A 121,896-nucleotide genomic window follows, 5' to 3' on the forward strand; every position below is an offset into this window, starting at 1 on the left:
TATTAAACATTGCTAAAGTATTAAAAGTGGAGAACATTGAGCCGGTGAATCAGAGCATTATTACTGTAATAATATAAATATTAACCCGAAAAGTTTTGCTCATAATTAATAATATTAAGAATTATTTAATTCGGTGCAGTGCTACAGATGATGTCCGTACTCATGGAGGACAGAAGGGTCTTCAGCCTTTGTGTACGCCATGTGGCTGGCTGTTGTGTCCCAGTGTTGCTCGTGTGCTTTCCCAAAACTCACATTTTTCTGCGTGCAAGTTGAAACTCACCATAGCAGATTACTACTTCTATAACTTTTGAAGCATTTGCAATTCGCTTAAATCACAATTCTCAATGTATCTTTGGGCTACTATGGTTTAAACGAATTTTAAAGTTGAAACACTGGGACACCTTTCTTATTTGTAGTGTTTTTGTATCAGAAATGTTTCTGATACTTATTTGACACTTGTTTTATATTTTTTATTGGGTGTTTAATTTAAAAATTATTTTCAACATTTAAGTTATCTTTTTAACTGAGTTATACATTTAAAAATATAGGAAGTTTAAAAAGATAAATATACTATCAATTTAGATATTTTATTATGTTAGTTATAGATGAGTATGTGATGTATTAGTGTTGTAGATTTTAGACATTAATTGTTTTGAGGTGTATGTTGGTTATTCATGTTAAAGTCTTTGCTTCATGGCTCATCATAGTATTATTACTTCTAAAACTTTTGAAGCATTTGCAATTCTTTTAAATCACATTTTTATGACTGCAAGTTGAAAATTATCATAGTTTACAAAAAAGAATCACATGTGATTGTTTTGTCAATGACAATTCAACGGGCTGCCCACATTATATTATTTATTAGCGTTGTTACTTGACAATAAAAATTGGAAAAAAAAAATAAAAATCAAAATAAAAATCTTTAAAGTACTAGAATAATCTATATTTTATTTAGACGAAAGGTTATTTAATCATATTATCATATCAAATACCTATGGTATTTATTATAGGTGAGATTATTTTAGTTTAACTATTGATTTTGAGTATGTATTTTCATTAAGAGAGTTCTCTTGTTTACATTAACTCTATTAGGCTCGAGGAATATTGTCTCTCTCAAAGATTACATGTGATTTCTAAAAAAATAATTTAATACAGCTACATTTATAGTGCCTTATCTCGAGAGGTAAAATTCACCAAAAAAAAAAAAACCCTTAGGTAAAACAGCTCTCTACTAAAGGATCTACAAGCTAATTGGTTCTGTTTTGATAATTAACACACATAAAATAATAATGAAGACACATCCTAGAAGATGAAGGGTGGTGCACACAATCCTGTAGTCACAGTATTGGCTTAGACATGGTTGAGTTTAAAACAGGAAATTGTTTTGACAGAACCGTTAAAATTCAAACAAAACCCTGTATCTATATGCAAATTAAACTATATATCATTATTGAACACTAATCATCCAAATGAGCACGAAGATCAAGTTTGTAATGATAATAATAATAGCGAAGGAACAAAATGGTTGGTTTTGAATATGACCCATGTGGATGGCATTGAACGCGGTCGAGTTGTAAGGTGGGTAGAATGTAATATTCAGTGAGACAGGGACATGAGAATCCATTAATGATTTCTCACATCGGGTTTAAGATCCTGTGTTTCTTTGTAGTTTTTTCTTTCTTTCTTGGAATGGCACTGCTTGGTGGTATACGTAAACATGGTTTACTTGGGAACTCGCCTAGAAACTCCAGTTACTACACCAATGAGTTTTTTATTATCATATTTTTTATATTGAATATCTTTTGATTTTAAGATGATGGATCTCCATGAAAAATCTATTTGACTATCGTTAATGGAATTATTTAAAAAATATATAATTATATTTTTATTTATTCACAAAATTTGAATCTAAATTTTACTTAAAAGAATTAAATTCAGTATTACTTGAACCATTAATTTATTGGTTATACCAATGAGTTTAGTTAGCCCGAAAAGAGGGAACACAAAAACGTGTATTTTGGCAAAATGATGGGTGAAGGGAACAAGGAATCTTAGGTAACCGAAAGAAAATATGCTCAACTATAGGTGAGACTTCTAAATACTCGAGGAAAGTAGGGGTGTGGAACGATGATGGCAGTTGGAAATCTTACTAGCAACACAGTCTCCAAAGTTACATGGTCAAACAAGTCACAAAGTCACACCCTCCCCAATTCCTTGGCTTGCTAACTCGATAATTAAATAAAGACTTTGTACATGGCTACTACAGTAGTTTTTTGGAGTGAGTAAATTAAATTAATGTGAAGGATTTTAATTTGAATTTTATAGGTACAATACTTATGGATTGACCAAAAGTCTTTGTACCCTATGTTTGGGGTCAAGTGTCCCCACATCCCTTTTGCTCTCTGCTAAGGTCCAATACTCACTCACTACTGCCCCTGGCCAATCTGACCCAGTGAATAACATGGCAGTGACCCTTTTTCCTGTTCTACCCATGCACCATGTAATTAAGCACTAGTCCACTTCTGAAATGCTAGTCTTTTATTCCATTCCGTGACCATACCAAATAGTTTCCTATCCCACTGTGGATTTCATTTGCATTGATTAATAGTATATAATAATAGTATAAGTGTATATATATGTGTATGTGCCTCAGTACCCTCAAACTTTCTTGTCAGTGAATGCATCCTGTAAGAATGTAAGATGGGATTAAAGGTCAAAGAGAGCATGATAATAATCCTGCAACTACAAGACATGCAGCATCGGAAATGTCAGTCACGCACACACATGAATGTAGATATGTGTTTGTGTGTGTGACAAACATAAGTTAAAAAAGCTATAGCAAACTTGAGAACAAAGTTTTGGTACTTTTAGCCGCGATATATATATATATATATATATATATATATATATATATATATATATATATATATATATATAGAGAGAGAGAGAGAGAGAGAGAGAGAGAGAGAGAGAGAGAGAGAGAGAGAGAGAGAGAAGATATGGACTTTTTTTTTTCCTTTTTGGGTTTGTAAATTTGTTGGTCCTCAATGTAGAGAAACTTAAATGCAATTACAATATATGGCCCTCGAAATTAAATCATGAATTTTTCTGTTTTTTACCCTCCCATGTTGCAATTATGGACCCTAATTAACATGACCCATTCAAACTATTTGCTCTCGAAGATGAGGCCAACTATAACTCAATCAATGATGTGCACTGTACATAGTGATAAAATGTTGCTAATAAGGTTTGGCTTTATATTTGGTTTTAGGACCACTTCTTGTCCTTTTAATATTCTCTTCTCACCTTGGACATCCCAGAAACTTTAGCCAGCTCAACATTGCAAAAACCAAATTTCAGTACCCTACATATGTTACATGTTTCGTTCATGATATAAACTTGATCTCGATCTTTCCTTTTCTCTCTTTTTCCACCTCCTAGTCCTTATATAAGTAGACACTTTCACTTGCAGTCAAATGCATCATGTCAAGAAATTAAAACTTCCCCTAGCTAGAGGCCCATTTTGACAGCACTTTCTTGATGAAATAGATATTAGTGTGGTGCATTTGCGTACGTAGCTAACACACTTTTTTTTTATCATGAACGAAGATATATAATTCAAAGTGTGTAGTGTATGTAGACCCTAGTTATATAGTTTGGTATGGTATGCCATTCATTCATTTCACTTTTCATGTTCAAAATGAATGCGAGGAGCCCTTGAACTTTCTAAAGAGACTTTGAAGATGTGCCACTTGCAGTAGCAAAATAGCTGTTGGGTGGGTGAATGTTGGTTTGATGTGACCAATGAGGAACATGCAAAATGATGGAGCTCATATTTGGACAAGGAATCGCTTGAAAACTATGAGACACGCAATGGTAGGGATGTGAAATATGGAAGGTGGGCAAATATAACACATAAACATGTTACGTAGATGAGTGAAAAGAAAGGGTTGAGGGGCAGGGGTACCGTTCGAATTATTCCAAGAAGTGACTCAGGATGATATAAAAACTGTGCACAACCAAATCAGGAAACCAATAATGCAACAATATAAGGATAAAGGGGTAGTCTTGAAAGGTGTATACCAACCCGTACATGTCCCTGAGCCAATTAGCATGTGGCCAAAGTGGAGCTGTTCCGGCATTAATTCTGTGTACCCCTAGAGACCCATTTGAGATGAGAAAGGAACAAAAAAAAACCTGCAAAGATTCTCTCTCTCTCTCTCTCTTTTCTCGCCATAAAATTTAAGTGAATTTGATTTCAAAATCTCATCCAGATTAGAGCATGTCTCAAAACTTATTAAGTGTTTACAAATATATTAACGAATCACTCACGTCAATAAAATTCTCATAGAGATTTAAACTCACGTCCTTGTAGAATACGATTAATTCTTATCAACTAAACCAAGCTTTGTTGCCAAGATTCTCTCACTCAAAGGAAAAAAAGAGTGAGTTAAATTTTTTTTTGCTTCCATTGTGGTCCACCTGGTCACCATCAATTTCCGGCTAAAAGAGTGGCACCCACTTACAGAACATTTTCATGCTACCAAATTCTCAACTATATTCTTTGCAGTCTTCAGAAAAAACAGCAATGCAAAAATTCCTCTATGTGCCATCCATGTCCAATTGTGCACTCAGTGCCGTGTGCTTTGATAAGTGTACTAGTATGTATGTTTACAAGCCTCTTATGGCCTTTTTATGACTCCAAATAAATAATCAGTTATCTTATTTATTTATTGGGACACATTAATTTGAAGCCCAGAACATTATTAATGAAACAAATCAGGCTTTTGCTTTGTGAACCCAGCATTCTACTTATGCACCTAATACCTTTTTCTGAAATTCCAGAAATACCCCTAGTTACTTCTTCTTCTTCCTTTTGCCTTCTTCACTCATTCATTATGTTGCTTTCTTCGCATTCATTCATTCTCGTGAGAGGAGAGGTCCTTCATTGTCGTGCCTGCTTTGGTCTAGGTGCAAGTGTTACAGTGGTTCGTCAGCAAGTGATGGTTGGTGTATCTATTAACGACAGAAGTAAGGTACTGCAACCTCTCATCGATCTAATTTTTTCCATATTAAACTTATGAATTGATAATCCGTAAGTTATATAAAAATTACGGATTGATAATCCGTAAGTTTTATATAACTTACAAATTACCAATTCGTATATTACTTACGGATTGACAATCCGTAAGAATCATACAGATTGACAATGCGTAAATTACTTACGGATTGATAATCCGTAAATTCTATTTTTTTTAACTTTTTTAAAATTTGTTTTATTGCTTTTTTAAAACTAATTAGTATTATTATTTAAAATATTTTTAAATACCTAAAGTTTCATAATTCATTCGTACCTTTTAGTTTTTATAGTTTGAAAGTGGTATTTGTTTTAAAATAATTTAGACTTTTATTTTATTTAAGTTATTTATTTTAATTTTTTTTAGTCCATATAATTTTATGAATTACAATTAAGTAAAAAAAACATTAGCAGCACATTCATAGGTAATTTATCACAATATAATTTATAATACAAAAGAGTTAAGATTTATAACTAATTTGTAGGTAATTACTTATGTATTTTGTTGTAGTAAGGACTAAAAGATAAGTCCCTAAAAGAGTTGATAATTTGTTTGGTAGCTAGCACTCAATGAGTATTTAAATATTTATAATATTTGTGTAAATATTATTAAGTTGACTACTTTATGGAAGTCAAAAAATAATTATATTATGTCATATATTAGTTTATGGATGTCTAAATTTTAACATATATGATTATCAATTTTACTGTATTGTATTACTAAATGCAGTAAAAAAAATTTAAAAATTGTGTGATAGTATGAGTATGGGTTGGTCAGAGGTTATTTGTTTGTTGTTGAATTTTTTTATGTTTTGCTAAGATGGACGAAGATCAATGGATGCATGACAATGTAATGTTTGAAGAAGTTGATGTGAATGAAGCAAACAAAGAGGAACCTGGTGTACATCAACACGTTGATAGTTTCGATGCCTTCAATATTTTTCAGGTATTAATATGATTTTTTGTTGTTAAAGTAAGTAAATGAATGTCCCTTGAAGACTAAACATGTATGAATTGCATTGTAAGTGCTTGTTACCCGTGATTATGTTTTGCATTGGGCTTAATCTGTTGCTTATGATATTGGTTTTGTGGCGATGATTATGAGGTAAGACATAGATACTGGTATTAGAGGAAGGACCTTATTTGTTTTAATTGGTTGTGAAAGGAGTGATCAGTATAGGGTCAGAAGAAAGATTTAGTATGAACAGTTACTGGTAGTGAAAAATGTGGGTGTCCCTTTAAGCTGCAGGTGAAACTAGTGGTGGGAGGCGAATAATGGATGGTGAAGTTAATGTGTGGGAGTCACAATCATGAATTGACTAAATCATTAATTAGACATTCATATGTTGGTCGACTAACTAAGGATGAGAAGATTATTATTGTTGATATGACAAAGTCAATGGTCAAACCAAGAAATATTCTTCAAACATTGAAAGAGCACAATGTCAACAGTTATACAACAATTAAGCAAGTATACAATGCAAAAAATATATATCGTTCTTCCATAAGAGACAATAATACTGAAATGCAACAACTAATAAAGCTTCATGAACGGGATCAGTATATTCATTGGCATAGATTGAAGGATGAAGATGTTATACGTGATATATTTTGAAGTCATCCTAATGCAATCAAATTATCCAATGCCTGTAATTTGGTATTTCTCATAGATAATACCTACAAAACAAACAGGTACAGGTTGTCGTTACTTGACATGGTTAGTGTGACATCAACAGGGATGACATTTTTTACTGCTTTTGCCTATTTGGAGGGAAAACATCTAAATAATGATGTTTGGACTCTAGAACAGTTTTGAGGCATTTTCTCAAACATGATGCACTCCCTGGAGTTATTGTTACCGACAGAGATCTAGCATTGATGAATGTAGTGACTATTTTCCTTGAGTCTGCTAATTTGTTGTGTCAGTTTCACATTGATCAGAATGTGAAGGCAAAATGTAAAATCCTGGTTGGTCAAAAAAATGCATGAGATTATGTCATGAAAGCTTGAGAGAGTTTGGTGGATTGTCCTTCTGATCAACAGTTCGATGAATGTCATATGAAGTTTGAAATTGTTTGGTGGATTGTCATTCTGATCAACAGGTGCAGCTACAGATGGTTCTGCCATAGCCGCCGCAGCGACCAACTGCTGAGGAGGATCTAGTTCAATAAATGTCTCACCGTACACCCCAGGTGGATGTCTAAGAGAATCCCCAAGCTATGTCAAACTCATGAAAGGATGAGATATCATGTAGAACTACTCTATGTAGTTTGTTGCACATTGTTCAAGCGCAACACAAATCTGACTCACCCGTGCAAGATATTCAAAAAACTGAATCCATCTATCATCTATTGATAAAGATGGAGCAGCAGGATGTGGAGGAATGGTCTGCACATAATCAAACTGTCGCACAACCCTCTCTGGTCAGTGTATGACAGTAGAGGGACCTCATCTGATATGTCCAGAAAATAATGAGACCAGTTCTAATTCTATGAATGCACGATGGTCATTATAAGGATCCAGTACACAACATCAGATGTCAATCTATCCAACTGCTTACGATACACCGACACTGGTAATGCCTTCCCAGACTTCCAATGACAAGCAAGTGGTTTTCTCTCATGATAATCTTTAGCAGCAATAGAAAAAGCAACAATAGGAAAATGCTCATACATCCAACATTGCACATATTTAAAATAATTCAAAACAATACTCAATATAAACTACAAAACTAAAAATTAAATTTTAAAAAAATTATAAATACCTGTAAAAGTGTGATATATCCTACAAATTGCCTGACGCTTATCTTTGACGCATCATTAAAATTCTCATACATATGGACCAGTGCAGCAGCTCCTCATATGTAGCTTTCATTTTGGCTTAGGTCACAAAATGTATCCAAGAATACCACACGCATGTGTGTGGCACTCTTGTTAGCAAAGAATGTGTAACCTACCAAAGGCAAAAGATATGCTCGAGCTGCTACAGTCCACTGTCTTGCATCACAGTTGCTACGATAAATGTCTCGCAGCCAGGATAGCCGAATATTTGCCCCATGACATTACAATGTCTCATCTCTTGCTTCTTGTGAACTGACTTCAAGAAAGTCAACTAACAAGTCCTTGACTTTGTCTACATTAAAAGCCTCAAAGCTATGGAAGGCGCCTGTAATAGGCAAATGTAGCAACGATATCACATTATCGAGGGTGATAATCACCTCTCCTACTAAAGATGGAAACTACTAGTTTCCTTATGTCACTCTCCGCAAAAGCAAATATAAGTCGCATGTCATCCGTGTTCAAGGAACATTCAATCAGAGGACTTAATCCTATGACAGCCACTATGCCTTTAATCTCTAGAGCAGCCCTTCCAAATTTTTCTACCTTCCTTCCATGGGAGGACAACTTCAACTCAAGACGTTCTTGAAAATAAAAATTTAAATCATTTCAACTTGAATAAAAAATAGTTATGGAAATATTATATATTTTAAAAGATAAATACCTCTCTATTTCAAACTATGATTGCCACATGATGAACATAGTCCACCAAAATTGTGGTATCATGGGGCCCACCTTCAGCAACTACCTCCTAAGGCTGGTGATGAACCTCGTCAGCTATATGATCTACATGCTCAACATCCTCAGCAACATGTGCAGTTGTCCGTTGCCTACATGCAGATGTTGTTGACCTTTGATGCTGGAAGGCTTCATTCGCATCACCACTAACTTTTGTCCCTAAGGATCTTCCTATAATCCTGCCTAAAGCCTAACGCAATCATGGTTCTAACCATAATCTACACATTTAAATAGGAATAATAATTAATGTCATCGTTCAAATAATAATTCAATCGATTACTATTTAATAATTCATAAATAAAAAAATTATTATTTTTTAAATAAATTTTTTATGACTTTTATATATTCATTAATGAATATAGAAATTCTTTTTTCAAATTTATAGAATTGACATTACTAATTCTAGTAAACTTAAATTAATGACCAAAATCTAAGTAGAATTTTGTTTTTTTTTTTATTTCTAATAAATGACTATTTCATTTTTTTAACAAATTAGTATCTCAATACCTTTAAATAATTTTAAACAAATGAAGAAATTTCAATTTTATACTTCCAAACACTATTTATATAAGTATTTAATATTATGAGTGTAATAATATATATAGCACTATATCAATAAAAAAATTGTAATTTGAAAATTTAGATTTTCTTGTTAAACTAAATTGTCAAATATATACTAATAAAAATTTGGAATTTATGATATTTAAAAAATTTATAAAAAAAAACTTTTTTAAATACAAAATATAATTAAATTACTTATATTTTAAAAATAAATAAACAAATAAATAAAATAAAATAATATTTATACATTCATTTTAAATAAAAAAATTCTTAAATTATTTATTAAAAACCAACTTCCAAAAACAAATATAATTAATTAAATAAAAACACATACAAAATATACAACAATATTTAGTTATTAAAAAATATTTTACAACAAAAACATTATTTTATTTTTAATTAAAAAATATTTATTCAATTATTATTTTATTAAATATTAAATTAAAAAAAGTTATGAATTGCAAATTCTTATAATTCACACGGATTGTCAATCTGTATTATCCATACATATTGTCAATCCGTATGAGTTATACGGATTATCAATCTTGATAACTCAATGCGAAACAAGTAGAGGGCGGAGACAAATCACTTATGGTGGAGACAATGGCAAAGGCGATGTCAACGGCGGGGAAACTCACTGGCGGCGCGACAAGGAGCATATGGAGGGACGAACGATGGCGTTTGACGATGCAAGGAAGGAGAGCGCAGAAGTGAAGAAGAAGAAGACAAACAGTAGTCGTGAGGAAGAGAAAGAAGGAGACATACATATTTTTTAAATTTAAGTGAAAGACATTTTCGTCATTTCACTTAAAATGTTGGGTGCACCAGTAATTTTAATGGATGCACAAAGAAAAACCCAACAAATACACACAAAACAGGCCCAAAACAACAAGAGCACATGTAAATGCAAAAGAAAGCATTGTTTGAGTGCTTATATAGTATAGAAAACTTGGAGGCCTTTACTTCTTGCATCATGTAGATTTCTTTTACACCAAAAAAAGAGTTATTCTTGGTGCCTGGATCCTTTTATATATATATATATATATATATATATATATATTATATATATCTTTGGATTTGGACCATTTTGATACAGAAACATCTTATTTTGTTTGCCCATTATGAAGGAACTTTAGTCAGGCTTTATAGCCTAGAACCACAAAAAATATGTAAATTGCTTCGCATAATTAGCATCACATTTTGCAATGACAAATAAATAGTATAGTTTATGCTAGATACGATTCCACCAATACCATTACAACCATTCAGCCAAAGCTATTCACAACATTGAACACGTCTTACAATATGTACAGATCTTCCATTTAACACATTCTGCATTTTATAATATGGAGCAAAACAATTCACAGCATTGGTCACATTCTTCCCTTATAATATGGACTAAAATTGATTGTTCAATTAAATAAACCAACTGCCCCGCTAGTTAAATATTTTCATGTAGAGTGAGCAAGACACAAGATCTTCTTCAAGTCCATATGCATAGAGACATGAGAAATCTTTCCTTGTTAAAACCATTAATGAACATTGTAGATGATAGGCAAAACAGATTCTACATTTCCATTTTTTTTTACAATGTTCTACATTATTTCCTTCTTCAAAAAATATGAACGTTCATTTTGGATGGTCAAAACACATTATTAAACATTCTATTGTCAATTTGAAGTGTGTCTAATAAAACTATAAAAGAATACCTAGCTTAAAGTTTAAAAAGTATAATTAAAAACTAAAAACTCGCAAGTTAGTTTACCTGTGGGTTACTGAATATTCACGTATAATCATGTTAATATTTAGTAACCTCAGCTTATGTAATTGCTATAGAGATTCTTCATTTTCAGTTTCTCTGTTAACTGTTCTTGGGCATCCTTACATATTTTGCTTAATTAAAAAAAAATTATCACGTCTCTCTCTTACACTGCCGGAGCAAGTTTCAGTCTCTAAGAGGAGAAAGCTTCGGTCTTTCTTTCCCTAATCTCTCTTAGCTGGTCTTAATTTTTAATTAGCTAAGAATATTGATTAAGTGAATAAAAACAATTAATCTCAGCCGTTCATTGTTTACATCTAACGGTGATAAATAGTGGTCCACGGTTTTACTATTCCACGGTAGAATCCAGCATGTTTCCCAAACTGGAAAAAAAAAGAAAAAAAAAATCTCCAGACTTCTGATCTAAGGCTCCCAAGAGTGCATACTGATACAATTCTGGAATTAAAAGGAACAAATAAGGATATTTTAGACAAAAAAATTCATTAAAATTCATGTAGTCCTCATTTGACAATATCAAACTAACATTTCTTACGTCTAACATATCAAAGAGTGACTTCCAAAAAAAAATAAAATCAAAGCGTAAAACAAAAAAACAACAATTAGAATATATTTTTGTAGGATTAAAAAAAGTAAAAATGTCCAATGTAATAAAAGCAAAACATAGGGGTGGTGATTATAATTTACCCTAAAAGTAATGCGGAAAAAGAGAAGGATCAATAAAAGCAAACAACAAGGCTAATTATTGTAATTAACTAAAAAACATCAAAAAGATGGTATGTGAAAGAAAAACTAACTAGTAGGATTTTTTGTAGATTCAAAAAACAAGAGTGTCTAGTGTAATAAAATAATGGTTGTAATTTACTCTAATTTTATTTATGGGTCACTTTAGTCCACGTCTAATATTTTGGAGTAGGTGAATAAATTTATTGATTAGAATTTTGCAGGATACAAAATTTTAAAAAAAGATGATTGTGGACCAAGACATTGACACACCAGAGAGAGATAAAGATAAATGATGAGTGTGTACAAGCTGTTTGGAGTAAAAATTGTTACTTAGAAATTTAAGGACTAATTTTATCATTTATATAATTTTTTATTGCTAATCTTGTCAAGTTTATATTCAGCTTGGCTACTACAAAGTTGATTTTTTGTTGTGGTCTTATTGTTTAAACTTACTTGTTACATTTACTATCGTCGCCGATTAAGTCAAATAACAAACTGTTGGGTAGTACCGTTAATCTTTGTCATCACTTTGCATTGTTGATGAACTTAAGCTAATGAAACTGTGGGTCTTTGCATGAAATCTCTACACGTGCTTTTATTGATATGCCAAGTTGGTTTTATTTAACTCCGTAGCTAGGAGCACTTTGTGGTAGCTAACATTCGGATAGGGCTTGGTTACCAATATTTGAGATGATTGAAAGTTTTGCCTGTGGCGTCTTCACTGACAGTGTTGCTTACTTGGATCTTGTTTTGTTGATTGCTGAGGATTGCTATAAGAGTTCATTGACCGTCACAAGAAGAAAATAGACTGTTCTTGTTGTTGTTGTTGTTTGTGGCGAAGGGTGTTTTGATCTAAGGATTTTTCATTGATATTGGACTCTTGGTACTGAAAGGTAAAGCTAAAAGCACTAAATGAAAGAAAAGCTAATATATATGGTGGTAATATATCCCGTGCATATTCTGTTGGAAAGGAAATACCAAACTTCCAATGTGGATGTGCCTTCCTGTATCTGATGTAATGTTCTACATTGAAATGTGTTCTCTTAGTGGAGTGTTGTCTATATAAATGTGGACATTTTCTCTACAAGTTTCATGTCATTAATATCTTGAGGCAAAATGAGAGTTTTATTCGATGGCATACTTTAAACTGATCCGTGGCATTATTTAATGCTTTTCATGTTTTTGTAATGAGAAGTATTTTTTTTTCCATGGTAATTACAAGTTCAAATTGAACACACGCAATTGTATTGGATGTTTGCTAATTTGCATAAAACTTGAGTTGCAGGAGCACCCCCCTGAGATGGAGATAAAGCCTGAAGAATACAGCAGGAGACAACTAAAGGAATCAAAGTTCAAAAAAGGGATAGTAGAGGAAGTGAGCAGGGATGACAAAGGTTATAAGGGTGTTTGGTTTCTTGATACTGTTGTTGATATAATAGGAAAAGACAGGTTTCAAGTAGAATATAGGGACCTGAAAACCAATGGTGGCACCCAGCTTTTGAAAGAAGAAATTGATGCACGGCTTATTAGGCCCTGCCCTCCTGAAGTTTCATTTGCTGGCCCTTTCAAACAGTTCCAAGAAGTTGATGCATGGTATAATAATGACGGGTGGTGGGAAGCCGTTGCTCATGAAGTACTAAATAGCAGAGAATGTTTGTACAAAGATTACTAGTTTGATGGAAAATGGGTGATGCCTTCCAAGGTAAAGAAGCTTCTCCTTTTTATAATCACTCTTTTCTTCGGCAATGCAATTGATATTATTAACTGTTTCCAAAATTGATTTAGGGGATAGTAAAACTTCAAACACAAATGTTTGCTAAACTCTCTTAGATTTGATTAGAATATCCTATATCTGGTTACTTTAGATTATGAATCAGTTTCTCCAGAGGAGTTCTAGCATCAATTGAAACTTGAGACTTCAATTGAATGATCCCAAGATAAAAAAGCTTTGTAACAATTTTCCAGCAAAAGGAACTTACAAAAGCAAATCATTTGCATCATGCTTAACTTGTTATATTAATTTCATGGTTGTCACTTGATATAAAGTTGCCTGTTTTGTTTCAATAAATTAAATTCAAGTTCAATGCTACTGAAATATTTTCAAACTATAGTAGCAGTTATAAATAACATAATATTATGTGTTTAAGTGTCATTTTCTTCCTAATCTCTCTTGCATCCTTTTTTCTTCTTTTTTTTTTTGGCGGAAATGCTTAAATGTATTGGACAATATGGATTTTAAAATATCAGAAATCAAGTGAGCTGGTAAAGAAATTTGGAGATATGATGCCTAAAACCAAGAATAGCACTGGGATTAAAGTAATGTTGAAACGTCATAAGCCTAACGATAGTTCAAAGAAGCCTAGAGATGTAACAGCAAGGACCATGAACACCCAAAGCAAATTTGTGGCACATTCATGCAAAGGTGAAAATGTAGAAGTCAAAAGTGATGAAGAAGGCTACCAAGGTGCCTGGTATATACTGTCATTGTTGTCAACTCTTGGCAGAATGGCAAGTACTTGGTGGAGTATTTGACCCTGAAAACCGATGACTGGACTGAACAACTGAAAGAAGTGGCAGATGCTTCAGATATCAGGCCATATCCACCAGATGTCAAACGTGTTAACTGCTTTGCACTGCGTGAAATGGTTGATGCTTGGTACAATGAAGGATAGTGGGTAGGTCAGGTATCTAGTGTTCTTCCTGGCTTCAAGTATAAGGTTTACTTTTGGCATACAAAGGAGGAGCAGGAATTGGATCATTGTCATCTGAGGCCTCATCAAGAATGGATTTTTGGAAAATGGGTGCTTGCTTCTTTGGTATGACTTAAACAACACATTCTTTTATTTATTAATTTAGCAAAGTAGTCTTTTATGGATTTGGATTATCTGTTGTCACACAGTATACAGTTGGAAATGTGAACAGTCTGATTTCACCAAAGGGTCAGTATTTTAAAAGTGTTTTTAAGTTGAATTTATTGAAATGATTTATAAATCATTAGATCTTCATTAGATGGTTCTTATCGTTCGAATGCGTGAATGCATGTTTTATCCGACTGGAGGTAATCATGATCCGTTTTTTATTCATTTAATGTGATATGTTTGGTATAATTTATTGATCTTCCTTGCCTTTATATTCGATTAGTGGGTAATCTCACAACGTGCTGGCAATGTCCCTTTAATCTGTTGCTGTGTACTGTGTGTGAAAACCTTCTAATTGTTTCCCATATTTTAAATTATTCATACTTCTCATCCAGTGGTAAATTAATGGAACTTGTATAATTAATTGTTCCATTCACATATATTTGAGCTTTATTATCTGTTGTTTTCTAAACTTTTTTCATTATGACTATTTTTTTTTTTGAAGAGTTATTCCATTATGACTTGAGTGATGGATTAATTTCATTACTCATTTCATTTACCATGAGTTCAAAACTGAATGTTTTAATTTTATTTGTTCATTATGGTTTCTTCTAGGGCTGAAGACCTGATCATTAGTGAACTACTTGAGGCTCTTCCTGCCACTTTGCAATTTCACTGAAAATGCTTTCTACTACCGTCACTCACTCACACCTCCTACTTCCCAAAATCTTTCTCTACTGAATGCGTTTCCATTTAGGACTTTGTGGAGTTGAGATGTAATCTGTAAATCAATATGTTGGTGTTGCTGATGATCACCCAGTTGATAACTGTAACCTTAACTTCCTAATTTAGTTAGAATCCCACTGACATTACTCTGGTACATAAGTATGTTGGTATTGTTTTATGGATGCCTCGTCTTTTTTATAAGTATTTTTGTTTAAGAGAAAAAAGTTTAAAAAAAGGGAAAGAAAAGAGGAAAAAAGATGTTGTAAAAAGTGAGATGATGTTTTAGATGCTTTGGTAAAAAAAAGAAAATAAAAAGAAAGATTGATAGAAATAAGTTCTTTCTTAGGGCCGTCCACAGTTCAGATTTTTTAAAAAAGAAATGATCCATCTTATAAAAGTGATATGATTAACCGAATGATTTCTATAAACTAGATTGGTACGTTTTTTCTTCAAATTGGTTTGATTTTAATAGCTTCTATTCAATCAATTCAGTTATCTATTTTATACTCATATATGGTTTGATTTTTTTATATAAAAAACGAATCCAACTCCTTCATAAACACGTAAATGAACCATTTTTATAAATTGGTTTAGTTTCGATGTTGTCTCAAAACAGTTTTGGTTTTTATATTTGTTTTTTTTTTCACAACCCTATTCTTTCATTTTATTTGGGTGTGTAAAATGAGACAAAAAAAGAAGAAAAATGACATGTATAAATAATTTAAATTTCAGAAAAAAAATTAAAATACCCTAAGTAAAAAAATGAGCGATGTAATACAAATAACTAATAAGTATAATTTTCTAATTATATAAAAAAGAAGACCTGATTCTCCCTTTATCCTCTAAAAATATTTGCAAAATGAAAAAAGTTCTATTAATATTAGCTATAATTTTGAAGAAAAAAATATGAACTTAAGTTAAATTTAATATTATTAAATAAATTAAATATTTTTAATTATTATAAATTAATTAATTAAGTCTAATAAAAAGATTAAAAAAAGAGTACAATATATACAAAAGGTTTATTAATTTTTACTAAAAAAGATACTCTCTTAATGCCTTTGTCTTCTTCTTTTTTTTTTGAGTTAGATGTAACTGTAATAAAAGTAGTTAAAAAATAAATTAAGGATAACAAATATGCATTCGAAATGAGATAATTATTTTTTAGAAATAGTTATGGATAATAATTGTTTTAAAATGTTGTATTTAAAACAAATTTAAATAGTTAATTATATTTTTTTTCAGGCATCATAAAAATATAAAATAAAACTCTCTTGGTCTGCATTCTGCATTTATCATATTATCATATGCTCCGCAGTTTACTCATTTCTGTCTACTTCTCATCCATCATATGACATATGTTCCTTCGATCCCCTTCTCTATTTTCCTTTATCCCATTGTCCGAATTCACGTTATTTTTCGTCCCAATCCTTAAGCTTTAAGCTCTAAACTGGATCCACCCCACCCACATACCCAGTCTTCCCTTTTTTGAGGTAAACGCTATGCTATATTACTCAATATAAAATATTCATTCATTCTTGCGTGTGCGTGTGTGTTGCGATAATGACGACTCAAATTCGATAATTCCCAATTGTTTTTTATTTCAAATGTAAACGCAAAATGAATACCCATTTTCCCCTTTTCCATTCTTCAACCATCACAAACCCACCACCGCCCCAAAGTTGAATCCTTTCTGTCCCCACAACATCAAGTGCAGCTTCTTCGGATGCCCCGAATTCTGTTCCGGTAAGCAAAGATCGAATCTTTGCCTTGTTTTTTGGTTGCCCAGGTTTTTTTATTTTCTTTTAAATTCTGCTATTCATGATCGGATTGCGTATTTGAGGTTTTGGTTTTCAGTTATGGATGTGCGAGGAGATGGGATTTTCCCGGATGAGGTGGTTATTCAGATTCTAGCAAGGTTGCCTGTGAAGTCCCTTTTCAGGTTCAAAACCGTGTGCAAATTGTGGTATAGGTTGTCTTTGGATAAGTATTTCGTTCAACTCTACAATGAGGTGTCTAGGAAGAACCCCATGATTCTGGTGGAGATTTCAGATTCGTCCGAGTCCAAAACTAGCTTAATCTGTGTTGATAATTTGAGGGGTGTGTCTGAATTTTCACTGAATTTCTTGAATGATAGAGTCAAGGTTCGAGCATCTTGTAATGGCTTGCTGTGCTGCTCTAGTATTCCTGATAAGGGTGTCTTCTATGTCTGCAATCCGGTAACTCGCGAGTACAGGTTGCTTCCCAAGAGTAGGGAAAGGCATGTGACTCGATTTTACCCGGATGGCGAGGCTACCTTGGTTGGTTTGGCCTGTGATTCGGCATATCGGAAGTTCAATGTTGTTCTAGCGGGATACCATCGCATGTTTGGTCATAGGCCAGATGGAAGTTTCATATGTTTGGTGTTTGATTCGGAGTTGAACAAGTGGAGGAAGTTCGTTTCGTTCCAAGATGACCATTTTACTCACATGAATAAGAACCAGGTTGTTTTTGTCAATAATGCTCTGCACTGGTTGACTGCTAGCTCTACTTATATACTTGTGCTTGATTTAAGTTGTGAGGTTTGGAGGAAGATGCAATTACCGTATGACTTGATTTGTGGAACGGGAAATAGGATTTATCTCTTGGACTTCGATGGCTGCTTGTCTGTTATTAAAATTTCAGAAGCATGGATGAATATATGGGTGCTAAAAGATTACTGGAAAGATGAATGGTGTATGGTGGATAAGGTGAGTCTGAGGTGTATCAGAGGAATGGTGCCAGGCATTTTTCCAATCAGTCAGACAGGTGAATGTGTTTTTTTGGCAACTCATAAGCAGATTTTGGTGTATCATCGCAAGACTCAAGTTTGGAAAGAAATGTACTCTGTGAAGTATAGCTCAACACTCCCATTATGGTTTTCTGCTCATGCATATCGCAGCACAATGTTCTCGTGTAACTGAGTCATGGTGACTGCATCAAATAACTTTTGTACATATATTTCTAGTTGCAAGTGTTTTATATTTATTTAAGTCATAGTTATTCGCTCAAGATATCATTTGTTTCTGGTAGTCATGTTAAGACTGTGATATTGTCTTTGCCATTATATGGCTGCACCGTTGTCTCTTGTAACTAGGGTGTGGCTTGCCGATCGATAAAAAAAACTGGTGTGTGGCTTCAATAAATGGCCTTTGTACATACATTTCTAGTTGCAACTTGCAAGTGTTTCATACTGATTTGGTCATTGTTATATGCTGGAGATATTGCATTTTTTCTGATACTATATCTTTTGTTGTAATTTTAATGTTTACTTCAAAAGATTTTTTTTTAAAGATTTAATTAAACAATATTATAAATTATTTATAACTCTCAATTTCTTTGTCTCAGGTTTGTTTCTTATATATATATATATATATATATATATATATATATATATATATATATATATATATTCTTCAATGTAGGATAAAACATAGGTGTGTGTGAGAAATTTTTTTTGATCAAGTGATATTATTTGTTCCTTCTCTTTGCTTCTTTTAATCTATCTCCCTTTTTATTTTTGAGTTGTTTATCTTTGTGAGTTTGGTAATCTTAACTCTGCTAAGACATTCCTATTGTATCCTGGGAGGTTTGCGTAGGACACCGCGGATAAACTTTTTAGATCAATAAGTGTCATGTCTCAACAAGTTCAATCGTGTTCGAGATTTTCGACTTCAGCAACAATAATCTAAAAGGTTTATATCTTGGTTGAAGCTGCAAAACCTGTCAACAATGTTGATGCTTTCAACCCCATGCCACCGACTGCAACCTTTGCCAAGTCGTTGCCTGACGTCTCAAAAAATTGAGGTCTTCGTTGGCCAAAACTTTCGTCATTGGAGGAACATGTTCATACCTTGTTAGACATGCATGGAGTTGTCTTCGCTCTTCCACTCCTAGACCTGATGTCGTTGTTGATGCCAATCAACTTCGACAATGGGTTCAGGCCAATAAGGTATGTTGTCACACTTGGTTAAGTGTCATTTGTAATGATCTTTTCGATGTCTACTACTCCTACAAAGAATCCAAAGAGATATGAGACTCTCTCATACTCAAATACACTACCAAAAACGTGGTCAGACAGAGATTCATCATCGCCAACTATTACCGTTGGACGATGAACAAAGAAAGAGACATGAAGGTACAATTCAATGAATGCCACAAGTTGTTGTAAGACCTGGAGATTGAAAACATTTCTCTGCCTGATGAGTTTGTTTCTGAACTCCTAATTGAGAAGTTGTCAAAGTCTTAGATAGACTACAAACAACAGTTAAAGCACAGGCACAAACGAATGTCACTACCAGACTTTATCACCCACATTATCATTGAAGATACAAATAGGAAGGAAAGTATTGTAGTAAGAACCAAAGCAATGCATACCAAGGCAAACACAGTACAAGACAAACCGTTTCATAAGAGGTATGTCAACAAAACTAATCACAATAACAAGAAAAAGTACAAACATAATAACCTGTGTGTTGCTTCTTCTAATATGATCACATGTGCTCCTAATTCTAATCCTTCTTTCAAGAAAAATGGAGTTTGTTTTGTTTGTGGGAAGCCAAGAAATTTTGCTCCTCAATGCAGGTGCAGAGTTGTGGCTAACCAAGTTGAAGGAAATGATGTTATTGTTGCGGTCATTTCTCAAGTGAATGTTGTCACTAATGTGAACAAATGGGTGGTAGACTCTAAGGCTACCAGACACATTTGTGCTAATAAGATTATGCTTACCTCCTACATTGCTGTGGGGAATGGAGAATAACAAGTTTATCTTGGTGATTCGAGAACTACTCCGGTTCAAGGAAAGGAAAAAGTTATTCTCAAGTTCACATTTGGAAAAACATTGGCATTGAATGATGTGTTACATGTTCCCTCTATTAGATTTAACCTTATTTTTGTAACATTGTTGGAAAAGGTTGGGGTAAAAATATCCTTTGAGTCTAATTAGATAGTTATGATTAAGAATAATGTATTTGTGGGGAAGGGTTATTGTGATCAGTGTCTCTTTGTACTCAATGTTTCTGAAGTGATTAACGAGAATGCATCTTCTTCTGCTTACTTGATTGATTCTTATGATATATGGCATGCTAGATTACGACATGTTAATCCAACGTATGTTATGAAATTGCAACGAATAGGTTTAATTAATATGCATGGTAAACAAAGTAAGAAATGTGAAATATGTGTTAAATCAAAATTAACTAGAAATTATGTTCTTTTGTACAACGTGAAACTGAACTGCTAGGCTTAATTCATTTTGATCTTGTTGATTTAAAACAAACTATGACAAGAGGAGGTAAGAGTTTATTTTGTAACTTTTATAGATGATTACTCTAGATATAGTAAAGTTTATCTAATTAGACACAAAGATGAAGTGTTTGATATGTTCTTATCTTATAAAGCCGAAGTTGAAAATCAATTGAATAGAAAAATCAAAAGGCTAAGATTCGATAGGGGTGGGGAGTACACTTTGTTCAATGACTTTTGTGAAAAGGAAGGTATAATTCATGAAGTAACCCCACCATATTCACCCGAGTCAAATGAAGTAGCTGAAAGGAAAAATAAAATCCTTAAGGAAATTATGAATGCTTTACTTGTTAGTTTCTCTACTCCTAACAACCTTTGGGGAGAACTCCTTTTGACTGCTTGTATTTTACAAAAATAAAATTTCACATAAGAAAACAAGTTTGAGCCCTTATGAGTTATGGAAAGGATATAAACCAAAACTGAAATATATGAGGGTGTGGGGGTGCCTAGCCAAAGTGATGTTACCCGATCCAAAGAAAAGGAAAATAGGGTTTTAAGACTTTTGATTGTTTGTTTATTGGTTATGTTGAACATAGTGCTGCCTATAGGTTTCTAGTTCTTAAGAGTGATATGATTAAGTGTGACACCATCATGGAGACTAAGAATGTTGAATTCTTTGAGGACATTTTCCCTTTGGGGTCTAGCGCTAGTTCCTGCATCATTTCTAGTCTTAAACAACTAGTTGAAACCTATAATGAACCTATAAGTGAGGATTTAAGGAGAAGTAAAAAACATGGGACAGAGAAATCTTTTGGAGATGACTTTTATACGTATCTTATTGAGGACGATCCCTTAAGTTTTTCAAAAGCTATTAGTTCTATAGATGCAAACCTTTGGGAGCAAGCCATTAGGATTGAAATTGATTCTATTAAAAAGAATAATAAATGGACTTTAGTGTATCTACCTGAGGGTGCAAATTCTATTGGATGCAAATGGATCTTTAAGAGGAAGTATAACCCTGGTGGATCTATAGATAAGTACAAGAATTTCCTATTATGATTTTGATAGCCTTAGCTGCAATCCATAAGTTAGTGATTCATCAAATGGATGTTAAGACAACTTTTTTTAATGGTGATTTAGAGGAAGAGATATGTATGACTCAACTTGAGGGGTGTGTGGTGGATGGTCAAGAGAACAAAGTGTATGAACTTTTGAAATTCCTATACAATTTAAAATAAGCGCCTAAACAATGACATGAAAAGTTTAATGAGACTTTATTTGTTGATGGTTTTCTAATAGTGATGTTGATAGATGTGTGTATACAAAATCTATGAATGATAATCATGTTAGGTGAGACAAACCAATATTTGTGTTTTTATTTATTTATTAAGATTTTTTTGCTCATTGAGTAGTTAAGACAAAATTAGGTATTCATGGAGAGAAATAAAAAGTTTATAGTGAAAATAAATGAAATGATAAATTTAGAAGATTTAAAAGTCTAAAATACATTTTGTTATATTATAAGAAGGATTAATTATTATTTTAGTCCCTAAATTTGGGGTGTGTGTTTTTTTAGTCCCAAAATTTAAAAATACTTTTTTTAGTTCTTGAATTTTGACAAATTACTCTAACATAATAAATTGATATTTTATGGTGGTTTTTAACATTTTATGATGAGTTTTTAAAGCATTTTATGACAATTTTAAAATACAAATTCAAGTAGTTAAAAAATAAAAATTAATTTATGACACCTAAAAATCATTACAATGTGTTAATTTATTATGTCATGGACTACAAAAGTATTTTGTCAAAATTTAGGGACTAATTTTTTTAAAAAAATTCCAAGACTAAGAAAACACATATTCCATATTTAAATACTAATTAAATCTTATAAGAATAAGAATATAACTATTATTTAATTTTTTTCCTTTATTTTTCTATTCAAATAGTAGAACAGAAAATTGATGTTTTCTTCTTTGCTTTCTTTTTCTTCTATTTTTGTATCTGCTTGTTTCATTTCCAAACTTAACAACCCTGCTTTTTAATTTTTAATTTTATTTGAATACACGGAATGGATGCATATTTTTTTTTTAATTTTTTTATGTAAATCATTATGTTACATAAGTTTGCATGATAAAAATAGGTAAAAAAAAGAGTTTTCTTGGAAAAAAAAATTAATTAACTAAGAAGGTTTCACATAATTATAAATATTTGTTTATCTTATATATTACACGCATTCAAACACATATAGAATCCAATCCATATAGAATAAAAAAAAAGATAAATTAATGATGAAATTGTGTCCAATGTTTGATTTTTATGGGAAAAACGTTTAACAGAGTTTATATATATATATATATATATATATATATATATATATATATATATCATTTTAATAGTGATCATTTTTTAAAATTAAAATTGAATTCATTAGACAGAAATTGTTATTTATAAATGTAACGAAATTAATTATTATGTAAATTAGCTTTACTAACAGTAATTAAATCAATTTAATTTGTGTCATAGTTAATTTGATTATAATAAAGAATGAAGGGGAAGAAAATAGTGTGAGAGGAAGAGAAATGGTGGGGTTGTTTATTATGGAGAAGTGAGAAGGGTGAGGAGACTAGGAAAATTCTTGAAAGAATAGAATGATCATTTGTTAAGACTTATAGTGTAAATAATAATTTTGGTAGTCACAATAAGAATGTGAGTAGTGGATGACACATTAGCCAGTCTTGGGTCAAGAAACAAACTACACAAGCCCAAATTGTTATTGCACACACCTTCCTATCTTTCTCCCTCTCTCTATCTCTCTATTCTCAAATTCTGATTCTCTCTTTCCAACACACACACACACACAGAACTCACAGGATCCTTTATCTTTAGGGTTTTTGATGCTCCTTCTTCTCGATGCTCTCTTATCGTCGCGCACCGTAGCTCAAGGTACATACATGATCTCGTGCTTTTTTTCCATTTCTGTTTCTCCTAGGTTGTCACTGGATTATTATTTTACTTCTTTATCTGTATCCCTAATTATCCCCTATTTTTAATTTTGTTCACGTGGTGCACACAAATTAATTATCAATTCCCACTGGAATCTTTGATTTTAGGGTTTATTGCTTATTTTTCGGTATTATACTGTCTGCTTGTTTACGGCCCGGTAATTTTGGGATTAATCATTTGTTTTCATCTGCTAATCAGGTGTTAGTGCTAATGGAGTTTGAAATGGTGTAAGTTGAAGCCCACCTTTTTAGTAATTCCTTAAGGTGTTAATAAGCTACATGGCTCGGAAGGGTAATCAGCAGAAGAATGGAGTGGACCGTCATGGATTGAATAACAAAAAAGGGGTTTCTGGTGGCATGCTTCCGGGAATGAAAGACCTTGGTAAAGGAGGGCCGGTGAAGGTTTTCCTGAGAGAGGAACTCGCAGAAACCAATAGTATCGGTGTTTCGCAGACTGCATGTGATGCTAGTTCTTCAGGTGATGAGTGTAACAATGAGCAAAGGTCTGTCAAGGTTTCTAGAAAAGAGAAGCAAGGGATGGCCGGAAAGCATGACCTGGAGGAGTCCTCATTCTTTGAGGGTAATTCTGGGGATGGCAGTTTGAATTCTGAAGCCGAAGCTTCAATACAAGAAGAAAATGGGACTTTACCTAGAAGTAATCAAGGTCAACAGAGTATAAAGAGTAGATTGAGCTGTATACTGGATAGTTTGCACCTGAAAAGTGTGGTGGAAAAAGTAGAGCTTGCCGATAATGTGATAATTAGGAGATTAAGATTGTTAGTGTTTTCCATCTTTACAGCAGTTTCAGAGTGGCTAACCAGGCAGACTCCATTGTTTGTATCTCTTAGAACCATCGTGTTTGAAGCCTGCCATAATGTCAGAACAAAAGTTGTGCTGGCATATCCTATTGTTTTGAAGTGCCTCATGCATTTTGGAAACATAATGCTCCTATTATCAGTGTTTTGGTTGGACTGTGCCCTTCGGGGTGTTGATTCATTTATACGTATGGGTACAACGTCCTTCTTCTCTGTTATTTGGTGTAGCATATTCTCGGTGATTAGTATGATAGGGATGCTCAAGTTTCTTGCTGTCCTGGTAAGCTCGGGTCACACTTGTCATTGCTTTTTATTATCTTGGAGTTAATCTGATGATAAAGCCATCATAATTGAAGTTTTTATAGTCACTATAATTAATTCAATTTTATCTTATTAGTTCTTTCCACCATGTAGATGCACAATTTGCATTGTAGTATTCTGTGTTGATTAATCTCGTATAATTGCATTTAATCACCTTAGGAAAGAAAAGTTCAATGAAAAAATGTTTATTGAGCTGTTAGATTTAAAATCTATCCCTGTTGTTATACATTTTATTGTTTTACTTGCATTTCTTTTGATTTTTATTTTACTATCTTAAGATTGTTCATTGTTCATATTGGAAGCAGTTTCCAACTTCCCAGTACACTTGTTCTGATTGTTGCAATTTTAGGTTAAGATATGGTAGTGATAATTCTGCAAGAGGAAAGAATTTGGCATGACAATGTTTTATTTTGTCCAAATTAATAAACATTCGTGTGGGCTGGGAGTATACATAACAAATTATAAAACCTAGTGTACAAATTGTTTCAGTTTATACTGTTTTACATAAGTTGAATCAGCTTGAGTTGCATCATCTTGTAACTATTTGACTTTTGAACCCCACATGTGGCAAATATGTTAGTTTGGATGAATTTAGCGAACATGATACTTAGTTCTAGGTGTATCACCACTCTTGTACTTGGGATGTTTTGTGCATTTTTTCATTCTATTCCCTTCCTAAAGTGTCTTGTAATTTTTTTTCTTTTCCTATGCTAACTAGCTTTTGTAATTGATCAGGGCCTGGCTGCCTTGATTGGATGTTTTCTTGGGCTTATGCTTGCAATTTTGGTAGTTGCAATCATTGGGGTTATTACCTTGTGGTTTTATGGTAGCTTTTGGACAACAGCATTTTTCATCATTCTTGGAGGTGATTTGTGTGCCCTTCTGTTTACCTTTGAACATTTTCTGTCAGTTCTTATGTGTCCTTTTTCTATGGTAGTTGGGTATACATGTTACACTGAATCTTTGTTTTTATTTGAAATTTCAGGATTGACATTTATGTTAAGTCATGAACGGGTGGCACTACTTATCACCACAGTGTATTCTGTCTATTGTGCAAGGCTGTACGCTGGCTGGCTTGGTTTGCTATTGGCTTTTAATTTAGCTTTTATCTCTAGTGATGTTCTGATATACTTCCTGAAGAAAAACATAGAACAACAGAGTAGATCCAATCCTTTTGAGCAAAGAGCTGGAATGCATGGTCAACCAGGATTTAGTGATGAACCAACACATGCGTCTTCCTCGGAAAATGGACAGGGACCATCTGCAGATCGCAATGCTGGCATCCCTTCAACTAGTGGGGTTGATTCTGATTTAACTTCTGAAGATGAAGTTGTCCGTTTGTTGAACTGCTCTGATCATTATGCAGCACTGGGATTCACGCGGTATCAAAATATAGATGTTTCAATACTAAAGCGGGAATATAGGAAAAAGGTTGTTGTCATTCTCTAATGTCAATACTTACACAACCGTGTGTTATTTTTGTGTCTTTCTAAGATTTTGTATTGTTGGGAGTTATTAGTGTGGTTGGATATTGAGTTATTTGTAGGATGAAAGTTTAATGCTCTTCTATAACTTAAATACTATCCTTTTTGTTGCTTGATAACTCTCCTCATTACTAAGAACCTCTGTTTTCATTGATTATCAGGCAATGTTGGTACATCCTGATAAAAATATGGGTAATGAGAAGGCTGCAGAAGCCTTTAAGAAACTTCAAAATGCATATGAGGTGAGTTTTAAATTTTTGTTCTCCCTGAAAATCAAGAGATAATCCTTCCCTAATACTTTATGGTTATAATGGTTTCCCAGATTCTAATGGATTCGTTGAAGCGAAAAGCTTATGATGATGAGCTAAGGAGAGAGGAGATTTTGAGTGTATTTCGTAGATTTCATGATGCTTCTCGTAAGGTATGATTTATACTTTTTTCCCCTACTGTTTTAGTATTGTGGTAAGTGGAAAGGGAACTATGCTTTTTGGGTCAAACACATTGTGGTCAGGAATAATATTCATCAGTATTGGGGATAATAACCATGAAGAGGTAGAAGACTTAGTAGGGATGAACATTCATTGTTCATGAATCATAATATATATATATATATATATATATATTCCAAAACCATGGAATTGTAATGACCAATGTTTTAATGGGGATTTTAGAAGATTTCTACATCATTATTTTGATGTGTAGTGTAGTCATGCATGTATTTTTCTTCATCTGGAAGGGGCAGTTTGCTGTCTCTTGCCTGTGTTCAGTAGACTCTGAAGACCATTTAGAGAACCTTGTAATCTATTTTTTGATACAATTTATTATTCTCTTTTCTAACTTTGGCTGTGAATGCAACTGATTTGCCAGAATGGTAGGCATGGATTCTTTCCTTCAGGATTTGCACGATCTGATGCAGATGGCAAGGATCCATTTGGTGATTCAAGGCGAATAGCCTGCAAAAGATGTGCTGGCTTTCATGTCTGGATACACACCAAGAAACAAAAGTCTCGGGCAAGATGGTGCCAGGTTTCTTCTTAATCTTTTTTGTTCTCAATGAAGCCTAGGTGGCATGCTTAACTGACAGTTAGTTGGCTAAGTCTATTAATAATTGCAAAATATTTGCAAGTATTCTGTCTCTCTCAGCATGCTTTCCCTTAAGAGAGTATTTTTCATATGTATCATGGCATGTTGGCACTAATGTTTTATGGTGGGTTTTTTTTTTTTTTTTTTTTGTTTTAAAGGATTGCCAAGACTTTCATCAAGCTAAGGATGGTGATGGATGGGTTGAACAATCTTCCCAACCATTTCTTTTTGGCTTATTGCAGAAGGTGTGAATCAACGTACCATTTTGAAAGTCTTATTGGATAACACCTTATAACCCATAGTTCAAATTTTATGAGTCAATTCCTGGTTCTATGAGATACATAGTCAGAATAAAATTTTGCTTAATAATTTGAATTGTTTTTACTTTAGGTTGATGCTCCTTCAGCATATGTGTGTGCTGGTAGCAGGATATATGATGCCACTGAATGGTATATCTGTCAGGTAATTTAGTTTTTTAATCTTCATATTTTGACCATATTTCATTTAAGAACTCAGTTGTTAGATGTGTGTGTGTGCGTGTTTGATATGCTTGAAAGAATTTGTTTCAGCTCACATAAGATACCAGACAGGATTGTCTGTTTGAAAAAAAGAGTTTTAAATATTGCAGCATAGTTTTGTTCTGATTTTAAAAAACTGTTCTCTCTAGCAATGCCATGTGAAATAGTGATATAGGCATATTTCTCTAGAGTCCAGATATGTAATCTCTATTTTAGTTTGTCTGGTTTGCATGATTCACCGAATAGCTTGCTTAATGAGACTTGTATGGAGATTAAAGATCTACAAGGCATTAATGATGAACATATTTATTGCAGGGCATGAGATGTCCAGCGAATACTCATAAGCCAAGTTTTCACGTGAACACAAATTTAATGTCCAAGCATAATTCTGGCAAAGGAACTAGTTCAGGTCAAAGAGGTGGGCATATGCCAACACCTAATATTGAAGAAACCATGACTGAGGAAGAATTATTTGAGTGGTTACAGAATGCAGTACATGCGGGTGCATTTGACAATTTTAGTAGCACTGCAACAGAGAGCCCATCTCCCAAATCTGGAAATGGAATGAAAAGTCCTGGCAGTAGTAGCGCCGGTGCCAGTGCTGGTGCTGGTGGTAGTAGCAGCAAGAGAAAGAAAAAGGGAAAAAAGCAATGGTGATAACCATGTAATGTTATATCTCATTATGGCGGTATTGCCTTGAGGACTTCGAATGCTTGAAAAGCATTTAAGTTTCAAAGCCGATATCTGTTAATGAAGCCCCAAAAATTGAGTTGTAGCCACATTGTACAGCGTTATTTTTCCCAAAGTGTAGATATTGTTGTCCAATAAATTTTCTGGTATCCCTTTAGCCTTTTTAATACAAGTTGTATCAAGCAGCAATTTTAAACAGCCATAGCACATAGTATACCATCCTAGTACCTCAGGTGGCACCATTGCCACTTTATATTTGCCGTGTTTTGGTTAAATTCATAGTTGTGACTTTCTGGTGGTTAATTTAAATATTTTAGTTAATTCAAATAATAATATATTGAAGTAATAAATTATTGTGGTTTGCATAGTAATGAATTTCGATAAATATATGAATGTTAGGCATCAACTATGCATTCTTAACGTCAAAAGAAAAATAAAAACAAACTATGCATTCTCGCACAAATTTTGTATTATCACCTGAATTCCTAACAATTGTATTTGTTTCTGTAAGTAGATTGCATGATCTCTATACACTTGTGGTGCGGTCAACTATGAATTAACTGACAAGGATGCTTTATGGTCTTAAAAAAATGGATCATTGTTTTTCTGTCTTTTTAAAGGAAAACATTTAAATTAAGAATGTCTAATTTACAAGGAAAAGGAAAAGCTAAGTATCGTCTCAAAAAATAAAAGGAAAAGCTAAAGAATTAGTTTTAGTGCTTTTACCATACCTATTAAAAATAACTTCTTTAAAGAATGGCCGAAAAGCACCATATTATAGATTCTTGTCTAGATGAATGTAGATGGTTAGCTTTCATATTTAGTGAATGATCTTATAAATTTTTCGTTGATTTATTTCGTGAATGATTTTTATGTTTTATTTAAAAAGTTGATTGAGACAATTTAACCTAAATTAAATAATTGAGTTTTGACATTAAAAAATAATTGATTTCTAATTTAATTTTAATGATATTACATTTTTTGTTTCTCAAATTATTTTTAGTTCATAAAACATATTACTAAGTGTTGTTCTAGTCTTTTTTTGGCAGAGTAGTTGTTCTAGTCTTTTAAAGCTTTTATTATATAAATTAGTTTCTAAAATTATCAGTTTGTTAACAAGTACAACTGAAGAGATGAATTTTTACAAACGAAAATTTGTAAAAGTGTTGTGTCGTACGTCACGTGGACTAATTTGTATATTTATTTAAGAGTAATTTTATTCAAATAAAAAAAAATCAGCCACAGATTCAAACCTCTCTCTTCTAAAATAATATGAATACTAATTTTTCAAAATAATAACAAAAAAAGGGAATTGATAATAAAAATCTGTTTAATTATTTTCTTAAATGAAATTTGAAAATTTTATATTCAATTCTGATTGAATCAAATTAAGTTAGCTATTACTTTAAAAAATAAATATATTTTAATTTTTTATTTTTTATATAAAATTTAAACTTAAAACCTTAAGTTAACATAAATTAAGTATTTGTTTTAAATTAAAACACACAAACTTTAATAAAAAAATATTTATTTAAAACTAATTTTTTCACACAGTTTAATAAATTAAAAGATTAAAATAATTTAATTTTACCCAACTTGAAAATAAATATACCCTACCTTCCATTGATACATTCCATTTCACATTGATTTAATCCATAACATAAAAATTAAAATAATTTACCTGTCCAAACAAAAAGAACCCCTCTTAACAACACTTGAAGTTGAAGTGTGTAAAATTCATTCCCTTCTCTCGATGGAGGCAAAGTCACTGCTCAAGGGTTCATCACTTAAACCTTCTTATCCCATCCATAAGCTTTCAAAAACCACGATGATGACACCCAACTGCGTTAGATTCAGTTTCAACTACAACTCATGCCTCATATTCGCAAATGGGTACCCTTCTTCTTCACTTCCACTTTCTCTTCAGAATAAGCCCAGAAAATCGGCATCAGTGGTTGTGAGTGCCCGAAGGAAAGACAAGAAAGAAGATACCCATAGCTCTGTTCCCAAACCCGACGAGGTCACTGGTTTCTTCCCCGAAGCTGTGCTTCTTAAAAAGGTCACTTTTTTATACATACCCGCGTTTTGTTTTTCTTTTCCCTTCTCAGTTTAATGTGATTTTCTCGGTTGGGGCAAATTTTTATGGGTTTGGTTTTGTGTACAAGATACCCTTTTGAAGATTCGTTCATCTTATAGAAGAGAGTGTTCCTCACAATTTAGAACATGTTATAGTATATGACACTAGTTATTGCATCCTTTAGTTAACTGTGTTCATTCTTTATGGGATGAAGTTTCTCTTTGATATTAAATTGTTTTTTTTATTGTGATTTTCAGAGAACAGTTGAGGAAGAAGGGAAGCTTCTCCCGGAGTTTGAAGATGCTGATGAAAGTGAGTGGTCATGGTTCTAGTTGTTCAATTTGTCCTTAGTTGCTTGCATCTGTTTGGATAGGCTAAATAGTTCGGGATTACTGTGCTGAGATTATTGGTTATTTATTTCTTTTAATATTTTTTTAATTTTCATTTACAGGAGAACTCTTTGAAGCGCTGATGCTTGAGCTGGATAGTGATATGGATGTTGATATATGTACGTAGATTCTTTATCCTTTCTGTTAGAGAAGATATTTTACTATTGCACATATGTAATTTTGTAGAAGTAGGAACTTTGTTACATTTCTTGTAATTATTTTCATTCTCTTTGTAGTTCTTTGATTTGTTTGTGAGCTGTGTTAATTCTTGTATGTATATGGTTGTTCTGGATTCAGATAGCAATAATGTGATGAATCATTCCCTTCGAAGATTTGGTCTTTAGATGGTAGAGCTCATAAGCTTTAAATAATCACAATCTGTACCAACCTTTTTTCTTTATCCTGCAACCCTCTTCTTTCCAATGACCCCAAAGACCTTTGCCACCAAATTATCACTTCCACATATCTTCCAGTCAAACTCACTGGTGCCAAATATCCTACCTATCTACCTGACACAAACAATGCTCAACTGAAACCATCAAGTTTAATGATGTTAATGTTCTTAACCGTGCACACAACTTTTGGGTCTGGATCAACTATTGTATCTCACTCCTTTGAGCTTTTGTGAGGTCAATGTACAAGCAGATAAGTTACATGAGTGTGTGTGTGGAGGGTGAGTCTTGATGCAACAGTAAGGTTGTTGTCTTGTGACCTGAAGGTCACATGATCAAATCTTGAAGACAGTCTCTCCACCTGTAGGGGTAAGGCTATGCTATGCGCATCTACTGTTTACATATCCCACTAAGTGGGAGCTTTGTGCAGTGAGTCACCTTTATGTGCATCAGTGCATGTGCGCATGTGTTTTCCTTAAACAATTTAAGATGTCATATGGCTTCTTATTGTAGTTACTAGCTACCTATCTTCTGCCAGTACATAGTAAAATAAAAGATCTTGGTGCTAATCTTTATCTATATCTCAACTGCTCTATCTCACAGTACTCTGCTGCTTCTTTACCTATGCAGTGCGCCACTATGAGGTTATGTACTTAATTCATGAGAAGCATGAAGAGGAGGTTGTAGCTGTCAATGAGAAAATTCAAGGTAATCTTTCATGGTTTACTTTATATAATTTTTTAACTGCTCATATTCCCTTGATGCCATGTAGAATGAGTTCTATAGTTCACCATTTCTTACATCCCTTATTTGTCTTATTAACTCTAACGACATTTTTTATTAACCTCCCTTTGCCAAAAGTTAACAAGTCATAGCTGGTAAATATATTCTTCAATGCCCTATCTGGAATTTCCACGAGGGATTTTGCTTCTTTTGTTCCTATTCATTCAGTAGGAAAATGAGGCTGTGGAAAACTTTTGCACTAGATATACTTTATCCTCTGTGGCAATGTTAGGTAGTCCTGTCTCTATGCTCCATAGAACTGACGGTGGTAAAATGTATAAGTTGTGGAATCACAAAGAACAAACAGTAACTATCTGCTAATTGGATATATCACATATGTTATGGGCAACAAACAAAAAATTTCTGTTTAAATTCTTTAATAATTTACCTGGACAGTAGATAATAACAATTCCTTGATATTCTAGTGGTATCTTAAAAAGTTGCTGTGATCTAAAGATGAACAAAAAAGATCTTCAGATTAGTCTGGTTGTATTTTAAAAATTTTGCAAATGTTTGCAGACTTTTTGAGGGAGAAGAAAGGTCAGGTTTGGAGATTGAATGATTGGGGTATGAGAAGGCTAGCTTACAAAATAAAAAAAGCTAACAATGCCCACTACATGTTGATAAACTTTGAGTTGGATGCCAAATATATCAACGATTTCAAGACTCTGTTGGACCAAGATGAAAGAGTTATTCGGCATCTGGTGATAAAGAGGGATGAGGCAATCACTGAAGATTGCCCTCCTCCTCCGGATTTTCATACACTGCGTGGAAATGCAGATGATGATGAGGACGAAGAATTTGATGAAGATTATGATGGTGACTGGGATGGTGAAGATGAGGAGGATGGCGATGAAGGCGAGGATGATATTATTTTTGTAGATGGTGATGAAGATGATATAGATTCTAGAAAACAGACATCAGCAAATGTTAGACAACCAGATATAAGAAAATTGAGGGCTGAGAACGTAAGTAGGTAAGTGGATGTTATCTTATATCCTTTGATTCTTTTGTTCATTTGTTTCCATAGGAATGCAGAGCAGTTCTAAACTTTATGGCTCTAACTATAGGAATATCTAAGTAACTAGAGTTTCTTGTTTGCTTATATGGTCATATATAAAATGTTTGTGTGATGAATAGCAAGGGGTAGCTGATACCAGCAAACACAGAAAATGAAAAAGATTCGCAATGTGAAATTCATACAAGGAATGAGTATTTTTTTTTTATCAATGTTAATTGTTAATTTGTTAGGTTTTGTCAGCGGAAGGTATTGAACCTGCGATTTTTCCCTCTTACCTCACATCTTAACCATTCAATCAATCTTATATTTCCATGAGAAATGTGCATGAGAACTGATGTTAACTTTAAAGGTTGGTCGGCTCGAAAACAGTTTTTGTCGCCAGAGTCAAATTTTTTCTCTTAAAAGATAACTCTTTTCTCGGAAATAATTTAAGAATTGTTGTCAATTTTGATCATGATAAGGTTACATTCTCGCTTGAAAAACTGCCATGGAAGATCATCTGCTAAGAGAACCGCATGCTTTATAATCCAATCCGTTATAAATCATCAAACGGATAAAAAGAAAATAAAGTTGATCAAACGATTTACCAAACAAATTGGCTTTTGGATCTTATTTTCAAAATCAAATTAAACTGAACTTCATAGAATTTTATTTTTATCCTTTTTAGTGCTTGTTTGGTTGGCTGTTTATACAGCTTCAAACATTGTTCATGCGTTCCAATGCAGCAAATGGAGGAGTAATTAATGAATTTGGAAAAAAATATGGATTACATTGAACCTTACATTTTTCCAAACACACCCGTATGCTACCCTTCAAGTAAAACCAAGTAATCATTCCTTATAATTAATGAAAGTAACTAAAAACCAATGTCATTGCATTATTACTCCTCATTAACATAATAAGTTTGATGCCTTGATTAATTTTTCAACCCCTTTCATAATAATTTTTTTTTTATCAAGCATGCATCATATATAAAAGTGTAACATAATAAAGGATTGTTTAATAAACAATATAAATAAATTGTTTAATAACTTTTAGTACACAAGTTGTTAGAGTATCTGAGCTCTAATGGTTATACTCGTGGATGATGATGACTTCAGCTCAAGGGGGAGACTATCATGTAGAAGAGACTCACACTTGAGGGGGAGATTGTTAGGTTACAAGTGTGAGGTGAAATCTCATATTGGACAAAAGTGAAAAAGTTAAACACCATATAAGTGAAGAAAAGACCCATATATTTGAGCATCATCACTTAATTAATTGAAGATAGAGATTCAAAATAAAATTTTAATATGAGACTCACAATAATAATAAAAATTTATTAGAGAACCAAAATAAAATTCAGTCATTTATTAAAGACCTTAAACATATTTAAATCTAAATTTTAAGGTAATAGAAGATGATACACTTTTTTTCCTTTTCTTTATTCTAAAAAAATTGTTTTATTTTGCACATATATTTTCCTCGAAGACATCCTAGTTAATTACTTAGATCTTCATATATTCCTATATAAGGCATAACGTTGAGAAATGCTCATCATTTTGCCGATGCCTCTCATTTCTAGAATCTATGATTCTATATCATCATCATCATCTATAACGATAATTTCATCCCTCACCATCATCATCATAGGCTTCCACCACATCTTCACCATCCCAATCATCATCGTTATTATCCGCAATCATTTTTCTCCCCCAAAATGTCTGCAAATGTTTGCAACAATTTAGAAACATAAACATAATACTTATAAAAAGAACACATGACATTCAGGTCAAAAGACAGCAATTACCTTTTTTTTTTAGAGAGAAACAGCAGCAGCAACGTTACCTGTTGCATGAAGCCTCTCCCTCTACACACAATAGTTGATCCTGACAACCCAAAAGTCGTGTGCTGCATTTAAAGCACGGGTACCATTTGGTGATGTAAATAAGAAATTATAACTATACAATTACGTGCTTTTTAATCAATAATTTTGAATACTACTAGAATACACAATTTTCAAAAGATGATCCAACACAATAACTATTTGCACCTAGTGCAAGTATGCATTGACTATCAGTAGTTAGTTAGTTTAGTTCCTGAAAATATGAATCCTTTCTGTGCCTCGTAACTGAAACACTCCCAATCGAAATACAAAGTCCTAAATATAAGTAGACTAAACCAAGTACCAAAAAGCATGAATAGTCCTATTCAAATGGAGAAAGAGTCGGTTAGGCTTTTCCAAGAACGAAAGATAAAAAATTAAAAACAATACACATTTAATCACGCAAACCTTTATGATTCATAAATCCAAGCGGCTAGGATTTTCCCCACGTAGCAAATCCGAAAATTGGACTAAGTTGCATCCTCTTGACACGTTGCATTTCCAAAAATTGGACCAAAACAATTGTTATTGTTATTTATATATAAATGCCTGGATCATCAGTATATGTATCATATCATCAATTAAAACAAAAAGAGCCTAAAATAAAACATGGCACCTCAAATTTCAAGAGGCAGAGTCTCTATTGTTGTTTTGCTAGCCTCTCTTGTCCTCCCACTACTTTTTCCGGAATGTTATTATTCTTCTGTGTTCATTGCAAGTGCAGCAGCCCCAGAATCAGATGTTGATCTGTTAGAATTTCCCTTAAACTTAGAATACTTGGAGGCTGAATTTTTCTTGTTTGGGTCTTTGGGTTATGGATTGGATGTGGTTGCTCCAAATTTAACTGAGGGAGGACCCCCTCCCATTGGTGCCAGATTGGCCAGACTTGACAGCCTTGTCAGGGATATCATCTTGCAGTTTGGTTTCCAGGAAGTTGGACACTTGAGGTTTTGTTCTGTCTCTAGCTACTCTTGTAATTACTTTTAGGCAAAAGTCTTATAATTTATGTTGCACCTAAATGTCTAACTCAATCTTACCAATTCTCTTTATAAGATAAAGATTATCTCTCACTGTTGTACTTTATTCCCACTGTTATATTTTATTTTAATTTGATTAAAGATTATCTCTTATTGTTATACCCGAAATGAAAAATAAAAATAAAAATCGTAAATAAATTCAGAGAATTTTTGTTAACACCTCAGTCTTATAAAAAACCTTATAAACTTTTATAAGATAAAAGTTGTATTTCATTTATATATTTTATAAGTTGTATTTCATTTATATATTTTATTTTAACTCGAGACTCAATAATTTTATAACAGGAACGGTTAAACTCAATTATTTGTTGTAGTTATTCTTTAGTTTTCTGTTGGCCTCTATCATATCAAGGTACTCCAATATTGTTTGAAATAATTTTATTTTTTCTATATTACTATGTGTTGACCTCTATCATTTGGAGGTACTCTAATATTGTTTGAAACAATTTTGTCTTCTTCATATAACATGTTACTTTGTATGGAGAGTCAATACTCTTTAATTTTCTATTGACCTCTATCATGTAAAGGTATTCTAATATTACTTGAAATAATTTTATCTTTTCCATATTACTATATATCAAAAGTTAATAAATTTATGCAGAACTACTCACTCAGTTATTTGTTGTTGTTACTCTTCAATTTTTTGTTGACTTCTATTATGTAAATGTACTCTAATACTTTTTTATTTTGATTTAAGAGTTAATAATTTTATGAGAAACTACTAAACTCAATCACTTATTGTAGTTACTCTTCAGTTTGACCTCTATCATGAGAAGGTATTATAATACTTTATTTTGACTATATCATTGTGAGATCTCTAAAACCAAAACAAAAAATCACATAGAAGATTTTTCAAGTGTTGGTGTGCACTTTTGCAGGGCCATAAAGAGCACAGTGAGAGGGTTTCCTAGGCCATTGCTGGATCTAAGCACAGCATCTTTTGCCAAAGTAATGAATAGTGCATTTGGGCGACCTCTGGTTCCTCCCTTTGATCCCTATGCTAATTCGATCAACTATCTGCTTGCATCTTATGTGATTCCCTATGTTGGCCTCACTGGTTATGTTGGTGCTAATCCACTGTTGCAAAATGCTACTTCCAAGAGGGTAAAACTTTAAATTCAACACAACTAACTAATCCATTAATTCCTCTATGATAAATTTAGGCTCGTTTCACACTCATGAAATAAATTAGTCTAGACGTAAATCACTTTCTGATTTTGACGTACAGTACTAATGTATTATTATTTCGTGTCTGATACAAATTTTAACGAAAACAAAACTAACCTACCACCGCACGTGTTTTAAGCCATGAGTAAGGTTACCCCCACCAAAAAATAAATTAAAATAATTTTTATAATTTCCTTTTTCTTTCTATCTTTTTGTTTTGTTGGTCAATTAATCACTAGTTTTGTTTCACACATCTCCCTTATTTGTTTGTATATATCTATCTCCCTTATTTGTTTGTATATATCTCTCTCCTTGTTATATAAAAGATGTCGTGAGAACTGTTATAACATCACAGTTACTCTTGGATTAATAGAAAGAAAGAAAATCCATCACCAATTAGCAATCATGTTTGACAACATGATATATATGAATTTGATCGATCTGAGTAATATAAGAAAATTAACAATTTATATTACTTGTATTTACATGCATGACAAATGAGATTAATAATTAAATTTTTCATCAATTACTAAAATTATTTGCTTTAGCTTACATGAGAAAAGGTGAATCCATATTTCACATTTATATTTAGTATACATGTCTTTCAAACTTTTAAATCATATAAAATTAATATTTTTTAAGTTATTCAATAAAATAAATTACTTCTCTTAATTTCATTTTCACTCTTCCATGTCACACAATGACAATGTGCACATGTTGTGCATGCATGAACAGCTTGTTGCAGGGCTTCTGGGAGTAGAGTCCGGGCAAGATGCAGTTATTCGAGCATTATTGTATGAATATCGAACGTTATCGGTACAACCATACAATGTGACTGTGGCAGAGTTCACAAATCGCATATCAATGCTTAGGAACAACCTAGGAGGTTCAGGTTTGAAAGATGAGGGTCTTGTGGTGCCTAGAGAGCAAGGTGCTGAGGGTAGAGTCACCGGCAACATTCTTGTTGGCGACAAAGATTCACTGTCATATCCCAGGACTCCAAGGGAAATATTAAGGATAATATATGGAGGAGGTGATGAACATGTTCCCGGTGGCTTCTATCCTAAAGGAGCAAGTGGTAGAATAGCTAAATATTACTTGAAAACTACCTAAAGCTAGAGCATTTGTTTCTTGAAATTGTTTGCCTACCCTATCACTGTAAAATATCATAATAAGAATGCATATTGCTTGATAATATGGCTACAATTTATAAATAATTTATCAAAAATCGAGTCTTTGTTAATATATATTTCTAAAAGGAATGTAATAGTTTTATTGACAACTTTGATCATTGCCGATCAATATTATATTATGTGTTAAGGTACTATTTAAGGGAAAGAATTATCGAGGAGATTCCGTCACATAAGATAACTTGAGATACTTTAATTCAAAACATTAAGGCTGACGTTTATGAGTCTTATCCTCACTTATAATACTTAATTTTTACATTTTTATAGGATGTGGGACTTCACCTCACACTTCTAACCCAACATCTATAAAATGACACATCATCACTTAACAAACTTAAAATAAAAATTTCAATAATCAAAAACTCAATAGGAAAAAATTTATATATCTAAGCCTACAATTTATTTAAATGACATCAAATACTAAATTTATCTAAACATTACATTCCAGCCCATACATTTATCAACTTAGTAATATGATATTTAAACTAATTTACACTTCTTTATATTTTTTTAAAATCTACATTTTTTCTTTGAACTTTGTCTATCTGACATAAAACTAATTTTTCTCCAATATTAATATGACAGAAATCTACACTTTACTTAATATGCCTCGTTTGCAGTCTTTTTTTTCTTCTTAATTCAAAAATCACATCGTGAAGATTCTGATTATAAATGACCCAAGTAATTCTAGCTAGAAGAGCCTTTGCCTATATAGGCTACAACAAATTCTCCTATTTCTTTCCCGATGGGCATGCTCAAATACGTATCAAAGGATCCTGATTCTGAAAAAAATGTATGCATCTACATTGAATAAAATCAGTGTCAAGCAGTGGCAGATCCAAAAAAAAATTCCGGTGGGGGAAAAAATTAATTTATGTTTTCACAAAAGTAAAACAATGAGATTTTACAAAATACATATGTCATGACAAAAGAAATTTAAAATATTTATATTCTACTAATTATATTTGTCCTTTATATATTTTTATATTTTGAAAATATTCTATGATTTTTTTATTATTAATACTATAAAAAATATCTCTCTTATATACTAATCAAATAATTATTTAACTATCAATCTTTCTTACAAAATTCATAACAAAAAACATATCTTTCAACTATTGTAATTGTCATATGCAAAATCAAAGTTAACTTCACAAATAAATATATCATTAGATATTTTAGTTTTTACTAACATTTGAGAAAGATCACTAGTTCTATTTAACATAAAAAATTGATCATCAAATAAAAAATTTGTGACAAAAATTTCAATTTGACTTTCAAGCACCATGAGTTTCATAAAAGTAGATTCAGATGAATAAAATTTAATCAAACAAATTAATTTTTTCTTATCAAATACAAAAAAAAATGAATCTCTTAAATTTTAAGCTTGTTATACAAAATAAAGTTCACCTCCATAAATCTATTATTTAACTCTTGAAGTTGTCTATCAATTCCTTGATAAAGTAATTCAACTTGAAAATAATAGACATTTAAAACTTTTTTAACTTTAGGCTTTGATCATCTTATTATTATGCATCATCCATAATGCCAATATCTGGCTTTACACAAAACAATGAGCTAGCATGCAGTTTTCATTTTATTGAATGTCATGTTTTTTTGGGTTTTGGCAATTGGCCGTAGTTGTTGCTTCGGGGAAAGGGGGACATCAAATTTTGCATAGGGTCAAAATATTCTTTTTCCATATATTAACAAGTAAAAAAAAAATTATGGGGGAATTGCCCCCACAAGACATAGAGTGCATCCGCCATTGGTGCCAATAATGAGTGTCTGGGCTCCTAAGTATCAAAATAAATATATTATATTATTAAATGTATTCTATTATAAAATTTAATGAATTAATTGTCTCTCCAAATCATAATAATAATCATTGTGTAAGAAAAAAAGTATAAAAATAAATGTTATTTTAATTTTTTAACGTAAAATTAGTTATTTTTTTATTTATATCTTTTGTAATATTAATGATGAATAAAAAAATAAAAATGAATTAATAACATAAGATTAATGTTTAGCTTGATTCTTAATAAAATTCACTTTGATCTTTTAAAAAAAATATAAGATTAATTTTTTTAAAATTTTTATTATTTTTCATCCATTTATTAATATTTTGTTCTATTCTACAATTATAATGGAATGAAGGGAGTACATATTTAAAAACATTAAAAATGATATTTTTATTATTATTGTTAAGGGAATTAGTGATAAAACATATTTAATGCTGGTTAAAATATACAATTTTAAATATATATTAATAAACTAATAAATATATAAATGTATATCCTTAATGATTGACTACATAATATATTTAATGCTATTGGAAAGTCAATTTTACTTACAATGAATTAATTATAATATTTCTCCAATATAATGTATTTATTAAATTTAATAAATGTCTGATATGAGTCAATTTTACTAATAAACACTAATTATAATATTTAATTAGAATGACTAACCAAACACAGTAAGTAACTAGTATTTCCCCAACATAGCAAATCCAAAAATTAAATGGCATTATCTTGCTGGTGGCATTTCCTTGTATTGCTGCAAGAACCAAAAGGATTGTTAGATATAAATGCATACATAGGTGACATTATGCATCATATCATCACTTGGAAGAAAAAAGAGAGGCAAAAGTAAAAGATGGCACCTTACATTTCTAGAGATAGAGCCTCTATTTTTGTTTTACTTGCCTCACTAGTCCTTCCCTTTATTCTCCTGGACTATTCTTCTTCTGTGTTGTTTGCAAGTGCAAAATCCCCAGAATCCAAGGATGCTGATTTGTTAGAATTTGCTCTCAATTTGGAATACTTAGAGGCTGAGTTTTTCTTGTTTGGGGCTTTGGGGCATGGATTAGATGTAGTTGCTCCAAACCTAACCGGGGGAGGACCCCTTCCCATTGGTGCCAAAAAGGTTGAACTTGACGATCTTACCAATGATGTCATCTTGCAGTTTGCTTTTCAGGAAGTTGGACACTTAAGGTTTTGTTCTGTCTCTGCTCTTTGCATTTACAATTACTCTTAGGAGGAAAAAAAATTGAGAACATTAGTATCTCAATGGTTGTATCCTAACTAATTGCAGGGCTATAAAGAGCAAAGTGACAGGGTTCCCTAGGCCATTGTTGGATCTAAGCTCAAAATCTTTTGCCAAACTAATGGACAATGCATTTGGGAAACCTCTGGTTCCTCCCTTTGATCCCTATGCTAATTCCCTCAACTTTATAATTGCATCTTATGTGATTCCCTATGTTGGCCTCACTGGTTATGTTGGTGCCAATCGACTACTGGAAAGTGCTACTTCTAGGGAGGTAAAACTCCAAAATCAACTCATCTAATATATTCCTGTATATAATCTTGGCTCATTATCTGGGGATAAAAATCTAGATGCATCACTTTCTTGTCACCCACATATTTTAATCATTTTTGAAATGTACAATTTCGTGACAAAAAATTTCAATTAAAAAATTATGATATCTTTTTTGAATAATAGTATTTGTCTCCTAAATTTAATTATTTTACAAATACACACCTAATATATTTGTTCCATGTATCTTAATTCATCATTAAACTTTACTCTCTTCACTAATCGTCTTTGTTTCCATGGGATACACTTAATCTTTATGTCAAAAAGTATATTATAATAATTATTTATTTAAACTATATGATTAATTTATATTTCTTGTTGACATTTTCAAAGTAACTTTGTAATTAAATATCATTAAGTAATGTTAAGAAAATAATACTCTAAATATTTCATTTTCCTACAAATACGTAATTATTTAAATTGACTATTTTTAATTGGGTAAAATATATATTTGTTTTTAATAGTTTAAAAAATATAATTCCTTAATGGAATGGATTTTATAATATATATAATACTTTTTTCTCTTATAAATGTTAGTCCAAAATCAATTTCAATTGATTATATAAAAAAATTATACTCCTATCATATAATTAATGAATGCATAATTTTAAGAGAAATGTTCTTATTTCGATATAAAAAAAAAGTGTGATCAAATAATGACAATGTGTATATATATACATGAACAGCTTGTTGCGGGGCTTCTAGGAGTAGAGTCTGGACAAGATGCAATTTTAAGAGAATTGTTGTATGAACGTAAAGAACAGTTGGTGTCACCGTACGGAGTGGCCGTGGAAGAGTTCACAAACCGCATTTCTATACTTAGGAGCAAGTTAGGAAACAGAGGTTTGAAAGATGAAGGTATTGTTGTGCCTTTTGGATTGGGTGCCGAGGGTAAAGTTAGAGGTAACATTCTTGCTGGTGACGTAAACTCATTGGCATATTCAAGGACTCCGGAAAAAATATTGAGGATAATATATGGAAGTGGTGATGAACATGTTTGTGGTGGTTTCTATCCTATAGGAGCAAGTGGTCAAATAGCTCAATCTTACTTAAATTAAGCTAAAGTATTTGTTTTAAACTTTTATAGATTATACAACTTGTCTTTAATCCATTGCTAATTTTCTTGTTGCTAAATATTGTTGATGGGTGAAGACCTTGAAAAAACTTTTGATAATATGCAAATAATAAAGTGAAAAATTTGGGGTTTCAATGTGATTTATTGAGATTTAACTCTGAGTAATTTAGCTTTAGTTAGTTATTTGTGGTATAAATGCAAAAGTCAAATTTTTGTTGGAATTTAGGTCTGAATAATTATTAATTACCACTAGTGAAATCAAGAAAAATGATACTAATTTTAATTTTTTTCGATAATCTACCGAGGATCAAACCCTCAATAATATATATATATATATATATATATATATATATATATATATATATAGGGTTTGTGATAAATATTTTTTCATAAATAATTAATATAATTTATTTTAGTCAAAATATAATTGGAAACATTATTGTTAAAACTGTTAATTAATATAATAGCAAGTAAAAATAATATAAAATAATAATTTATTAGTTTTGCTAATAGATTAAAAAAAAAAGCTACATGAAACGAACGATGGATGATCAACACATATTTATTGCATGCTTGAATTAGGATCCAAGACACACATAACAACAAATTCATGTCAAAAGAGGCCAATTGACACAAATGCATAAAACCAATTATAGGTTCCTTTCGAGTTGAAGCGTGATCATCCTATCTAGACATACTATCAAAATATATAGTTGTCCTTCCCCTATTTGTTATGGCTTAAAGAGGAAAGCTAAAAAATGTGGGATTCATGGCATACACAACAATTAGTGAACTTAAAATAAATTATTAGAGATTTTTTTCTTTAAACGAGAAAATTATATATTTGATTTTTTTAACATATGTGACCTTAATTTTTATTTTATAAAAATTAATAGTAATTTTTTTCAAACTAAAAACTTAATATTTAGTTGTTTTATTCTTGTGCTAGTCATGTGGACCTATTGTGCTTTTGTTCCATCACATACGGGACCTAAATATTCAATCTACCAATCAATAAAGTCCAATACAGTTTGTAAATTGGGATCCTTAAACATACTAATAGGGATTAGTCATGAAAAATACTTTATTGAAAGAAATAAAATTTGTTTGAATGATTTTTATATCTCGCCAATTAGTCCAATAATTTTTTACTATGAGGATACCTTGTGTCCAGTAAAATTTAAAAAAATTTAAACGGCTTTATGTTAATCACTTTTGATAATGTGATAATTTTTAGAAATATCTACTTTTTAGAAGTAAGTTACAAACAATTTTTTTATCGTATTTTAAATTAAATCTAAGTAAGTGGTAGATGGATATTTTATTCATTCAATTTCACTATTTTTATTTTTAAAATTTTGATTTGATTTGTCCGAATAATATATGTTCACAGTATATATTAAAGATTTTGTTATTTTTATTATGATCTAAAGAAATTAATTTATAAAAAATATTTAAAACATCCATTAATATAATTTAATAAATTGGTAAGTATATAATAAATATATTTTAGTTAATATATTCAAAATTTGACTACATATTAAATTTAATGAATATAAAATTTAATGGTATTTAGATGTCAAATTTACTTATAATATAAAAATAATAAAAAATATATTTATTAAATATAATATATTTGGTGAATTTAATATATATAGATAGATATTCTTATAAAAAATTTATTGATGTTATAATTAATTTTTTGGTAAATATTAATGTTATTATAATTTAAAAGAATTAGTTTAAAAACATATTTAGGAATATAAAATTCAAACATATAATAATGTAATGTTAATAAATATATAAATATATATATAGGAATTTATTTTTTAATTTCTATACTTAGTAATTTGACTGCATATTATATTTAATACATATAGTATTTAATGTTATTGGGAAGTCAATTTTCCTTATGGTATATATGTTACTTATGATATTTATTAAATTTTTAAATGTAATATACATTTTAATACATTGAAAATTTTATTATTCTTATTGTTGCTTATAAGAAATGTTGGTACATCTTTTTAAATAAAAGAAATATATATATATATATATATATATATATATATATATATATATCTTAATATAGCATTAATAAATTGATAAATATACAAATAAGTATATATAACATTTTATCTTTTAATTTCTATCAATAATAATTTGACTACATATCTTATGTAATGTTATTAGGAAGTCAAATTTACTTTTATAATATATTGACTGTGATATTTATTAAATTTAAATTAATGGTAATTAATTAATAAAACAAAGCAACAAGTATCTTTCTCGCAAAACAAATTAAAAAATGGACTAAGTTGCTTCCTGTTGCCCCCACCACACTTCCTTGTACATAAATGCATACATGGTGGCATATACGCATCATCATTTGAAAAAAGGAAAAAAAGGGGGCATTAAATTTTGAGTAGGGACAAAATATTTTTTTTCCATATATAAAAAACTTCGTACCCCATTGTCCGGATGCTCCTTACCCTTGCATATGCAAAAAGACTGTTTCCGGATTCGAACCCATGACCAACAAGTCACCAAGGCACAACTTTATCGCTGCACCAGGGCTCGCCCTCTCTTTTTCCATATATCAACAAGTAAAAAAAAAAATCTTATGGAGAATCGTCCCCACAAGGCCACAAGAAATAGAGTGCATCCCCCATTGGTATCTGGGTTCCTAAGTATCAAAATAAATATATTATATTATTAAATATATTCTATTATTAAATTTAATAAATTAATTGTCCCTTCAAATCATCATGATAATCATTGAGTAACAAAAAAAAGTATAAAACTAAATGTTACTTTAATTTTTCAACGTAAAATTAATTGTTTTTTTATTTATATCTCTTATAATAACAATGATGAATAAAAAAAATAAAACTGAATTAATAAGATAAGATTAATGTTTAGTTCGATTCTTAATAAAATTTACTTTGGTCTTTTTTAAAAAAAATATAAGATTAATATTTTTATTTTTTTATCCATTTATTAATATCTTGTTATATTCATAGAAGGATAATTATAATGGAACGAAGAAAGTACATATTTAAAAATATTGAAAATGTTATTTTTATTATTATTGTTAAGGGAATTAGTGATAAAATATATTTAATGCTTGTTACAATATAAAATTTTAACTATATATCAATAAACTAATAAATATATAAATGTATATCCTTAATGATTGACTACATAATTTATTAATTTAATGCTATTGGAAAGTCAATTTTACGAATTAATTATAATATTTCTTAAATATAATGTATTTATTAAATTTAATAAATCTCATATGAATCGATTTTACTTATAAGCACTAATTATAATAAAAATTTTATTAGAATGACTAACCAAACACAGTAAGTAACTAGTATTTTCCCAACATAGCAAATCCAAAAATTAAATGGCATTATCTTGCTAGTGGCATTTCCTTGTATTGTTGCAAGAACCAAAAGGATTGTTATATATAAATGCATACATAGGTGACATTATGCATCATATCATCACTTGGAAGAAAAAAGAGAGGCAAAAGTAAAACATGGCACCTCACATTTCTAGAGATAGAGCCTCTATTTTTGTTTTACTTGCCTCACTAGTCCTTCCCTTTATTCCCCTGGACTATTCTTCTTCTGTGTTGTTTGCAAGTGCAAAATCCCCAGAATCCAAGGATGCTGATTTGTTAGAATTTGCTCTCAATTTGGAATACTTAGAGGCTGAGTTTTTCTTGTTTGGGGCTTTGGGGCATGGATTAGATGTAGTTGCTCCAAACCTAACTGGGGGAGGACCCCTTCCCATTGGTGCCAAAAAGGTTGAACTTGACGATCTTACCAATGATGTCATCTTGCAGTTTGCTTTTCAGGAAGTTGGACACTTAAGGTTTTGTTCTGTCTCTGCTCTTTGCATTTACAATTACTCTTAGGAGGATAAAAAATAGAGAACATTAGTATCTCAATGGTTGTATCCTAACTAATTGCAGGGCTATAAAGAGCAAAGTGACAGGGTTCCCTAGGCCATTGTTGGATCTAAGCTCAAAATCTTTTGCCAAACTAATGGACAATGCATTTGGGAAACCTCTGGTTCCTCCCTTTGATCCCTATGCTAATTCACTCAACTTTATAATTGCATCTTATGTGATTCCCTATGTTGGCCTCACTGGTTATGTTGGTGCCAATCGACTACTGCAAAGTGCTACTTCTAGGGAGGTAAAACTCCAAAATCAACTCATTTAATATATTCCTGTATATAAACTTGTCTCATTATCTGGGGATAAATATCTAGATGCATCACTTTCTTGTCACCCACATATTTTAATCATTTTTGAAATGTACAATTTCGTGACAAAAAATTTCAATTAAAAAATTATGATATCTTTTTTGAATAATAGTATTTGTCCCCTAAATTTTATTATTTTACAAAAACACACCTAATATATTTGTTTCATGTATCGTAATTCGTCGTTAAACTTTACTCTCTTCACTGACCCGTCTTTGTTTCTGTGAGATACAGTTAATCTTTATGTCGAAAGTATATTATAATAATTATTTATAGGATTAATTTATATTTCTTGTTGACATTTTTAAAGTAACTTTGTAATTAAATATTATTGAGTAATGTTAAGAAAATAATACTTTGAATATTTGATTTTCCTATAAAGACGTAATTATTTAAATTGACTATTTTTAATTGGGTAAAATATATATTTGTTTTTAATAGTTTAAAAAATATAATTCCTTAATGGAATGAATTTTATAATATATATAATACTTTTTTCTCTTATAAATGTTAGACCAAAATCAATTTCAATTGATTATATAAAAAAATTATACTCCTATCATATAATTAATGAATGCATAATAATTAAAGTGAATGCATGAAATAAAAAATTATACTCCTATCATATAATTAATGAATGCATAATTTTAAGAGAAATGTTCTTATTTCGATATCAGAAAAAAGTGTGATCAAATAATGACAATATGTGTATATATACATGAATAGCTTGTTGCGGGGCTTCTAGGAGTAGAGTCTGGACAAGATGCAATTTTAAGAGAATTGTTGTATGAACGTAAAGAACAGTTGGTGCCACCGTACGGAGTGGCCGTGGAAGAGTTCACAACCCGTATTTCTATACTTAGGAGCAAGTTAGGAAACAGAGGTTTGAAAGATGAAGGCATTGTTGTACCTTTTGGATTGGGTGCCGAGGGCAAAGTTAGAGGTAACATTCTTGCTGGTGACGTAAACTCACTGGCATATTCAAGGACTCCAGAAGAAATATTGAGGATAGTATATGGAAGTGGTGATGAACATGTTTGTGGTGGCTTCTATCCTATAGGAGCAAGTGGTCAAATAGCTCAATCTTACTTAAATTAAGCTAAAGCATTTGTTTTAAACTTTTATAGATTATATAACTTGTCTTTAATCCATTGCTAATTTCCTTGTTGCTAAATATTGTTGATGGGTGAAGACCTTGAAAAAACTTTTGATAATATGCAAATAATAAAGTGAGAAATTTGGGATTTCAATCTGATTTATTGAGATTTAATTCTGAGTAATTTAAATTTAGTTAGTTATCCGTGATATAAATGCAAAAGTTGAATTTTTGTTAAGATTTAGGTCTGGATAATTACTAATTAGCCACTAGTGAAGTCAACAAAAATTATACTACTTTTATTTAATGAATATAAAATTTAATGGTATTGAGATGTCAAATTTACTTATAATATAAAAATAATAAAAAATATATTTATTAAATATAATATATTTGGTGAATTTAATATATATAGATAGATATTCTTATAAAAAATTTATTGATGTTATAATTATTTTTTTGGTACATATTAATGTTATTATAATTTAAAAGAATTAGTTTAAAAACATATTTAGGAATATAAAATTAAAACATATAATAATGTAATGTTAATAAATATATAAATATATATAGGAATTCATTTTTTAATTTTTATACTTAGTAATTTGACTGCATATTATATTTAATACATATAGTATTTAATGTTATTGGGAAGTCAATTTTCCTTATGATATTTATTAAATTTTTAAATGTAATATACATTTTAATACATTGAAAATTTTATTATTCTTATTGTTGCTTATAAGAAATGTTGGTACATCTTTTTAAATAAAAGAAATATATATATATATATATATATATATATATATATATATATATATATATATATCTTAATATAGCATTAATAAATTGATAAATATACAAATAAGTATATATAGCAATTTATCTTTTAATTTCTATCAATAAAAATTTGACTACATATCTTATGTAATTTTATTAGGAAGTCAAATTTACTTTTGCAATATATTGACTGTGATATTTATTAAATTTAAATTAATGGTAATTAATTAATAAGACAAAACAACAAGTATCTTTCTCGCAAAACAAATTAAAAAATGGACTAAGTTGTATCCTGTTGCCCCCACCACACTTCCTTGTACAAGGTGGCATATACGCATCATCATTTGAAAAAAGGAAAAAAAAGGGGGGGCGGGGCATTAAATTTTGAGTAGGGACAAAATATTCTTTTTCCATATATCAACAAGTAAAAATCTTATGGAGAATCGTCAAGAAATAGAGTGCATCCCCCATTAATACCAATAATAAGTGTCTGGATTCCTAAGTATCAAAATAAATATATTATATTATTAAATATATTATATTATTAAATTTAATAAATTAATTGTCCCTTCAAATCATGATAATCATTGAGTAACAAAAAAAGTATAAAACTAAATGTTACTTTAATTTTTTAACGTAAAATTAATTGTTTTTTTTACTTATATCTCTTATAATAATAATGATAAATAAAAAAAGTAAAACTGAATTAATAAGATAAGATTAATGTTTAGGTTCTTAATAAAATTTACTTTGGTCTTTTAAAAAAAATATAAGATTAATATTTTTATTCTTTTTCATCTCTTTATTAATATCTTGTTATATTCATAGAAGGATAATTATAATGGAAGGAAGAAAGTACATATTTAAAAACATTGAAAATGTTATTTTTATTATTATTAAGGGAATTAGTGATAAAACATATTTAATGCCGGTTAAAATATACAATTTTAAATATATATTAATAAACTAATAAATATATAAATGTATATCCTTAATGATTGACTACATAATATATTTAATGCTATTGGAAAGTCAATTTTACTTACAATGAATTAATTATAATATTTCTCCAATATAATGTATTTATTAAATTTAATAAATGTCTGATATGAGTCAATTTTACTAATAAACACTAATTATAATATTTAATTAGAATGACTAACCAAACACAGTAAGTAACTAGTATTTCCCCAACATAGCAAATCCAAAAATTAAATGGCATTATCTTGCTGGTGGCATTTCCTTGTATTGCTGCAAGAACCAAAAGGATTGTTAGATATAAATGCATACATAGGTGACATTATGCATCATATCATCACTTGGAAGAAAAAAGAGAGGCAAAAGTAAAACATGGCACCTCACATTTCTAGAGATAGAGCCTCTATTTTTGTTTTACTTGCCTCACTAGTCCTTCCCTTTATTCCCCTGGACTATTCTTCTTCTGTGTTGTTTGCAAGTGCAAAATCCCCAGAATCCAAGGATGCTGATTTGTTAGAATTTGCTCTCAATTTGGAATACTTAGAGGCTGAGTTTTTCTTGTTTGGGGCTTTGGGGCATGGATTAGATGTAGTTGCTCCAAACCTAACTGGGGGAGGACCCCTTCCCATTGGTGCCAAAAAGGTTGAACTTGACGATCTTACCAATGATGTCATCTTGCAGTTTGCTTTTCAGGAAGTTGGACACTTAAGGTTTTGTTCTGTCTCTGCTCTTTGCATTTACAATTACTCTTAGGAGGATAAAAAATAGAGAACATTAGTATCTCAATGGTTGTATCCTAACTAATTGCAGGGCTATAAAGAGCAAAGTGACAGGGTTCCCTAGGCCATTGTTGGATCTAAGCTCAAAATCTTTTGCCAAACTAATGGACAATGCATTTGGGAAACCTCTGGTTCCTCCCTTTGATCCCTATGCTAATTCACTCAACTTTATAATTGCATCTTATGTGATTCCCTATGTTGGCCTCACTGGTTATGTTGGTGCCAATCGACTACTGCAAAGTGCTACTTCTAGGGAGGTAAAACTCCAAAATCAACTCATCTAATATATTCCTGTATATAATCTTGGCTCATTATCTGGGGATAAAAATCTAGATGCATCACTTTCTTGTCACCCACATATTTTAATCATTTTTGAAATGTATAATTTCGTGACAAAAAATTTCAATTAAAAAATTATGATATCTTTTTTGAATAATAGTATTTGTCCCCTAAATTTAATTATTTTACAAATACACACCTAATATATTTGTTCCATGTATCTTAATTCATCATTAAATTTTACTCTCTTCACTAATCGTCTTTGTTTCCATGAGATACACTTAATCTTTATGTCAAAAGTATATTATAATAATTATTTATTTAAACTATATGATTAATTTATATTTCTTGCTGACATTTTCAAAGTAACTTTGTAATTATATATCATTAAGTAATGTTAAGAAAATAATACTCTGAATATTTCATTTTCCTACAAATACGTAATTATTTAAATTGACTATTTTTAATTGGGTAAAATATATATTTGTTTTTAATAGTTTAAAAAATATAATTCCTTAATGGAATGGATTTTATAATATATTTAATACTTTTTTTCTCTTATAAATGTTAGTCCAAAATCAATTTCAATTGATTATATAAAAAAATTATACTCCTATCATATAATTAATGAATGCATAATAATTAAAGTGAATGCCATGAAATAAAAAATTATACTCCTATCATATAATTAATGAATGCATAATTTTAAGAGAAATATTCTTATTTCGATATAAAAAAAAGTGTGATCAAATAATGACAATGTGTGTATATATACATGAACAGCTTGTTGCGGGGCTTCTAGGAGTAGAGTCTGGACAAGATGCAATTTTAAGAGAATTGTTGTATGAACGTAAAGAACAGTTGGTGCCACCGTACGGAGTGGCCGTGGAAGAGTTCACAAACCGCATTTCTATACTTAGGAGCAAGTTAGGAAACAGAGGTTTGAAAGATGAAGGTATTGTTGTGCCTTTTGGACTGGGTGCCGAGGGTAAAGTTAGAGGTAACATTCTTGCTGGTGACGTAAACTCATTGGCATATTCAAGGACTCCAGAAGAAATATTGAGGATAGTATATGGAAGTGGTGATGAACATGTTTGTGGTGGTTTCTATCCTATAGGAGCAAGTGGTCAAATAGCTCAATCTTACTTAAATTAAGCTAAAGCATTTGTTTTAAACTTTTATAGATTATACAACTTGTCTTTAATCCATTGCTAATTTTCTTGTTGCTAAATATTGTTGATGGGTGAAGACCTTGAAAAAACTTTTGATAATATGCAAATAATAAAGTGAGAAATTTGGGGTTTCAATGTGATTTATTGGGATTTAACTCTGAGTAATTTAGCTTTAATTAGTTATCCGTGGTCTAAATGCAAAAGTCAAATTTTTGTTAGGATTTAGGTCTCGATAATTACTAATTTAGCTTTAGTTACTTATGATATTTATTAAATATTTAAATGTAATATACATTTTAATACATTGAAAATTTTATTATTCTTATTGTTGGTTATAAGAAATGTTGGTACATCTTTTTAAATAAAAGAAATATATATATATATATATATATATATATATATATATATCTTAATATAGCTTTAATAAATTGATAAATATACAAATAAGTATATATAGCAATTTATCTTTTAATTTCTATCGATAATAATTTGACTACATATCATATGTAATGTTATTAGGAAGTCAAATTTACTTTTATAATATATTTGACTGTGATATTTATTAAATTTAAATTAATGGTAATTAATTAAAAAAAACAAAGCAACAAGTATCTTTCTCGCAAAACAAATTAAAAAATGGACTAAGTTGCATCCTGTTGCCCCCACCACACTTCCTTGTACATAAATGCTTACATGGGTGGCATATATGCATCATCATTTGAAAAAAAGAAAAGAAAAAAAAGAGGCTAAAGTAAAATATGGCACCTCACATCTCTAGAGCCTCTGTTGTTGTTTTGGTAGCTTTCCTAGTCCTTCCCTTACTTTTCTCAGACATGGCAAGAGCAACAATTCCAGAATCAGATGTTGATCTTTTAGAATTTCCTTTAAATTTAGAATACTTGGAGGCTGAATTCTTTTTGTTTGGGTCTTTGGGTCATGGATTGGATGTAGTTGCTCCAAATCTGACTGAGGGAGGACCCCCTCCTATTGGTGGAAAATTGGCCAAACTTGACAACTTTGTCAAGGATGTCATCTTCCAGTTTGCTTTACAGGAAGTTGGACACTTAAGGTTTTGTTCTATCTCTACTCTATCCAATTACAATTACTTTTAGGAAAAAAAATAAAGATTTGTCAATTGTTGTGTCTTAATTGTAGGGCCATAAAGAGGACAGTGAAAGGGTTCCCTAGGCCATTGTTAGATCTAAGCGCGACATCTTTTGCACAAGTAATGGATAATGCAATTGGGCATCCTCTACTTCCTTCCTTCGATCCCTATGCTAATTCGATCAATTTTCTGCTTGCATCTTACGTGATTCCCTATGTTGGCCTCACTGGTTATGTTGGTGCTAATCCACTGCTGCAAAATGCTGCTTCCAGGAAGGTAACCCCTCAAAAGCAAAACATAATTAATCGATTCATGTATAATAAATTATCCCTCTATTTTTCTTTGTTATGTCACTAATACATATTTTTATTAGTCAACATTAATGGTTAATTTATTAGTTAATTTTTTATTAGTGAAATGTGTTTGAATCCACAATTTATTTTTATTTATTTTTTCTTCAACTCCCAAATCAATCTTATAACTCTGTCATCACTCCCTGTATATCACTTATAGCTAGCTTCTCTGTCAAATCTTTGTATATTTCTCAACTTATCATGAAAAAAATTCTACATTAATATTTTACTTAATATTTGATAACAATTTGCACATGTTACATAAACGTGAACAGCTAGTTGCAGGGCTTTTGGGTGTAGAGTCCGGGCAAGATGCAGTTATTCGAGCATTATTGTATGAACATCGAGCATCGCTGGTGCATCCGTACGGATTGAGCGTGGAAGTGTTCACAGATCGCATTTCAATGCTTAGGAACAAGCTAGGAAACAAAGATTTGAAAGATGAAGGTCTTATTGTGCCTAAAGTGGAAGGTGCTGAGGGCAATATTCTTGCTGGTGACATAGATTCATTGGCATATCCTAGGACTCCAGAAGAAATCTTGAGAATAATATATGGAGGAGGTGATGAACATTTTTCCGGTGACTTCTACTCTCGAGGAGCAAGTGGTCGCATAGCCACTTCTTACTTAAATTTTACTACCTAAGCATTTATTTTGTAGATTACATGTCTCTTTAAAGGTGAAGATTAGGGTGTGCAACTAAACTTGTTACGCACCGTGTGAAACAAAAATATTTGAGGAATACTATGGAAGTGACACTAGATTTATTAGTATTATTTTCTCTCTACCCTCCTCATCGTTCTGCTCCCTTCACTCACAACCACCACCATTCATCTCTCTTTGGTGTTCTCTCCCCGACTATACCTCCATCGTCTCTGCCATCCATTGATGCTTGAGAAAAAAAACATCACAAAGGTGTTCGAGGATGCTGAGAGACGAACCAAACAATCAGATATGAGATCCAAAAACATATTTGAAATCCAAAACAAAGAGAAATAACCAGATTGATTTGAAGCCCATGATGGTCTTCATCTGGTGGCCATCGACGGCGACTCTGTGAGCGGGAAAAATGAGGTCGCGCCCTTAGTGGCGATGAAGCCCTGGTTTGGTGTTTTTTTTTTTGTTGATCGATGATTGAATCGAAGCAAGAATCGAAGACTGAAACAAAACAAAAAAAATAAGATTTTGATGCAATGGGAGGAGTGATTCTTTAGTGGTAGTTGGTAGTCGGAGAAAGGAACCATATCCTTCTTTTATTCTTTCTTTCAAACTCTTGCACGGTGCAAAAGTAGTTAGATTATCGCACCCTAATCTTCGCCCTCTTTGAATTATATACTATAGTAAATTATTATATTATAATAATTAGGAGAAGGAATGTCAGTTTGAATAATTAAAAATATTAATTATGGTTATTATTTTAACATTATTAAGAATAAAGATAAAATAATATAAAAAATATGAAGACAAAAAACAATTACACAAAATTATATTTGATACATATAAGAATGTGTACTACTTGATAATCTGGCTACAAAATTAATGTTGCCTTTTTGTTGCATCATGGATTTGCAAATAGTTTAGGCCCAAGGACAAGTAAAGGTTTTTGCAGCATTTGAAATCAAACCTGAAGAAAAAATAAATAAAATCATCAAAATTGTAAATTCAACGGGACATCAAATACATATCTTATAGTAGGACTAATATACATACATCTATAATCAGTGTTTTAACATACAATCTACAATATAAATATTATTTTTTGTATAAAAGTAATAAATAAATGTTTTTAATAGGAATTTATTATAAATTGTCTTCTTAATTTGAAATACTAAAAATTAATTCATAATGTATATTCTTAATACTTTTTTCTCTCTTTTTTGAATATACATTTAAGTGATTTTACAATCTTTCTCTACAATCAGTAAAAATAAAATCTCTTTCTACCATTTCAAACCACAACTTTTTTTACCTGTTATATCTTTCGATATATGTTTTTTTATATCTCTATCTACAAAAACTATATTTAATATATTTTTAAAAGAAATTATATCTAATTAAGTTAATTAAAATGTATGTGAAACTGTTAATATTTACCTTTACTTATAAAAAAATTAAAAACAATCTTATAAACTTATAACATGGAACCCTATTCCCCTTGTTTCACCCAACCGGTTGCGGGTAAAATATCTCAACCGTTTATCATAATACACATATATCTAACGGTAAAAGATCGTTGTGGTGACTTCACCTTACACTCTCGATGTATTTGCAAGTTTTGAAGATCTATTAAAATTGACACGAACACGAAGTAAGACTAGAAAAAGGGGTTAAGAAGTAAAAGTTTGGTGTGAGGTGTGAGTGTTCTGCACGCACCGAATCAACAATAATTTCTCAAACAGCGTTGTAAAAGGTAAACGTTTTGTCCATATTTCTTTTCTCAATTCCGTGTTTTCGTTGTTTTCGTCAATCTGGTATTTTGTTCGATCGGATTTCATTCGCAATTTTCGATTGTCGATTCTTAGTCGATTGAGTTATTTTCTAAACATGTGTTTCTTAGGATTCTGTGTTGAATTAAATTAATAGTTCTTGTACGTAGCATAATGTTGGATTTAAAATTTCAATTTTAGTGTTCAGCAAGTATTTTAGCTCATGGTCCTCCGAACCCTAGATCGTAGCTTTTAACTTTGATTGAATAGTAATTATGTTTTATTTTTATTTTTTTTACCATGTGTATGTTATATGATATGATGGTGTTTTCTGCTTTTATCCTTTTATTTTGTTAGGTTTTCTATGGCGTAGAAATTTTATTTGGACAGATTATCTGTGCCAATTATGAATGTCCAGGTGGGAATGAGTAGCATTGAGTTATGCAGAATTTGAAACTAAACAGTTTGGGAATTTTGAGAGTTATTATAGTTGGCTTTTGGGAGGATTTGGGTTCCAGTTGTTTAATTTTAATTAATTTCTTTTCCCCATTGTTTGTGTGTGTGTGTGTCAAGTGTCTTACTTGTTAATGACTCAACTTACTTGGGTCAGAGTTTGTGGTCAGTCATGTTCATCTCCAACTTTCCCTTTGAAATCAGCTGTTGCTAACTTCAGCCCAATGGTTCTGGATATTGAATTAAGAATTCAATTGCATGATTTCGTTTATATTATTTCTTCCCAAAATCATTCAATTCTGTTTCTGTTTACAGAAACACATTAGACTAGGCAGATAACTATGGCTGTACATTCTGATTCGGCTTCATCCGAGAAGAAATCAAGCAATGGAGTGAATGAGTTGCTGACTTTTAATGCTGAGAACATGCAAAGCAACATGAAAATTATCTATTACAGGTTTGGTTTGCCTGCTGGTTATTAATACTATTTTTTTAATTTTTATTATATAAATATAGCTTGAAACATTATATTTGGACCATGGAACAGAAGGTTTTTTTCTGGTAGTTTTTGTATGGATGAAATTGTTTGATTCTATCTTCTTGAAATAGTCATCTGAGTCCATGGTATTAGATGTTAATCACTCTTACTGAAAGGAGAAATTGGGGTGGGAGTGGGGGCGGGGGGATGAAAACAAACTCCTGTATAATGTTGTCTAAGGCTTACAATTGAATCTTCATTTCTTTGTCTCTTTTGCAGCCGAACATTTTTATCTATAATTGGTGGAGTTGTTGCTGGTATTTTGGGATTTACAGGCTTGAAAGGATTTGTGTTTTACTTACTTCTCATGGCATTTACTTCACTTGGGCTCGTGGCCAAAGCAAAGTTTTCCACCCACACATACTTTGACTCCTGGAATCGAGTGCTACTTGATGGCTTTCTGGGTGGCCTAATGGTAGGTTGTTTATGTTCATTTTATCTTTTTTTGGGCATAGCATGTATGGGAGACTCTATTTTTTCATGAAATAAATTAGTTTGGATAAGATAGGTAGAGAGACGTACACAAATAGAGAATAAATATCATATGAAAGAAAGGCACATCAACAATTTAGATTTAGCCAAGCTTATGAACAGTGTTGTAGAGACATACACAAAAATAGAGAATAAATATCATATGAAAGAAAGGCACATCAACAATTTAGAATTAGCCAAACTTATGAACAGTGTTGTTGAATAGCTGCCATGGTGGAATGGTGTGGCAGATTTTTTGCCAGGCTTTTATGTTATATTGAAATTTTGGGAGAGGTCTATATATTGTCCTGCTGGTCTTATTTGACCAGTTCAACTTTTGATCATAATATCTATGTTGGGGTTTTTTTGTTGTCGCTCTATATGTTTTTGTGTGTGCACTCTTGAATGTGATTGTGTTCAGCATCATAACTTTTCTTTTTTATACTTCTGCAGTCGTTCGTGCTGTTCTGGACGTATCCTTCTCTTTTATAATACTTTGGTGGTGGAGTATGACTGAATTTTATTTAATTCAATGCAATAAAATCTGTTAAAAATGGAGTACCTGTTTGTCCACTACTGTATCACCTGAGAGTAATAGAGTAAGTTTTTCTAAATTTAACGAGAACTTAATATATAAGTTACTAATATGAAAAATTTGGAGTTGGTGGTGATTTGAGTAGATTTCCTAATTTCAAGTTTTAGTAACTGGAATAACCTCCAAATGCTTTGAGTAAACTAGTGGAAAATTTCAAATTTCTAAATGGTTATCTAGACATTGGTTTCCCCAAATTCTGGCATCCATTTAAAACACAACCTAACAATTTAACTTCCTGCATGCATCTCTTCTGCTTGAAATTTTTGCCATTATTTGTACTTCCTTGACAAAAATAAAGATTTGCCTATGACATTGTTCATATATTTTGATGAACGGAATGTGCAAATGTTTCAAGTGAAGGTTATTTTGACATCCGTTGCTTCTGTTGATCCTTGCCGGAATGCAGTTACATCCACCAGTTACCAGATAGCTTTCATAATGTTCCCGTTTTTAAACTATTGAGATTTACTATCAGAATTTTGTCTATTTATGTATTATTTAAAATAGTATCCCAAGTGGGAAGGAGGCATAATGTCGTCCTTTATTTATGGCTGTCAGATTGGCCTCTGGGATATTGTTCTTGAAGTTTGCTTCCTGATATAGGTTGTAATTTTGTCAAATTTTAGTTTAGGCTTATTGCACTTTTAGTATTTTAGTCCCATTATAACTAATGTGAGTTCAATTCGGTAAATTTAATCTCTTAATTTTATTTATTATATTTAAGTTTTTCATTATTTTCTTTTACTTAAATCTTGGCTTTTTACTAAATGAAAAATTTATAACTCACTAAACTAAACAGCATCCTACGATGATAAAACTTTGATTGCCACAAGTACTTGCTATAGGGCATGTTTTAGCATGTAAAAAAAAATGAGCTTGTTTGCTTGCCAGAAATTATTATTCATTCTGCGACAGTGAAATTATTAAACAATTTTTGGTATAACTAAGGTATTTGAAACTTTTATTTGACATTCAATTGATTTTTCTCCCATTAGATCATCATATTTTAAGGTAGATTGGTAGAGTGATATCTCTGCATGCAAGTTTATGTTCGAGTGAAGTCAAATGTCAAATTCTTTGTATCAGTTGGCTCAATGTTTTGACCGTATATGTTGGACCAAAATTTAGGTGACAATATCTTGGATAACCCATACTACATAATTTGCGCCGTTACCTAAATATTGCTCCAAGCAATTCGATCTGTTAAATTGCATAACGAAGGTGGTTGGTTTACTTTTGTTAAATTAGTTTTTTTTTCTTTTAATTTATATTTTAACTTCGATTTGATTCTCTAGTTTATTTTAATTTGATTTGATTCTCTAATTTTTAAAGTCAATTTAATTTTCTAGAAAGAAATAAAAGCGTACGATAACGCCCAATTATATAAGACAATGGAGGACAATCTTGGTTAAAATTAGTTTTATTTTTTAACATGTGCACTTTAAAACCAATTGAGATTTAACAATGACCGACATAAAACTATTTAAAACTGATTTATCTATCAAAATATCACTAATTATATTTATCTGTACAAAAATAGTCATTAAATTATAAATAAAAGAAAGAGTGGAAGAAAAATAATATAAAATTGTGATATAATTTTATAAATGTACTAAGATATTTATATATTAAAATATATCCGGTACTAAAGATACGAACATAAAAAGTTTAAATAAAAAATGACCTACTTTTATTTTATTACTGTAATAAATATTTTTTCAAAAAAGCTTTTTATTTACATAATAAATTAATAACAATGAAAAAATCTATTGGAGAGTATCACGTACTATAATAATTAAAAAAAATAAAATCTGGTGAGTGGAATTTGGGGTTAACACGTGTTAAATCATGTTTCCGTCATCGACACTTAACAGATAATGATATGCCCCATATCCATGACTCTCACAGATAAAAAGAAGACTAATAAATGCTTCAACATCACAATTGAAAGTGAAATTCCAAGGCAAAATCAAAGCAAAACAGATAAGAGAAAAGAAAGCTTGAAGAAGAATAGAGGATGTCCCGGAGTTGGTGGTACACGTCAAGTTTCCGGTGGCCGGTGTTGGACTTGTCGTATTTGAACCCGGGTTGGAACGTAGAGAGTGTTATTCAGTGGAACTTGTCGCTGGTGGATGACGTGCTATGGGCCTTAATTACGGGCCTTGAGTCCATTCTCTTGCTCGCCATGCTTTGCTACTTCTTCCTCTGCTGTGGTTGTACTCTCTAATCCTCTTTTTTTTTTTTTCACGGATTTATTTTAGTTTGTTTTTCTATTTCATGGATGAATCATAGCTATAGCTTAAAATATTTTCTAAGGTTAGTTGTGTCGGAATTGTATCTATTTTATGTGTTATGGTGTGCTGTGAATTTGTGATCACTCCAATAGGATCGTCCAAACGCTAATTTGTTCCTCTGTTTATACATAGATTTTTTTTTAACCATGAGTATCCTCTATTAAAATGACGAGATATAGTATTTAACATATTATATCTATGACTTAAATTTGAGACCTTTATTTGAGTTAGATTCACTTGTTTGGTGTTTGGTGATTCCTCTTTAAAAGTAGATGATATAAAATAATAAATTATATTAAAAGAAAAATACCCATCTTATTCAATTTTCAGCGACAAATATTTGAAACAATCATATCATAAAAAAAATATATATATACCAAAAGGATAAAGCGTTTTCTTTTTATGAGTTTCAGTTTTTTTTATCGTTTAATATTGTTGATTGTTATATCTGGTTTGGCCTCTGGGATTGGATTATGATTTCTTTTAAAGTATCACACCCATGGTATAATAGAGAAAGATAATGGTAAAGCACATCAACAGCAACACGCCACCTTACTTGAAAACGATGTAAGATTTATTTTCGTCAAAATCATATTTTTAAAGACGGAATTATATGGGGGTGTATATAGTACTATTAGTCTATTATTATTCTAGGATGTACATCTTTTGGTAGAATAAAATATGAATTTGGTTTCTCTAGACATTTTAAGAAATTAATTTTATTCTCTAGTAAAATGTTGTTTACTTATTTAGAATTTCTATTAAAAAAAGGAAAATTATGTGTGTTTTTATCTGTGATAGCTTGAAAAAACACTTTTCCGTATTTGTAATGTAACATTATTGGACATAGCTTTGGTGTTTATCTACTAGCTAAGCTCCAAGTCATAATTACGATTACACAACACTTCTAGATTCTTTGATGTTTTTTCAATGTTAAACTCAACGAACTCTTCACTCACTGAAATTTTTTGCGTTGAAGTTGAAAGGTGGTAAACCAAACTCTGTCGGCCACAATCTTGTCTGTTATCCAAGCTGCAAAATAAAAGTTCTTATAATTTTTATATTTGATCCGTGTTCTTTTACAAACATTTTTTTTACTGAATTCATACATATTTTTTTATAGAATAAATTACAATAATTATTTATAAAGTTTTGTAAAATTATACAAACTTTTCCTATTTTTATCTACGCCTGCACTATCTTTTCTTACTCTTTGAAAAATATACACTGACATTGTTATACATTAGACTAATCTTTCTTAATTGTTTCAACAATATTACACTGGGCTTTCCTGGAAAGAAGTTTACTATAAATGTTAAAAAAAATAGGAGTGCATGTGTAATTTTACAAAAGTTTAGATATAAATAATGCAATTTATTATTATTTTTATATTCTTTTGATAAATGATTATTTTGATGCTACAATGTGGTAACAGGTGATAATGTATTTGAAAGAACAAAAATTTTAATTTAATCTATAAATGTATAAAAAATGATATTTATGTCCTGACCTTAAATTTTCATGAAATTATATTTAAGAATCAATTTAATATTAAATTGTAATGGTTAGAGATCATGATCAACATAATTGTTACATTTTTGAACATTTAAAAATTAACTTATAATTTTTATTCTTTTAAAAGGCTGAATTATTATCAATTTATCCATTTAAGAACCAAAATATTTACTATTTTTTGGGAGGGGAGTTAGACAACTTATATGTAATTCTGTTCAAAATAAACTTATTTAATGTAATTATGTATTCAAAAACTTGAACTCAACATCACTTATTAAACTAAAATTAAAATCATCTTAGTCCAATTAATTTATACACTTAATTGATTTTACTCTATTTTTTTACATAAAACAATTTTGTATGAATTAGATAACATCATCTAATTGACAAAATTTTCTCAATAAACATTTAACCCATTATATACTCAGATTTGGACTCAAGTCCCCTTAACAAGCTAAATCAACTCTACACGCTCAATGATATACTTCATATGTTTTTTTCACAACAAGATCAAGAAACAAATAAATAATTTTTATTAAAAATATAAATAGTATATTTTCAGTATTTTATAATTTTTATATATTTAATGTTACAAATTTAACATAATGAATCAATTAAAATTTCGGCAAATATAATTTATCAAACAATTGTTATAAAAAGTAATGTTTTATATGTATAATAATGTATAATTAGATAATAATATAAAAGTATTTATACTATCAATTTATTTAAATTAAATTCTAATTAATTTTTAACATTTGTTGAAAAGAAAATGATAGTGTATCACTGTTTCAAAAATAACCGAAAGATGCATGTTAAGACGTTAACATTTTTTCTTCCCTCTTTGTTTTTTTTTTTTTTTTCCTTCAAAAAGATTACAAATGCCATGAGACGAATGAGAAAATCCACAACAGAAGGGGGAAAAAAACAGAGGAAGAAGACAAATAAGGTATTGCTATTGCCATTGCTAAACATAGGTTGCAATATTTCTTATTGAGAAGAACGGTCCCGACAGAAAATCGTTTCTTTTTTCGTTTTTTAGAAATTCGTATAACTGCCTTATAGTTGTTTTCTTTTCTTTTCTTTTTTATTATTTTCCTTTTCAATTTTAAATCGTTGAGTTATTTTTGGGTTTAGCAATTTTGGGGAGTTTTTGCCAACTTGCATGGAATTTGACTCTCCAACCTCTCGTCCTATCCGAAGTGACGTCGTTTTGGACCCTCCACCACCGTTTCCGACCATTTACACTTTTCTGCCGCCGCCACCCTCCACGGTGCTGCTTCCGTTACCTATCAACCCATCACTTTTCTTTACAATGGACAATCAAAGGTCCATTTCTCTGTTTCAGGTAAACCTCTTTTTTTTTTTTTGGGTTTTGAAAATTTTGTTGGGGGTTGTTTGAGAATTATGTGAAAGTTACGACTTTTTTTCTTTTTGGGTTTCATTATGTGCAGTTTATGGCTGATGAAGGACTTGTTCCATGGCTAGAAGATTACTTGTACGGACTTGGCATAAATATCTATGCAGTAATAATATCCACTTCTCTTAATTCTAATGTCAATTTTGGGAACCTCACTCACAATCATATATGAATCATGTCATGAATTTATTATTATCTTTACATATATTTTATTATCATTTTCTCACATGGTTTTGTTTTGTTTGCTGAGGGTACTCAGGGATTTTGTGACCCTAACCCTACAAATATGTTGATAATGAGAAAATGGAGTCAAATGTAGTTTTCTATTGGGGTTTGCATCCTAACAATAACTTCAGGGACATTGATTCGGTAAAGAGAGAGTTCATGAAGATTATAAAATGGCTATGAAGGTTCTCCTGGGAGGACACAAACTAGTCTTTGGTGGAAAAGGAACTAGTCTTCCCTATTGCCTTATTGGCCATATGACACGTAGTGGAGAGGCTTGATGCCTATGTTCTATGTAATATAGACCTGTATATTCTTTTTTCCCCTTCTCCCTCTTTTTTTTTGTTGCTCTTCTAACTTCAGTAGGGCATAGGTTTATATAGGATCAGCTGAGTGATGAGTAGTCTTACAGTATATTGAAGAAATTTTTTGAAAGTAAAAAAAGTTATGAGGGCTTGGGACATGCAAAGTGAATAAACCCCATTTTACCTTTCAAAGAATAGAGACAAATCAATGATTAGTAGTTGGCTTGGTAAGTTAATCACCGCATGTTTCTTTTGGCGTAATCTTTGTTAAATAATAGTATTGAGATAAATCAATAATAGCTCAGAAAGAATTGACACAATTTTTAAACGTGTTTTGGTGTCAACAATCCTTACTATTATTCTTCTCATCTACTCTAGTTACATCTAAAGTTTGTTAGTTTGATGTGCGAGTTAATTAATTGACATGTTAGCAATATGAATTTCTCAGCATGAATTTCTTAATGACCACATTAATAACATGCTGATTACTTAGGTTATTCTTGACTTAATTTTTCTCAACATGAGTTACATTTTCTTTAAAATATCTTAAAATTATTTAAGTTATTACTTGAATTGTTTTAAGTTATCTTAATTATTTAAGTTATTATATTTAAATATTTCTATATTCCAATCTAATTTTATAACAAAAAATGGTAGAACAAGGACTAAAAGAAAAGGTAAAAAAGTATTTTTGGCATACCTCTACTTTTCATTATGCATCAAGACCAAGGATTGCATAGTTTGGTATTCTTTAAGCATATGGGTGCTGTATTATGCAGGATGTCTTGAATGGCAGGGTGAGGGAGGTGTATATAAAAGGAATCTTTGCATGAAAAGAGGGTGTGAGAGCTCAAAAAGATGGCATGGATTTTCGAATGTACCTGGGTCCTGGGCGATTGGGCCAGTTTTGGGCACAACATGTGCTTCGAATTTTGGGTTATTTAAACTTGTTAGAAACACGCACTAAGTGCTTCAACTACCAATTTCTTTTATTTTTTAATTTTAAAAATTAAAATATGTCAATAACTGTCATATTTGAGGAGTTATTTTTTCTAATTACTTTTTGATTCAAAGTTATTTTTTAGAATTAGTTAGAGAATAAAAGGATGTAAGAAAATATGTACACCAATTAGAATAATTGTCTTTATTAATAGATATAGATAAAAACATTCGTTTGCTTCTAAACAAACCTAACCATCTTTTTTATTATTGATTACAATTAATTTTTAATTTATTAGTTAAAGGTTTACCCATTATATGTAAATATTTTAGCAAATTAGATATGTCTACAATGTAAACATAATTATTTTAAGAAAATATCATGCATAAAAATAATCATTTTATTTTTTAACATAAAATATATAAAAAATTAAATAAAATAAAATATTTAAATTTCACAACCCCTTTGATAATGCAAAAAAGGAAAGCATCCCATTTTTATAAAGCATCTAATTAATTAAGTCTTTTTTATTTAAACAAAACAATGGTGATTACCTTTATTAATTGAGAAGTTAATATCATCGGTGGATCCGTGGCGCAATGGTAGCGCGTCTGACTCCAGATCAGAAGGTTGCGTGTTCGATTCACGTCGGGTTCAATTCTTACTTTTTTTATGGCTTATTTAAGCCATTTTTTGACCTTTCACAAGCTGGTATTCAAATTATGCGGTGAAACAGCATACTTATGTAAAATATTCTGAAAGAATGTGAGATAATTATATTCTTTTTCTTACATATTGTTTTTTTAAAATACGTGTATTTTGAATATCTTTATCAAATTAAATCAACATTTTCTCATTCTTTAACTAGTCATCTATATTCCGTAAAAAAAAACTAATCATCTATTTAAAGTTTAATTATTATTTTTTATCGAGAAATTTTAATAAATATTAGGCATAATTAAATTTGTACAAGTTAAGTAGCATAATAATATTTTGTAAATTACATTAGATTTTGAAAATTTTCAAGTTTAAAAGTTTAAAATATATTTTAGTTTTTGATTTCCAAATACAATTTTAAAAAATGTGTTTGATAAATATGTAGTTTAAATAGTTTTTAACTTATTTTCAAAATCACTTGAAAATAACTTAAAGGAATTGATTGGTATTATTGATACCAACAAGATACATATACTTTTCAATAGCTTATTATATAAAAATTCCATAATTAAATGTGTTTGATTTGAAATAATTATGGGATGAATGACCTTTTGAAAAGTTTTTCGAAAAACGTGTAAAAGGGGACAAAACATCTTAAAAGTCTAATATTAATTTGTAGGGATAGTTAACGATCTTGAAAGCCACCAAAGTAGATGTCAATGTCTTAAAAGGATAATCTATAGAAAGTTTTTGATCGATGGAGGGTTGTGACCAACAAAGATATTGAGTGAAATATCATCGTATGAAATGTTCTAAAATGTGAGTTGTCGAAACCTCAATAATCTAGAGCATTACAATTGGTACCATCATCATTATTGTCATCATTGTCATTGAGTCACCACCATACAAAATGATCAAAAACACTCTTAAATTAATTTTAATAGGATAATAAACTTTTAAAATAAGTTTATTTTGAAACTAGAAATTGAAGAAAAACAAAAAAGTGACAGAGGAAACATAGAAGCAAACTCCAAACCCTAATCTTTGTGTTCAACTTCTTAAAGCAGACCCTCGTGGCCCTGGTACCGATATCATAGGCCTAACACTAATCATGGTTGATGTGATCAAAGCCATACCAAATGAAACATTGAACAAAATCAACGAACTTCTGAAGGAAGGTGGGGAAATTAAAAGAAAGACTGAAGTTCATGTGTTGACAACTATAAAGTGATTTTGGAAGGTGATGTACAACAAGCTACTCAAGCTTCGAAACTTGGAGACCCAAGTTTGCAAAAGATGGAACAAGCGATTAATCTATTGAGGCTACTTCTTGTGAGAAGAGCTTCAGTGGGAAATCATGGCTCACCAAGGAGAACAATTATGCGTAGTGATGTGGCAAATGTGACTAGAGCTATTGTTAGACTATTGCTCTAGGTATTCAAACAAATTATGTACCATGAAATTTTATGTTGTTGGTCCCAAAATAAAGTGTCATTAATAAATCGTCGAAATATAAAAGGATAAGAAGAGGAATCATTGTATTATACTGAAGTCTATAGGGATTGATGTTATTGGCTTGTGTGTTGTTCGATCATGTGTTTTCTTATATGCTAGTGTGATAAGGGTTGGACAAATCAAAACACTTTAGAGATATAGGTTTGTCCGTTTTTCATGTTGAGTTGTGATTTAATTAGGATGAAAAAGAACTCACTTTGTTTAAAGGTGTTTTTCGATTATCTTTTTTTCCTGTAAACACGTAAATAAATTTCTAAAAAATTTAACAATAAAAAAATATTTGTTAAAAATGATAAACTCTGGCTTGTCTCAGTCTTTGTAAAATACAAATGTCAATCAATAATATTATTTTAAGATTAATATGACCAATGTTTATAATTTTTTTAAAAAACTAACGTAAAAATTTTATATTACGAAAGACTGACATATATTCTATGGAAAAAATTTAAAATGAATTTGGAATTTTACACCCTTCCCCCGCTCCCAATTTTTAACCAAACCAGGGGTCAAAGAACAATAAGCCAATTTGATAATAGTTAATGGTTTAGGGCACTCAATAACAGCAGTGGATCCGTGGCGCAATGGTAGCGCGTCTGACTCCAGATCAGAAGGTTGCGTGTTCGATTCACGTCGGGTTCAAATCCCTAATTTTTTTATTATTCAAGGCATTTTGACCTCACTTAAGCTTATATTCAAATTATGCAACACAAATGAAAACTTCATTCTTTTTGTTTTCTTTCTATTAAGATAATGAACTTCACTTTACGTATGATACACTGAAAGATGGTACATTGTTATAATTAAATAAAGATATATGGCGTTACAGTAGATATTTTTTTTAGTGTATTTGGTATATCGTTAAATGGGTAAACTTAAGACTTGGTATTTTTTATGCATATACTAATATATGAATTATTTTTATAAAACTGAAGAGAAAAAAGAATTAAGTTGGTTGCTTGCTGTTATAAATTATCTCGGAGAGTTTATTGAAATAAGTTAAGAATAACTTATAAACACAAATGTCATCTTATTAGTTAAAGATTAACATGACTAATACTTATAATTTTAAAAAATTATTGTGAATTTTTTTATATTATAAAAAAAGACTAACGTATTCTATGGTAATATTTTAAACTTTACGAGGGGTCATAATATTAATTAAGCCATTTAGAGTAGCTGTTGGCGTGGAGCGACATTATGTTGCCACGTCTGGAAAGTTTCCATTGTTTTCCTTCTTATGATCACACAAGAAAAATTCTCAATTTCTAATAATGAAATTCAATTTAAATTTTTTATAATATTTCAAAGTTTAATCTGTGTAGGACGTAAGAATTGCTTCAATCAAAGAAAGTAAACGCCCAGCACGAAACTAGTTGCAAGGGAGCGGATAGTATATGTGGAGTTTTAAAATGGAATATATAATGAGGATAATGGGTTTTTATTATTTAAAACTTTATGAATTATAATTTTATTGAGTAAAAAATGAGGATAATGGATTATTATTGTTATTTAAAACTTCATGGTAATTTTTATTAAGTAAGTTGAATATTTAATTAATAGTGATGCACTCTATTCTAATGAATCAAAATTTTCAGGGCAGAACTTAGTGTATGTTTAGATACTAATCTTAATTGATTTTAGTTCCCAAAATCATGGTAAATAATTGAAAAATCAAAAGTAATAAATAATTGTTTTACTGGCACGGTAAACAGATAAGCGAGGTGTAGTCACGGCACATTTCAACTAAAGACACTCTTACTTTTTTTTCTCTCTCTCTCTCCCTTGTGGTTACAAGAAGCATGTTACAACTTGGAAGCAAATAAAATTCTTCAATGTAAAAAGAGGGTGTATATGCAAGACTCTATGTGCTGTGATTGTTACTCGATAAATCTTTTTATGACTATTTTTTAACCTTAAAAAATAGGACTGTTATTTCACTTAATCATGGAGTTTTGTTAATGTATTTCCTTGACTCTTTTAGTTGGACACATAACTATTAGACTCACCCTTAGTTTTTTCATGTTCACACACTCGAGATTACTACGAAGTTATGTACCCTCTTAAAACTCTCGTGAAACACATGACAACTAGGTTCCTCTTAATCTTTTCATGTTCATGCACTTGAGAATACGAGACTGTGTATCCTCTTGATTAACTAGTAAGTCATTCACGAAGATTTTTTAGTAGACCTCAAAATGAATGTTTATTTTATCCTTATAAGATAGACTCACCTAAAAATATTGAATCGGTCTGTTATAACATACCCTTATATATATATATATATATATATATATATATATATATATATATATATATATATATATATATCTCAATGATTCAACCTAGAAAAATAGATTACACTTAATATTTTAATATTTTTGTGCTAGGTCTCTTTCCTTAAGGTATGATGGTTGAATAGTTAATGAATGGAATCACATTTACTAAAGGCAAAACCATGCTTAGAAGGGGAGGCCAATTTTCCATGCACCACAAAGAAATCTTCATACAAGATTTCTTACAATTTTTGGTGCACACTTCCTAAGCGACGGTAGAGCTAAGAGCTTAATATTATACTTTAAAGTTTCTCTTATTAAATTAATTGTTTCTTTTAAATAAGACAATAGCTTAAATGTGTTAGAACTACCAAGAATTGAAACTCTCAAGGAGAGAAGAACACGACAGCGCCGGTCGTTCTTGTTAACTAGCACATGTCTTTGGTGCGCTAGTTGATGATTCTGCTTTGATCTTTGAAAAAACAGAAGAAATTGTTGTATTACACATAATCATGGGGTGGTTGTTTTAATGAATGAAATCTGGCTAGTAAAACAATGGTCGTGTCTGTCTCAATGTCTTGGGCCATCTCTTCATTCTTTAGTTCCAAAAGAAGGGTTCAATGAAGAGAGCACAGTCTAGAAAGTTCTCAAATTTGGCATCTTGTGGTAAAGTAGGGGACATAAAAAGAAGATGTGGCATTGACCAATAAAGCCAAGTGAATAAGACACCCGTGAACCAAGGCTGGTTTAACCTTAAACAACGTGTAGAGCCAAGGCCAGCCCATGGTTAAAGACAATCAGCAAACAACAAACCTGACAGTTTTTTAAGGTAAAAACTAAAAACTACAAAATTCGCATAAGCAGAGAAATAAAAACACCGACAATAACATTTAGGGGTACAACTATTTTTCCTTATTTCCATTTTTTAGCACATCTAACGATTTATTTTAAAAAAATAATATTTGATTTGTATGGTGTATAAAATTTTAAACTAATAATAATCACGTATAAAAAAAGGAAAATTAATATCTAATCTAGTGTCACGGAACACTTTGACTCACTCAGGAGAAAAAAAAAAGCATAAGAAGCATGATGATCTATTAACCAGGCGAAATATAATCGGTAAAATCCTAAAGTTTTTACACCAGAAATTCTTAACACCTACTTTATATTTTTTGTTTACTTCTCTTTCCCTTTTGTTTACCCCACTATACATTCTCTGTTCTCATGTGAGGTATATACCCCCCTAAGGGCTGTCAAATGATCATGTTGTGAACCTTGAGTAGGAGCCAAAGAAAGAGCCTAGACCATTATCCATCACAAGAGAAAAATGAGGAGGATCCCAACCAGTGTGTCTTCTTTTGCAATTCACATTCTTCTTCTTCTAGCTTCTATTTCTATTCCCTTCACACTATGCCAACCCTCTTTCCCATGGAAAGATGGGAACGGCGATTTGGTAGATCAAGTGTGCAAAAAGACACCCTTTTATGATCTTTGCAGCTCGATCCTTCACTCAAACCCTCTAAGTCCAAAACCTGATCTCAAAGGGGTGGCTCTATTAATGGTGAACAACATTCTTGCAAATGCAACTGACACACTGAGTTACATTGAGGGGCTGATCAAGCAGACCCCAGACCGTGAGTTGGAGCAATCCTTGGCTTTTTGTGCTGAGTCTTATATCCCAATTGTCAAGTACATTCTCCCACAAGCTGCTGATGCCATAAGCCAGGGTCGTTTTGGCTTTGCCAGTTACTGCATTTCTGATGCTCTCAAAGAAGTGAGTAGCTGTGACAAGAAATTCTCTGGTGCTACACAAGCACCCTTAGGGGACAGAAACGACATTGTGCAGAAGCTTGTGAATGTAGCTTCGGCCATAGTCAAACTACTTCTAAAGGGCTGATTCCATAGCTTCTAGGCAGCACTTAGTAGTTAGTACTAGTTGTATTGTAGTACTCTTAATGAATAAACACAGTTAGATGTTTCATTTTGTATAATGTATGATGATTCTTCACTGTATTAAGTGTATTGTGCACTTTGAAGCAGCTCTTTGTTGACGACCACTCTGCTTCTTCACTAACAATTTGTGGTGTAAGATGCATATGAATGCAACTCACACAAGACAAAAACCAAACCATCACGGATTTTAAAAAAATAAAATAAACATCACCATTTTCTTTTTCTTTCTCTTTCGTTCATAATTTGGTCCTAAAACCAAAGCCTTTTAAATGATCCGTGCAGCTAATATCAGCTAATATGTCATAAATAGGTGATAACAACATATCAAAGTGACCATGTTTACTTTGAGTACATGGACAAAAATTGTGTCAAATAATTTTCCAAGGAATAAACCTTAAGTGAGTTGGGATTTGAGGAAGAAGAAAATTAGCATATAGAGCTTCATTCGTCCAGAATTTTCTTCTGGCACAGAATAAGCTGCATGTCACAAAGTGTCAATATCCTATCTATCCGAGGAAGCTTCGTATGAGAGAGGAACCTAACAAACCTTTAGAATCAAGAGCATAGTGCTCCAGGCAAAACTGGTCGCTTCCTGTTTCTTACAGTATTATTTAACGCTTAACCCTTTTATTCAACAAGAGAAAATGAATGGGGGAGAGTGAGCGGATGCAAGGCAAAAGTTGCTTTCTTGGATATGCAAATAAGGGAAAATAAAAACGTACGTGATTACGTGATTGAAGATATAAGATTGATTAGATATATAAGAGTGATTAGATACTTAAAAAAAATATTAAAAAAATCACAAATTCAATTTATTTTTATTAATAAAAATTAATAAATTAATAAATAATATTTTTTGATAAAAAAAGAAAAAACTATGTTGCTCATGAAAATAGGGAGATTTTCTTTTTTTATCAAGAAAAAATGTTTTCGAAATACTTAGATAAAAATATACAAACAACTGCTTTAGTATTTTTAGGTAGAAGTTAAAAATAAAAAATTTAAAATGCCTTGTTATAAGTTATTTTAAGTTTAATCAAACATGTCTTTATTGACTCTTTGGGTCTTTCTAAATTATATTTTTTAGAATTATGTAATGGGACCTGACAATGATTAACAAAAGATTTTTCTGCAAAAAGATTGAAGTGATTCGAAATTTTTTAGAAACTATCTTTATAATTAATTATACGTCTCAAACTGATTAACACAGGTTGTTCATCCTTATTTCTAGCCATTGATTTAAAACACCTCCAAAATGTGTGCACTTAAGCATGTTAAACGTCTGCAATTCGAAGTTGAACTTTTCTTTAATGTCACGTGTTGGGCATCACATCTTACAATATCGAGAGCACATCTGACACATTTCTTATAAATTCAGAGTGCCACACGTCTTATTTTCCTTTCTGGCAAATGTGGTTATTGTACGTAAAATATTTGTGACAAAAAGCACATAATTCACATACCAGTTGTCTTAATGAGAAAAAAAGACACCAGAACATAATAAATAGAATCATAGCTAGCTCGTGGACTTCAAAAGCAAAATCTACAAACTCTATTTCAGGGAGCATATAAGCAACAGAAAGTTGCTGAGGAGGTGAAATGTAAAGTACACGTGTTTGTCAAGGCAATGAAGAACGCTAAAAAGCACCTTATGGTAATTTAACTCACCCCCCAACATTGATTAATATATATACATAAAAGGGGATAAATTACCAACATATAAAGAAATAAATATTGTGAAAGTCAAGACAAAGAGTTAGTAGGAGAAGCAAGGGAACAGTATGCCATCTTTTCTTTGTTAAATACAGGCAATGACATTCTTTCTTTTCTTTATTTTATAATAAAAGTGCATTAACCTGAATCTCTCCTCAGCTTTTCAGGCAAATCTGAACCCGCTACCTGCTGTACAAAACTGCAAGGTAACAAATAAAATCAATTAGCAAAATTGATATTATGGAAAATCTGAACCAGTAATGTGTTTTTATGAGGTAAAGAAAAGGAAACAAATGAGCCAAAGGAGAGAGTTTGAAATAATGTGTGGCATGAATTTGAACTTACGTGTGAGACTCTGAACCAGGAGCATTTGAGTCAATTGCAGAAGGATTGAGTTGGTAATGAACTGAAATTAAACCATCCTCTGATTCACCTGCTGATACAGGAGATCCCTGGAAACTTGCCACTGAGGTTTTACCAGATGACATGCCTGCAAAAGGAATGTCTAATTAAAACAAAAATCAAGGAAGCTAAACTGTGCTCATTGGGAGTATTTTGATACTATCTTGCATACTACATTACCCTATAATTCACGCCAAAAGTAATCGGTGGTTGATTAATAATATCATGAGAATTTATACACCAAAAGTTAAGGTATTATCAAAATATAAATGAAAGGAAACTGAACCACTGATAAGCTTATTGCATTATTTGCAAGCCTTTTGCCCACAATTGTGAATACATCAAAGAAAGAAGTGAGCTATTTATCCGGAAAGAGAAAGCAAAATAATGATCTATTTATCATAATTCTCTCAGGAACTAGTTGGAGAAAGATTTTGATCTACAATAAGCAGATTGACCCAGAAGGAGCGAAAAGTGGTAAGAATGTATTAAAATAATAGAAGCAAACATAGTTAAAATTACAGATAAAAGCTATAACCAGATCTGGTTAGCCAGAACAGAATAATGCATGAAAATTACATAGATAAGGAAACAAAAGCATTATAATGTATGCCAAACATAACAGAGTTTTAAAATGGAAGCTTTATCATTATTCAGCAAACATATAACTTAGGTACTAACAAAATTTTGGAATGGCATAGCTTATGAAACAGAATAAGTAGGCACATGTAGCAATGAAAATGCTAAGTCCCTATATGTTGTAATGCAAAGATTATAAAATAAAATGTAATATCCTTGAAATCTACTTTTATCCCAAATGTTACCTTGGAGTATTATCACAACAAAGAAGACAACAGTGAAAATCATAGCCAAAAGGCTGCTGGCATTGGAAGATGATGGTGCTGATGATTTAGCAATTTTCATCTTCTTCAAGGTTTTCATACGCTCCATCCTCGCGCGCTTCAACATGGCAAGTTCAGATATCTCCCTGATTAGCTTATGGTCAGCTGCATCCAATGATGGAGCCTTTGGGGGTCTTGGAGGTTTGGGAGCCTTTTTATTACTGGCCTTTTTACGTTTCTCCCTCACTGGGGTTTGTTGTGCACGGTTTGCCGAATCTCTCCCCATCATTGGTTTGTTTGTTACTCTCATCACATCCGCATATACTTCACTTAAACTTGGTTCATTGCAGCATAAACTTGGCCCATCATCACCTTTAACAGAACCTCCAGCAAACCCACCAGAAACCTTAGCAAATAATGCCTTTCCTTGTTTTGCACTGCTAGCCGTGCTAGGAGCAGAGACTTTCTTTGAATCATCTCCAATTAGTGGCAATCCACTTTCAAGATCAAATTCAGTAGCCCTATCCATTGCACTTCTATGATCCATCCCAAACTCACAAAATCCTAATCCAACTTCTTGGTTGTTATTATTCTGTAGAATTTCCTCCAGACTCTCTCCAGAAACTTAACATTTGTACTCAAATCATCATACAAAATGAACTCCTCAACAGATGTTCAGTACTAAGGGTTTAATTGATCATAAATCATCAAGAAGACAACTTGCAATACAACTCAACCCCAACTAAGATATCTTCTATATGATTGCAAATTACACAGATCCAGACAATAATAAAGTAATGATAAACCACCAAAACTTTATATTTTCTTTCCTAGGCTCTAGTTACCCCAAGCACCACCACTCCTCCAAAATTATAAAAAAAAAATGTAATCCCAGGAGCAGACTGATTCTGCACACCATTAGAGACAAAATTCAATCAGTTGAACCTAACCTAATTAACAATCTTACATGATTTTCCCTCTAATACTTTTAAGGGTATGAAAAAAAAAAGAAAACGAAATTCTACAACTTTCCAAAAGTCCCTATTTCAAACTTTTAAACAAAACAGACAAAAATGTGATCATCAAATCTTAAGATAAAAAGGAAGAAACATAAAACCCTTTAGGATAAAAAAAAGAAAAGAAGCGGGGGCCTGGGGGATAATCAAAGGAAGGAAAGCAAGGCCAACACATAAAAACAAACTAACCCCAGAAAAAAAAACATTTATACATTAACACCCCGCATTATATATATAAACATATACTGCAACGTGCAATCACATATGATTATAAATGGGTACCCATGAAACCGAAGAAAGTCAACAACTTTAAAATAGGCACAGCCATCACAACAACAATATAATACGAAGAAGTAAAAAAGAGAACAACAAAAAAAAATTGCATACCTTTGCCGGAAGGGGAAGGAAGGGCAGATCCAATGGCGAAAGAGTTTGTAATGTAATAATTATATATTTATTTGTTTGTTTATTACAGAGAGGGAGGGATGAGGGAAAGGAGGAAAGAGACAATATAGATAGAGAGAGATAAGGGAGAAATGGGAAACCAAAATTACAGCAAAAGAAATTGAAGATTTGTTCAAACAAAGATCTCTATCTATCTGTTGATTTGATCATGGTATGTGCTACCTTAAAAAATGGCATATTTATAGAGCGGAGATTGGGGAGGTGATGTAGCCATTATAGACAACACTTGGCAACAGTTGGCAACTCCCAATTTCACACCGTGGCCCCCCTCCCATCCCATGTACTGTTTTCTGTCTGTCCTTTTTTGTTTTCACTTTTTTCCCACTCAGCTTTGCCCTGTGTTATGCCATTTTTGAATCTATATCGTTAAAATTGATTTCAAATTCTTCCTTGTCATCTTCTTAAAATGCTTCTATTTACTTTATTTTGTATGGTAATATTTATCTATTTGAAAATTAATTTTTTTCTATGTTTTTAAGATATTAAATATTTTACTTTTTATTAAATACAATTTTTTTTGTAAAATATTAGGAAAGAATATAATATTACTCATGATGACAATGATGTTCATAGTACATTTTTTTATTTGTCTTTGTAATAATGTATAATAAATATTACTACTGGATATTTTTTTATATATATTTTAAGATATTAACTATATTTACTTTTTCACTTAATTTTTTTTATAAAATATTAGAAACTGTATAAAAAGTGGTATAACTTATGCTAATAAATAACGAATCTTTCAAATTTGATTAAAAACAATAATTATATTAGACAACTTTATAATAAAATACATGACGTTTATCACCTATTAATTGTCAGATTTCTTTTTTTTATATCTGCATTTGAACCCGGTTCATTATGGAAGGGACTTCAATCAACTAACATATGAACCAGGAATGCTAGTTATCACATAGTCAGATATCACGTGTAATTTTAACATATTGAAATATTCATATATTGAAATGTCAATTATTTTACCAATTTGGTCGTTTGATTTTCATTGATTTGTTTGATAAGAAGCCAGTTTTATTGACATCCTCAACTCAGGCAGTAAATATCTCGTTCATTTACGAGAGGGATCCAGAAGGAGAAAAACAATACATGAAGTTTATGGGGTTTCCACATACCTCATGTGCTTTTTTCTCTTCTACTAGAACCCCAACTCAGGTGACCACCCATGAATCGTGATTAAATTTGATGAGCAACAAGAGAATAATAATTGTGTGCATCTCAATAAAATGTTTGTTTTTAAAGAATCCAATATAATTATTACTATAATGTATTTTGTTGTTGTGAGTGAAACTAAGTTTGATACATTAATCTATAGTTCGAATATTATGAATACAAAAATATGATTAGAAAAAAAAAATCATTATTATAGGCAATTAATTAAGTTTTTTTATAGAAATTATTGATTAAGAAAGTTGTTAAATATTTTACATTAATATTATGATTAAAAAAACATCCCACTAAGCATTATTTTTTTTCGGTAGATGAAGACAACAAATATCATTAATTTTTTTTAGAGAAAGATTAAATTTAAATTAATAATATTTATCAATAACTTAACCTTATGAGATAATATTTATCAATAACTTACCATAAATAAATTAAATTTCAATTTTTTCCTTTTGTTGGATATTGCGAGTTGAGCTACTGTCGATATGCATGTGATTGTCAATCCTTTAAAAAAGAAAAATGCGTGCTTTATAATAATTGTCAACGTGATCGAGAAATTTAATAATTGGATTCACGAAGCCACATGAAAAATGGGCTTTATTGCATGTCCACCAACTCATTCCACAAGGCTATACATAATTAAATGCTCAGTATATCCAATGCACTTTTTTATATTTTAAATATATTTTTTATTACTTAAAATTTTATATGAATTTTATTTAAAAAAATAAACTTAAATGAAATTTATTAGATGAAAGATGTACATTAAAAAATAAGTTTAATATTTTTGTTTATCCCCCATAAATATAAATAACTTTAGTTTTAGTTTTTTACCAAAAAAAATCTTGTTTTATTTTTAATAAGTTTTAAAAAATTTAAAATAATTCTTTTAGTAATACAACATGCATGTATCTAAACATCTCACATTACATGTCACCTTAAAAGTAATTATTGACGGGACATATCTACATACATAGTATGTCATATTGTAATTACTAAACTAATAATAAAAGTTATTTTAAAATGAAACATTTATGAGAATCAAAATAAAAAATAAATTAAATTTTTTCATATTTATAAAAGCTAAAAACATGTTTAAACTTAAAAATATATATGAAAAAAAATCTAGTTTAATTGATTGAATAAAGTTTGTAAATTGTTATAAACCTCTTATTATCTTGATTTTTATAAATAAAAACTTAAAATATTTATATATGTTAAAAAATAGTAATAAGATATCATATCACAAGAATGAGATGATACCTCAATTACCAGAACTGATTCAATATATGTAGAGTTCTGCAGCTCTACTCTACATGTGGTGACAAAATGTTACTCCCTGGACTTCAAATGGAGTAGTGAGTATGGTACTATCTTAAAAATAGGGATTATGGTTGACTTTAATGGTATGCGGGACTAGAATTAATCCATCCAATTATAGATATAGTGTTGAGAATAAATATGTATGTTCAAAATCTAATTTATCATGTTATTAATTTTAGTAAAAAATTATTTTTTATTTTATTATTATATTTATTGTTTTATTAAATTGTTAATTTGATAAATTTTTAATTAAAATTAGAGGTTTGTTATCATGATAGAGATTATGATAATGAGAAATAAATCCTTTATAATTTTAATCTAAATTATTTTTTATCATAGGATTATTGTGAATAGGATACCAATAATAAAGATAGATTAATATACATGTAATAGTTTTTATTTGATAAATATTAATAGATCCCATTTATTAAATTGCATATATAAATGATGTAGATGTGGATGTCATAATTGAATTGACTCAATTGATATTTTAGTTAATATTACCTTGATATGTCAATAGAAAGTTCTCAAGAAGAAATATAATAGTTTTCTTTGGTCTGAAATTATCATAGTAATTAACAAGTTATTTGTTATATTTTAATTTTGAACACCTAATGCCTTAGAACACTAGTTGAATAAATATTGGATATGATTAAATACTTGTAGAACTAATGATTAATTAAAAAGGAATTCATTAACTCTAAGTAATAAGTTTGAGTTCTATGATAGAATTAAGACACTGGTCACAATATATTGAATAAAAAAGGAAAAAAAAATTCTTAAGTCATTTATTGATTAAATGTGTTAATTTATTAGAGTTTGACAATGATACTATACTCTAGAGTTAATCTTAGGCTATAAATGATAAAAGGAAAATAAAGCATTATTCTTCTATTGATTCTTGAAGGAAAAAGATGTTATTTCATACTATCCAGATGCTAAGGAGTGTTTTTAGATGCCCACCTTGATTAGTAAATTAATTATGATTGATTTACTACCAATTTAGTATTGAACCTACATGATTACACACAAACGAGTGTTTCAATCCTTGCAAAAGAAAATAATTTATTTTATAATTAAATTAGAAAATTTAATTTAATCAAATGAATATTTTAGTGGGATATTATTATTATTTTGCAAGCATAAAGAATATAATTAATATATATTAAAGGAATATTATTTTATAATTGGGAAAGTTGTCCATAAAATGAAAATAATATTCAATTGCTACGTAATTAACTGTGAATTATCTTTGTTTTAAATTAAGAAACTTCTTAAAATAAAATATATGAGATCATGCTTATCTTTATAAAAATAAAGAGATATAAAATTATTTTAAATCTTTCCTTTTTTCCTTGAAAAAGACACAAATTTATATCTCTTTAACATTGTAAATAAAAGCATCAACCACATGCAAAATGCATTAGACAAAAACTAGAAAAGTTCAAATCTAGTTTTAGATCTAAAGAGTAGGAAGAGAATTTGTTGGTTAGAGTTCCAATATAAAAGGATTGATAGCAATGATTGATCTCGGTTTAGATACACGTAGAATTTTTACAAAATTTCTGTTGTTTAAAAAATCCCACCCGGTTACACCAATTTTTTATTATTATTATTATTATCGTATATTTTAAATGCAAAATAGATCTTAATTTTTTTATGCAAGTGTTACTAATACACTTTTATGTAACTATCATCTAGGTCTTCCTGCTTGCTAACTCTTGTCCATTCGTCTGCTCCATTAATCAAGATGAATTCTTACAATTTATTTGAAATTAAATCAAATCTAACTTAATTTCTGTGGAATGTACATGAAGTTTTTCTAAAGATTGGTCGGCTAAAAAAACAAAATATAAGCAATTGAGAAAGATACTTATTTCACTTTGCTTTGCCAAATGAACATGAGGGAAAAAGAGGTCCTAAAAGCCATTAGGAATTTAGAATCAAGATAGGGGCCAGGAATTTAGATTATTTATAAGTGTACTATGGTACCCAAAAAAAAATCCCTGGAGGAACTTGATAGTTTATATGCTTGGTTGACTATCCACTTGTTTTCCTCGTCTTCCAAAGAAACGTAGAAAGTTAGAAACATCTAATCTGGAGCCTTTTTTTTTTTCATGCATTGAGTTTTGCCCTTTTTATATGGACACCCCCTTCTGGATTTTCCTAAACTAATGAAAAGGGTCCCGAATTCAAAATATTTATATTGTTGTATAGAAATATAGAATATCAATTCCAATCAATCTAGTTTTTTTTTTTTTATCAGATTTCTCAATATTTTTCATTTTATAAAATTGGATCCATCCGCTACCATTTCAGCCAAAGTCAGATACTACATCATACAATATTTCAATTTTCAACTGCGTGTTCTATATAAATAAATATAATATATTATATAATTGAGAACCATTATGACTAGTCTTTGATCGATTAAGATCCTCTAAGGTAAAGGGTTTTGCATGATCATGTCTCATGTGCAGTTTGAGTCCACGTTAAAGGACAGACCTACATACGCACGTGGGTTCTGATAATACAAGATTTGCTAGGGCCCAGCAAGCTTTATCTGCTTACCCACATTAGGATAGAAAGTGCAAATGAAACAGTACAAACAAACTTAAACCTGCAAAATGCATTTGACCCTTTAATTAAACATACTATTTTTTAATTTAAATTTATATTCATAAATTCATATGCAATCAAACAGTTTTAAATTGATAAAAAAAAACGCTATTTTGGTAAGAACTAGTTTTTGTACCTCGCAATGCATGGTTTTTTTTTATAAAAAAAATATTATTTAAGAATAGTTTATAATATAGATGTCATTGATAAAAAAAATAATGTCATGTTATATTGTATAAAGATGGCCAACGTATACGAAGCAACAAAGCAAGTTTAATTATCCTAGAAATATCTAATAAATTATCAACCAACAAAAAATTGAAGATATTTGTCTCATTTTAATATAAAAATTAATTATATAAGAATTAATTTATATTAATATAAATACAAAATAAACATCAATACAAAACAATTTAAAAAATATTGAGATATTATTTAAGTAGTTAATATCCTAATATTAAATTGTTCAGATAATATTTAAGTTTAATCTTTTATAAAAATAATTTTTAATAAGAAATTTATTTACTTTTTCATCGAATTTTAAATTAATCAAGATTTTTTTCATTAATAAATCAGAGGATTAAAAGAATATTTGCAAGCTAAAGACGAACCGGAACTTAATACATTTTAAATCATAAATTCTTGAAAGTAAGCTTAATCCGGAAGCTATGCCAGAGAAATAGGCTATCGATTCTGAAAAATTGTGAATGGAGAAAGAGAAAGCATTAGAAGGGAGAGGGCTGTTTTCACTTTAAATCAAGTTCAATATGGGTTATATATATTCAGCTAAACGTGAGTTCAGAATATATATAAAAAATTATATATTAAATATTTTTTAATTAATAAATTTTGATATTTTTTTAAAAATATTTCTTTAATAATAATACATAAAAAATAAAACTAATATAATTAATTAAACATAACAAATATCTTAATATCTTAATGATTTATTATTTTTTCTATAAATAAAAAATTATGAATTAAATTCTTATTAAGATATATTTTTTATTTTTTTATATGAACGAAATGTAAACCGCCTAAAACAGGAAAACTAAACGGAGATAAAAAAAAGCTGATCATATAATAAATAAAATTTGATCAAATATATATTAAAATAAGATTTCTTAAAAAAATAAATTGATTTTCAATTTAGAAAAAGTTAGACATAAAACCCGATTATATAATAACTTATTTTCGATAAAGCATAATATTCAAATTTGAGATAAATCTTTTTACGATTTGATTAAGTATGAAAAAAATAAGTAATGCTAATCGATAGAGAGAGAAGATAACATCTAAATTTTTTAATTGAATTTCATATGGCTTCCATTTTCATGCGATTGTAAAACAACTTACGAACCAACACAAAAACATAAAATAAGGTAAATTTAGGAAAAGCCAATTAGCAAAGTGTGTGTGATACCCATATTTGATAAAATAAAAAGTTTTTATTTTTATTCTTTGTATTGGTATATTTATATTAAATAAATAACCAAAATATAAAATCTAGGTTAAAAAAGTAAAATTATTAAAGATCAAATAAATAACCAAAATATAAAATCTAGGTTAAAAAAGTAAAATTATTAAAGATCAACCGGTTTATCATTTTAAGTTTTCGTACTATAAAATCACGAAATGGCCGAAACACAAGTCCTCATTTAGAACAGTGGGGAGTGCAGTGCAGACACCAAAACAAAGCAGAGAGTTTCTTCCCTCACACGTTTTCCAAACCATGGCCTCTGTCACCTACATAGAGCGCCGTTACAACCACGACATCTACACCGTCTGTCTCGCCGAAAACTACATCACCGTCACCGTCACCGCCAGCGCCTCCGTGGTCAAGCGGTGGCTCTCCTCCACGCTCTACTTCAACCGCTACTTCGTCGACCAGGAGCGCCTCGTTGTCGGCCTCGGCGTGCAGTGGACTCGCGGCGGCCACGATCCTCCGCCGGACACGCTTCAGCTCTGCGTCGGCCGCCGCTGCCTCATCTTCCAGCTCGCGCACGCCGACTACGTGCCGGAGAGCCTCCGCACGTTCCTGAACGATCCTTCGCACACCTTCGTCGGATTCTGGAACCACTCCGATCGCCTTAAGCTCGCGTGTTCGGAGCACGAGTTGGAGATGGCGATGGATCCTCTGGATCTGAGGCTCTGCTTCGAGAGCCTCACGCGGGATTCGGTGGAAACGATCGTAGCGAAGTGCCTCGGTTACCGAGTGCCGCAGCGGAGAGACATAAGCGTGAGCGCGTGGTATGTTGAATATCTCAGCAACGATCAAGTTGCTTATGCGACGGTTGATGCTTTCTGCGCGTTCCTCATCGGTAGGAATATCAGAGCCTGGCAATTCATCTGTCAGTAACAACAGGTATTTAATTAACCTACTCTTTTTCGTGCTTATTTAGAAGCTTTATTTAATTTCAATGTTTTGTAGTTCATGATGTATATCGTTACAGGTAGCGTAGCGTACTGTAGTATTTGTCAAGCATGCATGCCTTGTTTTGAGTTTCGCCGGTTGAATCAATGGTATTGACGGTGATGGAAGTGATTTTGGATTTCGTGACTGTTCTGAATCTGCCGGCGATTTTCAGTTTTTGCTTTATCTCTTTTCTAGGTTATTTTGATTTTTCATTGATGATGATTTGATAGTGTACTTGTTGTTTCCATCTCTGGCATGTGCTTGTTTTTTATGCGAGTGCAGAACTGATAAATCAGCTTTTACCTTTGTTTATGGTCTTTCATCCTGCGTTCATTACTGCCAAACGGTTTTCGAATAAAATAGAAATCAAATGGCCTTTAGTTTTTGAAACTGTGATGCTATTGTTTTAAACCTTACATTTAACGAAATTAAAAATAAAGTAATTGAATTGAATTGAATTTGCTGTTTATTTTAATTATTTATATTTATATTTATACTTTCATCTTGCCTATAACTATGGATCAACAGATTACAATTTTGGAGTTTTTTTAATTATTAATTTTAGGGACTAAAATAACACTGAATTAGATAAAGTTAACTATTTACTTGAAAAAATGATGAGTTTAATTCACTTGAGGAATGAGGAGAATAGAAAATAAATGTAAAGCAAAGTAAATATGAAAAGTTAGTAACAAAACCAAAAGATGCCAAAAATGATTAGAGAAAGCAAATGAGTGAGAAATAATCGTTGATACACCAAGTACGAGAGATTTGTATTTGAATTAGAGGGAATATCATGTTATTTTTGAAAACTGATTTAGATCATTTAGGTCAGTTCGGGATGGTTATGTATTTTCTAATTTTAGTTTTAAAAAATATTTTTTGAAAATAAAATGTTTTTTTACAAGAAAAATAAAATATGTTAGGATATAATGAAACGGAGTTTTTTCCTCTTCTTAATTTTAAAACACTTTTATCAAGTTTTGAAAACAATAAACTATTTTTTTCTTCTTATTTTAATTTTTAGTTTCATACCGTACTCTTTCGGCCTCGTGCTGATCATCTCATACTTTTAAGTCTCTCCGGAAAAATTGTGTACTTTTCTAGTCATTTGTTCGATGGCCGAAAAATAGTAACCCATAACACTCTCGTAACCCCCACTCTTTTATTAGGTTCGCAATAATCATTAAAGATGCACCGTTTATGAGACAACCGTATCAATGAGATTAATGAGTAATAAAGACGAGGGGCGTGATTGTTATGGAGGGGAGAAAAGAATTTTGTCAATAACAACTCCTTAGTTAGAGATAGGAAAATAGATCACACTTGTCTCATATGGGATATGACAACAAAACTTTGAAAAATTAATGTGTAGAGAAATGTTTCTTTGCCGTATACTAATATACAGAGAGAGATAAAAGTAATAGAAAAAAAATAAAATAGATGCAACATCTATTTGATGTAGCAAAAGAGACAAATAGATACAAATAAAGGGTGTCAATGGTCAATGAGGTATCTAAAATATTGAAGTATTTAAATATCATTACTTGAATTTACAAGGCACCCAGGTAAAGATCCAACCATATATAGCTTGTTTGGTTGCACGTCCTAACAAGTAAGAATTCACGTCAAAGGAAAAGCTAAAGAGAGTAGTAGCTCTTGTGGTATTGAAGGATTGAATGAATTTGAAACCAAACATGCGCTCAAACGTTGGGAGGGTATGTAAAATCGAAGATGACCCGAAGAGAGAACTGAAATTTCGATTGAGCATTGTATCCATTATGACTAATAACATGCGTGTATTAAATTTAATTTTTATTGAATTAATTCCAAAATTATGTTGAAGACAAAGCAACAAATCATTGTGTTTTTTAATAATTTTTTCATCATAATTTTGGATCCCAAAATTGATTATGGTAACTATTTAAACATTCTATGAATAAACTATGCTCCTCAAATGACTTTTCATTCCAACATAATATGTCATGTAGGAATTTTTTTCACTTTTATAATAATTATTTTAAAGTTAAATAAATCTTTTTAATTGGCTAATATCATAACAATTGCTTACATTGTTAGTACATATTTATTAAAGCATTTTTTTTATTAGATAGATTGAGAATTTTATATGATGTTTTAGTACAAAATTCTTTTAAATTAAGAATTTAATTGAAACACTATTAAAATTAAACCTTTCAGATATTTTTTTAAAAAATATAAACCATTTCATTTTCAAACTTATATGTTTTTAATCAAATTTAACAGTAAAGGTAAAAATAATTCATGTTGAAGTTTGCAAATATCCACACAGAGAAATGGAATTCAAAATCTAACCCAAGTTTATATCTTTTCTTCTCATTGTCCATAATAGTTCCTTTTCAATTGCTTTATTTTATTTTATTTTAACTAGAAGGTGTTTGCGTGCAAAACTCCAAAATGTCCAGTCCCAATGGATAGAAAAAGATGAAGAAAAGAGAGAAAAGAAGGAAAGTAAAAACAGAATGAAAAAAAAAAAAAGCGTTAGAGCACTGTCCAGTCGAACAGTTCCAAAAGGGTCGTGCTAAATTCAAGCCTTTTGTTCAAAATGTGAGTGAGGTAAGTTATAACATATAGAAAATATTCGTATTCACATCAACATGCATAAAACTCCTAATGCTTATAGCTTCAAACCCAATGTGAGGCAGAGTGAGAATGAAGTAAAATTATAGCATTTGGAAAATGTCATACCATTTCATAAAAAAATGTCTATAACATAGTGAAATAAACAATCCCGGATGCCTAATGTGGGCAAACTCTGTCATAATGCTCTGAACACTGTTTCGGATGATGATCTTTGTTTGCCAGTGGTGGCTTACACGATGAAAGATAATAGTTGGGATTTTACTAAAGCTTGATCAAGTGTTTCTAAGTTCAACTAAAGTGGTGGAGAGGATTAGGTAATGAATGTGCCTCACATACAGTTTGAGTATGATTTAGTTTGTTGGAAGGGTTTTCTGGATGGAAATTTCTTGTTAATTTGTTGGTAAGTGTACCAAAGTTATCACTAGTAAAATATTCGAAAGTCCGAGTATCGAATCCTCAATGACTTTGCTTGTACTTAGATTAATGCAAATTCAATTTAAAAGTAATATATAAATAATTTAAAATAAAGATAAGAAAATATAGGAGATAAGATAAAGATTTAAAGATTAAAATAAAAATTTAAATTAAAAGATTATAAATATAGAATATAAAGAAAATAAGAAAATAAAAGTAAAAGATAAAAAATATAAAATTAAGATAAAAATAAGAAAAGATAAGATAAGAAAAATAAAAAATAAAAGAAATAGAATCAAAATAAAAGATAACAAATATATTGTTTATTGACTACAGTACACCAAAATAAAATTTTGTGAAAGTGTTTTGTTTCTCATCCCTATAACAAGGTGTATTGTAAATTATAACAATATTAAGGTTGAAGGATTTACGCATGTGTATTTTTATTTAAAATATCTCTCTCACTGGATTTGATGACAATTGTTACGTGGATGAGTCATTTTGAGGATTCAATAAGTGAATATTGTGGTGACAACAACGCATAAGCAGACAAAACAATTTTTTCTTTCCTTTTAACTCTAAATTTTTTCTTTCCTTTTTCTTTCCTTTTACCAACAACAGGAGTGGGCATGTTTTTTTTTTTTATCTAAGGATAAAATTTGCGTATTTCAATTCAGGTTAATTAAAAATTTATTCTTTAAATTATTTCAACAAATAATTAAAAAAACATAACTCCATAAGCATACGAATTTGATGATTTTTTGGTGTTGATTTGAATTAGTGATGCCAAGAGTAAGAATAGTCACATGCATCCATCCAACAGAGAGAAAATATAGGTACAGGAAGTTACGTGATTAATTAGAAACGAAACAAGTTAACACTCACGTGTACCAAATAACAGCCACGCGGTAAAAAAGGAAATTGATCAAAGTGAAGGGCTTATATAAGTCACAGCCATCTTAGTTTAGTTTAGCTTCTTCAGTTCCAACGAGAGATAATTCTATTCTATATAGTTTTCTTTATCATGTCTTCATTTTTTGTGAGTCTCCGTAAAGAAATGGAGAACTCCGAAGATTTTCTCACTCTCTCTCCGCCAGGTAATAATAGTGATGCCAAGAGTGCGAGACTCTTTCTTACAATAAACCCTCCCCCAACAATGCAAAAGCATCTTTCACTCATTAGTCCATTGTTGGAACCATATAAACCCTCGTATCAAAACACAGATAATATTGTTGCTGGTGACATGCATCTAAATGCTCCTTCAACCGCTTTATCACTCAGTATTAGTCCCATGTTGTCACCATATACAGCTTCCAACCCCAACAAAGATAATGCTAGTGATCTGCATCCAAATGTTCCTGTACCTGCTTTCTCAAGTTCTCCTCGTACCCGTTCTCGTCGGGGAAAGAGTAAAACCATCACTCCACCTTTTCCCTGGGCAACGAATCGGAGAGCCACAGTGCACAGCTACAAATACCTCTTGCAAAACAAGATTGTTACGATCACGGGAAAGGTTAAGTGCAAACGGTGCGATGAGAGGTTCGAGATGGAGCTTGATCTGAAGAGCAAATTGGGTGAATTGTTGAAATTCATTCAGAAGAAGAAGTGTATCATGCATGATAGGGCACCTAATGTTTGGGTGGTGCCAGTGTTGCCAAAATGTGAGCATTGTGGACGAGAAAATAGTGTGGAGCCATTCCTTGGGGACACCAAGAGAAGGGCCATTAATTGGTTGTTCTTGTTGCTGGCTCAAATGCTGGGTTTCTGCAACCTTAAACAGCTCCAATATTTCTGCAAGCACAACAATAACCATCGAACCGGCGCCAAAGATCGCATTGTTTATTCCACCTATATGGGCCTCTGCAAACAGCTTCTTCCTGAATTGTTTGATTCTCGATCATAGTTGCGCTACATGACATTATCCTATGGTCTAGGGCATAATAATTAGTTTCTAAATGACGATTAGTCAAATTAGAAGCATTAACAATGTGTCATGTGGAGATTGTTTGAGATCAGTGATCTTTGACCCTAAAATAAATTCTCCTTGGGTGTCTAGCTAGTGCTTGCTTTTTATTTTTATTTTTAATCTAAGTAGTGAATTTATTTATGAATTAGGTGATTTGGAAATTTAGTTGTTTGTTTACTATTTTATTTTAGATTAAGAACTATTGTATTTATTTTTGCGTTAAGTATGATATTATTGCCATTTCCCAATTTAAACTCTTTTCATGCCTTTATATATTGTATAATAAAAACTCCTATTGTGTTAATGACTAAGTTGTTTTTTAAGCTTTGTACCTGTATATTCATGTGGTGAATGGTTGAATTTTCTAAAGTCTGTTAGCTCATCAATTTTGGGTTGTGTTCACACCATTCAAGGCCTTGCTACCAAATTTAGTTTCAATATCAATGTCGATCAACTGCTTCATCTACGAGGTTAACGAATCTGTGTAGAATCTAATGGCTTTCACAACACTGCAGAGAATAATCGGAATGCATATATAAAGATTTGCCCCCCATAATTAATCTTTATTCTTTTTACAAGTCAATGGCTGATTTTTTTTTTCTTTTTTTACTTTTCTCTCATTCTTTCCTAATTTATCCTTCATCTTCTTACTCCGTCCCCTTCTCTTTCCTTCTTTATCTGGTTTTCTAAGCCTGAACAAATTTTTTTAGGCCAAATAAATTTTCACCAAAATTAAAAAAGATGGTTGCAAAGTAGCATCACAACCAAATAAAAAAGAAGAAAAAATGTTGCTTTGTTACCAACTCAGAAATTGGTTGTGGTTTGCGGTTTTCTTGCGGTTACAACATCGGACCCAGTAGTTTGAGATGGTTGCATTTTTTTTTTCTAGATCTGAGAAATGGGTTGTGATTTGCAGTTTGCGATTATTTTTTCAGATTTGAAAAAGTTGTACCCGTCGTTGCCATGGAAGGGAGAGTCATTGTGCTTTGATGTTGTCGTTGTTGGCTTCCTTCAGTTAGCTCTTGGAGGGAGAGAGAAGAGAACGGAGAAGAAGAAGGGTAAATTAGGAAACAAGAGAAAAAAAAAGCAAAAAAAAAAAAAAAGAAGAGAAAAGTAAAAGCACATCCAATCTAGCCTCTGACTCACGGTTGTTAAAAAGAGGGACTAAGTAAACTTTTTAATAACAAAGAGATTAGATTGAACAAAATAAATAGAAATTAATAAATTGATAATCAAGCCTACTTCTATTTATTCTATACTCTATGCTTCTTTGATTTGTATGTCTTTCGCATCATCATAACATAAATTAAAAGTTGCGTCCTCGTGCTTACATTGGCCAAGAAAAAAACTAAAGCTACTGTCTGAACTGTTGAACATAGAAGGTAGGCAAAAATTTTTTAAATAATTTCAACATTTTATAATTATCCCATTGATAAAATATGTTGAAAAAAATATGTTAATAAATATCATATTTGTGAGATGAGTGAATGAGCTTTCTAGTCGTGAAAGTTACATGTACAAATAATGTCACGTTAAGGCGTGACTCCTTCCTTAGTCACGTTGAGTCTTCCACTACCAACGACAATAATATCTAACAATCTTAATTTTTTTGGAATTAAACGGTGTCTAAACCTAAAGAAAGAAATTACAACTTGCCAGGCCTAGGAAAGGAAATTCCCATGGCATCAGACATAAGCAACTGGCTTAAAAATGCTGGAGTGTAATAAGTGAAATTAGAGACTTGATTAACAAGTTAGTTGTCATTTTATTTTTTTTAAAAAATTAATTATTAGCTGTTAAAAACAAAAAATAGTAAGGGATAGATTGCTTAAAATAGAAGTACCAGGAGTTGGAGGAAAAAGTCCGAATTAAAAGAATATAAATAAACACTCTTATTATATATTTTTATTTATTTATGAATAAAGTTTTGAGAGTGAATTGGATAATTTTATTTCCAATTGTTACACTGGGGTTGTTCATACATAAAAAATTCAACTTCCATATTATGTGATGCATTGGCCAAAGCATCCGTACAAAACTTTGCTTCCCCATATATGTCAGTAAACTTTACCTGCCAATTTTCGTTTGCCAGCTTTCGAATAGCTTGTACAAGGCTCCAACCCTACGTACTGCTACTAGAGAAAAACCTTCAATACCATTGACAATAGAGTTTAGTTAATCTAAAATTTTAAATGTAGATTAATTCGGACGCCTATACTACTTAAACAATAGAGTTACTTTAATTTCTTCCAAAAGTGAGAGTACTAACATAATGTTGCCTCCTGTCCATAACATGTAAAAAATTAAAATTATTTTAAAAGAACAAAAAATTAAACATAGGAATCCAGAAGAGACTTTGAGAGCAACAACTGCACCTAACCGAGAGAAAATAGATAAAAACTAACGTAAGTACGTGCTCACCACATACAAATAGGTACAGAAACTAAACAAGTTACTCCGGAGAAACTTGTTTATTTTATTTTATTAAAATTTCAGAATCTTGCAGTTGAGATATTCCGGAGAAACTTTATGAGTTAGCTATTCCCAACAAAATAATATAGGTTTAAGGAATATTCACTTGACTAAGTTATATACATTTATAAGCTAGCTGCAAAGATTTCGACAGTGCACGTGGATGTTTGTATGTGCGTGATGTAGAACACTATGATGCGTGTACAAATAACAGCCACGCGAAGAAATTTTGCATGCCATGAAGAACTTTTATTAATTTATTATAAACATTAGTATTTGTGCACCTTAATCATAATTCTTTAGGAAGAATGTCTTATTAAGTATGTTCTAAAAAGATTTTTCTCATATCGAGGCGTGTGAATAGTCACACATTGAAAGCAAATCTTAACAAGTGTCTGGTGCAACACAAGAGTAGAAAAACAAAAGAAATATAGAAAATCAAGAGATAATAATTGTTAATGTATTTCAAATCTCAAACTGTCGATCTCTTAGAGTGTTCATAATTTAGCCTATCACATTTGCAAAGGTTGATAAATTATATTTAATTTTCAAATCATTTGTAACAAATCAATATAAAAATTAGGCAAATAAAGTTTTATAAATTGAATTATTTATAGCCTTTAAAATTATAATAGTTTATTATAAAAAAAAATTAATATTAAAAATAAATATAAATAATATTCAAATAATTTATCTAAAAAGAGAAAGAATATAATTATGTCCATAATGTAGGCGATAAAAGAAAAATAAAATATCTATCTAAAAAAATGTCATTTTTACTATAAAAAAATAATAAAATGTTTTATAAAAATTGAAAAAATAAATTATACTTAAATATTATTATTTAATTATAAAATTGAACTGATTATATATATATATATATATATATATATATATATATATATATATATATATATATATTACTCTTTCCATCTTTATTTATAGACCCAAGTTTAAAATTTTGTTTGTTATTTTTTATAAGACTTAATATATAATATTCATTAAAAGAAGAAATAAAATATATTAACAAACCATTAGGAAAAATTTAAGATAAATTTATTGTTATCAATTAAATTAATCATTTTTTTTAATCTTGATGAAGATGAAGTAGATAATTGAGTCTTATATATAAGAATGGAGAGTAAAATTATGGAAAACAAAAATTGAGGGGGGCCAAGGTCCCCCAACCTATAAATTAATTTTGTCCATGATTGTTGGTATGAGCGAACCCTTCTCTTAGCTTTCGATATACTTCGTCAACTTCGATCAAATCATCGTCGGCACCAACCAAATAAGAATTCATCTTCTGCACAACCATCCTAGCTCCCCCTTGATCCCAATTCCTTCTACGCAACCACTTTGCTTCTATCCCTTCATGACCTCACTTCCCCGCACCCTCTCCCAAATTGAACTTTTAAATAATAGAAGAATCAAATTGAACCTCTAAATTTGCAACAGTAATCACATTACTTTCAAATTAAATTGGAGTAATTTTGAAAAATTTTGGACCAATTTTTTTTTTTTATTGAGGGTCAAATTAAACAAAATAAATAAATAAAGGATCAAATTAATAACTAACTCTGCTTCCATTTATTTTCTCCTCTTGTACTTTTTCCTCTATATACTTCATTGTTCTACATGTCTTCCATATCATCCAAACATAGGTCAGGATTTGCATCCTCATGCTTATGTTGGCTAAGGAAAAAATATTTAAGTAACTGTCTGAACATAGAAAGAGAACAATACATTCTTTTAATATTTTTAACAACTTTTATTATTAAGTTACATGTCTTATTAATAACTTAGACTTATATTTTATTTGATGAAACTCATTCATAATTATCCCATTAATATGAAAAAATATTAAAATAAATGTTATTTAAATAATGTCATATACGAAATGAGTGTTGGAGAAACAAGATACGTCCAATAGTATTGGATCTATCTTAGAAGCTATGAGAAAAAAATTTGTTGTGAAAAGGGTTGATCCTTTGGCTAAAGCTCTAACTTCAGTATATGACGAGTCTCAAATAGAACGTCAAGGAAAGATATCGGGGGGAGTAGTGGAAGCAAATTCATGTAATGTTGATTCTACTATGAACATGGAGTTCACTGATGGATCTGAAACTATCATGAGTGATGTGGATATGACACGAACCGGTGATATGGCAAATGTTGCAAGTATTCTTGGCCGGTTGTGGCCAACTCTAATAAAACCCCTCAATGAGGAGTCTATGTTGTTGGAATTGTAAGGGTACTAGAGGAAAGGATTTCGCTAATTTGGTGAAGGATTTTAAGCATGATTATATCATATCTAGGATGTGTTTGCTCGAGACTCATGCAAGTGGGATGCTGGCCAAGGGAACCATTAACAAATGTGGGTTTCCTAATTCCATGGTGTAGGATGCAGAGTGTAGTTAGGCTGGTGGAATTTGGGTACTGTGGGATCTTCTTGGTTGAGATATTCAACTTACTTCAAAGAGTACACAATGTGTTCATTTAAGAATAAGTGATGGAAACTCATAATCATGGGTGTTGTTTGTGATCTATGCTAGCCCTTCATACCAAAGAAGACAAACTCTTTGGGAGGAGCTTATCAACTTTGTAGATGATGTTGATGGTCCTTTGGCGTTTGTTGGTGATTACAATGTTGTGTTGCATGTGAGCATGAATGAAGTAGGAGCCGTTCTAGATATTTGCTCAAAGCATGGAAGCCTTTCGTAATGAAGTCAATTCATGTGACTTGATTGACGCTAGCTTCCAAGGTAATCTGTTTACTTGGGGAAGAAATGGTATTTCTGAATGGCTTGATAGATTATTGATTAATATGGAGTAGAGAATAAAGTTTAGTGAAGTTATTGTTTTCCACCTTCCTAAATGAAAATCAAATCATAATCTAGTGCTTCTGCAATTCAGAAGAGTGCATCAGGTGAATAGAAGATAAAAGACGATGTCCGTTTATATTTCTTGCATCATGGATATTCCATGATAATTTTCCTAGTCTCATGAGATCTTCTTGGACGAAGGGTTGGTCTTGTAACCAAAAAATTAAAGAGTTCCAAGACGGAGCGATGAAGTGGAACAATGAGATTTTTTAACATATTGTTGCTAGGAAGAAAAGTTTGATGCGCCAACTGCTTGAGATCAACAATAGATTGACTAATGGTCCAAACCATTTTGTTGAAGCATGGCCACAAAGGGTTTGGAAGGAATACAAGCATGTGTTGTCCCAAGAAGAGATCATGTGGTTTGAAAAAGCTCGTCGCAAATGGCTAAAGTATGGTGATCTCAATACCAAGTACTTCCATGGCACTACGACAATTAGGAGAAATAAGATAGATGTGATACAACATGAACATGGTGGAATTATTTCTCAACCTATGATGTTGTAGAATTATGTCACCTCATATTATAAGAATTTATTTTCTAACAAGTCTGATTTCATTCCTTTTTGCTTATCAAATTTGTTCCCTACCCTTGCACAACATGAAGTGGATATGTTGGAGGAACACGTCACGAGAGAAGAAATTTATCAGGCAATGAAGAGGATGAGATCTTTCAAAGTACTGAGCTACTGAGCCCAAATGGTCTCCATGCTTTGTTTTATCAGTCTTAGTGACATGTGGTGGGTGATGATTTATGTAACATGGTGATTTCTTTGTTGACAGAACCTAGCAAGATCAGGGATATGAATGATTCTCTTATTACACTTATTCCTATGGTGGAACCAATGGTGAAATTAAGGTATCTCCGGCCCAACAGTTTATGCAATGTATCATACAAGGTGGTGACAAATTTTGGCTCAGAGACTCAGACTGGTAATGGAGAAACTAGTAAGCCCCTCTCAATGTAGCTTAATTACTAATTGGCATACTGGAGACAATATTGTGGTTGCTTAGGAAATTTTTCGCCCAATGAGAAGTAAAAAGGCAAAGTGGGGTAGATGACTATAAAGGTTGATTTGGAGAAGGCCTATGATAAACTTAAATTGGCATTTCTACTGCAAAAATGAAAATGCTTTGGAATGGGGACACATTAGAAGAATTCTCTCCCATGAGGGGTGTTAGACAGGGAGATCCCATCTCACCATATGTTTTTTCCCTCTGTCTAGAGAGATTATTTCATTTGATTAATGTTGCTATGACCTAGAAGCTTTGAAGATCTATACAGTTTAATAGAGGGGGCCTTTGATCACTCATTTTGATTTTGCTTATGATTAATTTTGCTTGCAAAAGCTTAAATGGAACAAGCTGAGATGACTAAGGGGGTCCTGGATTTGTTCTGGGGGAAAAATGAAGGTGGAGAAAACCAAGATATTCTTCTCAGAAAACATCAACTGGCATATAAAGGAGGATCTTACTGCAAAGATTGGTTTCCAATGTACTTTGGGGAAATATCTTGGTGTGCCGATATTCCATAAAAAGGTGAAGAAAGAATCCTTTGAGTTCCTTCTAGATAAAGTTAATCACATATTAAGTGGTTGGAAAAGTAAAATGTTATCCATGGCGGGTAGATTAAGTCTTGCAAAGTATGTGATCAAAGCTTTTCCCTCATATGTGATGCAAATTGTGAAAATTCCGGCCTACATTTGTGGTGAAATTTATAAAAATGTAGAGCATTTTTATTTGGGGGATGATGAGAATAGGAGGAGAGTGCATATTGTGGCTTGGAGTGAATTATGTATGCCCAAAAACGCTGGTGGCTTGGGCTTGAGATCATCAACGGATATGAATAAAAGCCTCGTTTATGAAGGTTGGTTGGCGTCTTTGCACACGAAGGAACTTTCTATAGACTTCAGTCATCTGGTCAAAATATAAATGTGGTGAGATGGATGTTCCAATAGTTAGGAATAAAACAAATGCCTATAACTTATGGAAGGGTATTTATAGTTATTGGGAGAATGTGGAGAAATCCATTCTCTAGCGAATTGGAGATGGTGTGGCTATGAGATTCTAGGTTGGTCAATGGGCCCCAAATCATGGTAAGTTGCAAGAGAGAGCTTTGGTGCAACTCTCGGATTTTGATATGTATAAAAGGGTGAATGAATTTATGAATTCCAATGGAGTATGAGACGAGAAGCAGATTAAGAGTTTGGTTCCTCTTGAGGTTTGGCAAACTATTCGAACCTTAGTTCCTCCCAAAAGTGACCATGCAAATGATACTATTGCATGGAAAAAGGTACAACTTATGGTATGTTCACTATGAAATCAGGTTATAGTCAAGTCATTGATGAGGGTGACCCGTATTTCAAGCGCATTTGGGATTGGAAGGGTCCTAAAAGAATTCGAATTTATTATGGAAGGTAGCAAAAAATGGGTTACTTACAAATTGTAACGGATATTTAGAGGAGAAGCAAGTCGTCCATTGCCAATGCAAGAAAATCCCTATATAAGAAAGAAACTTCAGAAGCAGAATGAGAGGTCTTGACAACAAAGAATACTTAGAGGAGAAGCAAGTCGTTCATTGTCAATGCAAGGAAATCTGTTTTTGAAGCTTTGACCGATTCATTTTACTCCATTCTTCTTTCATTAAATTCCATATATCTTATCCACCTATCTATAAGCTTTTCATGACAATGAGACGTCAAAACTCCACCGTGTTGGGAGCTCTATAATCCTAAACTCTCTATGATGTAATAATTCTAAAAAATTACATATTTATGGTTTGATTATCCATCTTTATGTTCTATTTTAATGTATGAATATTAGAAAATATTCGTATGCTAAGAATTTGGAAAGAATATCTAAAGTGAGTCACATCTAGAAATAGAGTGGTATTCTTTAGCTCGTTCATGCATCTTTATTCTTAATGCAAGTCATTTAGTTATCAACTACTAATGAATTCAGAGTGATATTAAGTGATTTAGGATTTTTTACTCGAGGGATCTTAGTTAAAATAAACTAATAGATGCGGGTGATAATCATATTCATATTAAATGAGAAAAATCAATAAAAGATTACATCAAGAAAAATTATGAAAGTTGAGTCCCCAACATGTCCACACTCATCATTATCCTCAACTTCTGAGCATTTGTCTTCTCTCCTTATATACTTTGTTATTAAGTCTCGCATTTATTCTATTAAATATGTTTTCTAATGCACAAAATCCTTTTTCTATTCCCTAGTTGTTTAATCATTATATATATAACTCTGAGTACAAACACAATCTCTATGGAATACGATACTCGACTTATGCAACTTTGTACACTTGTCAACAAGAGAACATTATACACATTCTTAAATGTGTTAAAACATACATTTCACAACTAACATGATTTTAAAGCTTGATCAAAGTGTAGATATGGCATGTTCTTGATCAAACTACTTTAACTAATCATGATAGATACTTATGAAAATACTATAATATGTACATGTGGAGGTTATATGACACTTTGGAGATTTTCTGTTTTGTTTCTAGAAAGAAAAAAAATATAATGATAGAATAACAAATATTTATCATTTATAGATGTGCTTAATTAAAAAAATTGTTAAACAATTTATGGCTATTGCTTTTACTTCATATTGTGTCAATATTCATTTAACAATTAAACAAGCACACTATTGTAAAAAAAAGTACACTAAAATTATTAGGCGTCTTGTCACCATATTATACGTATTTTTTTCACACTATATATTTTGCAGAAGACTTTACCAATTTCTAGAGAACGCACACATCATAAGATAAGATGCATAAAAGGCTAACACATTAGTTTAATATTTTGCTATTGAGTACATAATTAAAATGTGAAAAACTATTACTTGATAAATTTAACACAAATGCATGATATTTATTTGAAAGAAATACAAATCTATAAATGAAGGGAAAGATCCAAGTCAACCTCTTGTTCTTTTATAAAATTTGCACTCTTTGAAGTCGAAGCATTCTTCCCTTCATCCTTGCCGAAAATTGCTTCTACAGCTTTAAGCTTTGTCTCTTTTGTAGAAAACCATGCTTCCTTTTTTTGCAGCATCTCTATTCCATGATTGACAAGTGGACCAAAGTTGATATTGGGCTTTTTTGGTGGATTCATCATTGGAATTTTTTCTTGAACTTCATCTCTATAATGGTTTTTTACCTTCTCATAAATCTGGTCCACATTATAACTATATCTATTGTTTGAGCCAACAAAATTTATTTGGGTATCAACAACATTAGGCTCAATTGGGCTAGGAAATTTGTTGGTGTTAAAATTCCAAAAACTAAAATCAGCCATGTGATAACCGGGTAAAGATGAATTTCTAACCAAGACCGGATATGTGAGATTGGGATCATTATGTTCGTTTTTCCAAAAATTGCTTTTAAAAGGTTTGGAAAAACTATCAATAAAAAATTGTGGATTGCTAGCATCAAATTGATGGTTTATAGAAGAACTTGCACCACCTATATGATTACTAAAAGAACTCATATAAATTGGATAGTCTACAGATTGAGAAAAAGGAATGGTCTCTTTATATTGAATTGACGTTACCAAGGATGCATTGTCGGTTCGGGCAGAAGAATAATTTGGAGACATGAACAATGAATTGTGGTCTTCTCGGCTATAGCCTCCATAATAATTTCCTGCAATTAGCATATATATATATATATTTAGTGATTTGAATTAGAAGAATTATTAAACTAAAAATGATTATCACTTTACCTTTCGTTACATAAGGATTGTTTGTTGTACCTCTAGACAAAGCTTTCATTAAGGCATCCCCATGTCCAGGATTAGACTTGGTAACATCCTTTGAATTTTGAAAATGAATCATTTGATTGTTGTCCTGCTTAATCTCAACTTCATACAACCTTTGATGATCTCCAAGAACTTGAGAATTTTCAAATGCCTTTTCACAATATGAGCAATGATAGCCTTTTTCTTTCCTCTTGCCATTTTCTTTACTAGAATTTGAAGAAAGATTCATCATGAAAGTGAACATCAATTCTTTCAACAAAGTTCTAGATGGGTTAAAATGAATAATCTTTAAGCGAGGAAGTATGCACATGCCTCATTCTTATGTATATGGTGAACCGACAGACTTTAATTAAAGTCATTTATTATAAGTTTCTTTTTTTACAAAACTACAATAAAAGACGTCATAGTATTAAAGAGTGTCATTAAAAAAACACGTCTTTTATTCATTTATATAGTATAACCATTAATGCATATATATTTAAGTTCTTTTTTTTTTTGTATTGAGAAGAGCAAGAACCCAAACAAAACTATACATGAATCCTATGAGATATTGTTAGCCCCATAACATATTTAAATAGAAAATAATTACACTATCCTCTAGGGCTCTATCTAAAATATGCAATCCAAACTCTTGCCAATGAGGTAATTTTCCAAATGATTAATAGCACCATTTGCAATCCAAACTCTATAAACATATTTAAATTTTAATTATGTCATAATTTTGTACATTTAAAGGTTAATTCAAGTGATAAGTCCTAATAAATTTAATAATTGGACTTCTCTGAGGTGTTACAAATTTAGGGTTATGAAAAACATTTATAATGGATAAGGTTTAAATTAATACATTTTATGAAGATTAAACTTACTCCAAAAGGCCTTGTTTAACATCTCATTTTTCGTAAACTAATTTTAAAATGATTGTTATTTATAAATAAACAGAGTTTTAAAAAAATAATGAGATTTTTATAATTAAATAAATAAAGAGAAATAACTTTATTAATTAAAATAATGGTTTGAAGAAAAAAAATATTTGATTTATTCATTTGATAGGAAATAAAATAAAGTTCTTTTTTATAAAATAATAAAAATAAATAAATAGAGTAAATAATAGGTTGTGAGTATCCTAGCTATAAATAGGGACATATTAGGTCAGTTTTAAGACTGATGATAGCTTCTACGCCTCTTCTTCCTCTTAATTTTGTTTTCCCTTCCCCTCTTCTCAAAATCCTTTCTTTTTCTCGCATACCACTAAACCTGTCTCAGAAAAACAACGATCTTAGACTCATTCAGCGAGCGTTGGATCGTTGTGAAATTTGAGAACCAGGTTTGGAACTCATTTCCAAACATTCTCAGTTTGTACTTATACTCGATTTCAACAATAATATTATAAGTAACATTGCTCGTGAATTATACAATACTCACGATCTTACACTCATGTTTCAAACACATTTAACACATTGCGTTATAATTTAACACTGGTTCCTAACTAGGAAACTTACATTTTTCCTTTAACACTGCGCATCAACATCTTTCTCAAGATAAACACTGGTCTGATTATTGTATATTTCACAGCTCACAACACAGGTAATGTTATATCAAGTATTAACCACATATTTATTCACAACTAAAACTCATGTTCATAACTTCACATCTCATTATGTCATAATCAACTATCTCGTAGTCATCATAGAGTAAGTAGGTAGGGCTTGAATGATAGAGCTAGCAAGAGTGATGTGGTCAGCCATTGACCACTGTTCAGAGTATTAGCTAATTTATTCGACACTTTGTCCATCAAGTCTTGAAAGTCTCTTTGTCTAGGAGTCTTGCCCAGGAGAGGAATTCCTAGATAGGATCCTAGAGAAGAAACTTCCATGAAACCACTAGACAAAACCAGTTCCCATCACGTATGTTGGTCCACATTCTTACAAAAATAAATAGGGGTTTGATAATGTCTTTTCCCCACTCACCAACTGATCAGACATATCTCTAAACAATTGAAGGAGCTCTTTGAGACATTGCATCTGCTCATAGTCTGCTTGACCACAAAGGAGAAGGTCATCAACAAATATGAGATGAGAAATTCTACGGCCATTTCTCCCCATTTTCAAAGGGTTCCACTTACCATCAAGCACATCCTGGGCAATGAGATGTGACAATTTATCTAAACACAGAATGAATAAGTATGGGGATAAGGGGTCATCCTACCTCAACCCAGTAACCGGAGAAAACACACTAGCTCTGTTATACCCTTCCACAAGACATTAGTTAAATTGACTATCTCTTAAATTTGATATTTTGTTAGGAATAACTAATTGCACAAGAGATAAACTTTATCAGGTGTATCCAAGACTCAATCAAACCCCTATTAATTGTGATGTATCCTCTGATAAGTAACTAACTTGTTTAGTATTTAAGTACGTATAGTTTTGATATAGGTGAATTGTTGTTTTAAAGAGTTAAGATATGTTTATCACTCTCTTTGCGGGATTCAAATCACAAGTCTCATTTCTATGTTCCACCAATAAAAAAACTGACACACCATTTAAAGTAATCATATTTTTTTCATTTTTTACATTATCCTATTTTAAATGATATGTCAATTTTTTATTTGTGGGATATAGTAAAGAAACCTGTGATTTGAATTCATTGAGGGATCAGCTAAAGGGTAAACGGACAATTCACTAAGTTTTTCCAGCTCTGCTTCGCATTCCTTCCTATGAGTATTGGTCATGATGAGTTGTACTGGCAGATATGCAAGTACTGACATGTTGAATGAAACGATTGATTTGTATAGATTTGCAATTCTTATTATGGAAACAGGAAGGAATCCAGTTGATTATAGTCTGCCACCGGAACAGGATTTTATCTATTTCAGTACGAATTATGAAACTCCTTGTCATCATTGCATTTTTTTCACTTTTAACTAAAAATTGAGATTTTCAGATAAATTTAGGAACTGAAATCCTGATGGGGTGTGGGAATTGGATCCGAGAATTCCCTGAGGAACCAACTTCAAGGGCACTAAAACGAGCCCGTCTTATAGCCTTAGTCTTCAGTGAAAATTTGTCTTACAGATGGAAACAGGTAACAAACATTTCTGCTGAAGCAGGCAACTGATACAACTTATTGTGCAAGTTTATTTAACATATTTGTAGGCATTGAATGTAATCTTGAAACAGAGTAATAAGATCCAAAACCTGTCCTCTTGTAATGCAGATGAGTAAGACACACCAAGTTATGAAATGAAACTTATTGTGCACGTTTAGCATAAATTAGGATCATTGTTATTTTCATTTTATCATAAAATCTCTCTCAGTTCACTCCATTTTCATTTTATTTTCTATGCATCAATTTTTATTTCACAGGAATAGTCACACGAGATACTCCTTCCATCCTTTTTTAAAATCCTTTTCAGTTTTATCCATTTTTATAGGAGCCTTTGCATAATTATCTTTTTACTAAAGTATTCTTAATTAATTAAATTTTTTGACCAAAAATTAATAAATGCTAGAAATAAATGAAAGCAACTCTTTCTCTCCCTTATTAAAAGATTGAAAAATATGAACAACCTTATATTACATAATTATTTTTCTTTCTCCAAATATTATTTTAATTAGATGAGAAATAATTAAATGAAAAAAAAAGAGATGATTCATTTTAAAAAAATAAAGCTAATTTTGGAGAAGCAATACAAATAATTAACAAAATTGATATGATTAATTAAATTAATTATTTTAAATATATATATAATTAATTGAAATATTCTTGTAAAACTGGAGCAAATATTATAATGCATCCTGTGGCTATGCAAGTTCTAGAATAACTTATTGGAGCAAAAAAGATATAATTGTAATGCATCTGTGAGTCATGTTAAGTAGTCTTATCTGATGGTAGCTATTATTCTTGAAGTATAGATTTGATTTGATTCAGCATTGGTGATAATTTATATTTAATGACAAAAAAGACATTTTAAAAATAATTTAAAATTCAGATATTTAGCTTAAATTTAACCTGGTGTTTACTTTCATGCTTAATTCCAAAATAGGTTACTCGTTTGAACTCAAAACTAGTTCTTGTTTTTCCAACATGCTTTGCACACAATATCATCCTGCCAAGAAAACTATAGCACAATATTCTTGAAATGTACTCAATCACAACCAAAGGTAAGAGGTGAAAAAACTAGACTATAAAATGTCTTTCAATTTGAATTTCTTGGCGAGTAATACTCAAACAAACTATGGATACCAATAGAAGCAATGCAGCTTTGGAATTCAAGATCCATATCAATTCATAGAATCCAGGTAGTGGTAGATCCTGTGTCGCCGCTGGTACGATAAAAGGGTTGGAACAGTATCAATGGAGACACTGATAAAAAGATATTCGGTGTCAGGACTAAAAGATAAACCTGACACATGTCCAAACAAATCGATCTCCTGCTCTCTCCTAAACGCGTCCTGCACATCATAGACATGCACAAAATCAACGTCTTCACACATTGCCATAAACCTTCCATCAGATGTGAAACTTATTGAAGAAATGGCTGTAGCATTGCCCTCAAGAGCAGCAACAGGTTGTAACAAATTCCGAACATCCCATATTCGACATGTTCTGTCTGTGTTTCCAGTAGCAAACATGTTCCCATCAGGATGCCATGCCGATGAACATGAACAGCCAAAGTGTCCTCGAAAAGATTGGATGGTCTACAAGTTAAGACAAACAAGACGTCAAAGTAGAATTTGCTATCTATTACTTAAATATTTATTATCTCAGAAACATTCTTAAATGAAAAGTTTAAGATAAGTATGATGTATCTTTTATTATAACTTTACAATGCAATACAAACAAAACAAGAATTGTAAGATAGATAAACACAAGCTACCGATCCTGATTCAGAATCCACTAATCTTCCTTCTGGGTCATCTCCAACCACTACAAGTTGTCTTCCATCTGGGCTCGATGAAGCATGCTGCGGTAACATTATACTTTTTTTAAACTCAGCAAAAGGAAGAAACTATATTTCTCTAGGCACAATGGGTGCCCAAAACCATTTACAAAAAAGATATAAATCTGTCAAGATTATATATCTCCTATGTTTACATTATATTAACAAAGCAAATATGTAAACTTTCATACTTACTTTCACTGGCCATGGGAATTGAAAATGTGAAAACTGAAATGTCTTCTCTACATCAAAGATATCCACACCACCACCTTGGTCCGAAGCCACGAAATTAATAGCTTCACTGCCAAATTATTAATTGTTAGCAAGCAGAAACACGATGTTAGTGACTCACCTTAGCAGCAACTTCAATAATCAAGGAAAAAGTAAACAAAGACCTGGTGGCAGTGGGACGCTTAAAAATCTCAATAGAATTTATCTTTGCTTCATTCTCTAATTGGAAACAAAAACTAACTCCTGGACGATTTAAGTGCTGCAAGAAACATATATGTTTTCTTTAGTAACAATTTTTTTTTTGCTAGATAAATATTTGGAAAGTCAAAGATAAATAAATTAAGAATGCATTCACTTATTTCTACTTTCTTAATCAGTAGTTTTCGATTAATAGTAGAATTGAGAGACTCTTCCCCGTCTCAAAGCAAGTTGAAATTGTATACTATGTCATAGATTAAGTGTGTCTAAAAGCAGGAAAAAGAAGTATTTACTTTGCAAATTAGTTCTCCATAATTGCCTCCAATAATCAACAACTTATGCCCTACAGCCATTGCCTCAATACATGTCTTCGTAAATCCATGCATGTGGTTTCCAGGATGTTCCTATCAGCAACACACATTTAAAGTCTCTTCTCTTTTTCAAATGATGCTTTCAACAGCATCAACCCAAAAGAGGAGAAAGTATTACCTTAGATGGAACTACATGCCCTTTCACATCCAACACTTCAGTAGTCCTGGAAGTTAGTGCATTCAAATGACCAATTTTGTAACGTGAACAAAAATATAAATCATGCCTTGACGTACACCAAAGCATGCCACCATAATCCTGCAAGTGATAAATTAGTGTAAATATTGCACATTGAAGTGTTACAAAATAACCTTTACATCAGCACATATTTAAAAGTAAAGAATTACCGGGGAGTAATCTTGTTTAAATGGCATCAAACAGTTATTGTATTTAAAATAGTCATAATAGATCCCTCCTTTCAGTGTTGGCTGGCATCCCTGCACATAAGGGAAGGATGATTATTTTAAAAGCAAAAAGAAAAAACTTCAAAATTAAAAATTAATTTCCACATAATAGTTACTCAAATGTTTTGAGACTCTAAGCAAAAGAAAAACATATTACCTGCTTGGCTTGTTCCACTATTAAGGGTCGAGGTTCCACGATCCAGAGACGTTCTAACCTAAATCGTCTAAATTCATCACGACTTTTATAATCCGATGTTTCTGTTTTCCAAGTTATACCTTGGATGTCCTTTCCACTCCTAGCTTCTAGAGAAGTGGTGTTATCGCTATTCTATTTTTCCAGTGAATTAGGAAAGTCAAGAAAAAAGTTTAAGAAGAAGAAGAAGAAGTAAGGAAAGATCATGTTAAATGGACACAATACAAATGCTATAACAATGAAAAAAAATTCACATCATAGCAAAGGTTCTGAATATGAGTATACTCTCCAAATGCTCTGCACTACTAATTAATGAAACAGTAAATAATACCTCTATCAAGACACCAATAGTTTCATTATCTTCCATCTCCATTTCACACTCGTGGTCTTGAGAATTAAGATTTTCTCCTGATACTGCTGATAAAGAAAAAAAAATAGAAAGAAAGAATAAGAGGAAAAAGAAAAGTATGTTGTTTCTTTTAGAGACAAAGGTACGTATCAGAATGACATAAAGAGAAGGAGCAAGAGTAGACAATAAATGAATTCCAATATCCACATTCACATACAGTTGATATGGCTTAATAGAGATCAACCAAGTGTGTGTAAGAGATGAATCTAGCTTTATACCTGTATTCTCGATAACCGAATTATTAACAGAACAATTGATATTCTAACGGCAACTAAGTGGTGCTCAATTGCTCATGGTAGTTTAAAAGGAACTACCATCATTTTGAGTGGGAAAGAACCATAGAAAAAAGGAACTATTTTGATGCATATTAATCAACTGTGATTGTTAACAGCACAAGCTCATAGAACTCATGTCTGCCATGGATGAATGATAAGCATGCAAGGGAAGCTTGCAGAGGAAGCTAGAGAGAAAAGAAGATATAAAGAGCAATGAATATCATAGAATGATTTAGCTTACAAAATTGGTTATTACAGTTGATTATATAGTCAGTTAAAATAATAACTAACTCACAACTAACTAAACTAACTCTAGTTACATAGTGATCAACCAACTAAGCTAACTCTACTTACATATGCTAAGACAAGCAGAAGCATCATGCATAACAGGGACTATTTTGATGAAAAAATATATACCAAAATATATATAGCTATAGCTAGCAACATTGATACAGCAACAATGATTTTTTTTTTCTTTTGATGAATAAGCAAATAAGCAACAAGCAGGATTAAAAAATGCAGTAGAACCAACGAAAACACTCAAAAACAGTGTGTCCGCAGCACCAATTTTTTTTTCTACATTTCATTTTACGTTCCTTGCATATATAGTATCTTTACAGGGGCATGCATGATAACTATGTGAATGAGAGAAAGATAAGACCTTTGACTCAAGTCTAACGGTTTCTGACATTTTTCTACACAAGACGACGGATTATAGAAGACCATGTTATACATGAAATTAAGCTAACCAGCTAAAAGCTACGTGGGAGTGGAATCTGGATTTAACAGAATCCATGTCTGCCATGGATGAAAAGAAAACTTGCAGAAGAAGTTAAAAAGAAAAGAAAATGGAGGACGATATGATTAGAGCATAGAATGAGAATCAAAAGTTGGTTATATAATTGGTTAAAAAAATAACTAACTTGTAATTAATTAACTAATTAAATTAATTCTAATTACAATATGATCAAGTTGAATTAATTATAATCAAAATTATATCTATGCTAAGAGGAAAGCTTAGTATTTAACCAGAATAGAAAGACACAAAAAATTTAAAGGAAAAAAGGAGTTGAGAAAAGAAGTGATTTAAAATGACACGGAAATTGAAGAGAAACAAAAAAAAAATAGAAAAAGAATGGAATAAAAAGAAAATGTATATTTATAATAACTTATTAATTTTTATTTAATTTTTAATCGTATCCTTTTCAATATAAAAAAATTAATTGTAGAAAAGTGACTTTTTGTAAAAGATATTATTAACATAGTTTTATCATAGTTTTTCAAGTAATTGTATTGTAATTTTTAATATTTTTATTTATGAGTTCAATAATTAATGTCTTTTAAATATCTGTTGGTATGATTCTTCTTAGCGAGTTTCTATTGTATCTAAAGAAATTTAAGGATTTTGGTACAATTATTCAATAATGAATCTTTTGTTATCTGCACATGTATAGGAGATCATGAAATGAAGCAAGTGATTTTGAAACTATGAATCAGGTAAGATTATGCTGTAACTTTGTTTTATCTCTTTTGTTTTTTTACATTTTGCAGGTTATTTTTCCCTTTATTTGGAGCTGGGCGGATATTGAGTATTTTGACCTTTCCTTCTTCATGGGGATGCTGCTAATGATAGAGTTATTATTGAAAGTGCTGAAGCTATACTCAAGCATGCATGTGCTCTAATTTTTGCACATCTTCACTCTGGATTATGCATATCATTTTGTGTTACCACCAATTTCTTCAATATTAGTAGTTTCTTCCTTGATTATTATTTAAGATAAAAATAGGCTATACTGTTAAAAGGAAAACCACCCCAATCTTTTTTATTTCCCTGTGCCAAAAATATGGTTCAATGCATAGTCATGTTGACTCTTCCCTCATATTGCTTTTTATTAAGATATTTCATTTATCTAGCATTTTAGATTCATCTTTTTAGTTTACTTCCTGATGCAGCGAAATCTAAGGAAAAGAGAAATCAGAATTCAACGTCTTGATAATTCTTAAGAATACCAAGGGTTGAGAATTGAGAAAAATCTCAAATATTATTCTATCAAAGTCTCACCCATGCGAAAAAAGTATACCCATTCGTTAAAAAAATAAACACAATTGACTTTTGGGTCAACTCTACTCTACTAGTCAATCCTGCCCAACATCACTTGCATGCATACTTATCATAGTCATACCACATATTCATATGAATGTTATTTTATCTTACTTATCTTGGTATTGATATTGTCAAAGTTTAATGTTCAATCTTGATGGAAGATTTCTTTTTATTTTCGGAGATAACAAGAAGGTAATTTATGTTTTATAGTGTCCATAATATCAAACCTTGGATCCATCCCTAACTAAAACTATACAACATAAGACGGGGAAGAAACACTAAACAGAGACAATGCATAACAGACTGTTTCATCAATGATCCTTAGTCTAATCAACTGACGATTAACATCAGATCAAGTAGATTTTGACTCACAGAACACACTCATATTATGAAAACAGGAAGGAATCCAGTTGATTATAGTATGCCTCCAAAACAGTTTGATCAATTTCGGTATTTCACTTGTAACTAAAAACTCAAGATTTTCAGGTGAATTTAGTTGATTGGCTCAAGATGGTTAGTAAGAGAAATCCTGATTGAGATCCATAGACCCTATGAAACCAACTTAAAAGGCACTAAAACGAACTCGTCTTATAGCCTTAGGTTGTGACTTGGAGATGGGATTAACCCAATATTGGAACATTTTCCACTGCCCAAATATTTGCATGCGCATAAATGAAACTGACTATCCCCTTAAATCTCATAGTTTGTTGGGAATAAATAACTAATATTTTCAAAATGATTAAAATATCATTTAAAAATACAATTTTGATTTTTCATTAAAACTATTAAAAACATTAATTATCAACGCACAAAATTCAAGTACATATGAATATAATATTCATCATAACAAAAATGATTACTTAAATATATACATATATATAAATTTATATTTATTATATTTTTTAATTTATATATTTCACATTATTTACTTTTTAATTTGCATATATATATATATATGAAGGTTATTCATGCATGCTACATAGCCATTAAATTCAAATTCTAATATTTATAACATAAAAATAAAATTCATATATGATTAATATGTATTTATTGTTTTGTACCTTTTTTAACAAGTAATTTTTTCCATTGGTTGAAAATATCTTCTCTAGATATTGATATAGCTTAAACAATATTGATACTGGTCGTGGGTGTGGATCTCATGCAAAGTCAAGAACTGTAGCTTCTCCCTGCACGAATGGTATCATTGTCTGCAGGTGTGTTTATCATATTTGTAAGGAGAGTGGATAGCAGGTTAGAATATATAGGATCTAAATTACGTGGGTTAGACGTTGGTGTGTGGCTGAGACTGTATTTTGGTCTATGTTGGTACAATTAATTTGGCTACAGCCAAGTTGTGTTTGTAATGCGTTGGGGTACCCCTGGTATCCCGTTTTAATATTATTATTTTTTAGCCTTTCAATAATAAAAAAAAAACGTTAAGTACTTCGATCACTCTTTTTTGCTTTAAACAAAATTTATGGATCATAAATAAACGTCGGCTCTATAGTAGATTAATACTTGTTAGCGTCCAAAAGGGTGTTTGGCAGCATCATACCATATTCTAATGAATCAGAATCAGCCATCGTTATCTAATTTCTGTTTTCTACTAACTGAAGGTAACTTTTCTCTGGCTTTTTAACTTTCTTCAAGTGATAATTATGTAAAGTGACTATGTGGCTTCGAAAGCACTCGAGTTTTCTATCGAGAAGTTAACATCTTGGTTCTTGGGTATATAACATTGGCACATTTCTAACACATGCTTTTTGTCCGACATATTCTTAAACTTACAAAGCAAGTAAAGAATAAAGAAATTGTTGAACGAATTACCTAACGAAATTTCCACTATTTCTTAAACTTATAAGAATTGCTCTCATGAAAATTTAATTACGAATAAGAAACCTGCATTCATATATATTTAAGTATATTTAAACACGCTGATACGAATACGATTGTAGTTTATTGGATATATATATATATATATATATATATATAAGGAGAGGTCAAGTTACTCTTTATTTATCATTTATTTTTTAAAAAAATTTAATAATTAAAATTAGCTATTCATCACAATCATTAGATAAAATTGCTATATATGTTTCTTAATATAATATAGATTTTTCACAAGGCGTATTTCTAACAAAAATAAGGAACAACTTTTCCTAGGACCTATAAAAATAATAGTTACTTTTTATATTGTCATTGTCATATAATATAAAATTATCGTGTATGCATGATATTTTTTATACTTTTACAATAATTATATCAAAAATCAAATATATCATAATTTTTAATTAATTAATAAAAGTGTAATAGTTTACCCTGACAATATATGGAAATTAAACTATAATATATTACAAGATTATTTTAAGATGTTGCATATATGGTCAATATTACGTTTACAATATAATTTAAACATTTCTTTCAATTCGTAACTGAAAGTGTAACATTTTAACTATTCTTATGTTTACTAATTATGAAAAAAAATTAACATTCAACATTCGCCTTCTCATATTTGTTATGACTAGCTATCAAACAAAAATAGTTCTAAATATATATACTTTTTCATATTTTAAATCAAATATTCTTTTGACAACTATTTTTTTTATTTTTAAATCCAAACAGTTTTCACTTGTTTTAAACTTTGTCAAATCAAATATGCATTTATCGTTTATACATCTACATATTTTAATTTATTTTTATATTATTCTTGAATTAATAATCATGTATATATTTTTCCTAAAAAAAATATGTATAAAAGATACAATATATGAGATTTATGGTAACTCTTCTTCTTACTGGAATTTGGATTCAGTGCCTCCAATTAAGAATCATTTGCCTCCAATCAAGACGTCCTATCCTTTCTCGGTTCGTTTTTTCTTTAAGCATCAAACTAATTGCTATCAATTCTACTTGGATTACATGAAGATACGACTTTTCTGGCAGCTGACTTTCGCACATAGAGAACACAAAGCTTATAAATTATAATGGCTGGAAAGTTTGAGAATACTAGAAAAGTCACACCCAAAAATCCAAATGACTTTTTATTGATATCATTTTAAAAATAAAAAATCTTTGTGATTTTAAGCTGAGAATATTCACTTGCAGGCTGCAGCATGGTGGAAAATTCACGTGAAAGCGCTTCATGGAGTTGGTATTCACGTAATTTTGTAATCCTCTTTTTTTACTTATTTATAATTTCTCTATTGTATCTCTTCTAGTTGATATGTTTATGTTGGAACTTGCATGCCAATTAGGAAGCAATAATAGAACTATATAGTAATTCACAATTTTAATTTGCATTCCACCAAACTTCCCTATGTAGTGGGTACTGTACGTGTAATGCTTTAATTAAGTTATTGCTATATATCAACTGTCTTGTCAATCCACCTTTCTATTAAGAATGGGCCATAAATAGAAAGAGAAAGAGAGAGAGAAAATTTTGGTATATTACTTTCCACAAAACCTTATCTTTAACTCGCAAAAAATTTCAAACCCATATCTTCGTCCTTCTAAGTTCCAGCTTGTCACGACAACGTAACTTTTTTTGCCAATGCTTTTTCTCCATACTCTCCCAAGTCCTAACAAGTTTACAGCTTTCTTATATAACCTAAATTCAAATAATACCTCTCTTGATTCTCTCTCGTTTTTTTATGTGCATACATGTCTTGAATTATTGATTGATTCCCTGTGTACGTGCCTGGGTGCTGCAGTACTTTGGCTAAATTATTATCCACTCATTCATCATATCATAGTCATTTTCTTTATATGTTTCCATTAAAAAAATTGAAAATAACTCCACTCCACAATTAATGTTTGAACACGTTTTTATTTTGAATTTTGAAAAAAATTACAAAACTTAAACTTCCAAATTTCAAAAATAAACTCAAAATAATAAAGAAAGTAAAGCTTATTACTATCATGTTTAATGTTTTAAAATGTGAACCGCATGTGATGTAGACGCAACGTCTTAGTTGCGGCGGCACGGTAGGTCATGATTGTGCTCATCAAATTAATCGTAATGATCACAATAACAATTTAAAATCTTGGTTATGTTAATTCAATAACATGATATGAATATAATTTTTTTATAACTGAAATAAATATTGCTGTAAAAAAATTATAACTGGGATAAATATAGTATTTTGTTGTTGCTCAACAATAATGAGTAAATCATCGAACACTAGTGGGTCTTCACTCTTCAACCCAAGCCAAAGAGTCGGCCAAAGATAAGCATTTATGGCCAACTGATGCTGAGCAACAGAATCTCTAATCTCTCTGACAGAAAATTGATATATAAGCCTCTGATTTGAACCAGCATCAATTATTCATGGCCCTAACCATTACTCTTACAGCTATGTACTAAACTTTATTAGAAAAATTATAAATTATTATTATTATTATTATTATTATTTAAAAAATCTATCACTTTTAGTGGAAATTGTTGATTTTTTTACAAGGATGGGTGGAATATCAACTAACTAACTATCCTAAACTAGAGGATATCAATTAGGTTGGTCCGACACATTTAGGCTAATAGACTATCGGATGAGTAAAATGCCAGTCAACCCAAATCAAGCTAAGTAGTCGAATTGACCAATTATCCATTTAGATTGATTCTTTCAAATTATTTATTGTTTGAGAGGATTCTTTCAAATTGTTGTTGAATATTTAATGGGTGCAACACATTTATTAACATATGTTGTTTGTGAAGAAAAATCTGGATTTAATTTTCACATAATATATTATTGAGAAATAACATAAGTGTGATTAAATTTTAAATTAAAGATTAATTTTGCATTCGGTTCAAATAGTCAAAATTTATAAAAAAATACCACAAATTCGCTAAGAAGTTAAATATCCTAATTATTATGGTAATTAAAAAAATATTATTTGATTGACTTGTTAATCTTCATTTTTTTAAGTAATTAGCGTATATATAAAAAAATTCATCTTAAAAATTTATTTAACTAATTTGTACATAAATTTACTTTTAATTTTAAAATTAATTAATACTTGAAATAAATAAACAATTATGAAAAAAAATAATGATTATAATAGTTACTTATGATATTTTCGAACTTATGAGCCAGGTTAACCCATTGCAAGCTAGCACTCATATATGTCCTCATGAGGTAGAACCCAAATCGAGCAAATTAAAATAAATTATTCTAATTTTATTGGCTCAACTCACATTTTATCAGGCTACTTGCGCCAGCATTTTTACATTTTCTAACATAAACTATACAATAATAAAGAGAAAACGAATTAATCTAAAAATTATATATCTTCAACGATCATAAATTAAGTTCTCTTTTCTCCTTCCATACCAGTTACTATAACCATATTCTTTATAGCAGTCTATCTACCTTAGTGTCATGTATAGAAAACTAGCAGTAAAACTATCTTGCCCGTGTCTAGGCTCTTTCTCTTGGCTTGGTTGTGTATTGTGAGAAGCGTGAACATTAAAGTGTCCTAAACTTATTGTAGCTGGGGAAGGATAGTGATTAGGACTTAGGAGAATGGTTTCAGCTACAATTACAACTTTATTGGTAGAGCATATCCATCTTGGCACTGACACCAACATCTTCCACTATCCATCTTTAGCTATCAATAAGAAATTATTTATGCACTAAGCTGTTTTCGTCCCAGGAACCACACGTCGTCATTGAATGGCTCCATCTTTTTATGTAAGCCTGTAGTTAGGGAGAAGAATGATGATAGTAAAAGCTATCGTACATAAAGCTAAATGGTACTACTGCTCAAAAAATAATGTTACAACTTTTTTCCACAACCCGTGCATTCATTGTGTTTAAGTTATGGGCCAATTATAAGATTCTTTCATGGAATATACAAATTAAGTTTTGATCATCTTTCTTTCTTAACCTTCTCTCGTGCATATCTTTAGTCAGTCCCCAGCCATCCCTAATCAATAACTGAAGGATCAAATTCCAAGCATAGATCATATCCTTCACATGCCTAATCTCTGCCTTATGTGTTTGAGAGGGAATTAGATTCAGCAGCCTCTAAAACGTGTCATGAGAGTCACAAATTAAGGTAAAACCCTAATGGTGCATGACCAAAAAAGCATTGCATTTCTACGTGAATATTTAATCCTGTCAAACAAACTAAAGAATACAGATCAGACAAGATGACAAGAGAGAAGATGAACAAAAAAGATTAAAACATCAAATGTCGGATCATCCAACAAATCTCTAGTTACAAAGAATATCTCATACATATAATTAAGGAAAGGAAAAATAATAATAATAATTAAATTAACAAAATCAGAACCTTAGGCCATGCATAAGCTACAAAGGGAAATAGTCATTTTAAAAGTGAACCTCCATAAGGTTTCATATGATCTCAAATGTAGCTGAGGTATTTCAATTTGCTCCACAGTAACCTCTAAAACAAAAATTAAAACCGTTGAGACCCATCTCCAATCGAGTTAGAGGGCATTACAATCCATACCAATTAGCTGCAGTGAATACAGAGAGAGACCATAATAAAACCAATCAATATAGTAATTAGTATTATCATTTATCAGCAATTTCCCCAACCAAATAAATATAAACAGGACCAAAATTCGTCAAATATCAACTAATTAATCTCCCATGGTTCAATTCAATCCATCTCCTCCTTGGTCACCTGAGTTGGGACAATAATGTCCTGAAGCAGCCCATTGTCCCTCAACAAAGCCTCATGTCCAAAACCACGACGGGTCGAGTGATCCTGAACAAACCCACCAAACGATGTCGTATTGATGTAGTTACTACTGGAGCTAACAACACTCAAAGCCGAAGCTTGTGCTTGATGTGGCAGCATAAAGTGTGAGGGACCGAACGCAGCAGGTTGGGTCACGAAGCCAAGGCTAGACCGAGCCGAAGCAGGGCACGGGTGCGTGTGCTGACCCTCGTAGGTTGTCACCACCATGGAAGGGTCTTCGGAGGACCGCTCCACGCGCTTCTTAACGCCGCAACCCGCGCTGGTGCAACGGTAGTAGCTCCTACATGGCGAGGTGGCACCACCGTTAGCGTGTCCCGCAAGGAAGAAAGTTAATTTAGAAAATAAGAATTTGTCAGAGAGAGAAATGACGGTAATATGCTTGCTACCTTGGATAAGGGCTGTTTTTCACAGCTTTTTGGCCGTACTTGCGCCACTTATAACCATCGTCTAGGTGATCAACCTCGCTCTTTGTCATGAACGCGAATCTTGGTTCTCTTTGCTTCTTTTGGTTCTTCTTCTTCTTCTTCTTCGCTTTTAGCCTATTGGATTACAAAATACAGTCAAATCACCACACTACCAACCATAAAACCAGGATCCCCATTTCAACTTCACCAATCTAACTTATCTCTCCTTTGCCATTAAGGCAATAAATAACATCTATCTTCAAAAATAATTATTAAACTGTATATTCATTCATCTATTTTCACCTTATTTTTTATATTAAAAATAATTTAGTATGTTTTTACTTTTTTATTTAATTTTTTGTATGATGCTCTTATTTTTATCTCATGCACCTAAAACAATTAGAAGAAAAAAAATTAGATATAGTTCTTAAAGTATTTTTGTTTTTTTCTTCTTTGATTAAAATTGAAGTTTCATCTTTAATAATAATATGTGTAAGACTTTAATTCTGATTGAAGAATGCATGTAATGAACTACATCTAAATTTTTTTTTTTAAAAAAAACTGTATACTTGTCATTTTCCTTACTCAATACTCACTGTTTCTTAGTCTTGTCTTGATCTTGGTTATCTCCTCTGCCTCCATTACCACCTTCTTCTTCTTGTAATTCTTTCCCACTCTGTTGTTCGGAGTTGTTATTGACCGTAGCCTCATTCGACGACGAGGAAATCGACGAAAAATTAGGCGACGCCGGCGTGTTGAGCACCTCGGAGGAGTCGGGGACGTTGGAGCTGGCCGGAGACGGCGAAGGATGGTGTGCGACACCGGCGGGGAGCCAATCGAATAACGGCACGTTGTAGTCCTGCACGGCGAGCAGGTCCATGAAGGAAGAAGAAGAAGGCATCATCATGAGGTCGAAGATGGTGGATGGTTGTTGGAAAGGGAAAGTCATCATGATGGAGTTGTTGTTGTTGGGAATCTGATCGGAAAATGGCATGGTGGTGGATGATGAGTTGTTGGGGTTCGCTACTTGCTCTTGTCTTTTCTCCTCCGCCATTGGTTGGGCTATATATCAACAACGCAAAGCGTGGCACATATTCTTCCCTTATTGTGCTCCGAACTCAAAAGGTAGTGTTGTGGTTCTTAATTCTAGCAGTTGTTATTATTACAAAAGATATAAAAAGAGAGAGAAAGGAAGAGACAGAGAGAGAGAGAAAGGGATAGTTTGGGGATTAGAGGTGTACTCTCTCCGTAGATTCAAATTTCAGATTTCTTAACGAGTGTTATCATAACTACTGCTATTAAATTTTTATTGAAATTTTAAATTTATTGCTTTTTTCTTGTTTTTGAATAATTAATAATATTAATTAAAGATATTAAATGATTCTTTAAAAAGCACTGCTCCCTCGTTCCATTGCAGTTGTCCTCCTATGTTGTGGATAGCATAAAAAGAACCAATAAACCAATAAATTATTTTTTTACAATTTTATAAAATTAGTCTCATTGTTAATTAATTTTTTTTATAATTAATATTATAAGAGATATAATTAAAAAAATATTATTAGTGTTACATTAAAAATCTAAAATGATAACTATTTCTCAATGATTATTATGTGACTGATGAAATATTCACTTTCTTATCTTTTTTAAGGAAAAAAAGACAATATTTTTATCCTTTTTTATAAGTAATTTTTTTTTTCATTTAATGAGACTAAGTTTAGAATACTTTCAGAAGGTATATGTTTTTTTTTTATTGAAAGGGATTATGCTTAATATCAAGTTTTAATGAAAAGTAATTTAAGAAAAATATTTATTTTTAATTAGAAATAAAATAATGTAATAAAATTAAATAATTTTTAACAATTGTGAAATTATTTTTTATATAAAAGAGGTGAAGGAGTACAATTTAAAAAATAGTTAAATATTTTTTTATGTTTGATGCATAGTTTTTAAAATTGAACTGGACTCTTCTATTGATATATTCGAAAATAGGTCTGTGATTAATCTATTGACTCTAAAAATTTGTTTCATTTTAGAATTGGTGAGAATATCTAAAACTGTTCAAAACCAATAAAAATTCAGTGCAGAAAACTAGTTATGAATCCATATTTTTTTTAAAAAAAATTATTCTTGTTTATTTTTAAATTTTTAAATTTTATCTAAAAATTTTAAAATAAATAAAAACAAATATTTAAAAAGGATAAAATTTAATATAGTATTATTGGTAGCAATTTTTTTATGTAAAAGCATTAAATATATTTATTAAATATTTTAAATTATTTTCAAAAGTAAATATTAAATATTTATACAATTAATGTTTTTAATAAATACTTACTTTAGTTTTATCGTGTATTAATTACTTAGAATAAATAATTTCTTATAGATACTATTAATATTTTCTCTGAGTAATTACTATCTCTTTTAGTTATTGAGATGAAAACATTAATTACAAAAAAAATACTAATTTTGATTGAGATATTATTACTTTTTTTTAAGGACAATAGTTGCCGTGCCTGTGATACAAAGTTCTATCCCATTTTTTAACAAGATTAGTTCCTTTCTTCTTAAAGGTAAATTTCGTTTTAAAAAATGTTATTGAAACTTATGCTACAAGTCTAAGATGAAAGACAAAAAAAAAGGATAAGAAAAATGTATTTGGCGACTAAACATTGTTCCTTTAATTTGAAGGCTTGGAAAATAAATATATCTGACTTAAGAAAAGTAGGGTCGTTGTTGTGTGAAAAGAAAGGAGGTTTGATTGGGTTGGGAATTTGGAGAACAGGTATGGTGAGGTGAGGGGGTTTCCAATTTCCGCCTTGGGATGACGGGCACCTGTCAGTTACGAAGCGTACGAAGAATGGCAGCAAGATGTTGATGGCATTTACCACAAAAGAGGACCGTCATAGGGCCCAGTGCTGGTTGACGCGGATATTTGACTGGTAACCGGCTTAGCGTGTCAAGGAAGCATTCTCGGGAGTGTACACATGGGCTATACTAGGGGGATCCTTTTGGATGTGTTTCATAAGGTATTCATTTCCACATAAATTTTCATTTAATATTTTAGGTGTGGGTGTTTTTTATCTTACAAATATTAGTAAAGTGATTGTTAGTTTGTTAATTTTTGGATTAAATTAATTTATTGTTTGTTATTTTATTATTTAGGTTTAATTTAGTTTTTTAATTTTTTTCACTCAATTCGGTCTTATAATTTTAAAATTAATTTAATTTAGTTTTCTAATTTTTTTCAGATTTAATTTGATCCTTAGATTTTTAAAATTGATTTATTTTTTGAAAAATATATACTTTTTTGCGGTATAAAATCACTTAGTGACAGTTTTGAACAATTATAAAGTGTGATTTTGTATCATTTAAACTGAAGGATCAAATTAAATTGATTTAAAAAATTAGAGAACCAAATTGAACAAAAAAAACTAAATGATCAAATTGAATCTAAAAAACTAAATGATCAAATTGAATCTAAAAATTTGATGACTAAAAAAATTAATTTAACCTTTACTTTTGTTAGTGGCAAGAATTCGAATCACAACATCCCTCTCTTCTTTTTTTCTTTAATCATTAAGTCAATTTTATAACTTTTTTTATACATGGATGAGGGTACGAGGATAATGTTCTCCTCTTTGATGTAGTGGTGTTTTCTTCTTGTACTCTAATGCGACATGGGTGCGTATCTACAAAGGCACTTTGGCGATCAAGTCAATGATCTCCTTAATACAGTAAATGAAATCAATTATCGAGAAAATAAATAGTGAATGTTATCTCGAGAACCTCATCGTTTATGTGTGTATGTGTGTGTGTATGTATGTATGTATGTATGTATATTATTGAACTTTAGATCTATGGGGCATACCTCTTGGGTAGTGAGGATGTTAATCAACAATTACCTACTAATGAGGTTTTGGTAGTGATTATATTGCATTTAAGTAATCTCATTCCCTTAGTTCGTAATGATCCTTCTCGTATTACCATAATCGAGGGGTACTCGACTTTGACCAAAGGCACATTCGACTAAGGCTGACGAGTATGTATCAAAGTGGAGTATTAGTTAAGACTCGAAAGTGTTCATCCTCGACCTAGGGGGTGTTCGCCCATGGTTGAGGGTAGCTTACTTGAAGATACATCCCCTTCAAGTAGTTTGTTACCATATGGTGTTTGGTCCCAACTAGGGGGTGTTTGGTTGTGGCTGAAAGGGTGATTGGCCATGTCCTTGGTGGTTCACCAATCCCTATGGGTACACCTATATTTTAGGCGTTTTAGTTATAATTAAAATTAGAACTATAATTAAATAAACACTATGTAAAATTAATTATGAACTATTATTAACTAAACACTTAAGGTGTATTTAGTAGTAAGAATTTTCTTTCATACTCAAGAATCATGAATTCTGTGAATCATGATTTTTATAAGCGACTATAATTGTTTGGTTTGTGGACTGTCTGGCCAAGAGGTGGAGAGATACAATCGAGAAGATGAGAGATACACTAACACCTTCCCCTTGTAAGCTTAGTGCATGGAGGGTTGCAGAATGTTCGTTTGACAGGTGGACAAAAACAACCAAAAAGACAAGAGATCCATAAGCATCCATGCCCTGCAAACTCAATGTTTGGAGGGTTATGGACCATCCAACTAGGAGGTCAACTCACAATGCTTGGCAGATATATAGTTGACTAATTGACAAAGAAACATTCTCATTTTAGTCCTTGTTTTTCATGGTAAAATACAGACATGCATACACCTATCAACTAATCAATTACAAATGTCGAGTGTCCCTTGTAAGGAATATCATAAATTCAGTAACACTTGCTAGAAAAAAAAAAGGTATTGCTAACCATGTGACCCCTAAACTATTAGAATGTGACAACATGGTAGGATACACATCGCATCTACCAACATGTTAAAGAAGCAGAGGGTCAGGACACCTTCGTCTATCTTCATGCATTGTATGGTGCTGACAAGATCATATACATAAACATATGATTTTTGAACCAATCACAATGGGACACATGGAAGGTGTTGTCGAGGGATATCCAATAAAAATAATACAAATAAGGAAAGGGTGTGATGCCCACCCTAGATTTATGGTTAGACAAAGCTAGGGTAACACATACCTAGTCTTTAGGGTGCTTCATCCTCTCTTTAGCCATTTGATGCAAATATTAACATCCATTATTGGATCTTCAAAAATACTTTTCCTAGTAACAATCACAATAAAAAAGAACAAAAACTCACCATCACTTGGTACCTTGTCACACACACTTTTTAAACACATTTTTTTATTGGTATGAATTTATTAAAAAAGATAATTTTGTAGGTCTCAAATGATATTTAATAATTTTTTCTTGATTTTATAATTTTTAATAAATTAAAAAAATATTTAAAAAAGTGCTACGAAATATATTTGTAACACTCCTCTTTAAATAAATATCTTCATTCAATGAATTCCTCACTCGCCAAACCTACTTAGTGCTAGCGAGCGATCTTTTAAAACATCATGCTTTAGCTAATTTTGCTACCCATTTACGTTCCCACAAATTTATATCATCTACATTTCCTTCTTCTCCGGCAAACAAAATGGAAGAGTTGGATCACCTCAATGACTGCATTACCAAACACATGGTTTCGCCCCCACAATAATTAATGTTGAATTCATTGCTCTAGATTTCTAAATCTATTTAGTAATAAAAAAATTTAAGGTCTAATTAATAGGGCATTGAATTCTAAATTCCCCGTAACAAAATCCAATTATACTCTAATTTATAACTGAAACAATCATTTTAGATTGACAATGTTTTCGACGTTAAGCTCAAAATCTTACCCTATTTGAAACATGATAAATGAAGACAGCTAATTGTATGCAAAGGAAATATTCTGAAATGTCATGATTTAGGATGAGACGGTAGGGACTCAAAATTCAAATATTGAGGCTTTCTCCGTTCATACTATAGGTTTATTTTATATAGTACTCTCATGCACGTGAATACATAATTGAGTGTGTTGTGTCAAAAAAAAAAAAACATCGAGTGTGATCGATGGGTGTAAAATTGTTATAACAAAACTTGTAATCTGTTGTTTGAATATTAGATACGTAGTTATATTAAATATTTAAATTTTGACGCAAACCATCAATGTAAATATGTAGTTGTTTTTCAACCGTATGATAGATAAAATATCACATTTTATACAAATTTATTGATTGATCATATAATAAGTTTTTTTTAAATAAAATTATTAATAAATACTTATAAGAAAATAAAATAAATTAAGCTAAGTTAAAATAAAATTTTCGACAAGTTAAATGAGAAAAATTTTAAAAACTAATATATGTATAAATTAATTAATTTTAACTTAAGAAACCTAATCATTTTTATCTTCTTATTTTCTCAACCTATAACTATTTATTGAATATTTTTTTCTTCAAATAAGGTCATAATTGACACTTATAGGTGATTTAATCCATCCTCATTTATGTGTATGTGAAAATATTCTAATTTTTTTTATGTTGGAGTAAATGAAACAAATCCCTGATTAGTTATTATTTTTAAGAACAATTTTTTTATTTATTAAAAACTAGAAACCATGCATGCATTGTGGCCAAAAAGTAGCCCATATGTGTGTTTGTAAGAAAGAGAGATAAGATCCATTATTGACGCCAGATCAATCATAAATCTAGTAGAAGTACTTGATGTATGTTAGCTTTGCTCAGTTTGACTTTTTGAATTGATAGAAATAGTATTTTAGAAATGAACTTTCTTGACTTCGGTGCAGATTATGGTGACATATATGTAACACCCTTGCTTGACCTTAGTGACAAAAAATTGCTCTACCTCCTGATGGGAGTTGAATTGTGCCCCACAGTGAAAAGAAAGAAGAGTTTTGGCTGGGAAAAACATCGAAGAACATAGAGCAGAGAAGAGAAAGGAAATAAACAAACTCACAAGGTAAGGACTAAGGAGGACATGAAATAGAGGAAAGTGTCCCGGTGGTGGTATCATTTCAAACATCTTAATTTGTGAATAATTGAGAGCCTCATTTTTATTGTGAGAAATGATTTGAACACTTCGACTTTAGTGCAAAGATATGTTTTATTAATATTAATATCAGAACAAATTTTAAGATGTACATAATGTGTCAATAATACATTATTTTGACGCGTTGAGTTGATTGTTTTTTGAAAAATTGTTATTAAAATGTACTTTATTTTATTAAATTTGATTTATTTTATTTGAAACAGTAAAAGTTC

The 121,896-nt window shown here is 30.9% G+C and overlaps 17 protein-coding genes, 2 long non-coding RNA genes, 2 other non-coding genes and 1 pseudogene across 26 annotated transcripts; 17 read left to right on the forward strand and 5 right to left on the reverse strand.

The window, feature by feature from the left end:
• The first annotated feature begins 5,897 nt into the window (after nucleotides 1–5,897).
• On the forward strand, nucleotides 5,898–14,538 carry LOC114367735 (annotated as a pseudogene).
• A 2,074-nt stretch (nucleotides 14,539–16,612) lies between these two features.
• On the forward strand, nucleotides 16,613–18,531 carry LOC114367907 (F-box protein At5g49610-like). Of its 2 annotated transcripts, none has more exons than XM_028325160.1 (2): nucleotides 16,613–17,046; nucleotides 17,144–18,531. In XM_028325160.1, the coding sequence occupies exons 1-2, from the start codon at nucleotides 17,027–17,029 to the stop codon at nucleotides 18,240–18,242; spliced, it is 1,119 nt and encodes a 372-aa protein (XP_028180961.1). In that variant the 5' UTR covers nucleotides 16,613–17,026; the 3' UTR covers nucleotides 18,243–18,531. The 2 variants fall into 2 exon arrangements, with proteins under 2 accessions (XP_028180961.1, XP_028180962.1); XM_028325161.1 differs by having other exon boundaries at nucleotides 16,614–17,046; nucleotides 17,158–18,531.
• Nucleotides 18,532–18,806: 275 nt separating this feature from the next.
• Nucleotides 18,807–20,373, forward strand: LOC114425498. The gene is made up of 2 exons (XR_003669232.1): nucleotides 18,807–19,734; nucleotides 19,903–20,373. It is a non-coding gene; the product is annotated as an uncharacterized LOC114425498 (long non-coding RNA).
• A 2,906-nt stretch (nucleotides 20,374–23,279) lies between these two features.
• LOC114367638 lies at nucleotides 23,280–28,805 on the forward strand. The gene is made up of 10 exons (XM_028324821.1): nucleotides 23,280–23,508; nucleotides 23,767–24,662; nucleotides 25,439–25,568; nucleotides 25,689–26,134; nucleotides 26,349–26,429; nucleotides 26,510–26,608; nucleotides 27,055–27,213; nucleotides 27,429–27,515; nucleotides 27,661–27,732; nucleotides 28,104–28,805. Exons 2-10 carry the CDS (start codon nucleotides 23,847–23,849, stop codon nucleotides 28,443–28,445), a joined length of 2,232 nt encoding a protein of 743 aa, XP_028180622.1. The 5' UTR covers nucleotides 23,280–23,508; nucleotides 23,767–23,846; the 3' UTR covers nucleotides 28,446–28,805.
• Nucleotides 28,806–30,187: 1,382 nt separating this feature from the next.
• On the forward strand, nucleotides 30,188–33,355 carry LOC114425708. Its single transcript, XM_028392659.1, has 5 exons — nucleotides 30,188–30,537; nucleotides 30,813–30,867; nucleotides 31,007–31,063; nucleotides 31,967–32,044; nucleotides 32,639–33,355. Exons 1-5 carry the CDS (start codon nucleotides 30,232–30,234, stop codon nucleotides 33,097–33,099), a joined length of 957 nt encoding a protein of 318 aa, XP_028248460.1. The 5' UTR covers nucleotides 30,188–30,231; the 3' UTR covers nucleotides 33,100–33,355.
• A 2,203-nt stretch (nucleotides 33,356–35,558) lies between these two features.
• On the forward strand, nucleotides 35,559–38,515 carry LOC114367189 (desiccation-related protein PCC13-62-like). Its single transcript, XM_028324322.1, has 3 exons — nucleotides 35,559–35,951; nucleotides 36,920–37,145; nucleotides 37,944–38,515. Exons 1-3 carry the CDS (start codon nucleotides 35,614–35,616, stop codon nucleotides 38,319–38,321), a joined length of 942 nt encoding a protein of 313 aa, XP_028180123.1. The 5' UTR covers nucleotides 35,559–35,613; the 3' UTR covers nucleotides 38,322–38,515.
• A 2,500-nt stretch (nucleotides 38,516–41,015) lies between these two features.
• Nucleotides 41,016–42,867, forward strand: LOC114425525 (desiccation-related protein PCC13-62-like). The gene is made up of 3 exons (XM_028392470.1): nucleotides 41,016–41,394; nucleotides 41,495–41,720; nucleotides 42,463–42,867. Exons 1-3 carry the CDS (start codon nucleotides 41,057–41,059, stop codon nucleotides 42,832–42,834), a joined length of 936 nt encoding a protein of 311 aa, XP_028248271.1. The 5' UTR covers nucleotides 41,016–41,056; the 3' UTR covers nucleotides 42,835–42,867.
• Nucleotides 42,868–46,346: 3,479 nt separating this feature from the next.
• On the forward strand, nucleotides 46,347–48,366 carry LOC114425506 (desiccation-related protein PCC13-62-like). Its single transcript, XM_028392450.1, has 3 exons — nucleotides 46,347–46,736; nucleotides 46,837–47,062; nucleotides 47,859–48,366. The coding sequence occupies exons 1-3, from the start codon at nucleotides 46,399–46,401 to the stop codon at nucleotides 48,228–48,230; spliced, it is 936 nt and encodes a 311-aa protein (XP_028248251.1). The 5' UTR covers nucleotides 46,347–46,398; the 3' UTR covers nucleotides 48,231–48,366.
• A 1,951-nt stretch (nucleotides 48,367–50,317) lies between these two features.
• On the forward strand, nucleotides 50,318–52,351 carry LOC114425398 (desiccation-related protein PCC13-62-like). The gene is made up of 3 exons (XM_028392316.1): nucleotides 50,318–50,696; nucleotides 50,797–51,022; nucleotides 51,828–52,351. Exons 1-3 carry the CDS (start codon nucleotides 50,359–50,361, stop codon nucleotides 52,197–52,199), a joined length of 936 nt encoding a protein of 311 aa, XP_028248117.1. The 5' UTR covers nucleotides 50,318–50,358; the 3' UTR covers nucleotides 52,200–52,351.
• A 569-nt stretch (nucleotides 52,352–52,920) lies between these two features.
• Nucleotides 52,921–54,446, forward strand: LOC114367422 (desiccation-related protein PCC13-62-like). Its single transcript, XM_028324601.1, has 3 exons — nucleotides 52,921–53,285; nucleotides 53,372–53,597; nucleotides 53,950–54,446. The coding sequence occupies exons 1-3, from the start codon at nucleotides 52,975–52,977 to the stop codon at nucleotides 54,316–54,318; spliced, it is 906 nt and encodes a 301-aa protein (XP_028180402.1). The 5' UTR covers nucleotides 52,921–52,974; the 3' UTR covers nucleotides 54,319–54,446.
• Nucleotides 54,447–55,926: 1,480 nt separating this feature from the next.
• On the forward strand, nucleotides 55,927–58,872 carry LOC114425563 (ER membrane protein complex subunit 6-like). 2 transcript variants are annotated; one of them, XM_028392506.1, is made up of 5 exons: nucleotides 55,927–56,083; nucleotides 56,868–57,009; nucleotides 57,310–57,505; nucleotides 58,015–58,034; nucleotides 58,455–58,872. In XM_028392506.1, exons 2-5 carry the CDS (start codon nucleotides 56,894–56,896, stop codon nucleotides 58,483–58,485), a joined length of 363 nt encoding a protein of 120 aa, XP_028248307.1. In that variant the 5' UTR covers nucleotides 55,927–56,083; nucleotides 56,868–56,893; the 3' UTR covers nucleotides 58,486–58,872. The 2 variants fall into 2 exon arrangements, with proteins under 2 accessions (XP_028248307.1, XP_028248308.1); XM_028392507.1 differs by lacking the exon at nucleotides 55,927–56,083 and adding an exon at nucleotides 56,121–56,144.
• A 3,877-nt stretch (nucleotides 58,873–62,749) lies between these two features.
• On the forward strand, nucleotides 62,750–64,167 carry LOC114425675. The gene is made up of 3 exons (XR_003669265.1): nucleotides 62,750–62,914; nucleotides 63,103–63,313; nucleotides 63,420–64,167. It is a non-coding gene; the product is annotated as an uncharacterized LOC114425675 (long non-coding RNA).
• A 1,273-nt stretch (nucleotides 64,168–65,440) lies between these two features.
• Nucleotides 65,441–65,512, forward strand: TRNAW-CCA. The gene has a single exon. It is a non-coding gene; the product is annotated as a tRNA-Trp (tRNA).
• A 2,082-nt stretch (nucleotides 65,513–67,594) lies between these two features.
• TRNAW-CCA lies at nucleotides 67,595–67,666 on the forward strand. The gene has a single exon. It is a non-coding gene; the product is annotated as a tRNA-Trp (tRNA).
• A 2,785-nt stretch (nucleotides 67,667–70,451) lies between these two features.
• Nucleotides 70,452–71,476, forward strand: LOC114425120 (pectinesterase inhibitor-like). The gene has a single exon (XM_028391892.1). It carries the CDS (start codon nucleotides 70,631–70,633, stop codon nucleotides 71,198–71,200), a length of 570 nt encoding a protein of 189 aa, XP_028247693.1. The 5' UTR covers nucleotides 70,452–70,630; the 3' UTR covers nucleotides 71,201–71,476.
• Nucleotides 71,477–72,754: 1,278 nt separating this feature from the next.
• LOC114425119 lies at nucleotides 72,755–75,919 on the reverse strand. Of its 3 annotated transcripts, none has more exons than XM_028391891.1 (4): nucleotides 75,617–75,919; nucleotides 74,196–74,777; nucleotides 73,315–73,459; nucleotides 72,755–73,168 (listed from the first exon to the last, which is right to left on the reverse strand). In XM_028391891.1, exons 2-4 carry the CDS (start codon nucleotides 74,758–74,760, stop codon nucleotides 73,108–73,110), a joined length of 771 nt encoding a protein of 256 aa, XP_028247692.1. In that variant the 5' UTR covers nucleotides 74,761–74,777; nucleotides 75,617–75,919; the 3' UTR covers nucleotides 72,755–73,107. The 3 variants fall into 3 exon arrangements, with proteins under 3 accessions (XP_028247692.1, XP_028247690.1, XP_028247691.1); XM_028391889.1 differs by having other exon boundaries at nucleotides 74,196–75,121; nucleotides 75,617–75,918; XM_028391890.1 differs by lacking the exon at nucleotides 75,617–75,919 and having other exon boundaries at nucleotides 74,196–75,610.
• A 6,574-nt stretch (nucleotides 75,920–82,493) lies between these two features.
• Nucleotides 82,494–83,549, forward strand: LOC114425667. The gene is made up of 2 exons (XM_028392615.1): nucleotides 82,494–83,186; nucleotides 83,275–83,549. Exon 1 carries the CDS (start codon nucleotides 82,554–82,556, stop codon nucleotides 83,178–83,180), a length of 627 nt encoding a protein of 208 aa, XP_028248416.1. The 5' UTR covers nucleotides 82,494–82,553; the 3' UTR covers nucleotides 83,181–83,186; nucleotides 83,275–83,549.
• A 3,781-nt stretch (nucleotides 83,550–87,330) lies between these two features.
• Nucleotides 87,331–88,176, forward strand: LOC114367736. Its single transcript, XM_028324929.1, has one exon. The coding sequence runs from the start codon at nucleotides 87,331–87,333 to the stop codon at nucleotides 88,174–88,176; it is 846 nt and encodes a 281-aa protein (XP_028180730.1).
• Nucleotides 88,177–97,435: 9,259 nt separating this feature from the next.
• LOC114425652 lies at nucleotides 97,436–98,647 on the reverse strand. Of its 2 annotated transcripts, none has more exons than XM_028392596.1 (2): nucleotides 98,381–98,647; nucleotides 97,436–98,271 (listed from the first exon to the last, which is right to left on the reverse strand). In XM_028392596.1, the coding sequence occupies exons 1-2, from the start codon at nucleotides 98,628–98,630 to the stop codon at nucleotides 97,520–97,522; spliced, it is 1,002 nt and encodes a 333-aa protein (XP_028248397.1). In that variant the 5' UTR covers nucleotides 98,631–98,647; the 3' UTR covers nucleotides 97,436–97,519. The 2 variants fall into 2 exon arrangements, with proteins under 2 accessions (XP_028248397.1, XP_028248396.1); XM_028392595.1 differs by having other exon boundaries at nucleotides 98,351–98,647.
• A 4,022-nt stretch (nucleotides 98,648–102,669) lies between these two features.
• LOC114367737 (uncharacterized WD repeat-containing protein C2A9.03-like) lies at nucleotides 102,670–104,372 on the reverse strand. Its single transcript, XM_028324930.1, has 6 exons — nucleotides 104,247–104,372; nucleotides 104,051–104,161; nucleotides 103,724–103,818; nucleotides 103,524–103,629; nucleotides 103,266–103,352; nucleotides 102,670–103,086 (listed from the first exon to the last, which is right to left on the reverse strand). Exons 1-6 carry the CDS (start codon nucleotides 104,370–104,372, stop codon nucleotides 102,670–102,672), a joined length of 942 nt encoding a protein of 313 aa, XP_028180731.1.
• An 83-nt stretch (nucleotides 104,373–104,455) lies between these two features.
• Nucleotides 104,456–105,096, reverse strand: LOC114367388. Its single transcript, XM_028324563.1, has 3 exons — nucleotides 105,055–105,096; nucleotides 104,688–104,858; nucleotides 104,456–104,563 (listed from the first exon to the last, which is right to left on the reverse strand). The coding sequence occupies exons 1-3, from the start codon at nucleotides 105,094–105,096 to the stop codon at nucleotides 104,456–104,458; spliced, it is 321 nt and encodes a 106-aa protein (XP_028180364.1).
• An 8,579-nt stretch (nucleotides 105,097–113,675) lies between these two features.
• On the reverse strand, nucleotides 113,676–115,876 carry LOC114367197 (probable WRKY transcription factor 48). Its single transcript, XM_028324332.1, has 3 exons — nucleotides 115,238–115,876; nucleotides 114,624–114,776; nucleotides 113,676–114,517 (listed from the first exon to the last, which is right to left on the reverse strand). The coding sequence occupies exons 1-3, from the start codon at nucleotides 115,693–115,695 to the stop codon at nucleotides 114,136–114,138; spliced, it is 993 nt and encodes a 330-aa protein (XP_028180133.1). The 5' UTR covers nucleotides 115,696–115,876; the 3' UTR covers nucleotides 113,676–114,135.
• Nucleotides 115,877–121,896: the final 6,020 nt, after the last annotated feature.

This window comes from Glycine soja, chromosome 9 (genome assembly GCF_004193775.1).
Source record: "Glycine soja cultivar W05 chromosome 9, ASM419377v2, whole genome shotgun sequence".
Classification (NCBI taxonomy): domain Eukaryota; kingdom Viridiplantae; phylum Streptophyta; class Magnoliopsida; order Fabales; family Fabaceae; genus Glycine; species Glycine soja.

What these genes read in the sequence shown, in the direction of transcription:
- LOC114425563 (XM_028392506.1), top strand. Translation starts at nt 56,894, where the DNA reads ATGGCTGTACATTCTGATTCGGCTTCATCCGAGAAGAAATCAAGCAAT. An exon ending in GCTTTCTGGGTGGCCTAATG is followed by an intron (nt 57,506 to 58,014) that starts GTAGGTTGTTTA and finishes ATACTTCTGCAG; the next exon opens with TCGTTCGTGCTGTTCTGGAC. An exon ending in TCGTTCGTGCTGTTCTGGAC is followed by an intron (nt 58,035 to 58,454) that starts GTATCCTTCTCT and finishes ACAAAAATAAAG; the next exon opens with ATTTGCCTATGACATTGTTC.
- LOC114425119 (XM_028391891.1), bottom strand. Translation starts at nt 74,760, where the DNA reads ATGGATCATAGAAGTGCAATGGATAGGGCTACTGAATTTGATCTTGAA. An exon ending in TGTTGTGATAATACTCCAAG is followed by an intron (nt 73,460 to 74,195) that starts GTAACATTTGGG and finishes TTCCTTTTGCAG; the next exon opens with GCATGTCATCTGGTAAAACC. An exon ending in CCTGGTTCAGAGTCTCACAC is followed by an intron (nt 73,169 to 73,314) that starts GTAAGTTCAAAT and finishes GTTACCTTGCAG; the next exon opens with TTTTGTACAGCAGGTAGCGG.
- LOC114367907 (XM_028325160.1), top strand. Translation starts at nt 17,027, where the DNA reads ATGCCCCGAATTCTGTTCCG. An exon ending in ATGCCCCGAATTCTGTTCCG is followed by an intron (nt 17,047 to 17,143) that starts GTAAGCAAAGAT and finishes TGCGTATTTGAG; the next exon opens with GTTTTGGTTTTCAGTTATGG.
- LOC114367736 (XM_028324929.1), top strand. Translation starts at nt 87,331, where the DNA reads ATGGAGAACTCCGAAGATTTTCTCACTCTCTCTCCGCCAGGTAATAAT.
- LOC114367638 (XM_028324821.1), top strand. Translation starts at nt 23,847, where the DNA reads ATGGCTCGGAAGGGTAATCAGCAGAAGAATGGAGTGGACCGTCATGGA. An exon ending in ATTTTTCATCATTCTTGGAG is followed by an intron (nt 25,569 to 25,688) that starts GTGATTTGTGTG and finishes TTGAAATTTCAG; the next exon opens with GATTGACATTTATGTTAAGT. An exon ending in TTCATGATGCTTCTCGTAAG is followed by an intron (nt 26,609 to 27,054) that starts GTATGATTTATA and finishes CTGATTTGCCAG; the next exon opens with AATGGTAGGCATGGATTCTT.
- LOC114425667 (XM_028392615.1), top strand. Translation starts at nt 82,554, where the DNA reads ATGGCCTCTGTCACCTACATAGAGCGCCGTTACAACCACGACATCTAC.
- LOC114425398 (XM_028392316.1), top strand. Translation starts at nt 50,359, where the DNA reads ATGGCACCTCACATTTCTAGAGATAGAGCCTCTATTTTTGTTTTACTT. An exon ending in CAGGAAGTTGGACACTTAAG is followed by an intron (nt 50,697 to 50,796) that starts GTTTTGTTCTGT and finishes AACTAATTGCAG; the next exon opens with GGCTATAAAGAGCAAAGTGA. An exon ending in AAAGTGCTACTTCTAGGGAG is followed by an intron (nt 51,023 to 51,827) that starts GTAAAACTCCAA and finishes ATACATGAACAG; the next exon opens with CTTGTTGCGGGGCTTCTAGG.
- LOC114367737 (XM_028324930.1), bottom strand. Translation starts at nt 104,372, where the DNA reads ATGCTTTGGTGTACGTCAAGGCATGATTTATATTTTTGTTCACGTTAC. An exon ending in GGCATGTAGTTCCATCTAAG is followed by an intron (nt 104,162 to 104,246) that starts GTAATACTTTCT and finishes TGTTGCTGATAG; the next exon opens with GAACATCCTGGAAACCACAT. An exon ending in TGGATTCTGAATCAGGATCG is followed by an intron (nt 103,087 to 103,265) that starts GTAGCTTGTGTT and finishes CTTAACTTGTAG; the next exon opens with ACCATCCAATCTTTTCGAGG.
- LOC114425120 (XM_028391892.1), top strand. Translation starts at nt 70,631, where the DNA reads ATGAGGAGGATCCCAACCAGTGTGTCTTCTTTTGCAATTCACATTCTT.
- LOC114425525 (XM_028392470.1), top strand. Translation starts at nt 41,057, where the DNA reads ATGGCACCTTACATTTCTAGAGATAGAGCCTCTATTTTTGTTTTACTT. An exon ending in CAGGAAGTTGGACACTTAAG is followed by an intron (nt 41,395 to 41,494) that starts GTTTTGTTCTGT and finishes AACTAATTGCAG; the next exon opens with GGCTATAAAGAGCAAAGTGA. An exon ending in AAAGTGCTACTTCTAGGGAG is followed by an intron (nt 41,721 to 42,462) that starts GTAAAACTCCAA and finishes ATACATGAACAG; the next exon opens with CTTGTTGCGGGGCTTCTAGG.
- LOC114367388 (XM_028324563.1), bottom strand. Translation starts at nt 105,096, where the DNA reads ATGGAGATGGAAGATAATGAAACTATTGGTGTCTTGATAGAG. An exon ending in CTATTGGTGTCTTGATAGAG is followed by an intron (nt 104,859 to 105,054) that starts GTATTATTTACT and finishes CTGGAAAAATAG; the next exon opens with AATAGCGATAACACCACTTC. An exon ending in TAGTGGAACAAGCCAAGCAG is followed by an intron (nt 104,564 to 104,687) that starts GTAATATGTTTT and finishes CCTTATGTGCAG; the next exon opens with GGATGCCAGCCAACACTGAA.
- LOC114367189 (XM_028324322.1), top strand. Translation starts at nt 35,614, where the DNA reads ATGGCACCTCAAATTTCAAGAGGCAGAGTCTCTATTGTTGTTTTGCTA. An exon ending in CAGGAAGTTGGACACTTGAG is followed by an intron (nt 35,952 to 36,919) that starts GTTTTGTTCTGT and finishes GCACTTTTGCAG; the next exon opens with GGCCATAAAGAGCACAGTGA. An exon ending in AAAATGCTACTTCCAAGAGG is followed by an intron (nt 37,146 to 37,943) that starts GTAAAACTTTAA and finishes ATGCATGAACAG; the next exon opens with CTTGTTGCAGGGCTTCTGGG.
- LOC114367197 (XM_028324332.1), bottom strand. Translation starts at nt 115,695, where the DNA reads ATGGCGGAGGAGAAAAGACAAGAGCAAGTAGCGAACCCCAACAACTCA. An exon ending in CAAGACAAGACTAAGAAACA is followed by an intron (nt 114,777 to 115,237) that starts GTGAGTATTGAG and finishes GTAATCCAATAG; the next exon opens with GCTAAAAGCGAAGAAGAAGA. An exon ending in AAAAACAGCCCTTATCCAAG is followed by an intron (nt 114,518 to 114,623) that starts GTAGCAAGCATA and finishes CTCGCCATGTAG; the next exon opens with GAGCTACTACCGTTGCACCA.
- LOC114425506 (XM_028392450.1), top strand. Translation starts at nt 46,399, where the DNA reads ATGGCACCTCACATTTCTAGAGATAGAGCCTCTATTTTTGTTTTACTT. An exon ending in CAGGAAGTTGGACACTTAAG is followed by an intron (nt 46,737 to 46,836) that starts GTTTTGTTCTGT and finishes AACTAATTGCAG; the next exon opens with GGCTATAAAGAGCAAAGTGA. An exon ending in AAAGTGCTACTTCTAGGGAG is followed by an intron (nt 47,063 to 47,858) that starts GTAAAACTCCAA and finishes ATACATGAATAG; the next exon opens with CTTGTTGCGGGGCTTCTAGG.
- LOC114425708 (XM_028392659.1), top strand. Translation starts at nt 30,232, where the DNA reads ATGGAGGCAAAGTCACTGCTCAAGGGTTCATCACTTAAACCTTCTTAT. An exon ending in GTTTGAAGATGCTGATGAAA is followed by an intron (nt 30,868 to 31,006) that starts GTGAGTGGTCAT and finishes TTTCATTTACAG; the next exon opens with GAGAACTCTTTGAAGCGCTG. An exon ending in TGTCAATGAGAAAATTCAAG is followed by an intron (nt 32,045 to 32,638) that starts GTAATCTTTCAT and finishes AAATGTTTGCAG; the next exon opens with ACTTTTTGAGGGAGAAGAAA.
- LOC114367422 (XM_028324601.1), top strand. Translation starts at nt 52,975, where the DNA reads ATGGCACCTCACATCTCTAGAGCCTCTGTTGTTGTTTTGGTAGCTTTC. An exon ending in CAGGAAGTTGGACACTTAAG is followed by an intron (nt 53,286 to 53,371) that starts GTTTTGTTCTAT and finishes TCTTAATTGTAG; the next exon opens with GGCCATAAAGAGGACAGTGA. An exon ending in AAAATGCTGCTTCCAGGAAG is followed by an intron (nt 53,598 to 53,949) that starts GTAACCCCTCAA and finishes AAACGTGAACAG; the next exon opens with CTAGTTGCAGGGCTTTTGGG.
- LOC114425652 (XM_028392595.1), bottom strand. Translation starts at nt 98,630, where the DNA reads ATGTTCACTTTCATGATGAATCTTTCTTCAAATTCTAGTAAAGAAAAT. An exon ending in CAATCCTTATGTAACGAAAG is followed by an intron (nt 98,272 to 98,350) that starts GTAAAGTGATAA and finishes TGCTAATTGCAG; the next exon opens with GAAATTATTATGGAGGCTAT.